Below are 144179 nucleotides of genomic sequence, written 5' to 3'. Positions count from 1 at the left end.
GTTGAATATGAGTTTTCTGTTGCACGACTGAATATATATGTTACACCAAAACAAGTTTCTCCCAGAGGCTATTTTGCAGAGGCACCGTTGCTCTGTCTGGTGCTTAGCGCCGCCCAAGACGATTGCGATTGGTTTAAAGTGGAACTATTATTTTTTTCCGTATTTTCTGTCATATACAATGTTATAATATCGGATTTTCATGTAAAAATGGCCAAAACTTCAAATAACCAGGTAAACGTATTTTAGGCAAATCCCTGTGAGCTCAATTTAACATACAAAACACCTTAATTTACAAATACATAAACTTTAACAGACTGAGGAGGACAAGAAAAACGTTGCCAGGCTGCAGGATCTAGTCGACAAGTTGCAGCTCAAGGTCAAGGCCTACAAGAGGCAGGCTGAGGAGGATGATTAAAATGCATCCAGCTACAGAATGTGACAAGTGGAAAAAAGTGGAGTAGCCTAGAATAATAGCTAACTAAAATAGTAGTATTTGTGTTGTTTCTAAATGTTTAATCTTGATTTCCTTATTGATTGATTGAGTCTTTACTCATCATTTAGTCATAAGAATTTTGCAATGGTGCCAGACTTTGGTGCCTATTCTGTTGAAGTAAATGGGGCGGGCATAGCAAGTCCCACTTCAACTATATCCTCATCTATGTTGTTTCACCTTTGACTGAAAAATGCTTCCACAAAATAAGAAACACATTATAACATAGCAAGTAACAATTCACAGGTTCGACCCCCTTCATTGGCTTTTCACGAATTTCACAAATTAGGACACACTTTGACGTCGTTGACGTGCCAGATGTCGCTTTGAATTTTCACCAGACTTGCTAAAGAAGAACTTGAGTTATGGGCAATTTTCTGCTAACCCCCGCCCTTTGAACCCTTTCTTTGATTGATGGTGCCCATGTTTTTACACCAATCTTGCTCATTTATAGTAGAAGTGTGTATCTCAGTCCAGCAATGCTGTATACTAATTTGGGCTTTGATAAAATCAAAATTACCAAGTCATTTCTTATAACTGTTTTTAACATTATGCAAATTAGCAAAAAAACATCATGTAGGACAAATATGGTCAAAGAGGCTTTGTTTTAGCACATTGAGCTGGACTTATGTGACAAATCTCATGTCAATCGGACTCACTGTGTAAGGGGTGCCGTCTTATAAAGTTGTGGCCTTAAGTGATGGAGCAGAAGGCCAAATGGCATCATATTTTATGGGAAGAATTAATACATCACTTCCAGTTATTGTGAGTTTTTATGTTGTTTTATGTATGTAGTTGTTCCAGGTCACAGCAACTTTGAGAAATTTAAAGCATATAATGCTAAATATGCCATGCCCACATGCACCAATCAATATGACACTTCAGATCCTGGTTAATACTCGCATCCATTCACTGGGTTTTGTGGTAATATTTGTGGTATTTTTGGCGCCCCCTATGGATTGAGCTCAAAATCTTAGTGTAAGCCTACTCCTCAAGACCTATGCAATACGTTTTATTGTGTTTTTCCATTACATGGTAGGTTCCAAGCGAGCTAAGGGGATACCAAAAGGTGATGTGAAAACCTGCAGACTACTGATTGGTCAGAGAGAATCGTCACTAATCACTGCGTTATCATTCCTAGCGACAGACGGGGTTCTCCTGAACAAACCCACCATTTTTAAATGGTTTAGCCAGCTGTGTTTTTGTTGCTGCCTCCCAGGGCACCGCGGGCGAGTCGAGTCCAGCTGAGCCAAGCCGAGTAGAGCTGGTACTAGCAGTGGGTAAGCGCCATTTCAATCAGGAGAGACTTCGTTTGCAGATATGCAAAGATATTTATTGTACAACTGTATAATAAAATGTACAAAGTCTTTTGGAGATTAGACTCCATCGAATTAATAATATTTTTAAAGGGGTAGAGAACAGGAACATAACCCCCCGATGGAGTCTAGACACTGGTGGCGGCGGAGAAAGAGACCAGAGACCAGACCGAAGAGGCAACGGAGCGGTCAGCCGGGAGAAACACGAAGACCGGAGGTGGCAGGGGAGGAGGAGGGTTGAGCGCTTTGCCTGAAACGACAGCTGACAGCACAGGGAGAGAACAGATTTAAAGCAGAGTTGTAATGCTCTGATTGGCCCTTGAATTTTGTTGTCAAGTCTGATTGGTTTGACTGAAAGCATCGCTTCTAAACAGCTGATTTGATTTAAGAAGAAAGTGTAGTGATTGGGTTAATGACGTCTTCCTGAAAGAATTTGCGCTGAGCTTCATTACTCAAAAATATTTGTGCTGTTATGTGTAACGTTGTAATTTCTTTTTATTATCACATATCTTATAAAATTGGTATTGAAAAAAGTATAGTGTAGGAACCGGTACCAAAGTCACGGTATCGGTATTGAAATGTTTTGAACAATACCCAGCCCTAGTTAGACATTTTATGATGATTGGACAAACCGTGAGTTATGGCAAATTGCCTACCAAGCCCCACCCTTTGGCGAAGTTCTTTGACTGATGGCGACCATGGTTTTTTTTACCAATCTTGCTCATTTATAGTATCTCAGTGTGTTTAACATTATGCAAATTATCAAAAAAACATCATGGCAAATGTTTATTGTCTAAGAGGCTTTTTTATGGACACATTGAGCTGGATTTGTGTGAGACATTTCAAGTCAATCGGATTCACCCTATGAGGGGTGTGGTCTTTCAAAGTTTTGGCCTAAGTTATACTGCACCATAAGGTTAAATGGCATCATATTTGGAAGCATTAGCACATCATCAGTTATGGTGACAATTTTCATGTCTGTAGCACGTTCCAGCCCACAGAAACTTGTGAAAAGGTTTTGCGGTATATTTGTGGTATTTTTGGTCCCCTAGGCCTATTCCTCAAGATATACTGAAGACATGTTACAATGTTGATGATTTCCTGCTAAGCCCCACCATTTGTGAGGTTCTTTCATTGATGGTGACCATGTTTTTTGACCAATCTTGCTCATTTACGGTAGAAATGTGTATCTTAGTTCCCCAGGGGCGTTTACCATTTTGGTGTTGATAGAATCTAAATTTACAAAGTTTTATTAATTTTACTGTTTTTTTATATTATGCAAATTAGCAAAACCTTTATGGTCAAAGAGGCTTTTCTGTAGTGCACAATGAGTTGCATATGTCTCATTTTCACAACATGGCATCATGACTTTGCGTAAACATACACGCCACTTTCCTAAAGCCAAATGGCGTGTTATCTGTACGCATTTTGAGCTATCCACGTGTATGTCTACGCTGTATACAGCTGATGTAAACATACACGCCACGTTATCGTGAGAACGTGCCATGCTATCGCGAGAACGTCACACGCGTGTGGGTTTAGGAAAAGAACATTGGGAAAGGCTTTAGTGACACAAAAAAATGACAAAAACACGACTTAGGAAAACGATAAACGGTTGGGTTTAGGAAAGAAACATTGGGGAAGGCTTAAAAAAAATAAAAATAATCAAAAACAAAACGGTTGAAAAACACTGCACACGGGACGCGATCCCGGCTCTCCTGGGTGAAAGTCCTGTGTTTTACCCAACCACCACCCCAGCCAACCTTCCTCTGCGGACGTACGTCCTTTCATACTACTCGCTATGACGAAAATTCACATGTAATGTAGGTCAATGGCAGCCGAACGGCGTTGATAAACACGCTAAAAAGCTCACAGGAATTTGAGAGGCAACAAAAGACGACAAATATATACTAGGACTACAAGTAGTTATGACGAGGTCCACGCCTCCCCTGCGACAACACACGGAATCCGCGAATGTGGAACCCAAAGTGCAACGGCGGCGAGGAAAACGTCAGGAAATATAGTAAGTAAGTAGTTTTAAACAGAGTAAAATTATTCTGATAACTTCTGGTCAAGTCCATCTGGAGATGCTATGTGCCAGGTTTTGTGCAGATTAGACGCATGGCCTAGGGGGATTTCGAAAAAATAATAATAAACCAAAATGCATTGCAATTGGGTTCCCAGCACCGCTGATACTGGGATCCATGTTGACTTGCAGACGTGGGATCCCAGCCCCCTCGGGCTTGGACAAACCGGAGCAAAAACAAAAGGGTTCTACTGTATCCCTTTGGGGTTTGAACCCTAATTGAAGCTGCAAGCAGCGATGAACGGACCCCTCGCACCCTTGCCAAATGCACGGCCATGTCGACCAGCGTCTCGCCAGTACGACAGTCGACGTGGCCGTGCATTTGCGCGATAATCGAACAGTGCTCAGAGTGCAGAGTGATGGATACTATGTATTGTAACTACTTCATGTTTCAAGGCTAAAAGCACAAAAAGGCTTATTTATTTAACCAATTGAACTGCCGTATTGTTATTTATTATTATTTTTCTTTGTTTTTCTCTAATTGTTTTTCTTCTCCCTTTTCCTTCTCTTCCTTCCCCACCCAATCCCAATAACTCTTTAATTCAACTTAATTCTTTTGTGTTACTGTAGGTTCTTTATACCACTATAACACCTATGTTTTGTTTCCCTCGTCATTGTTTGATGGTATATGTTGGCACATGTTTGTTCTGTCTTGTTCTATATCACCAATAAAATAATTTGAAAAATAATGCTCTATATCAAGTGTGGACCAAACCACGTAAATTTCATGTAATTTCAAGATCAAGAAGAAAAATCACAGTGAGAGAGTGGGCGTGTTGATGACATTCTATCATGCTGCTGGTACCAAAAGTAAACAAACAATGAGAGCTAAGAAGAAGACGACACAAAGACGCTAATGTAAAACTTTAACTGTAGAGACAACAAGAAAATGTTGGTGGACAAATGGCTCCGTGATGGCGGTGGAATCCGAAGCCTGTCCTGTCTAATGCATGCTCCAGAGAGAGAGAGGGAGAGAATACTATGCCTCATGGACATAATGTGCAAAAACAGCTATTCATATATATTCAAACCTCTGTGGTTTTTCAGAACAATTATTCAAAAGTAGCAATTCAATGTCGACGCTCAGGCCCTGATAATAAAACCCTAGCAATTTCAAGACATTGTCGACTCGAGTACCAACTATATAAATAAAATGCATAATTAACATGTGTATGTAGCCTATGTACATATGCGTATGCATATGTATGTGTATACAAACACACTTTTTTATACGCAAACTTGCATACTAGTCAAATGTTTGTTTACCTTGTTCAACTTTGTTGTTTTTAGCCATGTGTATTGTTGTGTATGTACAATGAGAGCAACAAAAAGCCAGAGGCAAATTCCCTGTACAGTATGTGTTCACACTTACTTGGCCATTCAAACTGACTCAGGCAGAGGAGATGCTATGTCTCTAGTCACTTCTTTGGAGACAGAGTTGAACTATTACTGCCTAAGACATGTTGCAATGTAGTGTCGTTATGTAGGTCACTGACCATAATGTGGCCTGTCTCAATTTACACAGCAAGCTGGAAATTATACGTCAGTAATTAGAGCAACATGTAGACTGCCAAATCGTCACCTGACCCTGTGTGTGTGTGTGTGTGTGTGTGTGCGTGCGCGTGTGTGTTAGTGTGATAAGAGATCAAAGGAATGGAAAGAAACATGACCTTAAATGACAGCTAAACACAATCAAGACACACACTAGTTCTCATCTAAAAATCTAAATACATTTGATTTGATTTAGATATTTTATATTGATATGAGATTAAATTAGATAAATCACGAAGCATGTAATAAATTAGATTTTTTTTATTGCTTGACAGTCCTATTTTTAAACTTTTTTTAAAGGGTTAAATCAAGGGGGTGATCGAGAGCCTACAATAAACTTTAATTAAAGTACTGAGTAAGCAAAAATCCTTAAAAGACCTGGCAATATCCACAGAAACCTGTAACAGGATATTTAATCACAACAAATATCTGCCTATCTGTGATACCAAATTTGGTATGCTTACCACATTTAACTTGTGGGCTGTCATCAAAAATGATTTAATATAAAAGCTCCTTGTGGATACAGTGTGTGACACAGAAGACCTGGGAGTCCCTGCTTGTGGTTGCGGCTATGTTCTCATAAGCTTGAGATCATTTGAAACATTTGAGTGCATCTTGTTTGGACACCTACTCTAAAAACAAGAACCGGACCTTTTGAGAAGGATTGGTGATTACTGTTGACAGAGAGGTCAGGTAAGGACAACTTTGAAATATCTTTAAATGTCTTTTTTATAAGCATTTAATACATGTGCAAAATGTCTCATTTATTGAATGTCTGCAGTAATTCATCCACAAATTTTGACAAAACCAAACAATAGGTTAGTATTTATTTGCAGTAATAACCTAGTCTGAAAAGTATTGAGTCACTTTGTGATTCAAAGCCCACCTGTAACAAAACGAAGACATGGTTTCAGTGTGGATAAGTTTCCTATACATCAAAATTTTAAGTGCTGCTTAAGATAGATAGATCTTTAATGTCATTGCATATTTTTACACAACTAAACTTGGTTGCAGCTTAGAAGTACATGATAAAATATAAAATATGCACACTTACACACCTCCCTCATGCCCATGACCTCATACACATCATTACCCGTACTATAAATAAATACTCAACACATATTACCCATGATATAAATGAGCAGTGAACACAAAAGTTTAATTACATGGACTTAAAAACTCTAAGATGGCACTTGCTTTGAAATTATCTAACAGAAATCAGCCGCCACCATGAGTACGGACGCAGAGATGGCCACTTATGGCAAAGCTGCCATTTACCTTCGTAAGCCAGAAAGGGAGAGAATTGAGGCTCAAAGTGCACCATTTGATGCCAAGAGTGCCTGCTACGTGGCTGATGTCAAGGAGCTGTACTTGAAGGGAAAAATCATCAAGAAAGACGGTGACAAAGTCACAGTCGAAACCCTGGACACTAAGGAGGTTGGTATCAAGTCAGTCAGACTCAACTGGGAGAATCCATATGATCGGATCTCATTATGACAAATGTCCTATTCCAGGAGAGGGTAGTGAAAGAAGCTGACGTCTATCCAATGAACCCTCCCAAGTATGACAAGATTGAGGACATGGCCATGATGACCCATCTCAATGAAGCCTCTGTGCTGTATAACCTCAAAGAGCGTTATGCAGCATGGATGATCTATGTAAGACAATCTGCGTAATGAGAAAAGAGAACTATTGCAAATTGCTATACTTGTAGAAAACATAGTTAACTGTTGAATCTCTATGATCACTTTCAGACCTACTCTGGGTTATTCTGTGCCACTGTGAACCCCTACAAGTGGCTCCCAGTGTACGATTCTGAATGTGTAAGTGCCTATAGAGGCAAGAAGCGTATGGAGGCTCCACCTCACATCTTCTCTGTCTCTGACAACGCTTTTCAGTTCATGCAAACTGGTAAGTTTTTACTAAAACAATTTATCAGTATATTAAGTTTCTGTTGCAGTAAAACATAATGATTTTGTTTTTGCTTTAACAGATAGGGAAAACCAGTCTGTCTTGATCACGTAAGTTTGTTACATTTACATTTGTAGATTTGTTAAATATCTTGATCAAATCTTCTACATTTGTGTATATACCTAATCTATCTGTCTATACCTAGTGGAGAATCTGGTGCTGGAAAGACTGTGAACACCAAGCGTGTCATCCAGTACTTTGCAACAATCGCAGTTGGTGGACCGAAGAAGGACGACTCAAAGGTATGTTACTGTATGATTATAATTCAGGGTTCTTTCTCTATTAAAAATTAAGTCATTTCTTGACAGTAATTCTAAACCTGGATTATAGGGGTCATTGGAGGATCAGATTATTGCAGCCAATCCCCTGCTGGAGGCTTATGGTAACGCCAAAACTATTAGGAATGACAACTCTTCTCGTTTTGTAAGTATGGAACGATATCTACACATGAGAGAGGTTGTCACAGATTGCCAATGTGGAGGGACAATAAAAATCCTTTGATCCAAACAGGGTAAATTCATCAGAATCCATTTTGGCGCAACTGGCAAACTGGCTAGTGCTGATATTGAGACATGTAAGTAATAATACTCATAGTACATACAAACGACTGGAATTGATAACTGGCCAGACTGTAATTTATGAACAATATTTGTAGATCTGCTGGAGAAGTCCAGAGTGACATACCAGCTTTCTGATGAAAGAGGCTACCACATCTTCTTCCAGATGATGACCGGCCACATACCTGAGCTGATTGGTAAGCAGATTGGTGTTGCACATTGTTTAACCTGTTTTCATATGGAACAAATGTTCAGACATTTTCACTCTTTTTTTTATCTCCAGATATGGCACTCATCACCACCAACCCCTACGACTTCCCCATGTGTAGCATGGGTCAGATCACTGTGGCCAGCATTGATGACAAAGTTGAGCTGGAAGCCACTGATGTGTGTGATCTTCACTTCAAAATATTTAAAAACATTTTTTGCATTAAATGCAATTGCATTTTCCTAAACTGAATATGTTTTGTGTGGAACTATTTTAAACTCAGAACGCTATTGATATCCTGGGCTTCACTCATGAAGAGAAAATGGCCATCTACAAGTTGACTGGTGCTGTGCTCCACCATGGTAACATGAAGTTCAAGCAGAAGCAGCGTGAGGAGCAGGCTGAGCCTGATGGCACAGAGGGTGAGTACTGAATGGCAGCTCAGAGTGAATAGCTTAGGAACAACAGTAATGAGGTTCTTAATCACACTGGTGTCGGTTTACATCATAATGGAAATCTCTGAACTATTTTCAGAGGCTGACAAGGTTGCTTACTTGCTGGGTCTGAACTCCGCTGACATGCTCAAGGCTCTGTGCTTTCCCAGAGTGAAGGTCGGAAATGAGTATGTCACCAAGGGACAGACTGTACCTCAGGTAAACATGAATCATCAATATCCTACTATTTCAAAAAACAGGGTTAGGGTTACTATCCTAAATCATTGTATCAATAAATAACTTACAAAGCACTTACAAATGGGCATCTCAACTGCAGTTCTGACTTACTGTGTCCTACTTCAGAGGAAAACTGCTACATTTCCCTGACAGACAAATGTTATTATTTTGTAAGTACAGTATGTAAATACATTCTGCTGATAATTCATGTCTTTTACTCTTTACTTTAAGTAGACATTGGAATGCAGGACTTGTACTGTGTGTGGTGATAAAAAAATGTTACTTCGGAAAAAAACGTTTTGACTAGGCCTAGTTCTAAAACTGCCAACACTTTGCCAGTTAGAGAAATGCTGAGAAGTAAAGCATGCAGTTTTTTTTAGAGTGACTACTCTTTGCTGCTCTCCTTGGTAAAATCATTCCACTATGTCAAGCAATCCCATCCGCTCTGTGCAAATGTCAGTGACAGGGTACTGGCCATTCTTATTATACATCCATGGTACAGGTAGATGTGGAACCGGACCTTAGGTTAGTTTTTCTGAGGAGGCAGCTGCCAGGAGGAAGAGAGGCTTTGCCGAACACCATATTGGGCCTGGCTTTTATTTAATATCTATTGTGGGCAAACAAATCTTGTTAGCGTCATGTATGCTATTTTATTGAGTTTTCTCTCACTCAAATCCGTTTACATGTGTTTAACATCTTTCGCATATTCGAGTCACCACATTCAACCGGAAAACTGACCGGACTGACTCACTCACACAAATTCCTGCCTTTATTAAAGAGATTAGAAGAAATAACAGAAATCAATACCACTGATTTAACAAAAAGGTCAAATCGCATCCTTGTTTTTATTCAGGTGATGAACTCAGTGACAGCCCTGGCCAAGGCTATCTATGAGAGGATGTTCTTGTGGATGGTCATTCGTATTAACCAGATGTTGGACACTAAACAAGCAAGACAGTTCTACATTGGTGTCCTGGATATTGCTGGTTTTGAAATCTTTGACGTAAGCTTCATTTCCAACAATTCAGAAGCTGAAACTTTTCATAAAAGAATAATTTTTATTGCCCTGCGAGAAATTATACTGATGAACTGTCCCCTCACAGTTCAACACCTTGGAACAGCTGTGCATCAACTTCACCAATGAGAAACTGCAGCAGTTTTTCAACCACACCATGTTTGTCCTGGAGCAAGAGGAGTACAAGAAGGAGGGTATTATCTGGGAGTTCATTGACTTTGGCATGGACTTGGCTGCCTGCATTGAGCTCATTGAAAAGGTAATAATTTGGTGATTATACATAATTGTTCTTAATTTGAATAGATATGACATACTTCTTCCCACTTTTTTCAAGCCCATGGGCATCTTCTCCATCCTTGAAGAGGAGTGCATGTTCCCCAAGGCCTCCGACACATCCTTCAAGAACAAGCTGTATGACCAGCACCTTGGAAAAACCAAAGCATTTGAGAAGCCTAAGCCCCCCAAGAAAGGCAAGATTGAGGCCCACTTCTCCCTGGTGCACTACGCTGGTACCGTGGACTACAATATCGCTGGCTGGCTGGAAAAGAACAAGGATCCACTGAATGACTCCGTCTGTCAGCTGTACATGAAATCCCCAGTGAAACTGCTGGCTCTCTGCTTCCCTCCCGTCGTTGAGGGTATGCTAGTAACTGCAGTAAACTAAAACATGTTTTTAGGCTATACTGTATATAGTTAAGTAAAACTGTATTAGAGCAATGAAACATTCTAATAAATCAAGAGACATTAGCCTAGGGGGCAGAAGATTTGATGAATGCAAGGGGCTGGATTAACATGTATGGGGTTACACAATGTTGCAAACATATCTTATATACTGTATGTATGTATATATATCTCAGTTATATTCAAACTCACAATTGATTACATGTCATGATAAGACTCCCCATTTTGGATCTACAGGAGAACTTGGGGAAGCTGATGACTAACTTGAGGAGCACCCATCCTCACTTTGTGCGCTGCCTGATTCCCAATGAAACAAAGACTCCAGGTATATAGTGAACACAATCTCAAGAGATTATTTGAGGAGTGGATTTTTGTTAATATAGTTTCCTTGATTTGGTGCTGCTTTAACTTAGACTATTTATGCAAAGAAGTAATTAAGAAATTTATTTTTTACAGGTCTCATGGAGAACTTCCTGGTCATCCACCAGCTCAGGTGTAACGGTGTGCTGGAGGGTATCAGAATCTGCAGAAAAGGTTTCCCCAGCAGAATTCTCTATGCTGATTTCAAGCAGAGGTATCAGTCATTATTTTAATAGAATTTTGATAAAGTTTCTTTAAAAGAAATACTCACACTGACCATTAACTCTCTCATAAAAAGGTACAAGGTGCTGAATGCCAGTGTCATCCCCGAGGGCCAGTTCATTGACAACAAGAAGGCTTCAGAGAAGCTGCTTGGGTCAATTGATATTCCACATGACGAGTACAAATTCGGACACACAAAGGTAAAGACATCACTCTTATTTTACTATAGATTAATGACCAAAGAGGTTAGGTTAAACAACCTAACCTCTTTGGTCATTTGTCCAGTGTGTTTGATTGTTTTTCTGTTAATTATATATGTGTTGTATCTGTTAATAATAAAGCAAAATATCTCTAAACTATGTACGTGATTGTAGAGTTTGGTGCCAAGGAATAAGTGATTTATTGTTAGGATAGAGGCAGAGCAGCCTGCATGTGGCCATTATCAAAACACCTTCACCTTATAAGCCCTGAACCATGTGGGGTAGGTGAAAATGTTTTTTAGTTTTTGTTTTACAGGGTGTGAAGTATTCACTATCTGAGTTCATCCTACGTTAATTTTTATTTTGTGTTTGATCAGGTGTTCTTCAAGGCCGGTCTGCTGGGTGTCCTTGAGGAGATGAGAGATGAAAAACTGTCATCTCTGGTCACCATGACTCAGGCTTTGGCCCGTGGTTATGTCATGAGAAAGGAGTTTGTGAAGATGACGGAGAGGAGGCATGTTGAAAACAGCTTATTCTGAATCATGGTATTAAAAAACACTAACAATATTGTTTACAACAGCTTCTTCTTGTCCGCAGGGAAGCCATATATACCATCCAGTACAATATCCGCTCATTCATGAATGTCAAACACTGGCCATGGATGAAGGTGTACTACAAGATCAAGCCTCTGCTGAAGACTGCTGAAACTGAGAAGGAGCTGGCAAATATGAAGGAGAACTATGATAAGATGAAAACTGACTTGGCTGCTGCCCTGGCCAAGAAGAAGGAACTGGAGGAGAAGATGGTGTCCCTTCTGCAGGAGAAGAATGATCTGCAGCTGCAAGTAGCATCTGTAAGTATACATCAACAGAAAGTTGTGCTTTTCATGTTTTTCAGAGTTGATGTGCTAACAGCTATCTTTATATAATTAACTAGGAAGGAGAGAATCTGAATGATGCTGAGGAGAGATGTGAGGGACTTATCAAGAGTAAGATTCAGATGGAGGCCAAACTCAAAGAGACAACTGAGAGACTGGAGGATGAAGAGGAAATCAATGCTGAGCTCACTGCCAAGAAGAGAAAGCTGGAGGATGAATGCTCTGAGCTCAAGAAAGATATTGATGACCTGGAGCTTACCTTGGCCAAAGTCGAAAAAGAGAAACATGCCACAGAGAACAAGGTTCGTATATAATAGTTTTCCCGCTAAATACATTCCAGAGGGGAGACCCTCCGCTGCTGAATTATTGGCGCCGCAGCTTCAGAATTTAACTTTTTCATTAAGTCCCAATTTCCCGACTCTGCAGAGCTGAGGTTGAGCAACTGGAACAATGAAAGGACGTCAATTAATCGCAAAGTCATGACAACCAAGCAACAGCACAAGTACAGCTTTTTCACCTCATGCAGAGTGATAAACAGGGACAAAAGCCTTGACGGCTAATTCTCATGGAAGCCACGCTCACGCAGGTCTCGTGGAATAGAACAGCCACAGTGTCTTAAAATACCGTTACGGTGACTGAATTTATTAAATTCACCGTTTCTCTGACCCCAGATGAGAAAAGAAGTGTGTGTATCCTGCAGTCCATCTGCCACAACCCTGCTGCAGGAGACGTATTCACATGACAGGCTGTATTCACTTACTGTTTCAAACTTTTGCAGGTTATGTTAAAAATGTGATGCTATACGGGCACTGCTAAATGCGTTATTTATCTGGAATTGTTCATTAGCTGTGGTTGATATATGTCAAGCTGAATGGACTCACAGTAGTAAACAGATTTTATTCTCACCCAAAGACTGAAACAGAACTCATTCTTATTTCTTCTTCTTCATAATGTAAAGGAAAGGCATTTGACTCTTTACTATTTTACATTGCTGTTACAAGCTGGTAGCGTAGATACTAGTGCACCACCACTAATTTTCAACCCTAACGTTAACCCTTCCCCCACCTGCCCATTAAAAAAGAATCCAGAGGAAAAACTGTAATAATCTGTATAGCATATCAAGTAATATTATAATGATGACAGTTTAAAGACAAGATTTGTCTTGCACATTTAGGTGAAGAACCTGACTGAGGAGATGGCCTCTCAGGATGAGAGCATTGCTAAGCTGACTAAGGAAAAGAAAGCCCTTCAGGAGGCTCATCAGCAGACTCTTGATGACCTGCAGGCTGAGGAAGATAAAGTCAACACTCTGACCAAGGCGAAGACCAAGCTTGAGCAGCAAGTGGATGATGTAAGTTTACAAAGTCTCTTGGATTGGCAAAGCAGGATTCTTGAATTTGATGATTAAAAATTAATCTCATTTTCAGCTTGAGGGTTCTCTGGAGCAAGAGAAGAAGCTCCGTATGGACCTTGAGAGATCCAAGAGAAAGCTTGAGGGTGATCTGAAACTGGCACAGGAATCCATCATGGATCTTGAGAATGAGAAGCAGCAGTCTGATGAGAAAATTAAAAAGTAACAGTTTTTGAATTTGTAAACAAGAATCATTCTTTTAAAATGTCAACTGCATGAACTCTATTTACTTCATCTAAACTTCTCACAGGAAGGACTTTGAAATCAGTCAGCTCCTTAGCAAAGTTGAAGATGAGCAGTCACTGGGTGCTCAGCTTCAGAAGAAGATCAAGGAGCTCCAGGTGATATATGGTTTTACAGAAACCATTTCTGATATTTCAAATTTTGTGTATTAAAAGGGAAAGTTTACTGAAAGACCTTATATCTACATTCAACAGGCTCGTATTGAGGAACTGGAGGAGGAGATTGAGGCTGAGCGTGCGGCTCGTGCCAAGGTTGAGAAGCAGAGAGCTGACCTCTCCAGGGAACTTGAGGAGATCAGTGAGAGGCTGGAGGAGGCCGGTGGTGCCACTGCTTCTCAGATTGAGATGAACAAGAAGCGTGAAGCCGAGTTCCAGAAGCTCCGTCGTGATCTTGAGGAGTCCACTCTGCAGCATGAAGCCACTGCTGCTGCTCTTCGCAAGAAGCAGGCTGACAGCGTTGCTGAGCTGGGAGAGCAGATCGACAACCTCCAGCGTGTAAAGCAGAAGCTTGAGAAGGAAAAGAGTGAATACAAGATGGAGATTGATGACCTCTCCAGCAACATGGAGAATGTCGCTAAAGCAAAGGTAAGCAATGCATTACATGCTATTGTATAACCCAAATTAGTACAGTAAAAAAAAGTATGTTATAGATCAAATCTGATCACTGATCTCATCTCTATTTACTCATTAGGGAAATCTTGAAAAGATGTGCCGTACTCTAGAGGACCAACTCAGCGAACTGAAGACCAAGAATGATGAAAATGTCCGTCAAATCAATGACACAAGTGCACAGAGAGCACGTCTCCTGACAGAAAATGGTATCTACAGTACAAGCTATCAGTTAATGATCTGTTGTGTATGTTATTGAGAAACGTGTCACAAACTAATGTATCGTGACATCTTTCACACAAGGTGAGTTCAGCCGTCAAGTTGAAGAGAAAGAAGCTCTTGTCTCCCAGCTGACCAGAGGCAAACAGGCATTCACACAACAGATTGAGGAGCTGAAAAGACATGTTGAAGAGGAGGTTAAGGTAAGAAACTGATAAGTGTGTATTGGTATTATTAGTTTGGGATTGTGGAATTTTGTAAATTCAATCATATGTCTTACACCAGGCCAAGAATGCTCTTGCCCATGGACTGCAATCAGCCCGCCATGACTGTGATCTGCTGAGGGAGCAGTTTGAGGAGGAGCAAGAGGCCAAGGCTGAGCTGCAGCGTGGAATGTCCAAGGCCAACAGTGAGGTGGCTCAGTGGAGATCTAAGTATGAAACTGATGCTATCCAGCGCACTGAGGAGCTTGAGGAATCCAAGTGAGTAACATTCAAACATAATTTTATCATAACTCAACTTTGGAGCAAACATTTTACAGCTCTGCCTTCATATGTTCATCTAGATCTTTAAAAACATAACTAACCATTAATAACAACATAGGCTGATTATAAATTGCCCACCCCCCTTTCCAAAACCTGTTATTTTGAAATACTCGCTACTCTAGGAATATTAAGGCTTCAAACAAACAATACAACACTCAAAATACAAGAACTCACACTGCAAATTATTGTTACTAAGGCTTTAGGTTACTTCATAGTTTTCAGTGGGAAACAAATCTTACCTTTTGCAAACAGGAAAAAGCTGGCTCAGCGTCTTCAGGAGGCTGAGGAGCAGATTGAGGCAGTGAATTCCAAGTGCGCTTCTCTTGAGAAAACCAAACAGAGGCTCCAGAGTGAGGTGGAGGACCTCATGATTGATGTGGAGAGAGCCAATGGGCTGGCTGCCAACCTGGACAAGAAGCAGAGGAACTTTGACAAGGTAGCATTGTTTACTTTGTATGGCAATTTGTGTTGCCAAGCCACACAAACAATGAAAGCTATATATATTTCTCCTCATATTGCTACATAACCAATCGTGTTATTCAGGTGTTGGCAGAGTGGAAACAGAAGTACGAGGAGGGTCAGGCAGAGCTCGAGGGAGCACAGAAGGAGACTCGTTCTCTCAGCACTGAGCTGTTCAAGATGAAGAACTCTTATGAGGAATCTCTGGATCAGCTGGAGACCATGAAGCGTGAAAACAAGAATCTGCAACGTGAGTTCTACGTTATGTAACAGTTATATTGTATTCAACACATGTATTTCTTACATTGTATTCAACATGTGTTGGAATAAAGTGTTTATATTTTACATTCTAAGGCTTAACAATATAAAACACATGTATCTCTCTGCAGAGGAGATCTCAGATCTGACTGAACAGATTGGTGAGACTGGCAAGAGTATCCATGAGCTGGAGAAGTCCAAGAAGCAGGTGGAGACTGAAAAGTCTGAGATCCAGACAGCTCTTGAAGAGGCTGAGGTATACTTTCTTCGGGGACATCTTCTGAAAAAAAATCTAAATCATGGACAACTATACTTTAAAAAGGTTTGAAGGCAGAGATTAATGTTTAATTCTTTGATATCATCAGGGAACTCTGGAACACGAAGAGTCTAAGATCCTGCGTGTCCAGCTGGAGCTCAACCAGATTAAGGGTGAAGTGGACAGGAAGCTAGCAGAAAAAGATGAGGAGATGGAGCAGATCAAGAGGAACAGCCAGAGGGTGATTGACTCCATGCAGAGCAATCTGGATTCTGAGGTCAGGAGCAGAAACGATGCCCTGAGAATCAAGAAGAAGATGGAGGGAGACCTGAATGAGATAGAGATTCAGCTGAGCCACGCCAATCGCCAGGCTGCTGAGTCCCAGAAGCAGCTGAGGAATGTGCAGGCCACGCTGAAGGTAATATTAGACACAGAATTGTTGCACAGACTATGATCCGTGCAGGTAAATTTTGGCATATTTCGTGAATACTGTCCTGATATTTTTTCTCTAGGATGCACAACTGCACCTTGATGATGCTGTCAGAGCACAGGAGGAGTTCAAGGAACAAGCTGCTATGGTGGATCGCAGGAACGGTCTGATGGTAGCAGAAATCGAGGAACTTAGAGCTGCACTGGAACAGACGGAGAGAAGTCGCAAAATCGCTGAGCAGGAGCTGGTGGATGCCAGTGAGCGTGTTGGACTTCTGCACTCTCAGGTGAATGAGCCCAATCATTTCTTCAATAATTCAAAAATCTAATGACATTTTAAGTAATGTGAAAATCAGACATGTGATGACTAAAGTGCCTAAATCATTTTTTGCCTTTTAGAACACAAGCCTTCTGAACTCCAAGAAGAAGCTTGAGTCTGACCTGGTCCAGGTCCAGAGTGAAGTGGATGACACTGTTCAGGAAGCAAGGAATGCAGAGGAGAAGGCCAAGAAGGCCATCACTGATGTGGGTTTACATTTTAATTCTTCTTACTTTCACTCCAATGTGTTTTTTCAAGATTATTCTAATCAACATTTGATGCTGCCTCCTTTAGGCTGCTATGATGGCTGAGGAGCTGAAGAAGGAGCAGGATACCAGCTCCCACCTGGAGAGGATGAAGAAGAACCTGGAGGTCACTGTTAAGGACCTGCAGCACCGCCTGGATGAGGCTGAGAACCTGGCCATGAAGGGTGGCAAGAAGCAGCTCCAGAAACTTGAGTCCAGAGTAAGAAAGAAAGAAAGAATTTGCAGAGCTCAACTTATTAAAAAAAGATGTATTCTTATTGCCTTATTGTTCATTAAAGGTGCGTGAACTGGAGGCAGAGGTTGAAGCTGAGCAGAGACGCGGAGGAGATGCCATTAAGGGTGTCCGCAAATATGAGAGGAGGGTGAAGGAGCTCACCTATCAGGTACAGTAACATTGATAGTTAACATACAAATCAACTTAACATACTTTACAAAAACATTTATTTACTTTTAAATAAACTTTAACAGACTGAGGAGGACAAGAAAAACGTTGCCAGGCTGCAGGATCTAGTTGACAAGTTGCAGCTCAAAGTCAAAGCCTACAAGAGGCAGGCTGAGGAGGCGGTAAGGATAATATATAGATTTACACAACACTGAAAGCTTGATACCGTGGCAGATCTATTTCAATTGAAGATTACCTTTGGTCTTTTAGGAGATTCAAAAATGTCAATCTCTATGTTTTTTCAGGAGGAGCAGGCCAACACTCATCTGTCCAAGTGCAGGAAGGTGCAGCATGAGCTGGAGGAGGCTGAGGAGCGCGCTGACATCGCAGAGTCCCAGGTCAACAAGTTGAGAGCAAAGAGCCGTGACTCTGGCAAGGTAAACATACCAATAAAGACATAATTTAAATTTTAAATTTAATTTAAAAAAAGTTATGACTGATATACTCAGTCACTTAGATTTGTTTGAAATAAAGTTGATTAAACACTTTTTTTATTTGTGTTTTTAGGGTAAAGAGGCAGCTGAATAAAGAAAACTGCCTGGTCAGCTGTTTCTAATCATATAATATGACGTGAGATGTGTTGTAAAAATAAAAGGATTCCTTGTCACAGTTAAATTGCTGTCTGCCTGCTTCTTTTCATTGCATTGTTACCCCCAAAATGATAAGTGTTAGACTGGGAAAGTGGCTTTCCGGTAAAAACAATTGTATAAGTAGTAATATATTGTCAGGTTTCAGCACGAGGACCCAAATGCAAGACTCTTCCAGGCAGAACAAGACAACAAGTATTGGGAACAGGTGAGAGCAGAAACGGAGGGAAACTAACAAGACAGGAAGTGCAGACCATATAAGGAGATGGGCGGAGACAAAGACACATGACAGACAGGTAACCACAGAGCACATGGGGAACAGCAACAAGCACAAAACATAACAAATTACAAAATGGCCACAGGTGGCACAAAGGCAGTTAGTCACGGCAGGATCCTGACATATATGACCCAGCTGACCAAGCTTTATCAACAAAAGTCCATAAATTTGATTAAAATGGTTGGCTACATGGCCTTAATAACTGGTACTAATCAGATTTCCTCAACCAGGTAACAAATGCTTAAATTTACTTTCAAGTGACTTATTTGACCTTTTCCAATATCAATTTTCTGGAGAGAAAAACATTGGATGAATGCATTGCTTAATGAGCATACCCACCCAAATAAAATACTTAAAAGTCATGGGGGCCACAGGCAAGCATGATTGACAGGTTAGTCAAAGGTACACAAACCAGATGGCGGAGCTGCAGAGTCTTACCCTGAGACTGTGTCCACACTAACATTGCCATTTTCATTGGCTATAATATAATAGTGACAACTCAGGGTTTTTCATGGCTCAAATGGCATCAAATACTTAATTTTCTGCATTATTAAACATTTTTAGGCACCAATTTATGGTGAAACCGTCCTTATTTATATCAAGGAAAACACAAAATTTTGGTGGCAGGTAACAATTCAAAATATAAAATATAATGCAATATAATGCAGTTAGGGGGCTTTTGCATCCGGGACCTGGGCCCAGATCAGACAACCCCAGTCCAGTTTGTATAAATTAATATGAAAAGGGGTTGACCTTAACATTTTCCCCAAGGTGCAGATTTTGCTTCTTAGTTGAAGAATTCTGTAAACTGATTTACATAAGGTAACTGCTTTTACTTATGTAGATAATTTGTACAATACTACAATTGTGTTATGAATACAAAACGTTATGAAGTGTAATGTAGAGGGGCAGATTATATAATAATCTTCTTTGTTTGTCCTATTCATTTAGGACTTGAAATTTGGTGTTTGCACCAAGTAGTTTGTTTAATGAATGAATGTTTAGGGCTAGTTAAGGGAGTCAGGGCAATGCCAATAAAGGGGCCGCAACTGTGGTTTTCATGCGTGCTCCTGTACGGTGTGCATCAGGTTTTAAAACCAACTGTACCAAAACACGGAATTTGACTACTATGTAACGAGTGCAATGAGACGTTTTTAACCTGTTATAAAACTGTCTCAACTTAATGATCAACTCAACTTAAAATGCCATCAGACGGCAGCGCAGCCCGTTGCTCGGACAGACAGCAGTTGGAGGTCCGGCGGAAGGCTGAGAGCTCCGCGCCTGTCAGCAGTGGCTTCTCGCTGCGCCGCCGGTGTTTCGGTTTAACTGGTTTTTGAATTAACTGGTGATAGATGCAGATGTGGTGTGGGCGTGGCCTTTCAGGACCCATTCCCGACTAACCAGGAAATAAACTATTTTTCATTCATTTGTCGGTGTCTTGTGAAACTTGACGATAGAAACGAGTTGCTGAGCATTAATTCTGGTCCCGACAGACATTCATGAAAACACTAGCCGTTGTCACTGCGAAATATCATCCGTTGTCTGGCGACTGTGTCTCGATCTTCTTACTGCAAGCCACGGAGACACCCAGATCGACTTGTGAATTTACATTAGTAAACATTTCACCATTAAAACAACACTGTATCTAAAATTTAAGCAAACTGGGATATGATATATTGTAGAAAAAATATGTCTTAAGTAAGTAATTAGCTGGGAAAGTTTCATGTTAATCTGTTATTAATTTTTACCCTATCACATAATGTCATGCAAAATGTGTGGGAATTTGTAATCTTTAAAGGCTCAGAAAACTAAACTGCAGTAGCACTTACACATACATGTCCGTTTAAGGATTATCCACACAAATACGACACATACTGTATGAACGAAAAAATAAAAATAAAACGAAAAAACGCTGGGATTCGAACCTTGGATGTCATGGACAAAAAAACTGACGGAGTAACTTACACATCATCTATACCATTACACTACACACCGCTGAAATGGTGTTGTGATTTCTATCTATATAGTGGACTCTTAGTCTAAATTAACACAGGTTAACATATGAGAGAAATATACGCCCATGTTAACTGGTGATATCACAATTTAACATGGGCAAATGCAAACCTAGAAACTGTAAAGTAGGTTCATATTTGCCTCACATACCGAAAACTAACTGATGTACAACACACTGCAGGACCCCACTTAACACTTTATTCCGTTTTGGGGGTAAAAATGAAACACGTCAGTCATGACTGACGTGTTTCATTTTTGCGTCAACTAGTTGTGTTTTTATGTCGACCCAGAATCGCGCTTTTTGTCTTATGGTAGCCTATACACTATTGTTATGACCATATGGCCATTGTATTGTAGCAAAGTGCTGATCCTCGTTTTCTCTCTCGCGACTTAGTGTTATCTTAGTCTCGGTTAAGTTATGAAGTGAGTTGCAGCAAAAGTCTAGTGATTTGATGTGAAGAACATATGAAGCTTTTTTTTCTCAGAGTTTGACTTTTATTTATCCCACACATAATTTGTTGGCCTACTTTGACAACACAAAATGGTCATGGTATATGATTACAAATCTAGGCTACTCGAGAGAGTTTGATATCATTCAGATTCCTAATATGGGTCATATGAAATTAAACACAACTATAATCACTTGACTTGCGGCCCAGGTTGAAGAGACTGTGCTGAGAAAGACCTACACATTAATAACAATGAAATGATCACGTTTGCACATGACTGACGTGTTTCATTTTTACCCCCAAAACGGAATAAAGTGTTAATGAGTACAGGCATAATGGATATTAAAAAATGTGGTTGTGAAGAGGCTGTAGCTTAACATAACACATCTACGTAGCCTACAGAAATATAATTAAATGTCTATTTTTAAATGCCTATCACAAGTTAATCTGAGCGGATCACATTTTGCCACAGCTGACCGCTGTCTCCACGCTGCGTTCAGCTGGGTGTAAAAACCTCAAATGTAGTTTATGTTTTACTTACAGGCTGTATTTAAATATTAACCGATCTCAATACACTTAATCCATGTTGTACTGTTATTGAATTAAGTTGTGATGCCGCTGCAAGAACGAAGACTGACAACGTAGGTGGCTGTGTCAATGCCTGTTCACAATTGGCTACTGCAAACGTCAGTGTGTTTTCCAAAACTTTTCCGTTATCTGTGTTATATTTGTATCCTATCATTCCGTTATTAATCTGACTTCAAGTTGATTTGAGATGCTTTCATACAGGGATAAGTGAAACATACTTTCTGAGGTGTTCGCACTAATGTTTGTGGCGATAGCAACGACTGATGCCAGATTAAATTTGTGACACAACTTCTATCCCGTTGATTGTGTTTTATATTGAATTCTACGGACGTGCATCATTCTCATCACTATGGTAGTGTACACTACTACTCATTCATCATATTTGGACAGGACTCAGGACGGTCAAACTCCCATTTTATAGCGATTTGGATATTAGGCGCAGGTGTGGAAAGGTGAAATATCAGGTTTGTGCTGGTGTCTTTGTTGTTAGCTTGTTTGTTATCTATAATAGGCCTACCCTACCTATAGGCTGGACACCGTTTTATAACTAACTAAAGCGTGAATGTCACTAGATAATCTAAAAAATCGGTGTGTCCTAGCATGGTTTACAGTCAGAGACCGTGGTAGAGACACACGACGTTACACTCGCCAGACAACGAGTGATATTTTCGTAACATAAACGACTCATTTGTTCATGTATATCTGTCGGGTCCAAAACTACTGTCCCAGCAACCCGTTCATACCGTAATGTTTTCAAATGAATGTGAAAAAGAGGCGAATTCATCCGAATTGTTTACTGCAGCGGTGCAGCCCTGCCTGCAACACATATCACCAGTTAATTCAAAAACCAGTTAAACCGGAACACCGGTCCCCAGGGCAGAGTCCAGCCAGACTCTGCAAACGGAGATCCCATTAGCGCTAGCTTCACTTAGGAGCGTACAGGTCCAGTCAAAATAATGAAGCTTAGCTGGCTTAAAAGAGAAGAAACACAGGCACACGTAAACGGAGCGTGTCCTTACAAGATAGCGCCCCAGTACCAAAATGTGTGCCAATAATGTCACATTTTCTATAGGCTACATGCAACTCTACAGTATGAATAAAGAATCACAATTATTATTCTGTCGACAACATGCTTTTACTTAGTCCGTTTAATCAACTAAGCAGTAGCCTACAAAGAACTAAGCAACAAACGTTAGCCTACAGTAAGTCTAAAATGACAACTGAAAAATGCAATAAGCCTATACCATCTGACTATCAGGGTCAAAACGGATCTCAAACGTGGTTTGCGTCACCTGGCGTTTTGGGTGCCGTCTTTTTCTCTTCACTCTCCAGTGTTAGCTTAACAAACTCACCATGCGCCGTTGGGCATGTTCAAATGCCTTACATTTACAAGCGAGCAGTCTGACATTTGTAGAGGTCTGTATGGTTATACTGGAGCAGCCAAAGATAGTACGGCCGTGCATAATGCCAGTGCTCTAGTGAGGTACTGGCTTGCGGCACGCACGCGCACGGACGGACACACACACACACACACACACACACACACACACACACACACACACATACACACACACTGCGTCAGTCACTGGTCAGATAGTCCGGCAAATAAAAGTTAAGACCGATTTAACTTTTGGAGAAAAGCGACCCGACGTACCTTGCGGTGGACAATCATGTAAAACCTGTTGTGCCAAGGCACTATCCCCGACAGGACTCATCAGTCAGTTTTGTGGCATGAGTGTCCCGTGACGTAGGGTTGTTCAATTATTGATTTATTTTTTTTTGGTCAATATTGCAATCACTATTATTTAACACAAATACTCATTTTTTTTCATTCAGAACACAAGACAAAATAATCGTTTTTCTCGATTACTCTGTTTTTGTTATGTTAGGAGCAGAAATCGCAATTACAATTTGATTAATAGCACAGCCCTACCATAACGTTACAGTAAACAACCGCCTGTAAACACAGAAGGTAAAAAACTAAACAAGCACTGAACTGCCCAGAAGTTTGTGTAACCACTGGTGACTGAAGCACAGTGGCTCTGTCTCTTATCTTTCTATCTTTCTTCATGAAATGAAGCTTTCACAAATCTAAAAGTGTGTTTCTGACATCATTAATACTTTACCTAAAATGTTCAACCCACTTTCACAACAGTAAGAGATGCGAAGAACTAAGGATCAGTCGCTCAGCAATGTAAGCCAACTTCAGCATTAAGTGTTCCTCAAGTTTCCTCTTAACTGCTGAATTGTAAGCTGGAAGAACTTCAGTGTCATTAATTGGATGCTCTGAATTGGAAGCTAACTTCACACTAGTCGTTTCACTGTCAATTGTATATGAGATGAACCTATATCTAAAGAATAAACAGGTGAAATTATAGGTATGTATTAGGGATGCACGATATAGCAGCAATCAAATCGTTATCGGCCGGTATTAGTCTTTTTTTTTAATACATCGGCATCTGTCCGATGAGCAAAACTGGACTTCTGTCCACAACCAATGATTATTTTTGTCTAGCTGCCATTGTGTGTTTCGGCACTGGTGTGTGTGTGTTTTTTTGGCCACGCGGAATTTGTGACGCAGCACAGGATTTACATGCTGAAGTGAAGAGCTCTTACAGCCTCCTGCCAGAACTCTGACTGCTGTCTGACCACGCAGTGGGCTGCGCTGACGTCTATCAGTATTAAATTGAGGCAGTTTCATAACCTGTGAAAACGTCTCGTAGTCACCTTAAATAGTCGGCCAATTCCGTGTTTTGGTACAGTTGGTTTTAACACCTGATGCAAACCATACGGTAGTACGCATGAAAACCACACTTGCGAACGCTTTATCAGCATTGCCCTGACTCCCTGAACAAGCTGCAGAGGTGGCGGCGTCCCGCTCCATCTCTCTGCTGAACCCCGTTTACGTAGCAGCGGCAGGTTAACTGTATTTCACACTATTGTAAGGAATATCTAAATGACGTGTTCGTTCGATTTCTGGAGGAAGGAGAGGCTGGGTCGAATTGAAAGTTAAGCAAAAGGTTTAATAAAACAACACGGTGAAAACGACAGTCAAAACACAATCAAACATAAAACACTGCCAGAATCAGACTGCAAACATGCTTCCCCTGTCGGGTCACAAGTTAGCAGCCATGCGACATGACAAAACAAATGTTACACTGCAGCTGACAGCGGACTGAATCTATGATTCTCCTTGTGGAGTCACATAAAAACAGTCATGTGACATGACAAACAATACACTGTAAACAGCGGACTACAGAACCTTGTGCCCTTGTCGGGTCCCAGGCTTGTAGTCCTGAATTCATCTCCCTTTCCGAATTATATGTCCCTCAGGTTAAGGACACACCTCTGAATTTCAAGTTTACTACAGGTCACAGACAAAGGTCATTTATCTTGGTAGTGCTGATTATATTCAAGTTTACAGAGTTTGCATTTCCTTTGTTCTAACCCAGACTTGGCACCAGGAGGTTGGAGACTCAAAGAGACGTTTCTCTTCATATGTTAATAGTTGATTTTAACCTAATCTATCTGCAAGAAACAGGAAGAGAGGGGGAGAAAAATAACCAGCTGTTTTTACCTTAGTAGGCTAGTCATTCTAGATTCCATTCCTATTTTCATAACCTGACTGCAGCATACAATTTATTATTTAAAACATAATACATAAGCATAGTTTTAACTTTTTACAACCTAACACTATGTATTATGGTTAAATTTGCATTAAATCCGCGGCTCACATGCATGCCGAACCATAGGGCTGGTCCGTTACACTACTGTATCAACATCACTGACAATCAATAGAATGTACAAAGTATTTCAAAATAGAAAACATTACACTTCATAACTTTTTGTATTCATAACACTATTGTATTATTGTACAAATTATCTACAACAGTAATAGCACTTACCTTAAGTCACTCCTACATAGTCTATATCCACAACGTTCCTCCTTTGCAGCGCTGCTGGGGAAGGTCTGGCAAAGCGAGACTACTCCTACATTTTTCAATTTAGGAGAAAATGTGCTCCTTGGGAAAAAGTTACGTAATTTTGTGTTTATTTAGACATAAATACAGATGTTTTCACAAACATTTGTGCCTCAAAATGTATAAGAAATGCAGGAAATGAAGTCTTTGACTCTCAAAATTTCATTGGGCGGGACAAGCACGCACTGCACGCTCCAATAATAATAATATAATATATATAATAATAATACATAATATACAGCAGACATTGCGATGTAAGATTACAGGAATGTCTGTTGTTATATCCTATAATAGGGGTGGGAATCACCAGAGGCCTCACGATACAATATAATCACGATACAATATTATTGCGATTTTAAACATATTGCCATATTCTGTGATATAGTGCAATTTATTACCTTTTTTCCAACTTCAAATTTTTCCCAATTTCAAATTATGTCCCCAAAAGGAAACTTTGTCAACATCTGTTTTATCTAAAAAGATACATTTCTCTGTTTGTTCATCTCACTTCAATTATATTTCTGCAAAATGGGATAGTCAAGCAGACAAACTGACCAACAGTTATATAATAATAGATCGATACTTGACGTCTGTGTATCGATACAGTATTGCCACGGAAAATATTGCGATACTATGCTGTATCGATTTTTTCCCCCACCCTTATCCTATAGCCTATATTCGTGGATTCAGGTACATTTTCGGAACCAAAGAAGTCTACCGGCAGTCCCTGGGGAATGGAACCCGCTGCCTTTTATGGGCAACAGTGGGCGAACAGCGCTACATAGAGCCGGAGATCACAGCAGGCGGGCAGGTGTCAGATCTGCATGTGCAGAGCACCGGAACAAAAACACCGACAGTGTGATAATACCATCCAAAACACAAGATTCACTCAAAGTGAATCTGAATTATCAGTGGTTTCTGTGACTTCAAAATAGTTTCAAAGTACGGATGTTTAAAATACACAGAGCTGAAGGATTGTAGCCCCATAGCGATTGGAAATGTCACGCCACTAACCACCTGTGTGAAACAAATCTCTCTGCAGTGTCTCTCTCCGCCGTGCCATGTTGTAAATTTAGATGGATTCTGATTGGCTGTCTGTGTTTCTATCGTTCATCAAATCGCTCTGAAAATCATCCCAACGATATCGTTCTCCACTGTCGTTATAGTTGTGGTGTGGACTCCGCCATCCACTGGAGTTAGAAAGATTTTTAAAACTATATATTTCTAGTTATCGTTATAGTTATCGTTCTTGGTGTGGAGGGCCCTTAACACTGTTAGTTACATGTGTTTTTTATGGTGGCCCTATAACTTGAGAGGAAACAATGTGGTGAATCTATGATTCATGGGCTTTTCCAGATATTTTGCAAATAAAAAAAGACATTACTTTGCCAAATTCACAGTGTTTTAACATCTTTCGGTATACAAAAAAATTATCAAGGAAACTTGTTATATACAAATAACATCAACATCTGTAAATATCAGTTATCGGCCATGAATTGGACATAAAAGATTTTTCGTGTAAAATAAATCTGCCAGAATATCAAACTTTCAGTGTTGTGTAAATCTATATATTGTCCTTACCGCCTCCTCAGCCTGCCTCTTGTAGGCCTTGACTTTAAGCTGCAACTTGTCAATTAGATCCTGCAGCCTGGCAACATTTTTCTTTTGCTCCTCAGTCTGTTAAAGTATATTTTAATGTAAATAAATGTTTCTGTAATAAGTACAGGGTTTTCCCTATCATTTTAAGGCTTGGGTGCAGCACCCAAACCGTTTTAGGCAGCACCTAACTAGTGGACTTTTTTAGCAAGTTTTGTATTTAAGCTTTTTGAGGTTTTATTGTATCTATTATCTGTTCTAGCTTTTCCAACATTTTAGACACAGATATAGTAATAATTATTATGGTCCAAAATTATGTCAAATTAAAAAAACATTTATTGAAAAACGTGACATTTTCTTAAAGGAAGGGCCCCTAAAACCTCCCACCAAATATGTGCACCTAAAGGCCTTTTTATGCTTCTGCATAGAATCGACGGCGTACCAAAACCTAACCTTCCGGGAACGTTTCCGCAACCAAAAAAGAACATTCTGGGAACCATAAATTGTTAGCTGGGGCGTGTACCTCTCGAAAAATGTAACTACACATCGCAGCGACGCACGTCGCTCGACCGTGGCTTGGTAGCGTTGCATTTCCCATGACTCATTTCCTGGTTCTTCTTCTCCATAAACAACATGAAATCAAGGAGAGGGTTAACTTTTCTTGCTACAGATTTCCCACCGTGGTCAGAAAGCACAGGGGAGACACTTTGTTTCTGTCACTATGACTCTAGAGTCGGTACTCGTTCTGAAGCTAATCGCCGTCACTCTCTCACTTCTCCCTCGCTCTATCATCTACTCCCCACACACACACACGCCGGCTCGATGCACACACCAGCGCACAAGTTATAAACATCAGGCCACTTATGTAGGCTACGGCGAAACCTCTGCATGGAGCCTGCGCAGAACCATAAAACAACCTTAAGTCTTCCACAGACCTATAGGGAAAACACTGTAATGTTAAGTATGTTAAGTTGATTTGTATGACAACTATCAAAGTGACTGTACCTAATAGGTGAGCTCCTTCACCCTCCTCTCATATTTGCAGAAACCCTTAATGGCATCTGCTCCGCGTCTCTGCTCAGCCTCAACCTCTGCCTCCAGTTCACGCACCTTCAATTACTCTGTAGCAGTGCGACAGTGGCGAGGAAAAACTCCCTATTAGGAAGAAACCTCGGACAGACCCAGGCTCTTGGTAGGCGGTGTCTGACGGTGTCGGTTGGGGATGTGATGAAGAGTAGCAATAATAGTCACATTAAAGATAATAAAACAGTGACTTCAAATGGTAGTCGTAGTAGTTCATGTCATATCAGGGCGCTGCAGGGCGCTGCAGGGCGTTACAGGATGTAGTGTGGCACAGCCGAGCATGGATGGACGTAGCAGGAAGCAGCAGGGTTCAGCAGGACGCAGCATGACATTGCAGGGCACCGCAGAGCTTAGCAGGGAGTGCAGCAGAACCACGGTGACAGCTGCAACCAAGATCTTGGTGCCAATGTACTCCAAGGAAATATGCTGGGTGAAAAAAAGCATAAGGACTCCGGGGAGGAAACTCCTCAGAGCTAGGTTAGTAACAAGCATTTCTGGGACGGGATGCACACAAATGGAAAGGGAGCGGAGAGATGAGCTCAGTGTGTCAAAGGAAAGGAAGTCCCCCGGCAGTCTAGAACTATAACAGCGTAACTAAGAGAGACAAGTTACCAGGTTAAGGAGAGGAGCCTGGTCGGGCATAGAACTCTCCCCCGGATCGGGCTGTACTAGCCTGCCTCCCTCTACTTTTGTTATATTATTAATCTGACGACTATGAAGAGAAGCAGGTGGCCGGGCTAGGCGGACGCTGCAACTCCTCACTCCCTAACTATAAGCTTTATCAAAGAAGAGAGATTTAAGTTCATTCTTAAATGCGGTGACGGTTTCTTACCATGGACTCAAGTTTCTGGAGCTGCTTCTTGCCACCCTTCATGGCCAGGTTCTCAGCCTCATCCAGGCGGTGCTGCAGGTCCTTAACAGTGACCTCCAGGTTCTTCTTCATCCTCTCCAGGTGGGAGCTGGTATCCTGCTCCTTCTTCAGCTCCTCAGTCATCATAGCAGCCTTGAAGAGGAAGTGTGTTCAAAATATACAAACAAAAACAAATAGTTAACATTACATAAAAGTATGGTTGAAATATATAGGTAAAAAGTAATAGATACTGCGACTAGTACAATGTTAACATTACCGTAACGTTACCCGCCACCGGGTCTCGCTGCCTATTGCTTCATGCTGAAGTGGAGATGGGGGTATGTATGGCAGCTGAATATGGCGTATATAGCTCGCTGACTTTATTATTATTTAATACATTAACGAACATTAAATGAACTCGGCCACTTTATGGTTTATCGGTGTCTGTTAATACACAAGGCAGGCTTTGACATGTCTATAAATTATTGGTTAACAACCTCAAAAAGGCAAAAAATCGATCTGCGATCTATCCGTCAGCCAAAACAAGCTTCTTCTTTTTCTTCTATTCCTTTCCGGCAGACTAGGCACTAATGCACTGCTGCCTCCCACTGGTGCCCGCTTTTTCTTTTTCTTCTTTTTCTTTTTCTTTGTCGTCTTTGTGTTTTTATGGCGGCGTTTGGCAAACAGTCAAAGATGACAGCCACATAAATATACAAAGTAGCTGTAATTTCCAAAGTGAGGGGGACAGATTGTTCAGGAGGAGGATTTTTATTGAAAAGATCCTCTACCATTTGTCTCACGAAATCGCGGATTCCAAGTAGCCTACATTTTATTTATGCTTGATTGAAACACTGAGATAAATCTTTGGCTGTAATAGCCCAAGTTTGGTGGCCTCTGGCACATTCTACTATTCCATCATATATGCTGATCTTAATTATTGCATTTAATGAGTTTTCCTCCCTATACTTTTTGTATATATTTGTATTATATATTATTGTACTATTGCCTATATCTATATGAGTCTATCAATCAACTGATGCACCCTGAGTAACGTGCACACTCTCCTACTTATGGTGCGTTCAAATCAACTCAGACGTATTGGAAGTGTGGGGGACAGAGGACACCGACATGGAAAGTGCGGGGGACATGCCTACAGGATATATATATATATATATATATATATTCAAGACAATGCTTGTAATTCCAACTAACCGCAACGCCCATTATTGACATTCATAGCACACACTGAAGTACAGCAGTCTGGATATTCAATTCATCATTAACACCTGAATCCTGTTTTACCTCAGGCAGCAACTCAAGAATGATTGTTCCTTATCCCAAAAAAGCTTTGTGACAAGGTAATACATAAACAGTAATACAACGTGTGAATAAGAAACCTTGATATTAGAAATTGGGTCGTCTATTACTCCTTAGACCAGGGGTCTTCAACGTTTTTTAAGCCAAGGACCCTTTAAATGAAAGGGAGATGGAGCAGGGACCCCCTACTTCATACATTGTATCAAATGAAGTTTCATGCAACTGGGCCTACAATAACATGTAGGGCGGCCTAAAGCATTCATACATTGCCTTTTTTCATAGAATACTAAGCTATAAAAATAGCCTAATAATTGTTGGCATGATTTTATAAATCATGTTTTAATATTGAAACATACATGTGGCACAGTGGATGAATTAATTAATCTGTGGATGGCTATCTTAGTGAATACCTTACCAATGGGCCAGTAAGCTTATCATCAGTGGGGATTTATATTTGCTAATAATATGTTGGATTCATTAATTGTTGAAAAGACTTAACAATAATTTGGAGGTCCCCCTGCATTGACTCTGAGGACTCCCTGTTGAAGACCCCTGCCTTAGACAAATTGGTTTCTAATTCCTGGATAGTCTGATACTTATCTTTTGAGGAAAATAATTCAAATAATACAATGAAAAAAGCAAGCAGACATCAATTAAACTGACAAGGAAAACATTTATTTGTACAGCATATCTTACATCATATTATATGATTAGAAACAGCTGATTAGGCAGTTTTCCTTTATTCAGCTGCCTCTTTACCCTAAAAAAACAAATAAAAAAAGGTTTAATCAACTTAATTTCAAAAAGATGTAACTGACAGTAACTTTCTGTCAGATAATTTTTTTTAAATTAAAGTTAAAATTTGAATTGTATGTTTACCTTGCCAGAGTCACGGCTCTTTGCTCTCAACTTGTTGACCTGGGACTCTGCGATATCAGCGCGCTCCTCAGCCTCCTCCAGCTCATTCTGCACCTTTCTGCACTTGGACAGATGAGTGTTGGCCTGCTCCTCCTAAAAAAAACCATAGAGATTGTCATTTTTGAATCTCCTTTAACACCAAAGGTATTCTTCGCGTGAAATAAATGCCACCAGTATCAGAATTTTCGTGTTGTGTAAACTTTCTATTAGTGTCCTTACCGCTTCCTCAGCCTGCCTCTTGTAGGCCTTGACCTTGAGCTGCAACTTGTCAACTAGATCCTGCAGCCTGGCAACGTTTTTCTTGTCCTCCTCAGTCTGTTAAAGTGTATTTAAAAGTAAATAAATGTTTTTGTAAAGTATGTTAAGTTGATTTGTATGTTAACTATCAATGTGACTGTACCTGATAGGTGAGCTCCTTCACTCTCCTCTCATATTTGCGGACACCCTTAATGGCATCTCCTCCGCGTCTCTGCTCAGCTTCAACCTCTGCCTCCAGTTCACGCACCTTCAGTGAACAATAAGGCAATAAGAATACATATTTTTTTTTTTATAAGTTCAGCTCTGGAAATTCTTTCTTTCTTTCTTACCCTGGACTCAAGTTTCTGGAGCTGCTTCTTGCCACCCTTCATGGCCAGGTTCTCAGCCTCATCCAGGCGGTGCTGCATGTCCTTAACAGTGACCTCCAGGTTCTTCTTCATCCTCTCCAGGTGGGAGCTGGTATCCTGCTCCTTCTTCAGCTCCTCAGCCATCATAGCAGCCTAGAGGAGGCAGCATAAAATGTTACTAAGAATTATCTTGGTAAAAGAGATATCCACACTATTAAATCCCTGCAATGGAGGCAGTGTGTAGAATATTTCTTCTATCAATTTGGAATTATTGATGCTTCCAGCACCATAACAAAGAATAAGCCGGTTGGAGCAGTAGTTATCCTGCATTAAAGCAACATTCCGTAATAATAATTTTTTTGGTGCCCTTACAGTTTCAAAGTGCAATTCACTGCTGTCGTAAATATGGATAGCGGTACACATACATTTGTTATGATAACATTACTTATGATCAAAAACTAGCGAGTCCCAAACCTTGCAAACACAGCCAAACATCAAGTAACGTTAAATGCACAAGACACAGTACTTAACGTTACTAGTCCAACAGCAAGATGGCAAGCTCTTGCTGTTAATAGTTAATAGTCTTGCAGACTATTAACGTTACTCCCGAAATTTCAAGAAGCCCATACAAGATTATCTCTTGCTTGGTCACTTTTCTGTTATTAGCTTCCTCCATATCTTCTATGGTCTCTTCGACTGTGCCATAGCGGCTGCTGAACCCGCATTCATTGCCCGCTCGCCCTGGCTGGGGTTCAAGCATCACACCGGCGCCTCTGACCGCCAGTATCCCCTTATATGTAAAAAAACACACTGGAGTTGAATTAAGAACAAGTGAAATGTAAACCTACATCAGTGATGGCCTTCTTGGCCTTCTCCTCTGCATTCCTTGCTTCCTGAACAGTGTCATCCACTTCACTCTGGACCTGGACCAGGTCAGACTCAAGCTTCTTCTTGGAGTTCAGAAGGCTTGTGTTCTAAAATACAAAAAAAGATTTACGCCCTTTTGTCATCACATGCCTGATTTTCATGTTATTTAAAATGTCATTAGATTTTTTAATTATTGAAGACATAATTGGGCTCATTCACCTGAGAGTGCAGAAGTCCAACACGCTCACTGGCATCCACCAGCTCCTGCTCAGCAGTTTTGCGACTTCTCTCCGTCTGTTCCAGAGCAACTCTAAGTTCCTCGATTTCAGCTACCATCAGACCATTTCTGCGATCCACCATAGCAGCTTGTTCCTTGAACTCCTCCTGTGCTCTGACAGCATCATCAAGGTGCAGTTGTGCATCCTAGTGAAAAAATATCAGGAAAGTATTCACATGAATGCCACAATGTACTTTACCTGCACTGATCATAGTCTCATAGCTCTGTGTCTAACAATACCTTCAGCTGTGCCTGCACATTTCTCAGCTGCTTCTGGGACTCAGCAGCCTGGCGATTGGCATGGCTCAGCTGAATCTCCATCTCATTCAGGTCTCCCTCCATCTTCTTCTTGATTCTCAGGGCATCGTTTCTGCTCCTGACCTCAGAATCCAGATTGCTCTGCATGGAGTCAATCACCCTCTGGCTGTTCCTCTTGATCTGCTCCATCTCCTCATCTTTCTCTGCCAGCTTCCTGTCCACCTCACCCTTAATCTGGTTGAGCTCCAGCTGGACACGCAGGATCTTTGACTCTTTCCAGAGTTCCCTGATGATATCAAATAATAAAATGTTGATCTTTGCCTTTAAAACTTTTAAAGTATATTTGTCCATGATTGGGATTTTTCTCAGAAGATGTCCCCAGAAAAAACGTACCTCAGCCTCTTCAAGTGCTGTCTGGATCTCAGACTTTTCGGTCTCCACCTGCTTCTTGGACTTCTCCAGCTCATGGATACTCTTGCCAGTCTCACCAATCTGTTCAGTCAAATCTGAGATCTCCTCTGCAGAGAGATACACGTGTTTTATATTGTTAAGCCTTAGAATGTAAAATATAAACACTTTATTCTAACACATGAAGCAAGAAATACATGTGTTGAATACAATGTAACTGTCACATGATGTAGAACTCACGTTGCAGGTTCTTGTTTTCACGCTTCATGGTCTCCAGCTGATCCAAAGATTCCTCATAAGAGTTCTTCATCTTGAACAGCTCAGTGCTGAGTGAACGAGTCTCCTTCTGTGCTCCCTCGAGCTCTGCCTGACCCTCCTCGTACTTCTGTTTCCACTCTGCCAACACCTGAATAACACAATTTATACTGTTCAGTTAGTTATGTAGCAATGGGAAGACAAATAAATATATATATATATATATATATATATATATATATATATATATATATACATATATATATATATATCTTTCATTGTTTGTATGGCTTGGCCGCACAAAGTAAACAATGCTACCTTGTCAAAGTTCCTCTGCTTCTTGTCCAGGTTGGCAGCCAGCCCATTGGCCCTCTCCACATCAATCATGAGGTCCTCCACTTCACTCTGGAGCCTCTGTTTGGTTTTCTCAAGAGAAGCGCACTTGGAATTAACCGCCTCAATCTGCTCCTCAGCCTCCTGAAGACGCTGAGCCAGCTTTTTCCTGTTTGAAAAAGGTAAGAAGGAAGCCTTAATATTCTTAGGGTAGTGAGTATTTCCAACTTATAGATTAAATGAAAGGGGGGGATGGGCAATTTATGATCAGCCTATGTTGTTATTAATGGCTAGTTATGTTTTTTAAGATCTAGATGAACATATGAAGGCAGAGTTGTAAAATGTTTGCTCCAAAGTTGAGTTATGCTAAAATCATACACTGGCCATTGAATTGTTTGAATGTTACTCACTTGGATTCCTCAAGCTCCTCAGTGCGCTGGATAGCATCAGTTTCATACTTAGATCTCCATTGAGCCACCTCACTGTTGGCCTTGGACATTCCACGCTGCAGCTCAGCCTTGGCCTCTTGCTCCTCCTCAAACTGCTCCCTCAGCAGATCACAGTCATGGCGGGCTGATTGCAGTCCATGGGCAAGAGCATTCTTAGCCTGGTTTCAGACATATGATTGAATTTACAAAATTCCTGAATCCCAAACGAATAATACCAATACACACTTACTTAAATGTTTCTTACCTTAACCTCCTCTTCAACATGTCTTTTCAGCTCCTCAATCTGTTGTGTGAATGCCTGTTTGCCTCTGGTCAGCTGGGAGACAAGAGCTTCTTTCTCTTCAACTTGACGGCTGAACTCACCTTGTGTGAAAGATGTCACGATACATTAGTTTATATCATGTTTCTTAATAACATACACAACACATCATTAACTGATAGCTTGTAGATACCATTTTCTGTCAGGAGACGTGCTCTCTGTGCACTTGTGTCATTGATTTGACGGACATTTTCATCATTCTTGGTCTTCAGTTCGCTGAGTTGGTCCTCTAGAGTACGGCACATCTTTTCAAGATTTCCCTAATGAGTAAAAAGAGATGAGATCAGTGATAAGATTTTATCTATAATATTAAGCTTTTTTTTATTACTGTACTAATTTGGGTAAGAGCATGTAATGCATTGTTTACCTTTGCTTTAGCAACATTCTCCATGTTGCTGGAGAGGTCATCAATCTCCATCTTGTATTCACTCTTTTCCTTCTCAAGCTTCTGCTTTACACGCTGGAGGTTGTCGATCTGCTCTCCCAGCTCAGCAACGCTGTCAGCTTGCTTCTTGCGAAGAGCAGCAGCAGTGGCTTCATGCTGCAGAGTGGACTCCTCAAGATCACGACGGAGCTTCTGGAACTCGGCTTCCCGCTTCTTGTTCATCTCAATCTGAGAAGCAGTGGCACCACCGGCCTCCTCCAGCCTCTCACTGATCTCCTCAAGTTCCCTGGAGAGGTCAGCTCTCTGCTTCTCAACCTTGGCACGAGCAGCACGCTCAGCCTCAATCTCCTCCTCCAGTTCCTCAATACGAGCCTGTTTAATATAGATTTACGGTCTTTCAGCACATGCTTACTTTTAATACAGAAATTGGAAATATTTGCAGGAATGGTTTCTGTAAAACCATATGTCACCTGGAGCTCCTTGATCTTCTTCTGAAGCTGAGCACCCAGTGACTGCTCATCTTCAACTTTGCTAAGGAGCTGACTGATTTCAAAGTCCTTCCTATGAGAATTATAGATAAAGTACAGATTTAATGCAGTTGACCACAATTTTTTTAAAGAGCTCTTCTCGTACAAATTCTAAAACTGTTACTTTTTGATCTTCTCATCAGACTGCTGCTTCTCATTCTCAAGATCCATGATGGATTCCTGGGCCAGTTTCAGATCACCCTCAAGCTTTCTCTTGGATCTCTCAAGGTCCATACGGAGCTTCTTCTCTTGCTCCAGAGAACCTTCAAGCTAAGAAATAAGATGAGTTTTTAATCATCACATTCAATAAGAAGAGTCTTGCTTTGCCAATCCAAGAGACTTTGTAAACTTACATCATCCACTTGCTGCTCAAGCTTGGTCTTGGCCTTGGTCAGAGTGTTGACTTTGTCTTCCTCTGCCTGCAGGTCATCAAGAGTCTGCTGATGAGCCTCCTGAAGGGCTTTCTTTTCCTTAGTCAGCTTAGCAATGCTTTCATCTTGAGAGGCCATCTCCTCTGTCAGGTTCTTAACCTAAGTGTGCAAGAAAGATCTTGTCTTTAAACGATCATAATTATAATTTTACTTGATCTGATGGACAGATTATTATTTACGAACCTTGTTCTCTGTGGCATGTTTCTCTTTTTCCACTTTGGCCAAGGTAAGCTCCAGGTCATCAATATCCTTCTTGAGCTCAGAGCATTCATCCTCCAGCTTTCTCTTCTTGGCAGTGAGCTCAGCATTGATTTCCTCTTCATCCTCCAGTCTCTCAGTTGTCTCTTTGAGTTTGGCCTCCATCTGAATCTTACTCTTGATAAGTCCCTCACATCTCTCTTCAGCATCATTCAGATTTTCTGATTCCTAATTAATTTTATAAAGATAGATGTTAGCACATCCACTTTGAAAAACATGAAAAGCACAACTGTCTATCGATGTGTACTTACAGATGCTACTTGCAGCTGCAGATCATTCTTCTCCTGCATAAGGGACACCATCTTCTCCTCCAGTTCCTTCTTCTTGGCCAGGGCAGCAGCCAAGTCAGTTTTCATCTTATCATAGTTCTCCTTCATACTTGCCAGCTCCTTCTCAGTTTCAGCAGTCTTCAGCAGAGGCTTGATCTTGTAGTACACCTTCATCCATGGCCAGTGTTTGACATTCATGAATGAGCGGATATTGTACTGGATAGTATATATGGCTTCCCTGAGGACAAGAAGTAGCTGTTATGGACAATATTGTTAGTGATTTTTTATACCATGATTCAGAATGAGCTGTTTTCAACATGCCTCCGCTCCGTCATCTTCACAAACTCCTTTCTCATGACATAACCACGGGCCAAAGCCTGAGTCATGGTGACCAGAGATGACAGTTTTTCATCTCTCATCTCCTCAAGGACACCCAGAAGACCGGCCTTGAAGAACACCTGATCAAACAAAAAATAAAACTGAATGGAGGATGAACTCAGATAGTGAATTCGTCACACCCTGTCAAACATTATGGGCCCTATCTTGCACTCAGCGCAATTGCCTTTGTACAACGACGCATGTATCATTCCTATTTTGCACCCGATGCACAGCGGACTTTTCCCTCCACAGACTCACGTCGGTAAATTAGGGAATGTATTTGCGCTCGGGGGCGGTTCAGCGAAAAGAGCAGGCGTGTTCCGGCGCAAAAGTTCCCTGATGCTATTTTGCAGTTTCAGAAAACAATTCCGCCACTGACCAGGAAAAACCTAGTCTAAAGTCAGTTGCGCGTTATTCAGATGCTATTTTAGGGGCGCATGCTTGGCCATAATGTAGCGTGAAAAAGAAAAATATTACTGAAAATGCGCTTTAGGTGTTTGGATAGATCAGGAGGCATTTACAGTACAGTCCTCAAAAAGTCGCAGCATTCTTTGTGGCTTGTTGTGTTTTACACAACATTTCCATGAATCATGGATGTGTTGATGACATAAATGAGGAAATATTGAAGGATTTAAGGAGATGTGATGTTGAACTACGGTGGCATTGGACACTCAATGTGGGGTGGACGGAGATGGAGTGGGGTTGAGGAGGAAGGGGCACAACAGGTGCAGGTGGTGCGTTTGGAGGCCCACGCTCCATGGCTGCAGCAATCCTCTCCAGACTTGGGAAGATGCGCCCGAGAGGCCGCAGCAACATCGCCACCCGGCCAAGACGGGCATTTATTACTTTGCCGCATCTCGGACAGCTCCCGCTGGCGTGCGCCAGGCAAATCCGCCGTTATAATAGCAATCCGCCATGGAACAAGCGCGTCTGCTCTTAAAGGGAATGTGAGATGACGCTCTGATTGGTTATTTTGACGTTACGCCCAAACCACACCTAGCTACTTCAGACCAACCCATTTTAGATTTGCGGGCGCAAGACTCATTTATCCCGCCGGTATAATAGCAACAGCGCCGGAGATCCGCCCACAAAGCTACTTGCGTTTCACGTTTGATACTTGTGTTTCAGATCGTTAAAATAGGGCCCTAAAGCATTTTCGCTTACCCTACATGTGTTTTATAAATGGCCACATGCAGGCTACTTTGCCTCTATACTTAAAATAAATCACTTATTTCTTAGCACCAAACTCTACAATCACGTTATGTACTTTTTAGATTTTCTCCTTTATTATTAACAGATATCATTTAATACATATATAGTTAATTGTAAAAAAACAAGCAAACACACTGGACTGAACAGCCTAACCTCTTTGGTCATTATTCTACAGTAAAATAAAGAAAGTGAGGTCTTTACCTTTGTGTGTCCGAATTTGTACTCATCATGTGGAATATCAATTGACCCAAGCAGCTTCTCTGAAGCCTTCTTGTTGTCAATGAACTGGCCCTCGGGGATGACACTGGCATTCAGCACCTTGTACCTTTTTATGAGAGAGTTAATGGTCAGTGGGAGCATTTTCTTTTAATAATCTGTATCAAAATTCTCTTAAAATATCGATTGATACCTCTGCTTGAAGTCAGCATAGAGGATTCTGCTGGGGAAACCTTTTCTGCAGATTCTGATACCCTCCAGCACACCGTTACACCTGAGCTGGTGGATGACCAGGAAGTTCTCCATGAGACCTGTAGAAAATTAATTTCTTAATTACTTCTTTGACATAATAGTTTATTAGTCAAAGCAGCAAACAATTAAATAAACAATATTAACAAAACAAAACCACTCCCTAAAGAATCTCTTAAGATTGTGTTCTCTATATACCTGGAGTCTTTGTTTCATTGGGAATCAGGCAGCGCACAAAGTGAGGATGGGTGCTCCTCAAGTTAGTCATCAGCTTCCCCAAGTTCTCCTGTAGATCCAAAATGGGGAGTCTTATCATGACATGTAATCAATTGTGAGTTTGAGCATAAACCGAGATATATATACAGTATAAGATAAGTTTGCTATGTTAAGCCTTACCCTAAACTGTGAAGACACAGTCTGCATAGAACCACCCTTCTTCTTGCCTCCCTTCTTGGTAGTATCTGTTAAGGATTTTAAGTAGACGTCTTTTGTTAGAATAACAAATAAAATGTACATGAACACATTCTACAGTTAGCTGAAAATATACAGTGTAACCTAAAAACATGTTTTAGTTTACTGCAGTTACTATGATACCCTCAACGACGGCAGGGAAGCAGATAGCCAGCAGTTTCACTGGGGATTTCTGGTACAGCTGACAGACGGAGTCATTCAGTGGATCCTTGTTCTTGTCCAGCCAGCCAGTGATATTGTAGTCCACAGTACCAGCGTAGTGCACCAGGGAGAAGTGGGCCTCAATCTTGCCTTTCTTGGGGGGCTTAGGCTTCTCAAATGCTTTGTTTTTGCCAAGATGCTGGTCATACAGCTTGTTCTTGAAGGATGTGTCTGAGGCCTTGGGGAACATGCACTCCTCTTCAAGGATGGAGAAGATACCCATGGGCTTGAAAAAAGTGGAGAGAAATACAGTATTAGTTGATTAGATGTCATCAGGTGACACATACAATCCAAAAAGAACAATTATATATTATCACCAAATGAAGTGATTACCTTTTCAATGAGCTCAATGCAGGCAGCCAAGTCCATGCCAAAGTCAATGAATGCCCAGACAATACCCTCCTTCTTGTACTCCTCTTGCTCCAGGACAAACATGGTGTGGTTGAAAAACTGTTGCAGTTTCTCATTGGTGAAGTTGATGCACAGCTGTTCCAAGGTGTTGAACTGTGAGGGGACAATTCATCAGTATAATTTCTCGCAGGGCATTAACAATGATTCTGTTATGAAAAGTATCAGCTTCTGAAATGAAGCTTACGTCAAAGATTTCAAAACCAGCAATATCCAGGACACCAATGTAGAACTGTCTTGATTGTTTAGTGTCCAACATCTGGTTAATACGAATGACCATCCACAAGAACATCCTCTCATAGATAGCCTTGGCCAGGGCAGGCACTGAGTTCATCACCTGAATTAAAAGAAAGAATGGGATTTAATGAGTCTTTTTGTAAAATCATTGGTATTTATTAATGGTATTTCTTCTAATCTCTCTAATAAAGGCAGGAATCTGTGTGAGTGAGTCCGGTTATCCAGTTGAACGTGGGGACCTGAATGTACGAAAGATGTCACACGCAGGTAAATGGACTCAGCATTTAACTAAGAGGAAACTCAATAAAATATCGTACATATCAATTTATTTTGCCGACAAAAGATGTCAAACAAAAGCCCATTTTGTATTAGGTTGCTGTGAGCTGTAAATTTACCACGCAGAAGGTCGAACGTAATATGTTGGTAAAGCCTGAAAGCTCTGAAATAAAAAAGACTTGGGTCCCAGACAAAGTGGCTTTCCTTACTTGTCACCCTTTCTCTGACTTGGAATGTTGGTGTTGGTAGTGTTAGAACTAGGCCTAGTCAAAAGGTAACGATTAATAATTTTGTGAGGAAAAATCAAAATCTGCAATCTAAATGGCCTCTATTTATATAGTGCTTTTCTAGTCTTAATGACTACTCAAAGCACTTTCACATATTACATGAACCATTCATACACTGTGGCTGAGGCTGCCATACAAGGTGACACCTGCATATCAGACAAACATTCACACATCCATGGCATAGCATCAGAAGCAATTTAGGGTTCAGTGTGATGCCAAAGTCATGAACACGGGACTGCAGGGCCAGGGATCAAACCAACAACCTTCCGATTGGTAGGCGACCACTCTACCACCTGAGCCACAGCTGCCACAATGTTAACAGTTAACTTTCTCTGTCAGGAATGTTTACAGTTGAGTTTTAAGTGCCTTGTAAGTTATTTCTGGGTACACTGATTTAAAATTGTAACATATTCTATATTTTTCACACGTAAACATCATAACAAATCTATAGCTGATTTTTGTTTTAGTAGAACTAACATAACTAATCTGTTTAAATAGTAGGATATTGATGATTCATGTTTACCTGAGGTACAGTCTGTCCCTTGGTGACATACTCATTTCCGACCTTCACTCTGGGAAAGCACAGAGCCTTGAGCATGTCAGCGGAGTTCAGACCCAGCAAGTAAGCAACCTTGTCAGCCTCTGAAAATAGTTCAGAGATTTCCATCATGATGTAAACAGACACCAGTGTGATTAAGAACTTCCTTACTGTTGTTTCCAAGCTATTCACTCTGAGCTCCCATTCATTACTCACCCTCTGTGCCATCAGGCTCAGCCTGCTCCTCACGCTGCTTCTGCTTGAACTTCATGTTACCATGGTGGAGCACAGCACCAGTCATCCTGTAGATGGCTACTTTCTCTTCATTGCTGAAGCCCAGGATATCAATGGCATTCTGAGTTCAAAGGAGGTCGACACAAAACATATTAACTTTAGAAGAATGCACTTGCATTAAATGGAAAAAAAGTACATACAAATATTTTGAAGTGAAGATCACTCACATCAGTGGCTTCCAGCTCAACTTTGTCATCAATGCTGGCCACAGTGATCTGACCCATGCTACACATGGGGAAGTCGTAGGGGTTGGTGGTGATGAGTGCCATATCTGGAGATGAAAAAAGGGTGGAAATGTCAGAACATTTGTTTCATATGAAAACAGGTTAAACCATGTGCATCCTCTCAATCTTCTTACCAAGTATCTCAGGGATGTGGCCGGTCATCATCTGGAAGAAGATGTGGTAGCCTCTTTCATCAGAAAGCTGGTATGTCACTCTGGACTTCTCCAGCAGATCTACAAATATTGTTCATAAATTACAGTCTGGCCAATCCTCAATTCCAGTCGTTTGTATGTACTATGAGTATTATTACTTACATGTCTCAATATCAGCACTAGCCAGTTTGCCAGTTGCGCCGAAATGAATTCTGATGAATTTACCCTGTTTGGAACAAAGGATTTTTAATGTCCCTCTATAATTGCAATCTGTGACAAGACCTCTCTAATATGCAGAAATTGTTCCATACTTACAAAACGAGAAGAGTTGTCATTCCTAATAGTTTTGGCGTTACCATAGGCTTCCAGCAGGGGATTGGCTGCAATAATCTGATCCTCTAGGGACCCCTATAATCCAGGTTTAGAATTACAGTCAGAAAATGACTATTTTTCTCCCTTGAAAAATATTCTACAGCAGAAGAACCCTGAATTATAATCATACAGTAACATACCTTTCCGTCGTCCTTCTTCGGTCCACCAACTGCGATTGTTGCAAAGTACTGGATGACACGCTTGGTGTTCACAGTCTTTCCAGCACCAGATTCTCCACTAGGTATAGACACAGACTTTTAAGTATTTGATCAAGATATTTGACTATTTTAAACAAAGTCAACAAATGTAGATGTAACAAACTTACGTGATCAAGACAGACTGGTTCTCCCTATCTGTTAAAGCAAAAACAAAATGATTAACTATGCTTTACTGCAACAGAAATGTCATATACTGATAAATTCCACATTGTTATGGTAATAACTTACCAGTTTGCATGAACTGAAAAGCGTTGTCAGAGACAGAGAAGATATGGGGTGGAGCCTCCATACGCTTCTTGCCTCTATAGGCACTTACACATTCAGCATCGTACACTGGGAGCCACTTGTAGGGGTTCACAGTAGCACAGAACAACCCAGAGTAGGTCTGAAAGTGATCATAGAGATTCAACAGTTAACTCTATGTTTCCTATAAGTATAGCGATTTGCAATAGTTCTCTTTTCTCATTAGGCAGATTGTCTTACGTAGATCATCCATGCTGCATAACGCTCTTTGAGGTTATACAGCACAGAGGCTTCATTGAGATGGGTCATCATGGCCATGTCCTCAATCTTGTCATACTTGGGAGGGTTCATTGGATAGACGTCAGCTTCTTTCACTACCCTCTCCTGGAATAGGACATTTGTCACGATGAGAACTAATCATATTGAATTGCCGGTTGAGTCTGACTGACTTGATACCAACCTCCTTAGTGTCCAGGGTTTCGACGGTTACTTTGTCACCATCTTTCTTGAGGATTTTTCCCTTCAAGTACAGCTCCTTGACATCGGCCACGTAGCAGGCACTCTTGGCATCAAATGGTGCAGTTTGAGCCTCAATTCTCTCCCTTTCTGGCTTACGAAGGTAAATGGCAGCTTTGCCATAAGTGGCCATCTCTGCGTCCGTACTCATGGTGGCGGCTGATGTCTGTTAGATAATTACAAAGGAACTTCCATCTTAGACTAATGTTTTTAAGTCCATGTAATTTATTATATTACATAATTAAACAGCATTTAAAATGTAGCTGATTGCAAAACATATCCACACTGGAACCATGTCTGGGTATCGTTACAGGTAGGCTTTGACTTCAAAGTGATTAAAATTTTTCAGACTTATTGTTACTAAGAATAAATACTAACCTCCTGTTAAGACACTCAATGATGAAGAAAATTTAAACATTTAAAGTTGTCCTTACCTGACCTCCTCTTTGTCAATAGTATTCACCAATCCTTTTTAAAAGGTCCTGTTCTTGTTGTTAGAGTAGGTGTAAAAACAAGATGCACTCAATGAACGTTTCAAATTATCTCAAGCTGATGAGAACATCTTGTAACCACAACTAGGAACTCCCAGGTCTTCTGTGTCACACACTGTGTTACAAGTAGCCTTTATATTGAATGTTTATTGTACCCTAAAAGTTAAATGTGTGGTATGCATACCAAATGTGGTATTACGAATACACATATATATATATATATATATCATCTGTTCTTCAGGTTTCTGTTGATATGGCCAGGTCTTGATTTTTGCTTTACTGATTAATTCTATTTAAGTTTGTGTATGCTCTTTGAACCTTCATTTAACGGTTTGAAACAGAAAATAAATAGAATTGAAAATAGGACTGTCAAGCAATTTCAGAAAATGTAAAAATTGAATGCTTTGTGATTGAATTGATATATTAATCTTATATATCAATATTTGCCATCAGAAGCATTCAAAAATATCAAATCAAATGGATTTTTGTGGTAGATGAATGAATCCAATGAATTGACATTATAGCTCAAATGAAATGTAAGCCTACATCAGTGATGGCCTTCTTCTCCTCCTGCATTCCTTGCTTCCTGAACAGTGTCATCCACTTCCTCTGGACCTGGACCAGGTCAGACTGCTTCTTCTTGGGTTCAAGAAGCATGACAAAATACAAAAAGATTTAGGCACTTTTGTGTCATCACATAAAGTGGTTTCATGTTATTTAAAATGTCATTAGATATTTTATTTATTGAAAGAAATGATTGGGCTCATTCACCTGAGTGCAGAAGTCAACAAGCTCACTGGCATCCACCAGCTCCTGCTCAGCAGTTTCTGCGACTCTCTCCGTCTGTTCCAGAGCAACTCTAAGTTCCTCAGTTTCAGCTACCATCAGACCATTTCTGCGATCCACCATAGCAGCTTGTTCCTTGAACTCCTCCTGTGCTCTGACAGCATCATCTCAAAGGTGCAGTTGTGCATCCTAGTGAAAAATATCAGGAAAGTATTCACATGAATGCCACAATGTACCTGCACTGATCATAGTCTGTGAAACAGCTCTGTGTCTAACAATACCTTCAGCTGTGCCTGCATTCCTCAGCTGCTTCTGGGACTCAGCAGCCTGGCGTTAAGCGTGGCTCAGCTGAATCTCATTCAGGTCTCCCTCCATCTTCTTCTTGATTCTCAGGGCATCGTTTCTGCTCCTGACCTCAGAATCCAGATTGCTCTGCATGGAGTCAATCACCCTCTGGCTGTTCCTCTTGATCTGCTCCATCTCCTCATCTTTCTCTGCCAGCTTCCTGTCCACCTCACCCTTAATCTGGTTGAGCTCCAGCTGGACACGCAGGATCTTAGACTCTTCATGTTCCAGAGTTCCCTGATGATATCAAATAATAAAATGTTGATCTCTGCCTTTAAACCTTTTAATGTATATTTGTCCATGATTGGGATTTTTCTCAGCAGATGTCCCCAGAAAAAACGTACCTCAGCCTCTTCAAGAGCCGTCTGGATCTCAGACTTTTCGGTCTCCACCTGCTTCTTGGACTTCTCCAGCTCATGGATACTCTTGCCAGTCTCACCAATCTGTTCAGTCAGATCTGAGATCTCCTCTGCAGAGAGATACACGTTTTATATTGTTAAGCCTTAGAATGTAAAATATAAACACTTTATTCTAACACATACAAGAAATACATGTGGTGAATACAATGTAACTGTTACATAATGTAGAACTCACGTTGCAGGTTCTTGTTTTCACGCTTCATGGTCTCCAGCTGATCCAAAGATTCCTCATAAGAGTTCTTCATCTTGAACAGCTCAGTGCTGAGTGAACGAGTCTCCTTCTGTGCTCCCTCGAGCTCTGCTTGACCCTCCTCGTACTTCTGTTTCCACTCTGCCAACACCTGAATAACACCATTTATACTGTTCAGTTGGTTATGTAGCAATGGGAAGACAAATAAATATATCTTTCATTGTTTGTATGGCTTGGCCGCACAAAGCAAACAATGCTACCTTGTCAAAGTTCCTCTGCTTCTTGTCCAGGTTGGCAGCCAGCCCATTGGCCCTCTCCACATCAATCATGAGGTCCTCCACCTCACTCTGGAGCCTCTGTTTGGTTTTCTCAAGAGAAGCACACTTGGAATTTACTGCCTCAATCTGCTCCTCAGCCTCCTGAAGACGCTGAGCCAGCTTTTTCCTGTTTGAAAAAGGTAAGATTTGTTTCCCACAGAAAACTATGAAGTTACCTGAAGCCTTAGTAACAAGAGTCTGCAAGGTGAGATCTTATATTTTGAGTGTTGCATTGTTGTAATTTTTAAGCCTAATGTTCTTACGGAAGCGAGTTTTGGAAAGGGTGGGTGGGCAATTTATGATCAGTCTAGTATTGTTATTAATGGTTAGTTAGGTTTTTAAAGATCTATATGAACATCATAAGGGAGAGCTGTAAAATGTTTGCTCCAAAGTTGAGTTATGCTCAAATCATAGACTGGCCATTGAATTGTTTGAATGTTACTCACTTGGATTCCTCAAGCTCCTCAGTGCGCTGGATAGCATCAGTTTCATACTTAGATCTCCACTGAGCCACCTCACTGTTGGCCTTGGACATTCCACGCTGTAGCTCAGCCTTGGCCTCTTGCTCCTCCTCAAACTGCTCCCTCAGCAGATCACAGTCATGGCGGGCTGATTGCAGTCCATGGGCAAGAGCATTCTTAGCCTGATTTAAGACATATGATTGAATTTACAAAATTCCTGAATCCCAAATGAATAATACCAATACACACTTACTTAAATGTTTCTTACCTTAACCTCCTCTTCAACATGTCTTTTCAGCTCCTCAAGCTGTTGTGTGAATGCCTGTTTGCCTCTGGTCAGCTGGGAGACAAGAGCTTCTTTCTCTTCAACTTGACGGCTGAACTCACCTTGTGTGAAAGATGTCACGATACATTAGTTTATATCATGTTTCTTAATAACATACACAACACATCATTAACTGATAGCTTGTAGATACCATTTTCTGTCAGGAGACGTGCTCTCTGTGCACTTGTGTCATTGATTTGACGGACATTTTCATCATTCTTGGTCTTCAGTTCGCTGAGTTGGTCCTCTAGAGTACGGCACATCTTTTCAAGATTTCCCTAATGAGTAAATAGAGATGAGATCAGCGATCAAATGTTATCTATAATATTAATGTTTTTTTATTACTGTACTAATTTGGGTAATAGCATGTAATGCATTGTTTACCTTTGCTTTAGCAACATTCTCCATGTTGCTGGAAAGGTCATCAATCTCCATCTTGTATTCACTCTTTTCCTTCTCAAGCTTCTGCTTTACACGCTGGAGGTTGTCGATCTGCTCTCCCAGCTCAGCAACACTGTCAGCTTGCTTCTTGCGAAGAGCAGCAGCAGTGGCTTCATGCTGCAGAGTGGACTCCTCAAGATCACGACGGAGCTTCTGGAACTCAGCTTCACGCTTCTTGTTCATCTCAATCTGAGAAGCAGTGGCACCACCAGCCTCCTCCAGCCTCTCACTGATCTCCTCAAGTTCCCTGGAGAGGTCAGCTCTCTGCTTCTCAACCTTGGCACGAGCAGCACGCTCAGCCTCAATCTCCTCCTCCAGTTCCTCAATACGAGCCTGTTGAATATAGATATAAGATCTTTCACTGCATTTTTACTTTTAATTAACAAATTGGAAACATTTGCAGGAATGGTTTCTGTAAAACCATATGTCACCTGGAGCTCCTTGATCTTCTTCTGAAGCTGAGCACCCAGTGACTGCTCATCTTCAACTTTGCTAAGGAGCTGACTGATTTCAAAGTCCTTCCTGTGAGAATTATAAAGTACAGATTTAATGCAGTTGACCGCAATTTTTTTTTAAAGAGCTCTTGTTGTACAAATTCTAAAACTGTTACTTTTTGATCTTCTCATCAGACTGCTGCTTCTCATTCTCAAGATCCATGATGGATTCCTGGGCCAGTTTCAGATCACCCTCAAGCTTTCTCTTGGATCTCTCAAGGTCCATACGGAGCTTCTTCTCTTGCTCCAGAGAACCCTCAAGCTAAGAAATAAGATGAGTTTTTAATCATCACATTCAAGAAGAATCCTGCTTTGCCAATCCAAGAGACTTTGTAAACTTACATCATCCACTTGCTGCTCAAGCTTGGTCTTGGCCTTGGTCAGAGTGTTGACTTTGTCTTCCTCTGCCTGCAGGTCATCAAGAGTCTGCTGATGAGCCTCCTGAAGGGCTTTCTTTTCCTTAGTCAGCTTAGCAATGCTCTCATCTTGAGAGGCCATCTCCTCTGTCAGATTCTTCACCTAAATGTGCAAGAAAGATCTTAATTATAATTTTACTTGATCTGATAGACAGATTATTATTTACGAACCTTGTTCTCTGTGGCATGTTTTTCTTTTTCCACTTTGGCCAAGGTAAGCTCCAGGTCATCAATATCCTTCTTGAGCTCAGAGCATTCATCCTCCAGCTTTCTCTTCTTGGCAGTGAGCTCAGCATTGATTTCCTCTTCATCCTCCAGTCTCTCAGTTGTCTCTTTGAGTTTGGCCTCCATCTGAATCTTACTCTTGATAAGTCCCTCACATCTCTCCTCAGCATCATTCAGATTTTCAGATTCCTAGTTAATATTATAAAGATAGATGTTAGCACATCCACTTTGAAAAACATGAAAAGCACAACTGTCTGTCGATGTGTACTTACAGATGCTACTTGCAGCTGCAGATCATTCTTCTCCTGCATAAGGGACACCATCTTCTCCTCCAGTTCCTTCTTCTTGGCCAGGGCAGTAGCCAAGTCAGTTTTCATCTTATCATAGTTCTCCTTCATACTTGCCAGCTCCTTTTCAGTTTCAGCAGTCTTCAGCAGAGGCTTGATCTTGTAGTACACCTTCATCCATGGCCAGTGTTTGACATTCATGAATGAGCGGATATTGTACTGGATAGTATATATGGCTTCCCTGAGGACAAGAAGTAGCTGTTATGGACAATATTGTTAGTGATTTTTTATACCATGATTCAGAATGAGCTGTTTTCAACATGCCTCCGCTCCGTCATCTTCACAAACTCCTTTCTCATGACATAACCACGGGCCAAAGCCTGAGTCATGGTGACCAGAGATGACAGTTTTTCATCTCTCATCTCCTCAAGGACACCCAGAAGACCGGCCTTGAAGAACACCTGATCAAACAAAAATAAAACTGAATGGAGGATGAACTCAGATAGTTAATTCGTGCACCCTGTCAAACATTATGGGCCCTATCTTGCACTCAAGCGCAATTGCCTTTGTACAACGACGCATGTATCATTCCTATTTTGCACCCGATGAACAGCCGACTTTTCCCTCCACAGACTCGCGTCGGTAAATTAGGGGAATGTATTGCTTTCGGGGGGTTCAGCGAAAACGGGGCGTGTTCCGGCGATAAAGTTCCCTAATGCTATTTTGCAGTTTCAGAAAACAAGGTGGGGGTTTTTTGTGTTTGGTTTGATCAGATGTATTTTAGGGGAAAAAGTTTTGGTTTTTTTGTATATATAAAATTTTCTCTCAAAGAAGTCGCAGCATTCTTTGTGGCTTGTTGTGTTCATTTCCATGAATCATTGATGTGTTGATGACATAAATAAGGAAATATTAAAGGATTTAAGGAGATGTGATGTTGAACTACGGTGGCATTGGACACTCGATGTGCTCCTGGTGGAGCGGGTGGACGGAGATGGAGTGGGGTTGAGGAGGAAGGGGCACAACAGCTGCAAGTGGTCCGTTTGGAGGCCCACGCTCCATGGCTGCAGCAATCCTCTCCAGACTTGGGAAGATGTGCCCGAGAGGCCGCAGCAACATCGCCACCCGGCCAAGACGGGCATTTATTACTTTGCCGCATCTCGGACAGCTCCCGCTGGCGTGCGCCAGGCAAATCCGCCGTTATAATAGCAATCCGCCATGGAACAAGCGCGCCTGCTCTTAAAGGGAATGTGAGATGACGCTCTGATTGGTTATTTTCACGTTACGCTCAAACCACACCTAGCTACTTCAGACCAACCCATTTTAGATTTGCGTCGGGCGCAAGACTCATTTATCCCGCCGGTATAATAGCAACAGCGCCGGAGATCCACCCACAAAGCTACTTGCGTTTCACGTTTGATACTTGCGTTTCAGATCGTTAAAATAGGGCCCTAAAGCATTTTCGCTTACAGGCTACTTTGCCTCTATACTTAAAATAAATCACTTATTTCTTAGCACCAAACTCTACAATCACGTTAAGTACTTTTTAGATTTTCTCCTTTATTATTAACAGATATCATTTAATACATATATAGTTAATTGTAAAAAACAAGCAAACACACTGGACTGAACAGCCTAACCTCTTTGGTCATTATTCTACAGTAAAATAAAGAAAGTGAGGTCTTTACCTTTGTGTGTCCGAATTTGTACTCATCATGTGGAATATCAATTGACCCAAGCAGCTTCTCTGAAGCCTTCTTGTTGTCAATGAACTGGCCCTCGGGGATGACACTGGCATTCAGCACCTTGTACCTTTTTATGAGAGAGTTAATGGTCAGTGGGAGCATTTTCTTTTAATAATCTGTATCAAAATTCTCTTAAAATATCGATTGATACCTCTGCTTGAAGTCAGCATAGAGGATTCTGCTGGGGAAACCTTTTCTGCAGATTCTGATACCCTCTAGCACACCGTTACACCTGAGCTGGTGGATGACCAGGAAGTTCTCCATGAGACCTGTAGAAAATTAATTTCTTAATTACTTCTTTGACTTAATAGTTTATTAGTCAAAGCAGCAAACAATTAAATAAACAATATTAACAAAACAAAACCACTCCCTAAAGAATCTCTTAAGATTGTGTTCTCTATATACCTGGAGTCTTTGTTTCATTGGGAATCAGGCAGCGCACAAAGTGAGGATGGGTGCTCCTCAAGTTAGTCATCAGCTTCCCCAAGTTCTCCTGTAGATCCAAAATGGGGAGTCTTATCATGACATGTAATCAATTGTGAGTTTGAGCATAAACCGAGATATATATACAGTATAAGATAAGTTTGCTATGTTAAGCCTTACCCTAAACTGTGAAGACACAGTCTGCATAGAACCACCCTTCTTCTTGCCTCCCTTCTTGGTAGTATCTGTTAAGGATTTTTAAGTGAAGCGTCTTTTGTTAGAATAACAAATAAAATGTACATGAACACATTCTACAGTTAGCTGAAAATATACAGTGTAACCTAAAAACATGTTTTAGTTTACTGCAGTTACTATGATACCCTCAACGACGGCAGGGAAGCAGATAGCCAGCAGTTTCACTGGGGATTTCTGGTACAGCTGACAGACGAGGTCATTCAGTGGATCCTTGTTCTTGTCCAGCCAGCCAGTGATATTGTAGTCCACAGTACCAGCGTAGTGCACCAGGGAGAAGTGGGCCTCAATCTTGCCTTTCTTGGGGGCTTAGGCTTCTGCAAATGTTTTTTTTTGCCAAGATGCTGGTCATACAGCTTGTTCTTGAAGGATGTGTCTGAGGCCTTTGGGGAACATGCACTCCTCTTCAAGGATGGAGAAGATACCCATGGGCTTGAAAAAGTGGAGAGAAATACAGTATTAGTTGATTAGATGTCATCAGGTGACACATACAATCAAAAAGAACAATTATATATTATCACCAAATGAAGTGATTACCTTTTCAATGAGCTCAATGCAGGCAGCCAAGTCCATGCCAAAGTCAATGAATGCCCAGACAATACCCTCCTTCTTGTACTCCTCTTGCTCCAGGACAAACATGGTGTGGTTGAAAAACTGTTGCAGTTTCTCATTGGTGAAGTTGATGCACAGCTGTTCCAAGGTGTTGAACTGTGAGGGGACAATTCATCAGTATAATTTCTGCGGGGCATTAACAATGATTCTGTTATGAAAAGTATCAGCTTCTGAAATGAAGCTTACGTCAAAGATTTCAAAACCAGCAATATCCAGGACACCAATGTAGAACTGTCTTGATTGTTTAGTGTCCAACATCTGGTTATTGAGATGACCATCCACAAGAACATCCTCTCATAGATAGCCTTGGCCAGGGCCGGGCACTGAGTTCATCACCTGAATTAAAAGAAAGAATGGGATTTAATGAGTCTTTTTTGTAAAATCATTGGTATTTATTAATGGTATTTCTTCTAATCTCTCTAATAAAGGCAGGAATCTGTGTGAGTGAGTCCGGTTATCCAGTTGAGCGGTGGGGACCTGAATGTACGAAAGATGTCACCGCAGGTAAATGGACTCAGCATTTAACTAAGAGGAAACTCAATAAAATATATGTACATATCAATTTATTTTGCCGACAAAAGATGTCAAACAAAAGCCCATTTTGTATTAGGTTGCTGTGAGCTGTAAATTTACCACGCAGAAGGTCGAACGTAATATGTTGGTAAAGCCTGAAAGCTCTGAAATAAAAAAGACTTGGGTCCCAGACAAAGTGGCTTTCCTTACTTGTCACCCTTTCTCTGACTTGGAATGTTGGTGTTGGTAGTGTTAGAACTAGGCCTAGTCAAAAGGTAACGATTAATAATTTTGTGAGGAAAAATCAAAATCTGCAATCTAAATGGCCTCTTTTCACATATTACATGAACCATTCATACACTGTGGCTGAGGCTGCCATACAAGGTGACACCTGCATATCAGACAAACATTCACACATCCATGGCATAGCATCAGAAGCAATTTAGGGTTCAGTGTGATGCCAAAGTCATGAACACGGGACTGCAGGGCCAGGGATCAAACCAACAACCTTCCGATTGGTAGGCGACCACTCTACCACCTGAGCCACAGCTGCCACAATGTTAACAGTTAACTTTCTCTGTCAGGAATGTTTACAGTTGAGTTTTAAGTGCCTTGTAAGTTATTTCTGGGTACACTGATTTAAAATTGTAACATATTCTATATTTTTCACACGTAAACATCATAACAAATCTATAGCTGATTTTTGTTTTAGTAGAACTAACATAACTAATCTGTTTAAATAGTAGGATATTGATGATTCATGTTTACCTGAGGTACAGTCTGTCCCTTGGTGACATACTCATTTCCGACCTTCACTCTGGGAAAGCACAGAGCCTTGAGCATGTCAGCGGAGTTCAGACCCAGCAAGTAAGCAACCTTGTCAGCCTCTGAAAATAGTTCAGAGATTTCCATCATGATGTAAACAGACACCAGTGTGATTAAGGACTTCCTTACTGTTGTTTCCAAGCTATTCACTCTGAACTCCCATTCAGTACTCACCCTCTGTGCCATCAGGCTCAGCCTGCTCCTCACGCTGTTTCTGCTTGAACTTCATGTTACCATGGTGGAGCACAGCACCAGTCATTCTGTAGATGGCTACTTTCTCTTCATTGCTGAAGCCCAGGATATCAATGGCATTCTAAGTTCAAAGGAGGTAGACACAAAACATATTAACTTTAGAAGAATGCACTTGCATTAAATGGAAAAAAAGTACATTAAAATATTTTGAAGTGAAGATCACTCACATCAGTGGCTTCCAGCTCAACTTTGTCATCAATGCTGGCCACAGTGATCTGACCCATGCTACACATGGGAAAGTCGTAGGGGTTGGTGGTGATGAGTGCCATATCTGGAGATGAAAAAAGGGTGAAAATGTCAGAACATTTGTTTCATATGAAAACAGGTTAAACAATGTGCATCCCCTCAATCTTCTTACCAAGTATCTCAGGGATGTGGCCGGTCATCATCTGGAAGAAGATGTGGTAGCCTCTTTCATCAGAAAGCTGGTATGTCACTCTGGACTTCTCCAGCAAATCTACAAATATTGTTCATAAATTACAGTCTGACCAATCCTCAATTCCAGTCGTTTGTATGTACTTTGAGTATTATTACTTACATGTCTCAATATCAGCACTAGCCAGTTTGCCAGTTGCGCCGAAATGAATTCTGATGAATTTACCCTGTTTGGAACAAAGGATTTTTAATGTCCCTCTATAATTGCAATCTGTGACAAGACCTCTCTAATATGCAGAAATTGTTCCATACTTACAAAACGAGAAGAGTTGTCATTCCTAATAGTTTTGGCGTTACCATAGGCTTCCAGCAGGGGATTGGCTGCAATAATCTGATCCTCTAGGGACCCCTATAATCCAGGTTTAGAATTACAGTCAGAAAATGACTATTTTTCTCCCTTGAAAAATATTCTAGAGCAGAAGAACCCTGAATTATAATCATACAGTAACATACCTTTCCGTCGTCCTTCTTCGGTCCACCAACTGCGATTGTTGCAAAGTACTGGATGACACGCTTGGTGTTCACAGTCTTTCCAGCACCAGATTCTCCACTAGGTATAGACACAGACGTTTAAGTATTTGATCAAGATATTTGACTATTTTAAACAAAGTCAACAAATGTAGATGTAACAAACTTACGTGATCAAGACAGACTGGTTCTCCCTATCTGTTAAAGCAAAAACAAAATGATTAACTATGCTTTACTGCAACAGAAATGTCATATACTGATAAATTCCACATTGTTATGGTAATAACTTACCAGTTTGCATGAACTGAAAAGCGTTGTCAGAGACAGAGAAGATATGGGGTGGAGCCTCCATACGCTTCTTGCCTCTATAGGCACTTACACATTCAGCATCGTACACTGGGAGCCACTTGTAGGGGTTCACAGTAGCACAGAACAACCCAGAGTAGGTCTGAAAGTGATCATAGAGATTCAACAGTTAACTCTATGTTTCCTATAAGTATAGCAATTTGCAATAGTTCTCTTTTCTCATTAGGCAGATTGTCTTACGTAGATCATCCATGCTGCATAACGCTCTTTGAGGTTATACAGCACAGAGGCTTCATTGAGATGGGTCATCATGGCCATGTCCTCAATCTTGTCATACTTGGGAGGGTTCATTGGATAGACGTCAGCTTCTTTCACTACCCTCTCCTGGAATAGGACATTTATCACAATGAGAACTAATCATATTGAATTGCCGGTTGAGTCTGACTGACTTGATACCAACCTCCTTAGTGTCCAGGGTTTCGACGGTTACTTTGTCACCATCTTTCTTGAGGATTTTTCCCTTCAAGTACAGCTCCTTGACATCGGCCACGTAGCAGGCACTCTTGGCATCAAATGGTGCAGTTTGAGCCTCAATTCTCTCCCTTTCTGGCTTACGAAGGTAAATGGCAGCTTTGCCATAAGTGGCCATCTCTGCGTCCGTACTCATGGTGGCGGCTGATGTCTGTTAGATAATTACAAAGGAACTTCCATCTTAGACTAATGTTTTTAAGTCCATGTAATTTATTATATTACATAATTAAACAGCATTTAAAATTTAGCTGAATACAAAACATATCCACACTGGAACCATGTCTGGGTATCGTTACAGGTAGGCTTTGACTTCAAAGTGACTAACATTTTTCAGACTTATTGTTACTAAGAATAAATACTAACCTCTTGTTTAGACACTCAATGATGAAGAAAATTTAAACATTTAAAGTTGTCCTTACTGACCTCCTCTTTGTCAACAGTATTCACCAATCCTTTTTAAAAGGTCCTGTTCTTGTTGTTAGAGTAGGTGTAAAAACAAGATGCAATCAATAAATGTTTCAAATGATCTCAAGCTGATGAGAACATAGCCGCAACCACAAGCAGGAACTCCCAGGTCTTCTGTGTCACACACTGTGTCCACAAGTAGCCTTTATATTGAATGTTTTGATGACACCCTAAAAGTTAAATGTGGTATGCATACCAAATGTGGTATTGCAGATAGGCAGATATATGTTGTAATTATATATCATCTGATGCATCAGGTTTCTGTTGATATGGCCAGGTCTTGATTTTTGCTTACTGATTAATTCTATTTAAGTTTATTGTATGCTCTTGAACTCTTCATTTAACAGTTTAAAGAACAGAAAATTAATAAAATTGAAAATAGGACTGTCAAGCAATTTCAGAAAATGTAAAATTGAATGCTTTGTGATTAGTAAATCTATTTTAATCTTATATATCAATATTTGCCATCAGAAGCATTCCAAAAATATCAAATCAAATGGATTTTGGTAGATGAATGAATCAATGAATTGACATTATTAGGACTGGACCCAAATATTCAACTCCATTTTTGTTTTATTTAGTCTTTATTGTGTTTTTGCTGTCATTTAATGTTGCGTTTCTCTCCTTTGCTTTCTTAATTAACATACACATGTAACATGCACACACAGACACGTTGCGCAGCATCAAGAGAGAAAGGGGGAAGTGATGACTCCACAGTCCACCAACTTGCTGCTCCCACTACTGTGGTTAAATTTCAAGCTTGCTGTGTAAATTGAGACTGGTCACATTCTGGCCACTGACCTACATAACTGCACTAAATCAAAACATATCCCAGGCAGACTAATAGTTTAAGTCTATGTATGCATTAATGACATGATCATAGCAGCTGCCTGATAACACTGGCTCCTCTGTCTGTTTCAGAATCAATTTTTTTTGGAGGGATCAACTATTTCCAAATCATCCTCAAGGACTGATAGGTAACACGTGCTGTGTGACCGAAAACAAGGTCACTTGGGCTGAATTAGTGTTCTTTTGCACAAACTCCTGGGCTGACAACATCACCCATGGAAGACCTTCCTTCCGATCCCCGCCCCCATCTCTGTGTAATAAGCCTGCAACTTAACTGACTTAAAGGTATTATGGAGGATTTTCTTTTTCCGGGTGGATCATCAAGACTATTGGTCCTCCTAGTTGTCAATCATTCTGGTGATATGTTTACGTAAGGCCGTCGTACGTGCTCGTCCCTAGGTAGTTTTCGCTTTCTGCGCATGCGCACTTTCAGGTGTATATGTGTGGTGAGCATAGGTAGTGAGCTACGGTTTCAGCCATTCATTGAAGCTTGCCGTTCTTACCGTGTTTTTTCAAAATGTCAGAGGGTCGCAAGAGAAAAAGTGTCTAGGAATTGTATGACAAGAAGAGAAAGGCATCTGAAGAAAGAAACAAGACCGGAGTGTTTTTGGGAGAATATTTCACACGCTGGCGTGCGCTAAAAGCACAGGTTGGGCTTCCCACTGATGCCTCAGTCGCGAAGTTTCTACTCAACAGGTAAAGTTTGGCATGCTATTTGGAGAAATCCATTTAAAATCACTGCTAGTAAAAGTTGATGTAAGCTATGATTAGCGATGCTAGCCCTGGCACGCACCGCGCACACACGGTAAACATCTCCATTTGTGAAAAAGTGCAAATCTTCTTTGGGAAAGTAGGCTTGTATGAGCCATGCCGACAGCAACTTGTAAACAGTGCACTCTCGTGCACACGTTTAATAGGAGTTCCCTCTCGGGAGCAGGTAGAGTGTTGCGCATGTGCATTTTTTCAAAAAGTGGAGAGGGCGGTTCTTTTCTAAAATTCGGGATAATCCTCCACTATACCTTTAAGCTTTGATGAAAACGCTCCAATGCTCCCTAACACACTGTTATAATTACACTCTAAAAACTCCTGGGTCAAAAATAACCTATAGGTTATTTTTTACCCAACTCCTGGGTTAAAAGGGACCAACTAATTTCTGGGTTATTTCAACCCACAAAATTGGGTTATTCTTTTTGACCCAACTTCTGGGTTAAATACCTGACCAAATCTTTGGTTAAAATAACCCAACATTGTAGTTAAAATAACCCAACTTCTGGGTCAAAAGAAAAACCCCATTTTCTGGGTTGAAATAACCCAGAAATTAGTTGGTCCTGGGCCTTTTTTAACCCAGGATTTGGGTCACAAATAACCTAACTAACTCCTCCAAAATGATATGGGAAAAAAGGGATGACCCAGTTTGTACTGGTACTGGTTTGCATTTGGCAAAGACATACAGATGGACATTGTTTTTTTTCATAGCCATGAAATATGTGACTAAACACTTCCTGCATTACTTCAAATACTAAGTTACTCATCTAGTGTGCGGTGGTTTATGGGATGAGTAGTTCCTTCGCTCTGAAATGACGATATGTACATACGTTGTATCAACAGTCCCGCCCCCCCTCTGAGAGAGGGGGCGTTCTTCTTCTAAGGGGGTAGAGAGGGAAGGAGGTGTTTCTTCTTCCTCTTCTTCTGGCAGACTGATGTGTATGTTATAGGGGCAAGGGTTTAATATATGAACTTATTTCTTCTATTTCTTAGTTAATATATCCATGTTTAGAGGGTGTGTCACTTTATTTTTCCTACAAATACTGGTGATACTGTTTTATCATAATGTACACAACACACAAATGTGATTGTTCATATTATAAACTATGTTGACATGATAATATAGTAACTCCATAAAATACACCCCTCCAACAAAAAATACATTAGAGAGAGAGAGAGAGAGAGCCCTATAACCCAGAACATGGGTTACTCTTTGAAAAATAACCCAGCAACCCAAACAATCCAGGAATTGGGTCAAAATATTTGCCCTATAACCCAGAAAATGGTTACTCTCTGAAAAAATAACCCATCTTTTTAACCCAACAAAAATAACCCAGAAACGGGGTTGAAGTGTACCTTAAAGGGGTGATAGAATGCAAAACCAATTTTACCTTGTCATAGTTGAATAACGACCGTTCGGTGGGTAAATAGGACATGCACAGAAGCTCAAAATCCCATTGACACCCCTTTACTATGAAAATCTCATATTTTGAAACTGCCGTTGAAAACAGGTGAATCTCAACAAAGCTAGAAGTAGACGTAAGCATCCCAGGACCTGTACCTTTGTCACGCCCATGGATGTATTAAGAGAAAGGTCATGCCCCAACATTTACATAGGCTACACAACTGACCTGAGATCAGGTAGTCTTCTCAATCTAGGTCGCGCAGATCTCTGCTATTCCATTACAAAATTCACTTTTGAAACTTTTTTATTCGAGAAATCAACTATGTCAAGCTGAAATATGGGTCCTTTTATGAAAATGTATGGCTAATTGCAAATTTTGTCCGACTGCGTGTCGGAGTTCAGCGGCCGGTGCTGCCTGGGTTGCTACATCACCGCCCTTCACAGACCCCAGCCTGCTGTGAGCTCGATTGAGCTCCATCACAGCTGGCAGCCTGCAGTGCTCAATACCCGCACAAACTCATCCTTTCTGGGTGACTGGACTACCAAACGCCGCTGCCCCGACAGAGCTCCAGGGCCTGCAGCTCGCTGGTCTCCCTCCCCTCTTCCTGCTAAATGGCCGGTGTGTGACTGAGAGCGTGGTCAGCGAGCTTGTTACGCCCACAATCTCTTACCGCAGGTTCCAGTTAATCTTATAATGGATATATGTGTTGATTTATTTAAACAAACGATTGGGGAAATAAACGCCTCTTGTCTGTCTCATTGATAGAGCCCGCGGTGAGCTGGAGTCCATCAGTGAGAGCTAGCTAGCCTCCTCCTAACGAGACCTCTGAAATTCATAAAAATGCATTAAATTGAAATCCGAAATCGGACAAGTGTTAGCTATGCTTTGTAAGACCTTGGGGAACCTGTAATATACATGCCGTGACGAAATTAAAACTGTAATACTTTAGTTATGCCTAAAGTGTGGCTAGCTAGCCGCAATCGTTTCCCATTATATTGAATGGGACACATAGCTAGCTAGCTGCTCCTCCTAAAAAGACCCCTCACGTTCATAAAAATGCCTTAAATTCACACAACGATTAGCTTTGTAAGACCTTGGGGTAGCTGTGATATAAGCAGAGATATATAATAAGAAATTCAAACCGTAAATATATTATAGTTATGCCGGCAGCCAGCCGCGGAGCCCCAGTAATGCAGTAATCCACAAAGGGTGACTTTGCCCTGTGTATGGAGCCCAGCAGGCTGCCGCTTTCTCATCAGACTGTGGAGCTCCTAAAGTCTGACACGTCTTACCAAATTTGCAATTAGCCATCAATTTTCGTAAAATGGCCCATATTTGAGCTTTATATAGTTGATTTCTCGCATTAAAAAGTCTCAGAAGTGAATTACTTAACGAAACATTGCAGTGTCTAGATTCTGTTGCTTCTCTAATGTGTGTGAATGGGGATTCGCTCAATCAATCAGCGCGCGTCTCTAATGTGTGTGTATGAGGATTCGCTCAACCAATCAGCGCGCAGCTCATCAAAATATTCATGAGCATACCATATTTGGAAGAAAAGCTCTTGTTACAAATAGGGCCAAAACACAGGGATGCATAAGGGCCAATAAAATATCAACCAGGCCATTTTCAGCATAACCAATGTTACATACCCCATTAGGAGACCTTAAGGAACAGTGTGAAATACCCTATATAATCATTCTATCACCCCTTTAAGCTGCTTTAACACCTGCAAAAACAAATGAGACATAAAGTTACAGGCCTGATCACTCTGAATTGTACCACTACCGGGATTGCTCCAGTTCCACAGGAAATTCAGCCAGATGCATGTCTTTTCGCCAATGTCTCAAATTTCCTTCCACTTTCTTTGTTTTGGAATTTTAAACTCTGGTGGAATCATGAGGACTATGGTTAACTGCTCCTCAGATCTCTTCAGGGTAAATCCAGACATTTAGCTAGACTATCTGTCCAATCTGAGGTTTCTCTCGCATGACTTAAAGGAGAATTCCGGCCAATTTTACGTTTTACGTCAGATGAATGTGGTTGTATTCATATTTATTTGCCCCATTGGCGGGTAAGTTGTCACACTAGATTATCTAAAAATAAAAACACAACTAATGTGTGAATACTGATTTCCAGAACTGGAAATATAAACAAGCATGCCTAGAGAATCTGGATAAACAATACACATTTCAATCAAAACATATTAAGTGGCAAGATCACTTTACTTTGAACTTTAAACTCTAACGTTCTCTGGCTTGCACATAGATTCATGTTAACTGCATGGAATGCTGCCGATAACTTGCTTAACTTAACGTGTTTAACATGAACTAAACAGATGCCCTGTATTTGACTAATCAGACTCATTTTCAGAGTCACAATTCTGGCACACATAAATTGCCTGGCCTAATCATGGGCCCATTTGTTGCATTTTACACATTTTACCCAGGTCACTTTTGGACGACTGTCTGAAAATGTCTCCACACAGACGATGCAGAAGCATTCTTCATCATCTGATAATTTTTCTTCTTTTAGCTGCTTTATTCTTCGTAGGTCCAGATTTTGACCCGCCCCCTTGCTTCCCTTACTTTTGAAACAGCTTTTTGCAAGATTGAGGCTTATTCTTTTCTATTTCTAGTTGCTGCTTCACTGGCGTGTCAGTAAAAATTGCTGATATGCGTCGTTTTCGTCCTTTGCACATGTGACAACTTGCCCCAAAGTCATTGAGACAACTTGCCCCAAACTGACCTGTGTGCTAATGTTGGCTTAATCTCAGGGTTAGCTCAACATAGCACTTCAGCTAAAGTATCAAAAGACAAGTTATTGTCTCCTCTATTTTGTGCAAAATAATTATTTTTAACATTCATACCTAACAAAGTTGTATTGCATAAAATGTAAAGTGCAAATTTTTTACTGTGTCACTTTTGGCTTTCCATAGAGTTTTTGCTGCTTCCAAAGTTATTGCTGGATATACCAACCAAACTTTTCCTTCCCTTTTGTGGAGCACTAGCTGATAGCTGACAGGAACATCGTAACTACTGGCTAGCTGGCTCTTCGGTGTCTACCCTTCACAATAAAAGCCCAGCTTAAATTCACGCAAATCATTTCACTAAGAGGAAACTCAATAAAAAGCCATTTTGACGAAACTAGATATCAACAGACACTATTTCGTATTAAGTTGCTGTGAGCTGGAAATGCACCACTTCTAAACAGATGGCAGAACATAACTTAATCTTGGAACTTCCACCACAGCCCTGTGCAGTCTGGCAATGTCAGACTCACCCTGGGTACGATACGTTACATACATTAAAGTAATCTTACTAGCTCATTGCATAAATTTCCACAGTTATAAGAGGACTAACACTGTAAAGCAAATTTATCTGATTTTACTGTGTAAACTGTCTGTAACGTTAGCCATTTGTGGTAAAACATGTAACGTCAATTTTGTTATATAATTAGTTCTACAAATTCAAGTTTACATTTCCAAACTTAACGAGAGTGTCAGAAAAATGCAAAATGAGGATTTTTAATGCCGTTAATTAATGTTATCTAACTATTATAAACTGTATAACGTAGGTTAGTAACCATAACAGAACAATAATGTTTTATCATAGAAAAATTAACGTTATAGTCTTGCTAACTGCTGGCGCATTTTGCCTTGACATGCTGTTCAATAGCCAGCAGATGAAAATTAGCTCATTTACCTAAGTTAACGTTACACCACACTTCATTACTAGATATGATCAATATGTCCTTATTAACAGGTTATGTACCGCAGTCATTTAAAATAGCTGTGATAAAACCTCTTCTGAAAAAACCCACCCTCGATCCTGAGGTCTTAGCAAACTATAGACCTATATCTAACCTTCCCTTTCTATCCAAGATCCTTGAGAAGGTAGTTGCTAATCAGTTATGTGATTTTCTACATAGCAATAGTTTATTTGATGACTTTCAATCAGGATTTAGAAAGAACCATAGCACAGAGACGGCACTGGTGAAAATTACTAACGACCTTCTAACTGCTGCAGACAAAGGACTTGTCTCCATTCTTGTTTTACTAGATCTTAGTGCTACATTTGACACTATTGACCATACCATCCTGTTACAGAGATTGGACCATTTAGTTGGCATTAAAGGAATCACTCTAAGCTGGTTTAAGTCCTATTTCTCTGATCGATCTCAATTTGTTAATGTTAATGATAAATCCTCCAAGTACGCTAAAGTTAGCCATGGCGTTCCACAAGGCTCAGTGCTTGGACCAATTCTATTCTCCTTTATATATGCTTCCTCTTGGTAATATTATTAGGAAACACTCAATTAACTTTCACTGTTATGCGGATGACACCCAGTTATACTTGTCAATCAAACCAGACGAAACCAGTCAGCTAGCTAAACTTCAAGCGTGCATTAAAGATATAAAATCCTGGATGACCTATAATTTTCTGATGTTAAACTCTAACAAAACTGAAGTTATTGTGCTGGGCCCTAAACACCTCCGAACCTCATTATCTAAAGACATAGCTACTCTGGATGGTATTGCCCTGGCCTCCAGCACTACTGTCAGAAATCTAGGGGTTATTTTTGATCAGGATATATCCTTTAACACCCATCTAAAACAAACAAGAACAGCCTTTTTTCATCTTCGTAACATTGCCAAAATTAGGAATATCCTGTCTCAATACGACGCTGAGAAACTAGTCCATGTGTAACCGGTAGGTTAAGTGCCTGTCACGTGAGACATGTCACGTGAGATATCACGTGAGACGCACAGAAGTAAATGCCCGTCCGGTACGCTCCGACTTTCCCTTTGTCTGCTGTTGTCGCTGCCTGATGTGCCTCGTGTGCTGTTCTGATTTATGCTCCGGTGTTTGCTGGAGGAGATAGCAAGGTACTTTTACTGTTGGTCACTCTTATTGTGTGTTTTTGCTATGCCAGGATAGACATTGACTCTCTTGTTTTTTTCCTCTGTCCATGCAGAGTGCAGAGCCACGGCTCGGTTTTGCCTAGTTCCGAGTTTATTTACTTAGCTTACCTGTATCTTTCTAATCTTAACTTTTCTGTATCTTTTATGAGCGGGTTTGTTTGTATTGAGGGGGGTTCATTTAGTTTGGCTATTGTCTATTAGGTTGAGTGACTTTTACTCTGGCCTGAGATTTTAGAACTTTAGTGGTTGCTCAAGTTATTTGTGGAGGTGGTTACTTATAACTGGTTCATTTTATCAGTAACATTGCATGGTTTTAATGAGATTTAATGTGATTTGGGTTGATTTCTTTCAATATTTTGCCTGTTGTGTTTATTTGTAGTTTTTGTTTCTTTGGTTATATGATCCACCCACAATAAGCATTTTGACCACTCAAACAGTTTCACTTTAATAGTCTTTATCTGAAATGAATGAAATTCCCCTTTTCTACTGTGTTTTGTACGGTGGCCCTGAGAGGCCACAGCACGCAACAATAAGACAACACGTGCAAATACACCACAGCACGCACTAATAAGACAACACGTGCAAATAAGACAACACATGCAAATAAACCACAGCACGCAACAATAAGACAACACGTGCAAATAAACCACAGCACGCACTAATAAGACAACACGTGCAAATAAGACAACACGTGCAAATAAACCACAGCACGCACTAATAAGACAACACGTGCAAATAAACCACAGAACGCACTAATAAGACAACACGTGCAAATAAGACAACACGTGCAAATAAACCACAGCACGCACTAATAAGACAACACGCGCAAATAAGACAACACGCACTAATAAGACAACACGTGCAAATAAGACAACACGTGCAAATAAGACAACACGCGGCAAATAAGACAACACGTGCAAATAAGACAACACGTGCAAATAAGACAACACGCACTAATAAGACAACACGCAAATAAGACAACATGCACTAATAAGACAACACGCCAAATAAAGACAACACGCGCAGCCAATAAGACAAAACGCGACTAATAAGACAACACGCACTAATAAGACAACACGCACTAATAAGACAACACGCAAGTAAAACAACACGCGACTAATAAGACAACACGTGCAAATAAGACAACACGCACTAATAAGACAACGATCGCAAATAAGACAACACGCACTAATAAGACAACACGTGCAAATAAGACAACTCGCACGTAATAAGACAACACGCACTAATAAGACAACACGTGCAAATAAGACAACACGTGCAAAATAAGACAACACCTGCAAATAAACCACAGCACACACTAATAAGACAACACATGCCAATAGCCCACACCACAACGGAAGTGTTTTCCAGGGGACACTTTTTAGTGATGCACATGTGCCTCAACCATTGGCTTCGGTACATAGACAGACCAACAGGACAATTTTAACAATTTTCGCCCATTTTATTCATCACTAAATTCACTTCTGAATACGTTTTTGTGCGCGAGAAATGAACTCTTTAGATTTCGATAGGGCAGTCTTGCGCAAAATCGCGGTCGAATTGACAATTTGTTTCAAAGTTTTCGGAATTGAGTAGCTCCATAAAGTGACGATGACGCCAGCTAGGCGCGCGCCGGGCGCGTAGCTCGCTACTCAGACCCGCCTGCTCAGAGACCCCGGCTCTAAGCTGGAGGTCTCTCAGACCGCCTCGTCAAATAAGAGGCTTTTAGTTCGCCTTGATGGATTATTTGTTTATGTATCACAACACATGTCCATTTTAAGAGTAACCTGTGGTTAGCTGCATTTTCGGAGTTAAACTCCACAAGCGTGCGCAGAAACTAACAACCTCGCTGGCGCACATCACACACACACACACAACACACACACACACACACACACACACACACAGATACATAATAATAAAATACTGAGCACCCTACTTGTGCCAGACTGCCAGTAGGCTACATTCATTTAAAATATTAAACATTGCAGTTGGCGCCGGAGTGGAGCGCGTTGGTGGCATTGATTCTTAATTTTCCAACGGCTGATCGGTTGTCAGTTAAACTTCTCATCTTCAATCCTATCTGTATTTGTGAGAAGTGGCGTTGTCCTGAGTTGAAAGCCCTTATTAAATTCTGAAATGCAAACCTTTTTTTTTTTTGAAGGGCGCGCATGTGTGAGCACCCACGGGGGAAAACATAAATCGTACTACACACACACACACACACACACACACACACACACACACACACACACACACACACACACACACACACACACACACACACACACAGGGAGAGATACCCGTTTCTCTTCAGGAGAATTGTTTAAATTATTTATTATTAATTAATATATTATTAGCTTTAATTTTATTGTTTATGGTTTAGCTCTAACACCCCTAACTTATTCAAAAGAGTGGAACACGATCCGAATAGTGTATTAGTTTATGTCAGTTTAAATTATAAAAAGAAGTAGGCCTACGGGTCTGGCGGTCCTAGGTGTCCCTATTAGTGTTATGTGGAATTATCATTTATATATTATTGTAGTGTACTGTAAATGCCTAGGGACAACAGATGGAAATTAGCAATTCAAATTATAAAGGTTGGTGTCTCCCCTTTAGTCTACATAACATAGCATGTTACCACTTTATGTACAACTGTTCATTTATCATACAGACTGAAACTCAACTTCTAATAAATCAGAAAACAAATACACCAACAAAAAAGTATGAGCTAAATACCAAATCTAATGTATATAGCCTATGTCATAATTTAAACAAGTCTCCCGCATCTGCCTGCTGCGCTCTGGCCGTGTGTGTGTGTGTGTGTGTGTGTGTGTGTGTGTGTGTGTGTGTGTGTGTGTGTGTGTGTGTGTGTGTGTGTGTGTGTGTGTGTGTGTGTGTGTGTGTGTGTGTGTGTGTGTGTGTGTGTGTGTGTGTGTGTGTGTGTGTGTGTGTGTGTGTTGTGTGTGTTTTTTGTTTGTTGTGTGGCATAACGCCCTTCAAAAAATAAAAAAGGAGTCAAAAAATTGTTTGCATTTCAGAACGTTAGGAAATGGACAGCGGCCGACGCGAACACACACACCTATTAACTCGATAATAAAGCCGTAAAATAGGCTTTCAACTCAGGACAGCGCCACTTCTCACAAATACAGATAGGATTGGAGATGAGTAGTTAAACTGGCACGTAACCGCGATCAGCTTCGTGGGAAATTAAGAATCAATTCCACCAACATAACCAATCACACCATGACAGACGCTCCACTCAGCACCAACTGCTATGTTTAATTTTAAATGAATGTAGCCTACTGGTAGTCTGGCACATGTAGGGTGCTCAGTATTTTTATTATGTGTGTGTGTGTGTGTGTGTGTGTGTGTGTGTGTGTGTGTGTGTGTGTGTGTGTGTGAGACGGCCGGCCAGCGAGGTTGTTAAGCCTGCAAGCGCTTGTGGAGTTTAACTCCGAAAATGCAGCTAACCACAGGTTACTCTTAAAATGGACATGTGTTGTGATACTTAAACAAATAATCCATCAACGGCGAAATAAAAGCCTCTTATTTACGAGAGCGGTCTGAGAGACCTCCAGCTTAGAGCAGGGTCTCTGAGCAGGACTGTCTGAGTGACGAGCTAGCGCCCCGGCAGGCACTAGCTGGCTGTCGCGTCACTTTATGGAGCTACTCAATTCCGAAAACTTTGAAACAAATTGTCAATTCGGCAACGATTTTCGCAAGACTGCCTATATTCGAAATCTAAAGAGTTCATTTCTCGCCTAAAACGTATTCAGAAGTGAATTTAGTGATGAATAAAATGGCGAAAATTGTTAAAATTGTCCTGTTGTTGGTCTGTCTATGTACCGCAAAGCCAATGGTTGAGGCACATGTGCATCACTTAAAAGTGTCCCCTGGAAACACTTCCGTTGTGGTGTGGGCTATTTGCATGTGTTGTCTTATTAGTGTGTGCTGTGGTTTATTTGCAGGTGTTGTCTTATTTGCAGGTGTTGTCTTATTTGCAGGTGTTGTCTTATTTGCACGTGTTGTCTTATTAGTGCGTGTTGTCTTATTTGCACGTGTTGTCTTATTTGCACGTGTTGTCTTATTTGTCGCGTGTTGTCTTATTTGCACGTGTTGTCTTATTTGCACGTGTTGTCTTATTAGTGCGTGTTGTCTTATTTGCACGTGTTGTCTTATTTGCACGTGTTGTCTTATTAGTGCGTGCTGTGGTTTATTTGCACGTGTTGTCTTATTAGTGCGTGCTGTGGTTTATTTGCATGTGTTGTCTTATTTGCACGTGTTGTCTTATTGTTGCGTGCTGTGGTTTATTTGCATGTGTTGTCTTATTTGCACGTGTTGTCTTATTGTTGCGTGCTGTGGCCTCTCAGGGCCACCGTAGTTTTGTATTTTTGGTTGATTTGTTTGTGTTGTGTTGGTTTTGTTTTTAAGCTTATTGATGATAGTTATATTTTAAATTAACATTGTTTTTTTTGGGTTTACAATAAATTATTTTAAGTTGCCCAAACCAACCTCGTCTCGGATCATTTATGTGGACTTGCCTTTGTCGTGGGAATCCCCACATTGGTACTAAATGATATCAAATAAAATTTTAAATCCTTGGATTGAAAGTCCCAAGGTGGCGTTGTCAATTGTTGAATTGCTAAATTTTTTCTGGGCCTGGTTACACATGCATTCGTTACTTCCAGGCTGGACTATTGTAATTCCCTACTGTCAGGTTGCTCAAATAAGTCCCTTAAGACTCTCCAGCTCATCCAGAATGCTGCAGCGCATGTTCTCACAAGAACTAAGAAAAGAGATCATATTTCTCCTGTATTAGCTTCTCTGCATTGGCTTCCTGTAAAATCCAGGATTGAATTTAAAATCCTTCTCCTGACCTACAAAGCTCTAAATGGTCAAGCACCATCATATCTAGAATAGCTCCTAATACCTTATTGTCCCACTAGAGCACTGCGCTCCCAGAATGCAGAGTTACTTGTGGTACCTAGAGTCTCTAAAAGCAGAATGGGAGCGAGAGCCTTCAGTTATCAGGCTCCTCTCCTATGGAACCAGCTCCCAATCTGGGTTCGGGGGGCAGAAACTGTCACCACATTTAAGAATGAACTTAAAACTCTCCTATTTGATAAAGCTTATAGTTAGGGAGTGAGGAGTTGCAGCGCGCCGCCTCAACCCGGCCCACCTGCTTCTCGTGCGCGTCAGATTAATAATAATAACAAAAGTAGAGGGAGGCAGGCCAGCACAGCCCGATCCGGCAGGGGAGAGTTCCAAGCCCGAACAGGCTCCCTCTCCTTTTGACCTGTCTCTCTTAGTTACGCTGTTATAGTTCTAGACTGCCGGGGGAATTCCTTCCTTTGACACACTGAGCTGCTCTCTCCTCTCCCTTTCTATTACCATTTGTGTGCATCCCGTCCCAGAAATTCCTTCCTGCTGAACCCTGCTGCTTCCTGCTACGTCCATCCATGCTCTGCTGGGCCACGCTACATCCTGTAACGCCCTGCAGCGCCCTGATATGACATGAACTACTACGACTACCATTTGAAGTCACTGTTCCATTATTAATGTGACTATTATTGCCACTGTTCATCACATCCCCAAACGGCACCGTCAGACACCGCCTACCAAGAGCCTGGGTCTGTCCGAGGTTTCTTCCCAAGAGAAAGTTTTTCCTCGCCACTGTTGCACTGCTTGCTCTTGAGGGAATTACTGTAATTTTTGGGGCTTTGTAAATTATAGAGTGTGGTCTAGACCTACTCTATCTGTAAAGTGTCTCGAGATAACTCGTGTTATGATTTGATACTATAAATAAAATTGAATTGAATTGAAATTATTAATGTGTAATATTCTCCCAGTTAAATTAAGTACAGTTCAACATTATGCTATTGCGCGTTAATATTTAACTATGAGGGGCAGAAGCGGCGTCAGCCGATTTTGCCGGGGCTTCAGCCCAGAATGTTTTGAGTGTAGCCCTAAATGTATTTTGAAAAGTTGACTGACAAATATGAAACCAGACAATAGCCAAAACATTAGTTCCGTGAAAATTAAGGAAAAGCTCATAATCGCTGTTGCTGGGTTCCCTATCATTTATGATATGACGTTGTTTGCGTATAGGGACCAGTTAACGTTACCTGCCGGTCACCTCGTCTCTAAACAGTCCACTCGCAGTGAAGTCCTGCATGGGTCAACAGCTGGTGGCTGCTTGCTCTGCCTGCCTTCTGCTGCGGTTCAGCGGCTAACGAGCGAGCTAACTGCTAACAGACACCGCTGCGACCAACAAACAATACAAATAATCTCATTATATATGTCATTTATAAAAGGTTTCTAGTGCCAATGTATTGGCTGTGCAGAGGCTGCTTGTGCTTTTTCTTCAATCGTGTGTTGAACACGATTGTGTTTACATTCAACATGGCGGCTACCGAAGCCGTGCTTCACATGCCCGGCCATGACCGGCGACGGGCAGGTCAGTCTGACATATGACGATTTCATGCCGGTCATTGCTACAATTAACTGACAACATAAGTTACAGTTCTCAAGGACACACGCACACACGGACGCCACAGCACAGTCTCTTTTTCCTTTCTCTGAACTTCTCCTCCGTGTGTGGCGAGTACCCGCTCGCGGTGTGAAACGTGTGTGCACGCTATTCTCGCACATGTAGGGAACCTCGTGAATTAACCTACAACATGTCAGCTGTTTGGAAATTCTTCAGCGTGTGTGCAGAAGATAACAGGGAACAGAGAGACCGCCCGGGACAGGGAACAGAGAAACCCCGGCAGCAGGGGACAGAGAAGCCTCGGCAACAGGGGACAGAGAGGCCTCCGAGAAGAGGGGGCCGCAGCTAAGGCAGAACCCTTCATGCGGCCGATGGCGAAGGCAGAACCCTTCAAGCGGCGAACCGATCCAGTGAATGCTGAAGGTCACAGGCCGATGATGCCATCAGGACCACATCATCTGCAAAGAGCAGCGATGAGATCCCCAGCCCACCGAACTGCAACCCCTCCCCACCCCGACTACGCCTTGATATCCTGTCCATAAATATTACAAACAGGATTGGTGACAAAGTGCAGCCCTGGCGGAGGCCAACCATCACCTGAAACGAGTCTGACTTACTGCCGAGAACCCGGACACAGCTCTCACTTTGGTCGTACAGAGATTGGATGGCCCTGAGAAGAGACCCTCTCACCCCATACTCCCGCAGCACCTCCCACAGTATCTCCCGGGGGACCCGGTCATACGCCTTCTCCAAATCCACGAAACACACGTAGACCGGATGAGCATACTCCCGGCCGCCTCATCCAGCGCGTCCCCAGCGGGCCGCCTCGCGGGCGCCTCCCGGCTTATGGAGCTTCCTTTTCGGCCGCCTCCCGGCGTCCTTTCCCCGAGAAAATATGTGACATTTACATGTAAAAGACGAGAAAAACGTCTCCGTGAACACGTATCAATAGATTAAGAATAACGTTGACATTTACACGAACTGCCGTGAGACCGGGTTGCCTATTTACCCACCGAACTGTCATTATTCAACTATGACAGGGTAAAATCGGTTTTGCATTCTATCACCCCTTTAAGCCAAGCCCCCTTTCCTAACTAATGACCCGTTTATTGTAGACTATTGTGTGAGGTATCATTGAACTCAGCAGAGGGTTCCTTTTTCATTGATGACGATTTGCCCCGCCCCCTACAATTGGTACTAACACACCATCTCAAATGGCGCACACTTCACCGTGCGTGCTGTGTCTGACGGTTGTGCAAATGCAGGGTTGCAAAGAGGAGCGAGGACCCATCCAACGCTCTTTGCAGCTTTAATTATTATGATTTACCATGAAATCGGCCTTCCATGTGTGAAACTTTGCACGTAGGTCCAGTCCTATGCTAAACTTCCTCAACTGGCTTTGTGGGTCAATCATCCTAATGGTGGCACTACAGCAGCTGTGTAAAGTTTTAAACTTCATAAAATCCATAACAAATCAGTTGACATGATAGGACTTGTAACTGAAAAAAAAATGTAGGCCCAATTGAGGAGCAATATTCATATGCTTCTAGCTTGTATGAATTATGAAGCCCGTCACTTTTTTTCTCAAAAACTGTCAAACTATTAAAATTTTTGTGAAAAGCTGTGTGAGAAGGTGATACATCAACAGTAATACAAAATGTGAATAAGTAGCCTTGGTATTAGAAATTGGGTCGTCTATTACTCGTTAGACAAATGTGATTTCTGGATAGCCAATTTCCCAGTCTGACACTTATCTTTTGAGGGAAATAATACAATGAAAAAAAGCAGACAGACAGCAATTTCACTGTAACAAGGAAAACATTTATTTTATAGCATATCTCACATTATATTATATAATTTGAAACAGCAGATTGGGCAGTTTTCTTTATTCAGCTGCCTCTTTAGCCTGAAAACACAAATAAAAAAGGGTTTAATCAACTTATTTTCAAACAAATATAAATGACAGTAACTTTCTGTCAGATACAGATACTTATTGAATAAGAGATTAAATAGGCCTACATTTTAATTGTAGGTTTACCTTGCCAGAGTCACGGCTCTTTGCTCTCAACTTGTTGACCTGGGACTCTGCGATATCAGCGCGCTCCTCAGCCTCCTCCAGCTCATTCTGCACCTTTCTGCACTTGGACAGATGAGTGTTGGCCTGCTCCTCCTAAAAAACATAGAGATTGTCATTTTTGAATCTCCTTTAACACCAAAGGTATTCTTCGCATAAAATAAATCTGCCACAGTATCAAACTTTCAGTGTTGTGTAAATCTATATACTGTCCTTACCGCTTCCTCAGCCTGCCTCTTGTAGGCCTTGACCTTGAGCTGCAACTTGTCAACTAGATCCTGCAGCCTGGCAACGTTTTTCTTGTCCTCCTCAGTCTGTTAAAGTTTATTTTAAAGTAAATAAATGTTTTTGTAAAGTATGTTAAGTTGATTTGTATGTTAACTATCAATGTTACTGTACCTGATAGGTGAGCTCCTTCACCCTCCTCTCATATTTGCGGACACCCTTAATGGCATCTCCTCCGCGTCTCTGCTCAGCTTCAACCTCTGCCTCCAGTTCACGCACCTTCAATGAACAATAAGGCAATAAGAATACATCTTTTTTTAATAAGTTCAGCTCTGGAAATTCTTTCTTTCTTTCTTTCTTTCTTTCTTACCCTGGACTCAAGTTTTTGGAGCTGCTTCTTGCCACCCTTCATGGCCAGGTTCTCAGCCTCATCCAGGCGGTGCTGCAGGTCCTTAACAGTGACCTCAAGGTTCTTCTTCATCCTCTCCAGGTGGGAGCTGGTATCCTGCTCCTTCTTCAGCTCCTCAGCCATCATAGCAGCCTAGAGGAGGCAGCATAAATTGTTACTAAGAATTATCTTGGTAAAAGAGATATCCACACTATTAGATCCCTGCAGTGGAGGCAGTGTGCAGAATATTTCTTCTATCAATTTGGAACTATTTCCAGCACCATAACAAAGAATAAGCCGGGTGGAGCAGTAGTCAACCTGCATTAAAGCAACATTCCGTACCATAATTTTTTTGGCGCCCCTACAGTTTCAAAGTGCAATTCACTTGTTATGTACACTCCTGTGGTTAATGTGGATAGTTGTACACATGCATTTGTTATGATAACATTATGTATGTTATTTATGATAAGAAAAATAGGGAGTCTAGAACATGGCAAACACAGCCAACATCAAGTAACGTGAAATGCAACAACACAAGGCATAGTACTTAATGTTACTAGTCCAACAGCAAGATGGCGAGCTTGGCGTCCGTCTTGCAGACTATTAACGTTATTCCCGAAATTTCTAGAAGCTCATACAAGATTATCTTTTGCTTGGTCACTCTCTTTTCTGTTATTAGCTTCCTCCATATCTTCTATGGTCTCTTCGCCTGTGTCGTAGAGGCTGCTGAACTCGCATTCATTGCCCGTTCACCCTGGCTGGGGTTCAAGCATGACACCGGTGCCTCTCCCTGCCAGTATTATATCTAAAAAAACACTTTGGAGTTGAATTAAGAACAAATGAAATGTAAACCTACATCAGTGATGGCCTTCTTGGCCTTCTCCTCTGCATTCCTTGCTTCCTGAACAGTGTCATCCACTTCACTCTGGACCTGGACCAGGTCAGACTCAAGTTTCTTCTTGGAGTTCAGAAGGCTTGTGTTCTAAAATGGAAAAAAAGATTTAGGCACTTTTGTCATCAAATAACTGGTTTTCATGTTATTTAAAATGTCATTAGATTTTTTAATTATTGAAGAAATGATTGGGCTCATTCACCTGAGAGTGCAGAAGTCCAACACGCTCACTGGCATCCACCAGCTCCTGCTCAGCAGTTTTGCGACTTCTCTCCGTCTGTTCCAGAGCAACTCTAAGCTCCTCAATTTCAGCTACCATCAGACCATTTCTGCGATCCACCATAGCAGCTTGTTCCTTGAACTCCTCCTGTGCTCTGACAGCATCATCAAGGTGCAGTTGTGCATCCTAGTGAAAAAATATCAGGAAAGTATTCACATGAATGCCACAATGTACCTGCACTGATCATAGTCTGTGAAACAGCTCTGTGTCTAACAATACCTTCAGCTGTGCCTGCACATTTCTCAGCTGCTTCTGGGACTCAGCAGCCTGGCGATTGGCGTGGCTCAGCTGAATCTCCATCTCATTCAGGTCTCCCTCCATCTTCTTCTTGATTCTCAGGGCATCGTTTCTGCTCCTGACCTCAGAATCCAGATTGCTTTGCATGGAGTCAATCACCCTCTGGCTGTTCCTCTTGATCTGCTCCATCTCCTCATCTTTCTCTGCCAGCTTCCTATCCACCTCACCCTTAATCTGGTTGAGCTCCAGCTGGACACGCAGGATCTTAGACTCTTCATGTTCCAGAGTTCCCTGATGATATCAAATAATAAAATGTTGATCTCTGCCTTTAAACCTTTTAATGTATATTTGTCCATGATTGGGATTTTTCTCACAAGATGTCCCCAGAAAAAACGTACCTCAGCCTCTTCAAGAGCCGTCTGGATCTCAGTCTTTTCGGTCTCCACCTGCTTCTTGGACTTCTCCAGCTCATGGATACTCTTGCCAGTCTCACCAATCTGTTCAGTCAGATCTGAGATCTCCTCTGCAGAGAGATACACGTTTTATATTGTTAAGCCTTAGAATGTAAAATATAAACACTTTATTCTAACACATACAAGAAATACATGTGGTGAATACAATGTAACTGTTACATAATGTAGAACTCACGTTGCAGGTTCTTGTTTTCACGCTTCATGGTCTCCAGCTGATCTAAAGATTCCTCATAAGAGTTCTTCATCTTGAACAGCTCAGTGCTGAGTGAACGAGTCTCCTTCTGTGCTCCCTCGAGCTCTGCTTGACCCTCCTCGTACTTCTGTTTCCACTCTGCCAACACCTGAATAACACCATTTATACTGTTCAGTTGGTTATGTAGCAATGGGAAGACAAATAAATATATCTTTAATTGTTTGTATGGCTTGGCCGCACAAAGCAAACAATGCTACCTTATCAAAGTTCCTCTGCTTCTTGTCCAGGTTGGCAGCCAGCCCATTGGCCCTCTCCACATCAATCATGAGGTCCTCCACCTCACTCTGGAGCCTCTGTTTGGTTTTCTCAAGAGAAGCACACTTGGAATTCACTGCCTCAATCTGCTCCTCAGCCTCCTGAAGACGCTGAGCCAGCTTTTTCCTGTTTGAAAAAGGTAAGATTTGTTTCCCACTGAAAACTATGAAGTTACCTGAAGCCTTAGTAACAAGAATCTGCAAGGGGAGATCTTATATTTTGAGTGTTGCATTGTTGTAATTTTGAAGCCTAATTTTCTTACGGAAGCGAGTTTTGGAAAGGGTGGGTGGGCAATTTATGATCAGCCTAGTATTGTTATTAATGGTTAGTTAGGTTTTTAAAGATCTATATGAACATCATAAGGGAGAGCTGTAAAATTATTGCTCCAAAGTTGAGTTATGCTCAAATCATAGACTGGCCATTGAATTGTTTGAATGTTACTCACTTGGATTCCTCAAGCTCCTCAGTGCGCTGGATAGCATCAGTTTCATACTTAGATCTCCACTGAGCCACCTCACTGTTGGCCTTGGACATTCCACGCTGCAGCTCAGCCTTGGCCTCTTGCTCCTCCTCAAACTGCTCCCTCAGCAGATCACAGTCATGGCGGGCTGATTGCAGTCCATGGGCAAGAGCATTCTTAGCCTGGTGTAAGAAATATGATTGAATTTACAAAATTCCTGAATCCCAAACAAATAATACCAATACACACTTACTTAAATGTTTCTTACCTTAACCTCCTCTTCAACATGTCTTTTCAGCTCCTCAATCTGTTGTGTGAATGCCTGTTTGCCTCTGGTCAGCTGGGAGACAAGAGCTTCTTTCTCTTCAACTTGACGGCTGAACTCACCTTGTGTGAAAGATGTCATGATACATTAGTTTATATCATGTTTCTTAATAACATACACAACACATCATTAACAGATAGCTTGTAGATACCATTTTCTGTCAGGAGACGTGCTCTCTGTGCACTTGTGTCATTGATTTGACGGACATTTTCATCATTCTTGGTCTTCAGTTCGCTGAGTTGGTCCTCTAGAGTACGGCACATCTTTTCAAGATTTCCCTAATGAGTAAACAGAGATGAGCTCAGCGATCAAATGTTATCTATAATATTAATTTTTTTTATTACTGTACTAATTTGGGTAATAGCATGTAATGCATGGTTTACCTTTGCTTTAGCAACATTCTCCATGTTGCTGGAGAGGTCATCAATCTCCATCTTGTATTCACTCTTTTCCTTCTCAAGCTTCTGCTTTACACGCTGGAGGTTGTCGATCTGCTCTCCCAGCTCAGCAACGCTGTCAGCCTGCTTCTTGCGAAGAGCAGCAGCAGTGGCTTCATGCTGCAGAGTGGACTCCTCAAGATCACGACGGAGCTTCTGGAACTCGGCTTCACGCTTCTTGTTCATCTCAATCTGAGAAGCAGTGGCACCACCGGCCTCCTCCAGCCTCTCACTGATCTCCTCAAGTTCCCTGGAGAGGTCAGCTCTCTGCTTCTCAACCTTGGCACGAGCAGCACGCTCAGCCTCAATCTCCTCCTCCAGTTCCTCAATACGAGCCTGTTGAATATAGATATAAGATCGTTCACTGCACTTTTACTTTTAATTAACAAATTGGAAACATTTGCAGGAATGGTTTCTGTAAAACCATATGTCACCTGGAGCTCCTTGATCTTCTTCTGAAGCTGAGCACCCAGTGACTGCTCATCTTCAACTTTGCTAAGGAGCTGACTGATTTCAAAGTCCTTCCTGTGAGAATTATAAAGTACAGATTTAATGCAGTTGACCGCAATTTTTTTTAAAGAGCTCTTGTTGTACAAATTCAAAAACTGTTACTTTTTGATCTTCTCATCAGACTGCTGCTTCTCATTCTCAAGATCCATGATGGATTCCTGGGCCAGTTTCAGATCACCCTCAAGCTTTCTCTTGGATCTCTCAAGGTCCATACGGAGCTTCTTCTCTTGCTCCAGAGAACCCTCAAGCTAAGAAATAAGATGAGTTTTTAATCATCACATTCAAGAAGAATCCTGCTTTGCCAATCAAAGAGACTTTGTAAACTTACATCATCCACTTGCTGCTCAAGCTTGGTCTTGGCCTTGGTCAGAGTGTTGACTTTGTCTTCCTCTGCCTGCAGGTCATCAAGAGTCTGCTGATGAGCTTCCTGAAGGGCTTTCTTTTCCTTAGTCAGCTTAGCAATGCTCTCATCTTGAGAGGCCATCTCCTCTGTCAGGTTCTTAACCTAAGTGTGCAAGAAAGATCTTGTCTTTAAACGATCATAATTATAATTTTACTTGATCTGATGGACAGATTATTATTTACGAACCTTGTTCTCTGTGGCATGTTTCTCTTTTTCCACTTTGGCCAAGGTAAGCTCCAGGTCATCAATATCCTTCTTGAGCTCAGAGCATTCATCCTCCAGCTTTCTCTTCTTGGCAGTGAGCTCAGCATTGATTTCCTCTTCATCCTCCAGTCTCTCAGTTGTCTCTTTGAGTTTGGCCTCCATCTGAATCTTACTCTTGATAAGTCCCTCACATCTCTCTTCAGCATCATTCAGATTTTCTGATTCCTAATTAATTTTATAAAGATAGATGTTAGCACATCCACTTTGAAAAACATGAAAAGCACAACTGTCTATCGATGTGTACTTACAGATGCTACTTGCAGCTGCAGATCATTCTTCTCCTGCATAAGGGACACCATCTTCTCCTCCAGTTCCTTCTTCTTGGCCAGGGCAGTAGCCAAGTCAGTTTTCATCTTATCATAGTTCTCCTTCATACTTGCCAGCTCCTTTTCAGTTTCAGCAGTCTTTAGCAGAGGCTTGATCTTGTAGTACACCTTCATCCATGGCCAGTGTTTGACATTCATGAATGAGCGGATATTGTACTGGATAGTATATATGGCTTCCCTGAGGACAAGAAGTAGCTGTTATGGACAATATTGATTTTTTATACCATGATTCAGAATGAACTGTTTTCAACATGCCTCCGCTCCGTCATCTTCACAAACTCCTTTCTCATGACATAACCACGGGCCAAAGCCTGAGTCATGGTGACCAGAGATGACAGTTTTTCATCTCTCATCTCCTCAAGGACACCCAGCAGACCGGCCTTGAAGAACACCTGATCAAACAAAAAATAAAACTGAATGGAGGATGAACTCAGATAGTGAATTCGTCACACCCTGTAAAACATTAAAGCATTTTCACTTACCCTACATGTTTCACGGCTTCTAAGGCGGAGGTGTTTTATAAATGGCCACATGCAGGCTACTTTGCCTCTATACTTAAAATAAATCACTTATTCCTTAGCACCAAACTCTACAATCACGTAAGTACTTCTTAGATTTTTTCATTTATTATTAACAGATATCATTTAATACATATATAGTTAACAGAAAAACAAGCAAACACACTGGACTGAAGAGCCTAACCTCTTTGGTCATTATTCTACAGTAAAATAAAGAAAGTGAGGTCTTTACCTTTGTGTGTCCGAATTTGTACTCGTCATGTGGAATATCAATTGACCCAAGCAGCTTCTCTGAAGCCTTCTTGTTGTCAATGAACTGGCCCTCGGGGATGACACTGGCATTCAGCACCTTGTACCTTGAGTTGTATGAGAGAGGTAAAGGTCAGTGTGAGCATTTTCTTTTAATAATCTGTATCAAAATTCTCTTAAAATATCGATTGATACCTCTGCTTGAAGTCAGCATAGAGGATTCTGCTGGGGAAACCTTTTCTGCAGATTCTGATACCCTCCAGCACACCGTTACACCTGAGCTGGTGGATGACCAGGAAGTTCTCCATGAGACCTGTAAAAATATATATTCCTTAATTACTTCTTTGACTTAATAGTTTCTTAGTTAAATCAGCAAACAATTAAATAAACAATATTAACAAAACAAAACCACTCCCTAAAGAATATCTTAAGATTGTGTTCTTTATATACCTGGAGTCTTTGTTTCATTGGGAATCAGGCAGCGCACAAAGTGAGGATGGGTGCTCCTCAAGTTAGTCATCAGCTTCCCCAAGTTCTCCTGTAGATTCAAAATGGGGAGTCTTATCATGACATGTAATCAATTGTGAGTTTGAGCATAAACCGAGATATATATATATATATATATATATATATATATATATATATATATATATATATATATATATATATATATATATATATATATATATAGTATAAGATAAGTTTGCTATGTTAAAACCTACCCTAAACTGTGAAGACACAGTCTGCATAGAACCACCCTTTTTCTTGCCTCCCTTCTTGGTAGCATCTGTTGAGGATTTTAAGTAGACGTGTTTTGTTAGAATAACAAATAAACTGTACATGAACATTTTCTACAGTTAGTTGAAAATATACAGTATAACCTATAAACATGTTTTAGTTTACTGTAGTTACTATCATACCCTCAACGACGGGAGGGAAGCAGATAGCCAGCAGTTTCACTGGGGATTTCTGGTACAGCTGACAGACGGAGTCATTCAGTGGATCCTTGTTCTTGTCCAGCCAGCCAGTGATATTGTAGTCCACAGTACCAGCGTAGTGCACCAGGGAGAAGTGGGCCTCAATCTTGCCTTTCTTGGGGGGCTTAGGCTTCTCAAATGCTTTGTTTTTGCCAAGATGCTGGTCATACAGCTTGTTCTTGAAGGATGTGTCTGAGGCCTTGGGGAACATGCACTCCTCTTCAAGGATGGAGAAGATGCCCATGGGCTTGAAAAAAGTGGAGAGAAATACAGTATTAGTTGATTAGGTGTCATCAGGTGACACATACAAGTGATGAAGTGATTACCTTTTCAATGAGCTCAATGCAGGCAGCCAAGTCCATGCCAAAGTCAATGAACGCCCAGACAATACCCTCCTTCTTGTACTCCTCTTGCTCCAGGACAAACATGGTGTGGTTGAAAAACTGTTGCAGTTTCTCATTGGTGAAGTTGATGCACAGCTGTTCCAAGGTGTTGAACTGTGAGGGGACAATTCATCAGTATAATTTCTCGCAGGGCATTAACAATGATTCTGTTATGAAAAGTATCAGCTTCTGAAATGAAGCTTACGTCAAAGATTTCAAAACCAGCAATATCCAGGACACCAATGTAGAACTGTCTTGCTTGTTTAGTGTCCAACATCTGGTTAATACGAATGACCATCCACAAGAACATCCTCTCATAGATAGCCTTTGCCAGGGCAGGCACTGAGTTCATCACCTGAATTAATAGAAAGAATGTGATTTAATGTGAGTCAACCTTTTTGTAAAATCATTGGTATTGATTATTGGTATTTCTTCTAATCTCTCTAATAAAGGCAGGAATCTGTGTGAGTGAGTCCGGTTATCCAGTTGAACGTGGGGACCTGAATGTACGAAAGATGTCACATGCAGGTTAATGGACTCAGCATTTAACTAAGAGGAAACTCAATAAAATATTGTACACAACAATTTATTTTGCCGACAACAGATGTCAAACAAAAGCCCATTTTGTATTAGGTTGCTGTGAGCTGTAAATTTATCACGCATAAGGTCGAACATAATATTATGTTGGAGCCTGACCTGGCAAAACCTGAAAGCTCTGAAATGAAAAGACTTGGGTCGCAGACAAAGTAGCTTTCCTTACTTGTCACCCTTTCTCTGACTTGGAATGTTGGTGTTGGTAGTGTTAGAACTAGGCCTAGTCAAAAGGTAACGTTAATAATTTTGAGAGGAAAAATTGAAATCTGCAATGTAAATTAACTTTCTCTGTCAGGAAAGTTTACAGTTGAGTTTTAAGTGATTTTTAAGTTATTTCTGGGTACAATGATTTACAATTGTAACATATTCTAAATTTTTCATACCTAAGCAACATAACAAATCTATAGCTGTTTTTTTGTTTTACTAGAACTAACATAACTAATCTGTTTAAATAGTAGGATATTGATGATTCATGTTTACCTGAGGTACAGTCTGTCCCTTGGTGACATACTCATTTCCAACCTTCACTCTGGGAAAGCACAGAGCCTTGAGCATGTCAGCGGAGTTCAGACCCAGCAAGTAAGCAACCTTGTCAGCCTCTGAAAATAGTTCAGAGATTTCCATCATGATGTAAACAGACACCAGTGTGATTAAGAACTTCCTTACTTCTATTCACTCTGAGCTGCCATTCAGTACTCACCCTCTGTGCCATCAGGCTCAGCCTGCTCCTCACGCTGCTTCTGCTTGAACTTCATGTTACCATGGTGGAGCACAGCACCAGTCATCCTGTAGATGGCCATTTTCTCTTCATTGGTGAAGCCCAGGATATCAATGGCATTCTGAGTTCAAAAGAGGTTGACACAAAACATATTAACTTTTAGAAGAATGCACTTGCATTAAATGGAAAAAAGTACATTAAAATATTTTGAAGTGAAGATAACTTACATCAGTGGCTTCCAGCTCAACTTTGTCATCAATGCTGGCCACAGTGATCTGACCCATGCTACACATGGGGAAGTCGTAGGGGTTGGTGGTGATGAGTGCCATATCTGGAGATCAAAAAAGGGTGGAAATGTCAGAACATTTGTTTCATATGAAAAAAGGTTAAACCATGTGCATCCTCTCAATCTTCTTACCAAGTATCTCAGGGATGTGGCCGGTCATCATCTGGAAGAAGATGTGGTAGCCTCTTTCATCAGAAAGCTGGTATGTCACTCTGGACTTCTCCAGCAGATCTACAAATATTGTTCATAAATTACAGTCTGGCCAATCCTCAATTCCAATCGTTTGTATGTACTATGAGTATTATTACTTACATGTCTCAATGTCAGCACTAGCCAGTTTGCCAGTTGCGCCGAAATGAATTCTGATGAATTTACCCTGTTTGGAACAAAGGATTTTTAATGTCCCTCTATAATGGCAATCTGTGACAAGACCTCTCTAATATGCAGAAATTGTTCCATACTTACAAAACGAGAAGAGTTGTCATTCCTAATAGTTTTGGCGTTACCATAGGCCTCCAGCAGGGGATTGGCTGCAATAATTTGATCCTCCAGTGACCCCTATAATCCAAGTTTAGAATTACAGTCAGAAAATGACTATTTTTCTCCCTTGAAAAATATTTTAGAGCAGAAGAACCCTGAATTATAATCATACAGTAACATACCTTTCCGTCGTCCTTCTTCGGTCCACCAACTGCGATTGTTGCAAAGTACTGGATGACACGCTTGGTGTTCACAGTCTTTCCAGCACCAGATTCTCCACTAGGTATGGACACAGACTTTTAAGAATTTGATCAAGATATTTGACTATGTTAAACAAAGTCAACAAATGTAAATGTAACAAACTTACGTGATCAAGACAGACTGGTTCTCCCTATCTGTTAAAGCAAAAACAAAATGATTAACTATGCTTTACTGCAACAGAAATGTCATATACTGATAAATTCCACATTGTTATGGTAATAACTTACCAGTTTGCATGAACTGAAAAGCGTTGTCAGAGACAGAGAAGATATGGGGTGGAGCCTCCATACGCTTCTTACCTCTATAGGCACTTACACATTCAGAATCGTACACTGGGAGCCACTTGTAGGGGTTCACAGTAGCACAGAACAACCCAGAGTAAGTCTGAAAGTGATCATAGAGATTCAACAGTTAACTCTGTTTCCTACAAGTATAGCGATTTGCAATAGTTCTCTTTTCTCATTAGGCAGATTGTCTTACGTAGATCATCCATGCTGCATAACGCTCTTTGAGGTTATACAGCACAGAGGCTTCATTGAGATGGGTCATCATGGCCATGTCCTCAATCTTGTCATACTTGGGAGGGTTCATTGGATAGACGTCAGCTTCTTTCACTACCCTCTCCTGGAATAGGACATTTATCACAATGAGAACTAATCATATTGAATTGCCGGTTGAGTCTGACTGACTTGATACCAACCTCCTTAGTGTCCAAGGTTTCGACGGTTACTTTGTCACCATCTTTCTTGAGGATTTTTCCCTTCAAGTACAGCTCCTTGACATCGGCCACGTAGCAGGCACTCTTGGCATCAAATGGTGCAGTTTGAGCCTCAATTCTCTCCCTTTCTGGCTTACGAAGGTAAATGGCAGCTTTGCCATAAGTGGCCATCTCTGCGTCCGTACTCATGGTGGCGGCTGATGTCTGTTAGATAATTACAAAGGAACTTCCATCTTGGACTAATATTTTTAAGTCCATGTCATTTATTATATTACATAATTAAACAGCATTTAAAATTTAGCTGAATACAAAACATATCCACACTGAAACCATGTCTGGTATCGTTACAGGTACGCTTTGACTTCAAAATGACTAGTAAGTTTTTCAGACTTATTGTTACTAAGAATATATACTAACCTCTTGTTTAGACACTCAATGATGAAGAAAAGTTAAACATTTAAAGTTGTCCTTACCTGACCTCCTCTTTGTCAACAGTATTCACCAATCCTTTTTAAAAGGTCCTGTTCTTGTTGCTAGAGTAGGTGTAAAAACAAGATGCACTCAATAAATGTTTCAAATGATCTCAAGCTGATGAGAACATAGCCGCAACCACAAGCAGGAACTCCCAGGTCTTCTGTGTCACACACTGTATCCACAAGGAGCTTTTATATTAAATCATTTTTGATGACACCCCACAAGTTAAATGTGGTAAGCATACCAAATTTGGTATTACAGATAGGCAGATATTTGTTGTAATTATATATCATCTGATGCATCAGGTTTCTGTTGATATGGCCAGGTCTTGATTTTTGCTTACTGATTAATTCTATTTAAGTTTATTATAGGCTCTTGAACTCTTCATTTAACAGTTTAAAGAACAGAAAATTAAAAATAGGTCTGTCAAGCAATTTCAAAAAATTTAACATTTAAAAATGAATGCTTTGTGACTAGTTAATCTATATTAATCTTATATATCAATATTTGCCATCAGAAGCATTCCAACAATATCAAATCAAATGGATTTTGGTAGATGAGTGAATCAATGAATTGACATTATTAGGACTTATTATTAGGATAAACATAAACATACACGTGTGTGCACGCACACACACATACACGCACACACACACACACACACACACACACACACACACACACACACACACACACATAAAAACCACACACACACACACACATTGCGCAGCATCAAGAGAGAAAGGGGCAGTGATGACTCCACAGTCCGCCAACTTGCTGCTCCCACTACTGTGGTTAAATTTCAACCTTGCTGTGTAATTTTGAGAGTTTTATTTTTTGTAAAAAAACAAAAAAAAAAACATATCCCAAGCAATAATAATTTAAGTCTATGTCTGCATTAATGACGGGGTCATAGCAGCTTCCTGATAACACTGACTCCTCTGTGTGACCAAAACCAAGGTCATTTAGGCTGAATCCAGTGCTCTTTTGGACGACCTCCTGTGCTGACATCATTCACAGAAGACCTTCCTATCTGTGCAATAAGCCTGCAACAGTGACTTAAAGGTGCTCTGCCACATAAAATTGTTTTTACTTGTATTTTTTGAAATATGTTTGGTCCGTATGTGTTTGTGTTATGTCGTGAATGTGAAAATAAACGGTTACCTCCTCTGTCAGCTCTATCCACTGAAAAGAAATAAGCGGAGAAATCAGACCAATTACAAAAGCTGGTCAATCTGACGTGGTGTTCATTACTATTCATGAGCTCGCTCAGTTGCGCTGGGTAAAGGATGCTGATAGCCAGGCTCTCATTAGCTAGCTCTTAGCCAATCAGAGTCAAGCAGCTTAGCTTGTTGAATATTAATGAGAACTGGCACAAATCGAGCTGAGTCTTCCTACAGGCTTTCTGTACCATGCTAGAATGGCTTGAAACAAGGTAACCAAGGCATTTTATCCACAAACAATGTTACAGAGTCCATGGTAGAACTTTAGACATTACCACAAAGTAATGAAATACATGTGGCAGGACACCTTTAAAGGTTTGATGAAAACGCCCCAATGGTTTGATGAAAACGCCCCAATGCTCCCTAACACACTGTTATCCTGTTTGATATAACTTATCTGAGCAAATCCTGTGTCTTGATTTGATTCTGATCTACCAGATAACGAACACCTAAAAGTTATAGATGCAAGGTGAAGTGACCACAAATTGGAGTCACATTAGAAGATTCTGGCCTTGAGGCCAGAGCAGAATTTCGGTCAAAATCCTTCATGGTAACCGACGTCTGGTTGGAACTGGAAACCGAAACTGAAGCCAAACTAGACTTTTTAGTCTGCTCTCTCGATTCAAAACGTTACACCGCAAAAAACAACTAAAAGGTAAGGGAGAAACCTGTTTTCTATGACTGAACTTCTCACACATTTCTTTTGGATCTGTGAGTGTCAGACATCTGACTATAATTTGGACTGACAGGTAGCCTACTGTGAATGATATTGCAAAACTTGACGCCTCGAGTTAGGAGTGTCGCCTAGTCATCCAGACACCTTGCGGAGAAGTGCTGCCCGTGACAAAATAAAAGTAATCCAGACACTTTGCGTAGAATTGCTGCCTGAGATTACAAAGGGTAAAGACGCCTCACGTAGGAAGAGCTGTCTAATTAACCCGGTACCATAGCGTTGACATTAAAAGGGAATCTTTGTTGGTGTGACTGCATGTGACTATATGCATTGCTGAATGCTGTGCGTCTCCACTGAGTAACTGGGTTTCAAGACATGGTGCAAGAGCAACATCTTTTGGGGATTTTGGGTATTACATCTAGTAAAAGTTTCCCTGTTTGTTCTCTGAAAAGTGTCTCAGTGAGTAAAATCACTGACAGGAGCGCGTAGCTCGGGTGAACTCCATACACGCTACCTGGCCTTTATCAGAAAAATCAGAAGTGCATAATAAACTGTGGACACACAGTGAAAGAGTCAGATTAAAGAGTAAAAGTGCAGAACTAACCACACACGGAGCTATGAGCAATCCTGTCTCGAAACCCAGCTGTAAACAATTTTTATGTGCTTTGCAGTGCTTTGTTTAAAATGTGGCAATGTTTGTCCGCTTTGTTTGTTTGTAACAGTGTTGATATGTGTGTGACAGTATGTTTTTTTGACAGTATGTTGTGTCATGTGTGGTAATGGCTTTTTGATTGTGAGGATTAAGGAGTTTCGTTTGTCTGTTTTTGTACGTCTGAGGTGTGGTGTATGGTGGAAAACTGTGCAGAGTCACAACACTATATAAAAAGGGAGGTCGCTACTCCCGGATTGCAGGGTTGTGACTTTGTTAATGATCAGTATGCGACTGATCGAATTATTAACGTTTTAATATAATATAATAGAAGCTAATGATGAAACATATATATATATATATATATATATGACTTGTATTATAATATGATAATCTACATACTTTGTTGAAAAGGAGTGTGTGTGAAGTGAGAGTCATTTCAACAATTTTGCAACTGGCTCTTCTAACAGATCACAGTGATACGGGTGAAATTGTGTAAGTTTAAAACCTATAAACACCATAGGGTGCCCATTTACTTGGTATTAACTGCCCTACACAACTTTAATACCCCATCAACATTAATTAAGAAGGTTAAAACTTTCAATGAGGTGTTTTTATAATCACAATTGGCAGCATAAACTTATATCACTTGATCAAGAGTAGCGACACGGTTCGCCGATTTTGGGTGTTTTTGTGGAAATGATCTGCTCAAACAACTGTTTGTAACACTCTGGCCTATAATGATGTAGCCTATTAGATGTGCTAAAAAACTAAAAATGATTGTTGTCGTGAGTAGTGAAATAAAAATTCACAGCGGCCAGTCACACAGTAGTGTGTCACACAGCAGCTAGTCAGTGAAGTGGCTCAAATTTCAAGCTGAACTAAAAATGTGGAGTGGTCTGTTAGTGCACTGCTGCAGCAAGCGAGCTCTCATTCTGTGGTCCACGGAGTCCCTTAAAGCTGCAGCACACACACACACCCATATTGTTTTACCCTGATTTGACAAGAATAAACTGATATCACTTGATTAAGAGTCTTCAGTGGCACGGCCCGCTGATTTTAGGTTGTTTTATTTGAAGTGCTTTTCTCCGTCAGTGAAGAGAGATAAGTGTGCTGGTCAGCAGCCACAGCTCGACTGGATCAAATTACACACAGACGCCCCGGCGGGGTGGAGTCTGGGGAGTCACTGAAGCTGCATTACACACATACAGTACACATTTTTTCACTGAGGAGAACAGGGAAAAACTTTATTGACTAAAATGCCTCGTAGAAGAAAATGTAGGAAATATACGATATTGCCGTCCAAACCAGCTTCCTCTGGAGTCAGTGAGAAAGGGGTTAAATCCTCACAATCTGAATTGCGGGCACTGATTGCGCAAGAGGTTTACTCAGCAGTGGCAACAAATAATGGCAAGCTACGAAGCCAGATCCTAGCTAGATCCTGACTTTGACTACGACAGTGCCATCCAAAACCTGGAGGCTCTCCTTAAAATGCTAATCAAGAGTGTAGACGCCGCCAGTGCCCACATGACAAACACCAGGACACCCGTCCACAACCTACTAGCTCAGATTTCACTGTGGGCACCCCCAGCAAGGAAGACTCTGAAAAAACTAAGCCAGAGGATTCATTCACATAACAGGAGTCACAGACCACAGTGATGAAATAGTTTGAATTAGGATAATGGTTTTCCTATTGATATTGTTAGTGTTAGTATAGAGATCATATCTCTGAGCCCTTGTGTTATTTAACCAACATATACTGTTCACAGTATGTAGGATGTGGTGGACTGTATAGACTTACATTTAACAACAGTTACTCTTCACTCAGTAGTCAAATTGACCATTGACCTACTTCTTGCCTTTCTCTGAGCTATATATAAATGACAGTTTTCCTATTAATGATGAAAAACATGCCTTCCAAAATACCAAAAGCTGATGGAAATTGTGAGAATTTACAGCGGCTGAGAGAACTGCCAAGGGAGGGGTTTCCCAGAAAAACATGACTTGTGCATCTTTTGTTAAACCTCAGCGATGATTTTAACAAACTGAGGTACATTTTTTGTCATGAATTATATATATATATATATATATCAGTAAACACATTGGATAAGTAGACTGTGGTACACAGTGCTCAGTTTCATTCTACTAATACTAGGTCTAGGAAACATTTTTGAATCAATGATGATTTTTATAAATACCAGACGGCAATTACTATTACTTTGTGTTGCAACCCAAATAATATATGAAATAGACCTGGTGTCTTCACCGTTTTTCAAGCCATGGCCCCCTTACCTAAAAGAGAGACGGCACAAAGACTCCCTGCTATATATATATTGGATAGAATGAATTTGCACATTAAACTGGGCCTACACTAAGCTACACTATGTGTAGGGCAGCCTAACACCTTGATACATATCTATTTAGTGCATAGCAAAATTAACTATTGAAATATCCTAATAACTGTTTTCATGGTTTTACAAATCATATTTGAATGATAAACATGTCATGTGACACAGTGAATCCTTAGGAATAACTGTATCTGTGGATGGCTACCTTGGAGTTACCTTCCCTAGAGGCCAGTAAGCAGTGGGGATTTATATTTGCTAATAATATACTGAACTCATGTTAAACACTTTTAATTTTAGAAAAAAATTCAACTGAGTTCATTGTTTGAGGTTATATTGAAGCCAATTCAGTTAGCTATGAGTTTCATTTTTAAGAGCAGTTCAATTAGACTCTAGTGAGTTTGTCAGTTACTCTACACTACAGACTTTGTTTTATTTTGACTTGCTATATGAATTGTTTACACCATTACGTTGATTTTGGAAACCAGTTTTTCCTTTGGGGATTTTCTTTCTGTTTCTACATCATTTATTTAACCTTTGTTATTTTATACAGGTTTTGCTATTATACCACAGGAGGGTGTTAAAGGCTAAAAAAAATCAATAAATAAAAAAACACTAAACATTATTTTGATTTGTTATTGAGTCATGAGTTTTCATGCCTCAACAGGAGGGATAACATACCAAATTTAAATAATTATTTTACCCTGTATCTTCACCAGGGCTAAAACTAACACCAGCAGGACAGAGGAAACACATTAAGTGATTTACAATCATTCATTATATATATATATATATATATATATATATATATATATATATATATATATATATATATATATATATATATATATATTCAGTGCCTTGAAGTATTCGCCCTATGAACGTTTCGACCTTTTGCCACATTTCAGGCCTCAAACATAAAGATATAAAACTGTAATTTTTTGTGAAGAATCAACAACAAGTGGGTCCCAATTATGAAGTGGAACGAAATTCATTGGCTATTTCAAACCTTTTTAACAAATAAAAACTGAAAAAGTGGGGTGCAAAATTATTCAGCCCCTTTACTTTCAGTGCAGCAAACTCTCTCCAGAAGTTCAGTGAGGATCTCTGAATGATCCAATGTTGACCTAAATGACTAATGATGATAAATAGAATCCAGCTGTGTGTAATCAAGTCTCCGTATAAATGCACCTGCTCTGTGATAGTCTCAGAGGTCCGTGTAAAACGCAGAGAGCATCATGAAGAACAAGGAACACACCAGGCAGGTCCGAGATACTGTTGTGGAGAAGTTTAAAGCCGGTTTGGATACAAAAAGATTTCCCAAGCTTTAAACATCCCAAGGAGCACTGTGCAAGCGATAATATTGAAATGGAAGGAGTATCAGACCACTACAAATCTACGAAAGACCCGGCCGTCCCTCTAAACTTTCAGCTCATACAATGAGAAGACTGATCAGAGATGCAGCCAAGAGGCCCATGATCACTCTGGATAAACTGCAGAGATCTACAGCTGAGGTGGGAGACTCTGTCCATAGGACAACAATCAGTCGTATACTGCACAAATCTGGCCTTTATGGAAGAGTGGCAAGAAGAAAGCCATTTCTTAAAGATATCCATAAAAAGTGTCCGCCTAAAGTTTGCCAAAAGCCACCTGGGAGACACACCAAACATGTGGAAGAAGGTGCTGTGGTCAGATGAAACCAAAATTGAACTTTTTGGCAACAATGCAAAACGTTATGTTTGGCGTAAAAGCAACACAGCTCATCACCCTGAACACACCATCCCCACTGTCAAACATGGTGGTGGCAGCATCATGGTTTGGGCCTGCTTTTCTTCAGCAGGGACGGGGAAGATGGTTAAAATTGATGGGAAGATGGATGGAGCCAAATACAGGACCATTCTGGAAGAAAACCTGATGGAGTCTGCAAAAGACCTGAGACTGGGACGGAGATTTGTCTTCCAACAAGACAATGATACAAAACATAAAGCAAAATCTACAATGGAATGGTTCACAAATAAACATATCCAGGTGTTAGAATGGCCAAGTCAAAGTCCAGACCTGAATCCAATCGAGAATCTGTGGAAAGAACTGAAAACTGCTGTTCACAAACGCTCTCCATCCAACCTCACTGAGCTCGAGCAGTTTTGCAAGGAGGAATGGGCAAAAATGTCAGTCTCTCGATGTGCAAAACTGATAGAGACATACCCCCAAGCGACTTAACAGCTGTAATCGCAGCAAAAGGTGGGCTACAAAGTATAAACTTAAGGGGGCTGAATAATTTTGCACCCCAATATTTCAGTTTTTTATTTGTTTAAAAGGTTTGAAATATCCAATAAATTTCGTTCCACTTCATGATTTTGTCCCACTTGTTGTTGATTCTTCACAAAAATTTACAGTTTTATATCTTTATGTTTGAGGCCTGAAATGTGGCAAAAGTTCGAAAAGTTCAAGGGGCCGAATACTTTCGCAAGGCACTGTATATATATATATATATATATATATATATATATATATATATATATATATATATATATATATATATATATATATATATATATATATGTATGTATGTATGTATGTATGTATGTATGTATGTATGTATGTATGTATGTATATATATGTATATATATATATATATGTGGTTGAGGGATGCAATCTATATATATATATAGATTGCATCCCTCAACCACATTAGAGCAGAAAAGTGAACTAGACTTATCAGTCAGGAGTCTCCAACCAGAAACCCCCAAAAAATGGACCATCCCTGTCCCTGGCATCCATTTAGACTTCCGGGACTGTGTGGTCTCAGGGGAACGATGTGTTTCCTTTTCACAGCTGCATTAATTATAGTGATACCAATAATATGGCACGATGTACAGCTACTAAGAGACAGGGAAATAGCCAAAAGTAATGCTACATGCTGAATCTGAATCTGACCACTGATCCACAACCGCGCATACCAACCATGCTTAACCATGACCATCGACGAATAAAACAAAGTCACCATACCACCCACTCAATTACATTAACCAGGGGTAGAACGCAGTCATTTACTGTGGACCCATGTTCAGGCCAACAATTTGTGTGCAAAGCGAGAGGGAGGGCTACTGATCAAGCCTGTCTCTGCACAGAGAACTGTACTGATTGGGACCATGTTTTCCAACACTCAGATTCCGAGGGTTACAAAGCCAACACTGAGCAGACGTCCAGATGGACTTTAATTAAAAAGAAGTTGAATAGCCAGTCACCTGGTTGGGATAGTATAGTGACAGTGAGCAATGTAAACAAAGCAAACCAGGGTATCTGAGAGAATTGCTATCCACGTACAAGAACTTCCAGTCATTGAACCTGAAACAACCTTTAATTTCCAAGATCAAATTGTCACCTATCCCACTGACTTGACCCGCAAAGATAAAACAGCTATGGAACAATTGCATAAGCATGCTCCACTGGGAGGCCACAGTTAGGCCCTATTCAAATTGAACAACAAAAAGATGCCACAGGTTTGCAATGTGTCCTTAGATATCATACATTGCATTTTTCTATTTCTAGGTAATCATAACTGGCCATTGTTGTCTGCTCTTCCTAACTGTTTGTGAGAAAAGCCATCTGACCTGATAAGTGAGTTGCTCTTCCTGAGTATCTGTGAGAGGACTATCTGACCTATATGAAAGGCATCACCGGACCGGGAAAATAATTGAGCTGATTAAAAAGACTCTCAGATCGGGAGAAGCAGAGAACAAGGCAACATCCAACCGATAACAGCACCACCAAGGATGGGCAGAGAAAATGTAAAAAAGTACGAGAGTCTGTCGGTAGGGCGAGGGAGATGGTTTTGAAGGAGAACTGCGTCGATATGCATATGTATTTTACTCTGCAATATCATTCACTAAAGCTTTGATATAACTTATCTGAGCAAATCCTGTGTCTTGATTTGATTCTGATCTACCAGATAACGAATACTTAAAAGTTATAGGTTCAAGGTGAATTGACCACAAATTGGAGTCAAAAGACTCTGGCCAGACTTGAGGCCAGAGCAGAATTTCGGTCAAAATCCTTCATAATATTGAAGGCGACATGATTGACACGTCCGAGCTTACGTGGCAGCGTGTACCATCTGTGCTCAGGGAAAAGCCTCTCACCAGTCTCCCTTGGGTCTCCTGCAACCTCTCCCTGTTCCGAGTTGTCCCTGGTCCCATGTCGCTCTGGATTTTGTTACGGATCTTCCTAAATCTGAAGTTAATGATACAATACTTACCAGCATGGACAGATTCTCTAAATCTGCTCACTATGTAGCATTACCAAAATTACCGACTGCCAGTGAGACAGCGACCTCATTGTCCAACATGTATTCCGTCCCCATGGAATACCTGTGGACATAGTTTCTGATAGAGGCCCACAATGTATTTCACGTGTTTGGAAAGAGTTCTGTTCTGCTCTCGGCGCTTCTGTTAGCCTATCCTCAGTTTTCCATCTGCAGTCCAATGGCCAGACAGAGAGGGCCAATCAGGACCTGGAAGCGTCCCTTCGTGTCCCTGTGTGACTGCTCAACATCCTTCCACTTGGGCTAAACATCTCCCATGGATCGAGTATGCTCACAATTCTCTGACCACGTCTGCCACCGGCCTTTCTCCGTTCGAGGTTCGAGGAGAACCTATGCCGATGCCATAGAGTTTGGTGTGACGCCCGTGAGGTGCTGCTCTGGACCACGTGGGACAAGAAAGTGGCGGATAGGCATAGGATCCCTGCACCCCCGTTCCAGCCGGGACAGGAGGTTTGGCTCTCCTCCAGGAATGTCCCTCTGCGTACCGAGTCCCGCAAATTGCCGGCTCGGTATTTGCGTCCATTTGTCATTGAGTCCGTCATTAACCCCTCTGCTGTTCGGTTAAAGCTGCCGCAGGCCATGAAGATCCATCCCACTTTCTATGTGTCCCAACTGAAACATGTGGCTTCAAGCCCTTTGTGCCCTCCTATGGATCCCCCACCTCCAGTACATCTCATAGACGACCATCCAGCCTACACGGTCCAGAGTCTGGCGGGGTAGGGGGCTCCAATATCTGGTTGATTGGGAGGGTTATGGGCCGAAGGAGAGGTCTTGGATTCCCAGAAGGTTCATTCTGGACCCACAGTTAGTGACGGACGTTCACCGGGACCATCCAGACAAACCTCAACCTAGCGGGGCGCCCGTTGAGGGGGGGGTACTGTTATGGGTCAGCTGTTTTCCCTTTCCGTTTGTGTGTTCTCTCCCCTTTTCCCTGTGTGTCTTTCTGTGTTGGTTTTCCACCTGAAGGTTGATGGAGGCATGGTCGAGGAAAGTAGGTCAAGGGGCGTGGACGTTCTTCTCTGCACAAATACCTGCTCAGCTGCAGCTCATTCCATGATTCAACCCAGCAGTATTTATATCCGGGCTGATCCCTTCATCGGCGCCAGTTCGTTACGACAATCCATGTGGTAACTTGGCTCAGTGTTTCATGTCAGTCCTTAAGTATTCTTATACTTTGTGCTCCTACTTACCTTGTGTTCTCCATCTAGACCTGCTGCCTTCCCTGCTGTTCCTGTTGAGCTTCCAGTTCACACCATTCAGTCTCGTCATCACTGGGATTTCTCTCTGTGTATCTGAGTGTACTCACCTCTGCCTGCTCGCCTCGTGTCCCAGACCTACTTGGATTCTCCTCCGTCGGCCCACCTCTAGCCTCGGATCTGCCCCGGAGCTTCCCTGCCCAAACTCTACCGTCATTGCCTCCTTTAAGTACAATATGTTTATTAAACGCCTTCAAAACTGAACTGTGTGTCCTGTGTGTTTATCTCTGCATGTTGGGTCAGAACTGAACTGTAACATTAATGTTGTACAATAAATAGCAAAGGAAAAGTAGCCTAACTATTACTTACTTCTGGGTCACTGGGTGGGTGCACATGCCATCGTGGTTCTGCGCACTCCTGACTATTTCTGTAAGAAAGAGAAAGAATCATCATTTCCATTTCCATTCCAGCCCCTCATAGTTAAATATATATGCACACTAGCATGTAACTGTACTTCATTAATTATCTAGGAGAATACACATGAATCAACAAGTCTATTGTTCTTTAGTGTAACTTTAACTTAGTTAAATGAGCTTATTTCTGCTAATGTTAGCTCTTAAAAGCATGTCAAGGCTAAATGCGCCAACCATAGACTGATGGCGCGAACAGTAGCAAGACATTATCAGTCCATTATGGTTATAATGTTATAATGTTATACAGTTAACCAAACTATAAGAAACTTGGTTAAACATTTGCTAATAGTTAGCGTTAGATAATGAAACCGAAGTTGAGGTAACTCTCGAGATAGAGCCTTAATTTTTTTTTTTTTTATACAGAGGAGTTATCAGCACTTTTACATTTCTCCGCCATGTTTCATTCATAAAATAGTGATGCTGTGTCTGATAGCAACTAGCAGCTGACCTGATGACAGCAAGGGCCCCAGGTTAAGAGGTCCCGGAGGTTTGGCCTACTAAGTAGCCTGCCTACAATTTTAAGCGAGAACAAAAATATATAGTTTTTATGAAGACTTTTGTATACATTATAAATTCTAGTGTATTATCATAATTTGTTTAACGTGTGCAAATATTTTTTTTTTACCTCAACCTCAAACCAGATAAAGACTTGCGCACCCCCGGTGATTTTTGACGCCCCCCTGAGAGGTATACGGGGCAATGGACAGGTTTGGCCTGGGCCATAATTTTATCCTCTGGGTCAGATTATTATATTCATTCCCGATGGCCTCAGTTCAAACTAACGACATGTTGTCACCACTTTTCTCACTCCAAAGAGGTACCAGGCATATCGCCATCACGATATAACCTCTGGCTGTTTGGCTTCGCTCGGAGGAAGGTTTCGAGGGCATCACACGATCTGGCACAACTCATAAAGTCTCACTGTATGTGGACGACCTGCCATCTCGCTTCCTGTGATTTTAAACATTCTGGAATGGCTTCCGGCTACAAACTCAACTACCAGAAAAGCGAGCTCCTACCGATAAACTCTCTGGCTAGGCAGCTCCCACGCTCTTTATCATCATTTAAGTGGGCAGGGGGACGGATTTCACAACTTTTTTTTTTTTTTTTTATTACAACGGCCATAGCAAAGATGTTCCGCTAAAACTTCTTACCTCTGGTCGAAAAAACTGAAAGTGACTATGACCGCTGGTCGGTCTTGCCACTCTCTCTCGTGGGCCGGATAAATTTGATTAAGATGGTTGTCCTCCCCAAATTCCTTTATCTTTTCCAGCACATCCCTGTAATTTTCGTTAAATCTTTTTTTCGACAAGCTGGAACGGGCAATATCTAAATTTCTCTGGGGCAGCAAACCTGCTAGGATCCGAAAGGCGATATTACAGTCTCCGAAGGCTGAGGGGGGTCTGGCGCTCCCTAAGTTTAGGCGATACTACTGGGCAACTAAATTACAAAAGCTCCTGTACTGCACCTCGCTGCCAGTCTGGGTACATTTGGAAAAGGCGGGGTCACGATCTCAACTCCCTCTGCCTTTAACGTCTGTGGGCGCATGCCCAATTGTATCCCTCTCGCTCAAGATTTGGATTCAAGTTAGGAAATACTTTGGCTTACAGGGCCCTTCCATTTTGACCCACTGCTTAAAAAACATGTCTTTACACCTTCAAGGTTAGACCTTGCATTCAGGGCCTGGCACAGTAATGGTATCGTTAGTGTCAACTGCACCCTTCACAGAGCTCGCTTCCCTTTATGGTTTGCCAAAGTCACACCTCTTTCACTTTTTTCCAGATTAGGGACTTTGTCAAGAAGACATTCCCCCACTTTCCAAACCGACACCCAGAAACCCTGACTGATTCTCTCCTGGTGACAGACCCAAACCGAAAGAAATGCATTTCTGTATTGTACGATTCATTATGCTTGGCCTCAGCCAGCCCTCGTACTGTGACAAAGGATGCATGGGAGAGCGATCTGAACATGTCTGTTACGGACCAACAATGGGACCCTACACTAGCTATGGTTCATTCTTCCTCCATATGTGCTCGTCATGGCTTAATCCAATGCAAGGTCCTCCATAAAGTCCACTATACAAATGCGAAATTGTCCAAAATATACTCCACTGTCTGGGACTCTTGTAACAGGTGTAACCAGTCTCCTGCCAACCATACTCATATGTTCTGGTTTGCCCTAAATTAATTACTTTTTGGATGAGGAGTTTCGACACCATGAGCAGAGCCTACGGTCGCATTATCCCCCCAGCCTTTTGTCAGCCATTTTTGGCATTTCGTCTGACGCTGACCTCCCTGTTGCACTAAAGCGGGCCCTGGTGTTCACATCTCTGCTAGCCCGGAGACTGATCCTGCTCAACTGGAGGCTCTCCCGCCCCCCACACACGACCGTTGGATTAAAGAAGTGCTTGACAATTTGAAGCTTTAGAAGCTCAGATCTTCTCTGAAAGGCTCTATCTCGACAATGCTAGAGACATGGAACCCTTTCCTAGAACTTGTTGACTCCCTCAGTTTATCTCCTGACTTGGAGGACTGAGCTCCTTCTGGACTGCTCCATTTGACGCCAGCAGTTCAGGACATCTCTGAATACACCAAAAATTAAAATGAAACTTTTTTCCACATTTCGACAGTGAAATAGTTACATTTCTGAAACTGGAGGCAATATAGAATAAGTTTGCTCTATAATTCCAAATAATGACATCTAAGTTCAGGACATCTCTGACTACACCTATCCTGAAAATGAAACATTTAACTGTATAAATTTAGAGATTTTTCAGTAAAGTCACAGATTTCGACCAAAAATCTCCAAATTTGTACAGTAAAAATGTTCAGTATGGGTGTAAGTCGAGATTTTCTGAACTCAGATATATATATATATAAGTCATTGTATGGAATTATGCAGGAAAGACGTGTTATAGTACCTACAATTTTAGATTTTTAGTCATTTTACAGTAGAAATGTAATACTTGGAAACATCTCCAAATTTGTCCAGTTAAAATGTTTAATTTTAGTATGGGTTTAGTCAGAGATGTCCTGAACTCAGATAGGCCTATATAAGTCAATGACTGGAATTATGAAGCAAAATAGCTTTCAGATTTTAAATCATTATACAGTAGAAAAGTGGGATACAGATGTATACATGAAAAATGTTTCTTTTTACTTCTCATCCATCCATCAGCATCCGCTTATCCGGGGTTGGGTCGCAGGGATAGCAGCTCCAGCAGCTCCAGCAGCTCCAGCAGGAGACACCTAAATATAATTCAATAATCTTTTTTTAATATAATAATAATACATTTATTTGATATAGCACCTTTTACAGACAGAGTCACAAAGTGCTTCACACAATATACATTTGTTAAAATACAGTAGGATCCAAAACAGAAAATAAACAAGCAAAAACAAACATTAAAAATTCAAAGATTAAAAGACTAATAACCCCAAATTACAAACATGAGACAAAAGCATGTTTAAACAAGTGTGTCTTCAGCTGCTTTCTAAAAGCGTCAACTAAGACTGCAGAACATAAGTTAATAGGAAGGGCTTTCCACAGAGTTGGAGCTACCCCTTCAAAGGAACGGTCACCTTTAGTTTTCAAACGAGTGCGTGGGACCACCAGTAATCCATGGTTAGAAGATCTGAGGGACCTATTAGTAGTGCGGATGGAGCAGGTCAGATATATAAACAGGTGTCTGACCATACAATGCTTTAAATCTAAGAACAATAACTTTAAATTGGATCCTGAACTTGATCGGAAGCCAATCTAACAAGGATAAAACAGGTGTGATGTGTGACATCCTGCTGGAACTGGTCAACAGCCTTGCAGCAGAGTTGTAGACCAGTTGTAGATGGTCCTGGGACGACTTGCTGAGACAGGTGAAAATGGAGTTGCAGTAATCAAGCCAGGATGATATGAAACCATGATTGATCATCTCAAGTTCACATTGCGAAACCACGGCTCTAAGTTTAGCTATGTTTCTCAGTTGAAAGAAACATGTGTGGTTTAGTGATTTGATATGTTGGTCAAGAAACATATTATGAACAAATATAACAGCAAGATTTTGGAGAAATTGTTCGCCACCCAGTCCTTAATGGAAGACAAACAAATGCAGTACTGACACTTTGTTAGTCTCTTCCAGATTAAAAGAAACATACAGCTGGATGTCATCAGCATAGAAATGATAACGGTCAGTCACTGGAGTCCTTAATTAAAAAAAACCCAATGGTTACTCTCTGACTTTAAAAGCAGTTTTTATACACAACCGCGAGCAATCCACCCAGGCCCGAGGTCCTGGGAGTACTGATAAAACAACAGTCTGGTGGACAAAGTTCAATTAGAGTTCTGAATTCCATGTTTCTCTGCCAAGTCTCAGTCAGGTACAAGAAATCAAGGCATTTTTCAATAAACAAATTATTCAGGATAAAGGACTTGTTGGTGATGGAATGAGCATTTATCAGCACCATCCTGAGAGGCACTAACCCACTGCTAGGCACAGCAGAGGCCCGGGCCAGCGGGCGCAGATACCTGGACACTGATCTGCTGGAACGGTTCCCAGGCAGCAAAGGCCTCACTATTAAAATAGTCTGAATAGCAGAAGAGAGTGGAGGATGTGTTATTGCCAAATACTGGGGGTTAACACTGTTTACAATGTCCTGAGAAAAAGTGGTGGTAGTAGTTAATATTTTCAACTGCAAGGGGGAGTTAGAGGGGAGAGAGTTTGACAGGTAGAGACCGGAAGTGACCGGGGGTGAACGAGCACACCCGGTAGACAGTCAGACTGGATGTGAATTCCTAACTATGTAGAAAAGGTTGTCGGTTAAAATATGTGAGCCAAGGCCATTGAGGTGTATGCCATCACCACGGAATAAGGCTGGACGTTTCCAGAAGAGGTTAAAACTGTCAATGAAAGCTATGCTACGGGCTGTACAGGCAGATTGAAACCAGGTGTTGGGACTAAGAGAACGGCTAAAATGGCCCACGCCCCGGAAAGGAGGACTGGAGATAAAGAAGCGTTTTCCGTCGTAGGCAAGAGATTCTAGGAGCTCGCAGAAATCATGTTTCAAAGCTTCAAATGACGGACTGGAGATGTCATTACAACCAGCGTGAAGAATGAACAATGAACAATTTTAATTGTGACAGGGCCTCTGACAGGTAGACACAGATGCCTAAGACTAAATACAGTGGTTATGAACTACTGCAGTTTTTTTTGCATTATTCCCTACTCAATATTCAAAAGATATTGCGTCCAAGCCACATACATCTGAACAAGTTAAATTTATACAGATAAAAAAACTGATATTAGACCAATGTAACAGATTGACCAACACAGCGAGAAAGACACAAGAACTATATAAGAACTGGGTAACACTTTATTTAGATAGTCAATCTGTAGATGCTCTACAAACTATCAACAGATTATCAGTACATTTCTCAACTGCATGTCTGCAGACTGTCAACACTTAATCTGTAGATGATCTATAAACTATCAACAAAATATTGTGCTTCCATAACTGAATGACTGTAGACATTCTCAAATGAATGTCTGCAAACTTTCAACAATTAATCTGTAGATGATCTACAAACTATCCACAAAATATCTTACTTCCATAACCAAACGTTTTTAGACATTCTCAACTATTTTAATAACTGAATGTCTGTAGTCATTCAACAATTAATCCGTAGATGAACTACAAATTACTTTAATAACTGAATGTCTGTAGACATTCAACAATTAATCTGTAGATGATCTACAAACTACTTTAATAACTGAATGTCTGTAGACATTCAACAATTAATCTGTAGATGATCTACAAACTACTTAATAACTGAATGTCTGTAGTCATTCAACAATTAATCCGTAGATGAACTACAAATTACTTTAATAACTGAATGTAGACATTCAACAATTAATCTGTAGATGATCTACAAACTACTTTAATAACTGAATGTCTGTAGACATTCAACAATTAATCTGTAGATGATCTACAAACTACTTTAATAACTGAATGTCTGTAGACATTCAACACTTAATCCGTAGATGAACTACAAACTAACACGTTTTATTGTGATAATCTATATATCTATAGATATACAACTGCTTGAAACAGCGCATTTGTAGTGTATCAATAACATATATACATATACCGTATATACTCAACAACTTTGCTACAACTTATTTGTAGCGTGTCAATAGCATCTCTAAAGTATTTTTAACCATATACATCTACCGCAAATCTCTAAGTCTATTAGCAGCATCACTAAGGCATCTGTAACACTTTTACAACACATGTGATGTCATTCAAGTAACTATCTGTAGGTATGCTTTGTGACTATCCAAATAAAGTGAAACACAAGTGAAACTTAGTCGACTGTTTATGGCTTATCTACTTCACATTAACAAAATATATATTGATCAACATGTTCAGTGCGTTCACAAACTCTAGAAATAATCTATAGATATGCCTTATGACTATCCAAATGAAGTGAAATTTATTTGACTGGTTATGGTTTATCTACTTCACATTAACAAAACATCTACCGATCAATATGTTCAGAATATTCATAAACTCTAGAAATAATCTATAGATATGCCTTGTGAATATCCAAATAAATTGAAATTTAGTTGACTTGTTATGGCTTATCTACATCACATTAACAAAATGTCTTCTTATCAAAAAGTTCAGTGCATTCACAACCTAGTAATAATCTATATGCCTATGACTATCAAAATAAAAATAAAACACAAAGGAAACTTTGTGGACTGTTTATGGCTTATTTACTTCACATTTACATAATATCTGCTGATCAACATGTTCAGTACATTCACAAAGAACAAATAATGAAACAAAAAATCACAGCATTGTATTGCCTGGTCTAACAAAATGTACACATCTAAAACAAAAATAGAGCCTCTAATACAAACGATGGGCTTTTTCACTTTGGAAGCCTATTACATGCACAAAAAAGACAACATAATAAAGGAAAGGGAAAAACCAAAAAGCATATGAGCATTTAGTGAAAAGCTATAGTGAGTAGTTTCTGTCACCCCCATGAAGGCTTATTTTAGTTGGAATGGAAGTAACTCTCTTTTTCTTTTCATCTCTACCACTTTTTCTTCAATTTCTCCAATTATTTTCTCAGTGCATAACTTCACTAGGTCAGACAGTTTTCTGCAAAAAGGCAATTGCTCCAACACCTGTCTTTCTGCAATGAACAGCTCAGCAATGGGTGCAGTGGCAGCCACGGCATTCCTTGACACGCCCGCCTTTCGAAAAGCCATAGACATAGTGTACCCCTTCTTTGTCAAGTTTAGCAGTCGCTGGTATCTGGTGACCACATCTTTGATGTTACCTGCTAAAAGAAATTGAACAGCAGAATATAAAAACTGTCAATATACATGTTGTTATAAATTTTAGGTTGCAGAAACTTGAATTACTCTTTAATAAATGACGCTCCTCACTTTCCTCCATCAGTAACATTCAGCGTTTCCTCTATGTTGTTTTGACCATGGCGCCACCATGTCTGCCCCCCACGGTATCAAAAATAGGTGCTACATTGTTAGAGTGCGTGTTGGAGAATAGCGCGGACACACAAGGATAACTAGCCAGTTGAGATGGTGTGTGTACGTCCTTGAGAACTGTAAGTGGTATAACTTATGTTGTCAGTTCATTTAAGCCTGGTCTTGTATTAGTTCATAGGTCTTGCAAATTTAAATTAAGTTAACTGGGGATTTTCGTTGTTAGTATTCTTCACCTGCAAGCTAAATTGCACATGGCTGTTGATTCAATATAATAGCGATTGCTCAACGCCCTTGCTCACGTTTATATTTTAGGTGCATTATTTACATGCTGAAGTAGTTTTTAGTTTGTAGTGTAATTAATAGTGGGTTTATTGTTATTTGCTACAGAATGCTTAGCCTGTATGTCAAGATCAAAGTTGGCCTATATAGTAACTCAAAAAATACAGTTTAATCACAACTGAAAATATGCCTCATTGTGTGTGTGAATAAAGGTGAATATATATTAGTTTGTGTTGCAGCGAAGTGTCAGCTCCGTTTCATGGAGACCTGTTCCCACTGCTAAAAATAATCCTAAAGGAAACACTGACATTTTTGAATGTGTTATTTTATGGATAATTTGGGCACCAAGCTGATACCATTCTAGAAAACCAAATTGAAGTGTTTCAACGGTAAGATGATTTACTATTCATAAGTAACATTTTATTACTTGTATTAGTAAGCCAACAGATAACACCTAAATGGAATTGGTTTGAAATACTGATATGCTAGCTAAAAGCTAGCAGATCCATCACACATTCCCAGTGGCACATGCACACTTTGTACAGATCAGAGAATCTACAATTAGGTGACTGAATGATGCATGCATTGAGGTACTTTTCATAATTACACAATTATTTATCTTGTAACACACATTAAGGTTAAGCTGTAAATCAATTTAGTTTGGCCTTGCATAAAATAAAAACAATTTCTCCAATGTAATTGCTTTTTTTTAATCTTACCTCGACTTCTATACTCTTTTCTTTTTTTTGTTCTTATTCTGGTCCTTTTTCTTTTCCTTCTTTTTCTTGTCCTTCTTTCTCTTGTCTTTCTTTCTCTTATCCTTCTTTCTCTTGTCCTTCTTTCTCTTGTCCTTCTTTTTCTTGGCCTTTCTCTTCTCTTTACTCTGCTTCTTGTTTTTCAAATCAGAGTTTGAGCTGGAATCGGACTCTGAGCTGGAATCGGAGTCTGAGCTGGAATCGGAGTCTGAGCTGGAATCGGAGTCTGAGCTGGAATCAGAGTTGGAGCTGGAATTGGAGTTGGAGCTGGAATCGGTGTCAGCGTTGAAAGACTGCTGGGATGTCAGCTGGGGCCTCTTTTCATTTTCCTCAGGCTGCACAGCATCAGTCACTGTATAATATATTACAAACAAAATACATTTTAATTGCATGTCACATCACGTGAACATTTTCTTCATTCACTACTTATTACTTATTAACCATTAATTTACCAGGAAGCAACACGTTGGGCCTGCCTTCCGTTTTGGATTCTACCTTGGAATCTGACACAGCCTAAATGAACCCTGCCTGTACCCCACTACAAGCCTGCACTCTTAATGTCGGTACCCTAATATGCCTGTCTGTATGTATACAATTTGTGTCTGCTCTTGACCTAAGTTGTCACTACTAGTGATTTTAGCGCTGCCTTCTGTGTCTGCATTTGGGTCTTACCCTTAGAGAGTGATTATTTTGCTATAGACTACAACGAATATAGGCTCCTTTTTCCACCAGACTGTCTTTACCTCAAATGCCTAATAATTAACTAATTGACCAACTAATGTGCTTGATTAAAAAGAAAGGTTCCATGAGCAAAATAGCATGGTAAAAGAACTTGTAGTTGAGTAAATGATAGAGATGCACCGATTGTTGGCATGTGACAGGAAAAGGCCGGTTTTCAGCTGATCGGCCATGACCGGTGACCATATTTCCAATTCTGTGCCCATCATATTTACACGTGCTGCACAACGGTTCACGTCTATCGAACGTAATGGTTCAGATTGTGATTAAGCTAAATTCGTTCATCTTTCAGTATAATGCTCAAAGCAAGTGTAAATTGTGCTACAACAATTTCTGTTCGTATTACAAGTGTTGGCTGCGCCTATTGTCAAACGTTTTTTTAAACCTTTCAATATATAAACCACAAAAGCAATTTAATTATACCATAGAAACACAACACCAACTGTTACCGAAAATTGCAATTGGTGCATCTCTAGTAAATGATTATTTTTAAAGAAACCACTAGACAAACATTTATAATTTCTCCATTTATGATGATTTCAGTGTATTGAAAATTACAATAAATAATGCTTTACTGAATACTGTGTTCCAGGCAAATCCAATACAAATCTTGTCACTTCCCGCTTACGTTTACTTTTAGTTGTGCGACCTCCGACTAAATTAAACTGTGGTCAAGTTACCTACCCTCAGTTTCAGTAGTTATCTCAGCCAGTTGCTGCTCGAGAAACTTTTTATCATTCTCAAGTTGTTCCACTCGATCCTGGAGGATCTTTGCTTTATTTTTCCATATAATTAATTCTTGGTTAATTGTAAGTTCATCTTCTTGAGCTGCAACAGACAGAAACAAATACAGAAGATGTCAGTTAATCAAAGCAGAAGTACTGCACATTTCTGGCATTTCTTTTTTAAATTGTAGAACACATGACCTTGTTGTCCTATTGTTGTCCTTCCAACTACCAAGTAAGTAGGAAACGATGCTATGAAATGAACCAAGGTCAGGGAAAAGTAAAGGGCCTAAATTAGGAGATAACACCAAGGAGGTGGGGAAGAGACTGGCTTTTTTGTGGCAATAAATTAAAAAAAGGTCAACATGTCAACTAACATTTTATATGAAGCAACTGTAAATTATTTCTAATTTGTGTATTAAGGAGTTTATAAAACACAACTGAGGGGTTTCCTGCTCTAATAATCAGTACAGTACTTTTTGTCATTTAGCAGTCACGATTTTTCAGAGCGACTTACAGGAACATCATCTGAAGCAACTTAGTGTAAACGACATTTGGCCTAGTCAGAAATCCAAGTCTGACTCCTTAACCACTGTGCTACCAAGAACCCCCACATCTCTATAAGTACAGGTATTCCCAATATACAGGGAATATATGATGTAACAGTTGAGCCTAACTTTCAGTTTTGTAGCAATAGGTATGAGAGACGAGGGAATTCTTTAAAACGTTATCCTAGAACATGCCTCTCTGAAAAGAGAAAGAATTTTTCCCCACTCCGTGCGGTAAAATCATAGAACGAGCTTCCAGAAGAAGTTGTGTGTTCCCCTTCAATTAACTCTTTTCAGAATAGGTTGGATGCATTTTGCCTATCAAAAGGTGCAATGTACAATTATAAAGCTTGTCAATAATTTATGTAACTTATTTATTAATTGTTAGTCATTTTTAATCATTAAATTGTTAAAATATATATTCTGGAATAGATGATTTTATATCCTGTACCAGAACATTTTTCAATAAATTTCAATAGAAGCAAGGCATGGGTCTGCTTCAGACAGGATTCTTCAGGTTAGATTTAAGAATTTTTAAGATATTTTTACTACCACCTAGGATGAAATGTAATGCCAACTTCATGCCTATATAATGGAAAACCAATGTGAATTTTAGGCCTGACAAAAGAATTATTTACCATGTATTGTATTTAATAAAACTTTTTTTATAATACTCATCTCACACAATCATATATTTCATTCCCAATAGCTTTGTAAGGTTTGTTTGTACTATAATAACATAAGATAATATGACAATTGTTTTGACTTCTAATGCTATGAAACAAAAACAAAATAAATAGGATAATAAAAAATTTAACTTCTGCATTATAATGTGTTACAATTAGTTTCAAAACTGTATATAATGTAATATGATATGCTAATGTAAATGCCAGTGGCTTTAGTGATTGTTTCATCCTGTTCTGCTTCTGTGCCTAGGCTGCTTGAAAGTAGCGAGGATAAAGAGTGGGGCTCCGGTTTGTTTTCTTTCCTAATTGATTAGCGACCTAGCTTGGATGTTTAGGGCCAGATCGAGCTTGCTCACCACAGATTTATTATAAAACACCATGTTGCGCCGTTATTATTATACATACACGTGTCGGCACAAACAGCACACACTTCACGGTCAAGAACGGGAAAAAAACACTAAACGTAAACAGTACCTGTAGGCCTACTGTCGTATAACATCCAAGTCACGAGTAGTCAATTGTAAAGAATTTATTTATGATGACGTTACGGTATAATCCTACAAAAGGACAAGAAATAATTTAAGACCTTTGTAAACGAAATGTAATACTTTGAGAATGAAACTTGTACTATGGCCTTATTTTTATAGTATGACGTACATTTTAGTTGTGTTTGAGCCATAGACTGCAAACGTCACATCATGTTAACTTCAAACTGTAGCAATATTATTGTACACCAGACGCCAATGTTCGAATAGCCACAATAATGTTTCTGCTAACGAGCTAAAAATGAGGCACACAAAAGAGATGACCAAACATAACTACAATACAAATTTGTGTATTAATAAAAACAGTTGCTCCAGTAATGATAAGGAACACCCAAATAAACCACCTTATGAGCTTGTCATTGCTAATGTGAACTATCAAGCTAGCTAGCCTTCACAAATCTAAGCTAGTTCATAGCTAAATATCACTAAGCATCTACTTACATTGTTCTTCAACTTCCTCCTTGTCATGGACACGCTTTCGTCCTCTTGTCCCCAGAGCGGCCATGCTGTGTGGACTCTAGAAAGATACTAGTAATAGTTAGCTACTGTACCATACAGGTAGTGATTAAAACTTTGAGCTAGCTAGGTAATGTCAGCTAAGCTCAAGGTAATTAGGTTATTCCTGAACAAGTATATGATTCATGCCAGAGATAGCAGTTTACATTTTTCTTGCCTACATCATTAACGTTAGATATGTTATTACACAGATGTAAACATAGTTGCTTACCTTCGCCTTTGTGGATGTGAGCTAGAACCCGGGCTCAGATGTGAGCTAAAACTGCTCATTCGTTATTGGTCTAGACTGGAGAAGATAAAATGTATTGGCGTGTGCCGGGATGGGATAGCCAATGAAATGGCAGGGCGCCAAATAGGCTACTATATAGTCAAGGAGTACGCCAATTCTATTCAAATTCTTTTGAATCCTTTACATGCCTCTATGATAATAATGGACTGTTGCATTAGAAAACTAATTCATAAAGTTTATGTCAAACAAAACAAAAAATCCAGTTTAAAACTGATCAAATGGCTACAGAAAAAAACATCTGCTAAAAGGAAAGATGAAATGCAAGCAATGTGGACATAAGACAGGGCTCGACATAAGCAATGGCCCGATGGCCCGGGGCCAGTAAAAACGCCGAGGTGTGTGCGTTACTTCACGCAGCACATGTACTGACTGGAAACGTTACCTAGGATTATTTACCGCCGATGGCGCAGATGAACTAACGCTACATTCGTTACTGTAAGTAGCCTACAATAAAACCTCCATGATTAAAGAGTCAATACTTATCAATAACCCACCTACCTGTTCTACAGGCAGAAACATGTAGAAACCGATATTTCAGTCTGCGCTGTCCACTCTTGTCCACCGCGCTGTGAAAACCCAGCTCTACTCTGCAAACAGTGACTTTACAAACGAGCTAAAATGAAAGATGTCAGTTTGTAGTCTGACTGTTTATCTTAATTTGCAACCAATCTTGAACTTTGGACAAACTCTTGTAAACGTAGCTGCTGTCTAAACGAGCCATCCTCTCCGCTGGAGCGGTAAACCTATGGATGTATTATAAGACCAAAACAAATACATGTGGCTACTTAATATGCACGTGAATGACGCGTTCGTCAATCTTGATGATGTTGCCGGTTGTATTATTTAGCAACAGAATTGTCTTATTTCAAATTAGGCATACAGGACTAATCTGAGATCATTTTCTAGTTAAGTAGCCTATCTAGTAATCATTATGGATTTTCCATGTTTTTAGGGGTTTGCTTACACTAATACATGTAAAAAATATAGCATTAATTTAGTAAGAAAGTGAAAATATCAAACAAGAAGATGCTATTAGGTATACTTTTATTTTCTTTATTTGAAAGTCCGGCCCCTGGAGTGTCTGCTTAAAAAAATTCTGGCCCTTGGAAAAATGTAGTTGATGACCCCTGGTCTAACTTTACTGCTAATGGCACAACATCCAGTGGCAGTGGCTAGCTGGGTTAGAACCATTTTCTAAAGCTTCATAGTAGGTGCGGCATATATTTTCCTGCTTTTTTGTCCTTTTCCAATCACACCTATGATATTTCTTTCAGGGCCAGTAAAAATGTAGAAGGGGCCAGCAAAACTCTGATCTACTGGCCCCGGGGGCCAGTGGGAATTTTTTTTTATGTTGAGCCCTGCATAAGATGAATATGGTTTCCTACCAGTGCACAGACAACTTCATCTGGTAAGTCATTATTAGCCAACTGTAGTGTGTTATTGTAATGTTAGGTGTATCAACCTGCTGGAAGCAAGTAATTTTTGTTGTTGAAAAAAGCATGCTTAATTTAAATGTGTGAAAACAACATAGGCTATTCAATCAATCAACAACATTTATTTTATATAGCACTGAATGTTTTGTCAACTCAACAAGGCTATTCAAGTCTATCAAATAAAAAAAACATTTGATTTCCAGGGAGTGCCACAGAAAGACATGTCGACGATTAAGAAGAAGCATTAGGATCGGTCTCACTCCAGCATTTTTACATGGATGAAATACATACACAGGTAAATACCTTCTAAATATGTTATTGGTTATAAGAGATAAAAGGTAACTGCAGTAACTTACAAGATCAACAAGGATTTCTCCCTCAGGTAGGTTGGGAGCCTGCAACTTAACATTGACAAGTGAATGACAGCTCACACTTGACATGTCTGAGTTTTAGGTTGGACAAGCAATGTAGAAAGAAGTGAAATTGCATGTCACTAATGCCCAGAAGCAGTGCTTTATTTGACTCACTCTATATTTCTTCAGAAGACACAACTTTGACAACTGTTAAACACCATTGATTACTTGCATTATATTCTTCAAATCCAGTTAGGTTGGTTGTGCCATTAGAATAAACACATAGAAACTATATTTTTTTCTTTTCAATTCAACATTTTTCACATTTGTATCATGTTGGTTTATTGTGCTTTTAAATTGACATTCTTTTTGCATTGGATGCAGTTACCTGATTTTACTTGTATATGCACTTAATATATTTCTGTTTGGTCTTATCTATTTTAGGGTATTGACTTGCTGGAATTTGGTTGTGCTTTTAACTATAGATGGTTGAAAGCATAGTCGAGAAACTGTGAATTTAATAAATATACAGACCTGTTTTGAGTGGATGAATGAAGGTGTAAATTTCCTTTCTCAATTTCTTTACTGAAAACTATACAAGATCTCACACAAACTGTATAATGTCCACTGAGAATTAGCCACATAATGCTAAATTGCCTGTAAAACATGTGTTTATAAAATGTATATACATTCTTCACAATAATGAATCAAATGTCTAACATTATGTTTCCAGATTTTCACAAGGTTTGTGTATGCGGCAAGTGGACATGTTGCAAGATGGGATTTCTAAGAGTAGCGCTACACTCTCAAGGATGGCAAAGAAACTTCGGCACATCTGTCTTAAAAGCATGAGAAAGCATCGGAAGCAAAAAGGGCAGAGAATAGGTGGAGTTGATGTCCTTATCCACATTGATGAAAGCAAATTCTGTCATAAAAGAAAGGTATGTATTCTGTTGCTAAGTTATTCTATAGCTTTCAAGTCAAAATCTGCAATATCAACACTAAATTTGCACACAGAAAAAAAGACATTATCTACAAATCTGTACGAACAACATGGTTCATTCAATTCTATTCAAATTGATCTTGCAAACCAGCTCAATATTTTGTACTACAAAATTATTTTAATTGTTTTAATTGCAAACTGTCTCTTCAAAGTGTTGGGAGATTCCTTGTCCACTCATTATATTTAAACATTATTTTATTTCAGTATGCCAGAGGACGTTTTGGTAACACATGGAGGAGAAAGACGTGGGTATTTGGGATGTTGGAGATACGGGGCAACTCCAGACGACCCGTCCTTCGTCTAGTGAAGAGGAGGAACAAGGCTACCTTGGTTCCTATTATCAAGAAGCACATAAAACCTCAGAGTACGGTAGTAAGTGATGAGTGGAGAGCATATTCAAGTCTTTCACAGGAAGGCTACAGACACGTGACGGTCAACCACAGTCAAAATTACGTAGACCCAGCTACAGGTCTACACACACAGAACATTGAGAGGGCATGGCAGACCTACAAGAAGGAGGTATGGCGGTTGCGTGGAAAACGAACATAAAAGTCTCTGAAAAGGCAGCTCTGCTTCATAGAATGGACCTACTGGTTGGGCAAAAGACATAAACATGGAATCCTTGGTAGACTTTTTAAGGACATAAGATATTCATGAATGGAGACACATTGTAGATATTAGCCATTGTAAAGTTTATACTCTCCTCCTCTTTTACTAACCTCTCCTAACCTCCAAATGTGAATTGTAGAAGTGAACACATATGCACTTGTGTTGCATGGTATACTGGAATTTCAGAAACCACCATTCAACATAATGATAAACCTTAGGCTCTGTAATTTCATAAATTATGTTCAGCAATGTTGCAGCAGATTTCGGTGCATTGCTTGTATTAAAGGCTCTGTTTTTGTATAAGATGTGTACATTTTGGTATACCAGGCAATATACCAGGCAATACAATGCTTTGATTTTTTGTTTCATTATTCGTTCTTTGTGGATGTACTGAACATGTTGATCAGCAGATATTATGTAAATGTGAAGTAAATAAGCCATAAACAGTCCACAAAGTTTCCTTTGTGTTTTATTTTTATTTTGATAGTCATAGGCATATAGATTATTACTAGGTTGTGAATGCACTGAACTTTTTGATAAGTAGACATTTTGTTAATGTGATGTAGATAAGCCATAACAAGTCAACTAAATTTCAATTTATTTGGATATTCACAAGGCATATCTATAGATTATTTCTAGAGTTTATGAATATTCTGAACATATTGATCGGTAGATGTTTTGTTAATGTGAAGTAGATAAACCATAACCAGTCAAATAAATTTCACTTCATTTGGATATTCATAAGGCATATCTATAGATTATTTCTAGAGTTTATGAATATTCTGAACATATTGATCGGTAGATGTTTTGTTAATGTGAAGTAGATAAACCATAACCAGTCAAATAAATTTCACTTCATTTGGATAGTCATAAGGCATATCTATAGATTATATCTAGAGTTTGTGAACGCACTGAACATGTTGATCAATATATATTTTGTTAATGTGAAGTAGATAAGCCATAAACAGTCGACTAGGTTTCACTTGTGTTTCACTTTATTTGGATAGTCACAAAGCATACCTACAGATAGTTACTTGAATGACATCACATGTGTTGTAAAAGTGTTACAGATGCTTTAGTGATGCTGCTAATAGACTTAGAGATTTGCGGTAGATGTATATGGTTAAAAATACTTTAGAGATGCTATTGACACGCTACAAATAAGTTGTAGCAAAGTTGTTGAGTATATACGGTATATGTATATATGTTATTGATACACTACAAATGCGCTGTTTCAAGCAGTTGTATATCTATAGATATATAGATTATCACAATAAAACGTGTTAGTTTGTAGATCATCTACAGATTAATTGTTGAATGTCTACAGACATTCAGTTATTAAAGTAATTTGTAGTTCATCTACGGATTAATTGTTGAATGACTACAGACATTCAGTTATTAAAGTAGTTTGTAGATCATCTACAGATTAATTGTTGAATGTCTACAGACATTCAGTTATTAAAATTGTTTGTAGATCATCTACAGATTAATTGTTGAATGTCTACAGACATTCAGTTATTAAAGTAATTTGTAGATCATCTACAGATTAATTGTTGAATGTCTACAGACATTCAGTTATTAAAGTAATTTGTAGTTCATCTACGGATTAATTGTTGAATGACTACAGACATTCAGTTATTAAAGTAGTTTGTAGATCGTCTACAGATTAATTGTTGAATGTCTACAGACATTCAGCTGAGAATGTCTAAAAACATTTGGTTATGGAAGTAAGATATTTTGTTGATAGTTTGTAGATCATCTACAGATTAATTGTTGAAAGTTTGCAGACATTCATTTGAGAATGTCTACAGTCATTCAGTTATGGAAGCACAATATTTTGTTGATAGTTTATAGATCATCTACAGATTAAGTGTTGACAGTCTGCAGACATGCAGTTGAGAAATGTACTGATAATCTGTTGATAGTTTGTAGAGCATCTACAGATTGACTATCTAAATAAAGTGTTACCAAAAATTGTATTTTATTATTTTAAAAGTTAAGTTCAAAATGACAATATTAAAATGACATCCCAAAAACCCAGGGAGACAATAAAACCATGGATTGTTCTGGATGTTCTGTCCCAGGGTGAAACACCTACCCAAGTCCAGTCCAGCCTGGAGTCAGCTCCGTGTTTCCCCTGTCGCCGGCACAGAATGTCTTGCTTCAGCGGGGCTTCGAATAGCCGATTCCGAATCCAGAAATCCAGAATCAGGAATTCCGTGGTGCCGCTCTGCTTCTGTCAGTGGAGAAGTCAAAATCAATGGGCAGCCTGCTCGTACCCCGGCAACTTTAAAACAGTCTCGGGTGACTAGAGTGACAACTTTCCTTTCCTGTACTTCATGTGGGCACATCAACAATACTGCCGTGTCCGCTGCTCTGCTGTCGGCCCCTGGATCTAGCACGTTCACAGAAATGAACAACAACTAAAAACGACTCCTTTAGCGCCAATGCTAAAAAACATACACACGCATCAGTGTGGGAGAAAAGGACCACTTCCCTTTAGTCAGAGTTTTGTGAGCGTTGACACTGCAGAGTCTGGGAGTCGGCTCCACCAGGGCACAGTAGATCCAGTCAGCAGCAATACCAAGGGAAAAGAAGATCAGTAAGCCACAGAGCACGTCCATCCGTCCAGAACGTTGTCTCCCTCGGGAAGAGATCTAGCCTCCTTTTATAGGGAGTGGTCTGATCAGCTGACAAATTAGATCGCTGATGTGAACGGGGTTCTCCAAGTGTGTCAATTAGTGTTTGTTATTGCAGTTCGTGAAAGAGGGAAAAGATAAATTGTCCACAGCAAAATATAATAAACGGAACAGGAAGACGAAGATGGATGGAAGCCTGACTCGAGTCAAGTCATGTGACTCAAGTCCCTCATGTCTGGCCGACGCATGCACACTCCATTCAGGATCAGGGTATATGACCAAAAGTTAGCATTAGATAATGCCTCATTTGCATATTTAAACATCAAATTTCAGAAAACTTGTAATACAGAATGTATATGTCACCTGTTAACATCCATCGACCTGGTGGATGTTAACAACACCTCACATGAGTTCTGACATGTTACATAATGAGCATTTAAACACAAAAGTTCAAAACTTTTGTCAATATGGACATGCTCGTTTCATTGGTAAAATTCTCTGTAATTCAATCAGTCAGTTCATTTTACTGAAATCATAAGCATTATTCATGATCTTAGTTCTCATGCTATTGAAAAAAAAGGACAAAATTATGACGCTTCCCTGTAGGCTGTCCTAATTAGGACAGGGATTGAACGTTTATAAACGCTTTTATAAACGCTCAATCAGAATAGTACAATAAAAAAGGTTTAGCCCATTAGAAGGGGATCTGATATTTAAAATTGAGATAAGATGAGGTTAACCAATATTTTATCATACATTTTATTTTTATTTTAGAATTTGTAAAGCTGCATTTATGGATATGAAATTTGGCAAGAATGGCAAATGTAATTTGCAGCCAGGATCAGTCTAGAAACTCTCCGTTGGCTAGTGTTGAATGAGTGTTCGAAAACCCAAAAAACAAAGAAATAGCAGAATCCATATCATTCCTTGCTTTACAACATATATAACGTTGTCAGTATTAACATGATAACTATATAATCACTTAAATAGATGTGTTTTGAAAAGTAAACTACATTATTGCTTAGAGTGTGTGTGTTTTGAAAACCCCCCCAAAAATAACATGTATCTTGCTTACATATTAATCTATTTTTGCTTACATATTAATCTCTTTTTGCTTGCATACTGATCTGTTTCTACATTACATGACAGAGAAAGCTTTCATTGAGAAATTGTGAGGAGTGTAGGAAAGCAGCCAGACAGAGATAAGAGAGAACAGGGGCCCGAAGGGTGGGGGCGCACAGCTGTGTGTGTGTGCATCCTGAGAACACACGTGTTGCAATACACATCACACGTGCTATGTGGCTCATGTTAAGTTTCCTGTTACTGTATGTAGTCTGTGGAGCGTTTCCTACATTACCTTACAAGGACAAAAAAGTACATAAAGCACATCCCCTTGATGACTTTGGGAGGAGTAAATGTTTTTTGTGTATAATTATGCGCTCTTCTCTCTACGTTTTACCCAGGCGCCTTCTGCTGCGTTGGGAAAGATTTATTTGCCTCTCGACAGCCAGAGAGGAGTTTTTTGCCCTACACTCACTAGGTGCAGGGGAGACAGGGACAAAAGAAGAGAAGCGGCTTTAAATTACTCTGTTAAGCAGAGGCTTTATTTTAATTCAGACCACTTTCTTTCAATTTCTGCTTTTGTCACAAAATAATAAAAACTACCTGAGCCCGGCTTTTGGATAGAGTACCAAACCTTTGCCAGTGCCGTATTTTCTCTGGGATCGTTGTACCCGCCGCCAAGCGGGGAGGGTTTCCCCTCACGGGGCAATAGGTCAGACTCCTCTTTAACCGCCCGTGGCCAGTTGCGGCCGGCGGGGATCGACTTGGACACGCAGACCTCCTGTCAATCTTCCAGTGGGAGTGCAATTCCCTACCCGCACGGCCCGGTCAAAGCCCCTGAGCACAGCCTCTCTCAGTCCCGCGACCGAGGAGGGCAAGCGGGCGTCCTTAAAAAGGAAGGGACCTCCGGTGATCCTGGGAGGAACGGCTGAGACTGTAAGTACTAAAGAAAAATCATTGGTTTTAAAGATCCCCTCCGGGCAGTGCTTTTCATACACAGGGGGATAAGAGCCCGTGTGATTGGGGACATCTGGGGTAGTGTGTCTAGCCTCTTGCCTCGCCTTCGGGTTCCCTGATCCGGGCAAGGGTCTCTCCTTAATGGAGGGCGTGTGTGTCTCTAAAAATTAATCAATCAGGGAAGCGTCAAAAAGCAACTCCTTTTTAGTATAGGCCAAAACATCCGCCCCGCTGACAGGCAACTAGTGTTTGTCCGTACGGCAGAAGAGGGCACAATAGGGCCGGGGGTTGCTGAGGGGAAGGCATAAAAGGGGGTTGGCTCGACCAAGCAAGTGACGCAACGCCTCAGCAACTGCCACACCGGTCGACATGGCACCCCAGATGGGATCACATTAGATGTGGGGTGCCATTTTCTATTTATAAAAAATAAAATAAAATAATTTTTTATGGGACCGTTTTAGAGCTAAGGGCCGACGAATTAAGCATAACGTAAACTTAAAATCAGATTAACAAGAAGAGTTAAAACTACAGTAAAAAAAAAATATATATATATAGTATACAGTCTAATAACGGTCTAGAGGTTCGAACTTTAGGGGTCATACATCCCAAGTTAAAATGTTTGATACTCTAGAGTTCAAAGTAGCGCGCCACGCAAATCTATTTACGCCACTGGGTGGGGGTAAGTAGAGGAGCTACAGCCTTTTAGGAAAAGAAGGCACACCCGGATCTCTGCGTACCGGCTCTTAGCAGGAGGAATCCCCTAAGTAGTGGGGATACTGAGGACTAAGCCCTAGCCATTAATAACTGGTTAGGTGAAGTAGGTAAACCAAACCGAAAGCCACGTGAAAGTTTGTCTATATATAAAATAGGAGGGGTAAGGAGTGTAGAGGAATTTTGGTTGAACGAGAAATCCATAAGAGCAAAGTATCTATTAAACCCCCTCGAGCCATGGCAACTGCAGAGCCTGGCGCACAATATACCTTTGAAACCGACACGGAGGAAAACCCTCCAGTCGTAAGCGGCGCCACTAGGCTGTCGGAAAGTCTAGTAGATATGGGGCCAGGGTCAGTCAGATACTACAATGGATGGATCCAAGACTGTGACCCATGGCCTAGTCAGCTGAAACTAATTTCATGGTTCAACCCAGCAAATAGGGTGTTGGACCATGGGGGAGGTGTAGCATTAGCACTTAAACAACGATTTCCCCAGTCATGTGACTGGGTACCAGCGCAGGCATTACCTGATGGCACCATGGTGCGTCAGGCGCACAGCATGACAGGAACATACGTGGAAGTAGTACACTGCTGTTTTAGCGCAAAGTCAGACGAGACTAGGCTAGCATCAGAATTCTACAACCCAGAGGATGAAATCTACCTTTACAGAATACTCTGTAATGGTGTAGCATTAGCTAGACACCCTTACAGGGTGATTACCCTGTTTGGCACAGGGTTATTCAAGTACCCGATGCAGGCTGGGGTAAGTGCTCGAGCCAGAATGCTGAGGGAGTACCGGAGGTACGAATGGGTGGTGTGCTGTTCTGAAAGTGAGAAGGGAATGATAGAGTGAGTCCTGGTGAGCCTGGGCCCTATCTACCGAGATCCTTTTGTCAGACATGAGCCCCGGTCGTACAGTCCGGCAGGGTCAGTAACTGTGTACATTCCAGGGAATTCCAGAGATGCAGGCGGGGTCAGCCCAAGCCAGCGGACTGGAACCCCAGGAAGACAGCAGGGTGGTTCAGACAGATTGCATCAGAACAGCCCAAGTTACCCCAGAGGGGCCGTAGAGCTATCTGGGGGTTCCTCGGCTTAAGGAAGCCAAGGGAGGGAGATACCCAGCAGAACCGGAGACAGGGAGGCTGGGCACAGGACCGTAGTGCACATGCTGAGGGGGATGCCCTCAGAATAGCGGCACATACGTGCTTGTCTCAGAATGCCTCAAATCGCATATGAGGAGGGAGCCTCTACCGGACTATGAACAAGTAGTCTGGGTAGGAAGGGAGTACCTCACAGAGATACAGGCTAAACCGGCGTGTAAGAAAAGAAACTTTCAGGCGCTGGACTGTCTGACCTCTGCACAGGGGATAGGCTATAGAGCTGTATATGACCCATATGACAGGGACTCATTCGTTAGAGCAGTAAGTCCGATCGTAAGCACAGCAAAACGTGGAGAAGTAGTCTCAATTAACCTCAGAAGAAGGGATAGGGGGGTCACTGCCATCAACCTAGTACGATGGATAAGTGACATCCTACCCACCTATGGGGGATCTACCTTCTACTTACTCCTCCCAGAGAAGGGTCAGGGGGAATATGTAAATCCAGGGGAAGGTGATGATGATGAAGAGGATGAGGATGACGTTGAAACAGGAGAGTCAGAGCAGGAAGGTGATGAGGACCAAGAGGAAGAGGACGAAAATCAGGCATGGACGGACACAGAAGGGGAGGAGAGGGAGCCAATGCCCCCTGTCACCTTGCCCCCCTTTCACACGTTCAGAACCCCACCGCCTCCAGTAGAAGCTAAAACCCTTGGGAAAAAGTCTGGGCGAGAATGCTCAGCCTATTCTGACGCAATGCACAAGACCTCTGTCACAATCTCTACCCCTGCCCAGGGGGAAAACCACACCCATACCAGGATTGCCTAGCCTCACAAGAGCACTGGACATCCTGGACCTTCACTGTAGGGAAGAGTCTCCCCCAGTGGGGCATAGAAAACATACTCTAAAGACCAATAGGCCCGTAGTGAACGAGTCAGACAGTGAGGGTGAGTACTACCTCCCCTCGCTGGCATATAAAAGTACCCCTAATGAGATGTCAAGAAGTGGGAGCCAGGACCGAACGCAGAGGGTGAATAACCCAACGCGGGCTGTACCAGTTCCTACTTCTCCCACACCAGGACATACTGTCTACATCTGGAAAGCAACCGAGAGGTCTTCAGACAATGATACCCCCTTGAAGGCATCAGATGAGGAAATCAGTTACCATTGTTGACCCACCGATACAAAAAAGGGCCCCCAGGGGCAAATTGGTGAGATCAGTTAACGGGATCGTCCACGACGTCACATGGCACCTCCGATTAATATTTAGATTATTTAATGAAACTTTTATCGATCTTCTTACCATTTTTTCCAGTGAAAAGCTAACGAGTTAGCCATCATGGGGGTGTCTTTGTTGTCTTCGTAGCCTTTACAGAAGGTTTTTCTATCCAGCCTGGAACTTGTGCCTCTTTTCTGAGTTGTTCAGCAATAAATCCAAACGCTTACATCCAAGATTTATCCACTCATTGTCCGTAATTTATCAATTTTACATTCAATTGACCTCACTACAGCTCAAATATTCTAATAGCCCAATTTTTCCTGAAAAAAATGATGTACATTGATTGACTATAGACAACAGGGTTGATGTTTTACAAGCTTTTTTAGAAAATAAAACCAGACGGAAAATGTCCTCAGGTTCCTGGACGTTAAGCCGTTACCAGATAGACCGTACAACCCCGACCAATATCCATGTAGTGCACCTACATACCGGACCAATTCAGGTTGGTACAATCCCAGGCTCTTGGAGCAGGGAGAGTATGACTCGGGCTGGGAAGAGGAGCCTATATTGGAGGGAGCGGGTTGGTACCCAGTCTTGCTGGGAGAAAAAAGATGCGTAGAGAAGTCCATGACAGGCCCTGAAGTTCTGGCAATGCCAAGAATCGGGGGACCCTGGAAAAACTCATATCTTAAACAAGGATATGATTTTTACTGGGAAGGATGTATTTGTAGAAATACGTCCGTAGAAAGGCAGTATAGGGATGTGCCTGCCAGTAGATCCGGGGGAGGAGCCGGAGGAGGTGGAGGAGGAGGTGACCCAGACCCAGATCCCCCAAGGGGCTCAGGAGGATGGGAACCCCCGAGACCACCCTGAAGGAATGGTACCCCCAGGGTGAATGGACAGGAATCTCCTGAGGAAGATCTGTGGAGATCTTTAGGAACTTCCATGAACAGGCAAGGAAGACAGTGGCATAGCCTGCTTTCTGACGTCCTGATGGAACCTGAAGGAGACCCAGTATTTCTGCTAGGACAGATTAGTCTGCTAGATATAATACCCAGTCGAAAAGATGGGCAGAGTGATACACAGTACCTAGAACAGTGTAGGAAAAGCGGGTTCACTCTGGATCAAATGGATAGTCCACAAATGACTCCAGTCATAAAAAAGAATGGGGTCCACATACCGGCGGGATGCATGGTCAGTGACTTGTTGAAACATATGGTCAGAGCACCGGGAGTCCATCCTCTAGAAGATAGAGTAGAAGCACTCGGCCAATCAGTCTCCAAAGGAGAGATTACCTTGAGTGTAGCCATGCGCTCACTCAGGGCTGAGCCAGGTTGTAGTGTTACCTACGAGGAGAAACTCCTGGATAAGATACCTGGCAGAGTTCATCTCTGTTCAGGGTGGGTGTTATGGTCTAATGAGGTTAGGGAACAGCAACTAATCATGTACAATCGAAGGACCCTTATGAATAAAGGGGAAGAAACCAGAAAAACCTGCGAATCAGGCTCACCCAAAGGCCAAGGCGCAGAACCCGCAAGCGCAGTCCAGGCAGTCCAGTGTCCAGAGCGCCAACGGCAAGAGTGCTCCTGCAGCAGAGAATGGTGCACCAAGTGCACCCAAAAAGACCTACCTGAAATCCCCCCCCAGGGACTCCGCGGAGACCTGGGGTATCGAGCGAGGTGTACAAAACTTTAACTCTGGAGCAGAAGTCCCAGTTAGCTCAGGACAGGAAAGACTGGGATGCAAGCCAGATGGCAGGGAAAGACATTTATTATAGATACTAGAGCAACCATATCTACCAGCAAAGAGGCAGTGCCCACCGGCGACCAGACCTCAGCGGGCATGGCAGATGGGAACCTAGTACCCATGAAGTTGGGGAGCTATGATGGCTCTAGGGTCCTCATAGGCCCCGAGAACCTCATGGGACTAAAAGACCTCGTAAAAGCTGAAAAGGTAAGGTGGCTGAAGGAGATAGATAATGAGCAACAAGTGGAAAGAATACTCAGCGAGACTGAGATAACGGACAAAGTTAGGTTAGAGGAAATCCTTAGAGAAGGAACATACTCGGGATTCAAAAATGAGTGTGGATTCATCGAGATGGAGCCTTATCAGATTAGAGGGTGCACCAGGAAAGGTAAAACAGTACCCTGTTAATCCTGCAGGAGCCAAGGAAATTCAGATAACCATTGATGAACTAGTGCGGCAGGGAGTTCTGGTGGTAGAACCAGAACCCCCCTGCCTTACCCCATACAAGCAGTATCCAAGCAAGATGGGGGATGGCGGTTGGTACACAACCTCAAAGAGTTAAATGACCGAACTCAGAAGGATCAAAGAACAATGCTAAATCATAAATCATTAGAGAAGCCCCTAAGGCAAATTTCTACACTACCCTTGACCTGGCCAATGGATTTTGGTCAGTACCTATATCAGATGCATCTAGTATGAAAACATACTTCCAGTTTGGCAAAACAGCGTACCGGTGGTCAAGATTGCCACAGGGTTTCTGTAACAGTCCTAATGTCTTCCAGGAGATGGTGGAAAGAGTCCTTGATGGACTGAAAGTGGACATTTATATAGACGATGTCCTGATTGCCCCTGAAACCGAGGAAGAACATCTGGACTTTCTGGAAGAAGTTATCAATCGGTTAACAACCGCTGGATTCAAGATTGGGTTGAAAAAATGTGAAATAGGCAAATCAGAGGTAAAGATAGGCACTGAAGAGAGAGATATCTCGGAAAACTACCTGGAGGACTTTAAGGAACCCAACACAGTTCTGGAAACAGAACAGGTGTTGGGGAAGTTAGAATATGTGGCAGCGCACATACCTCACTATGCAGGACAGGCAAAAGAATGCCATGAGCTAAAGAAAGGCCTTAGAACCAGAGACGGGGAGAAAAGACTCCTCTCACCAAGGAGGAACAGGCCAAAGTTCTGAAGCTCATAGAATACTGCAAAAGTAAGAGGGAAAAATTGGAGCCTGTGGTGCCACATACCCCGATCAGGGTCCTAGTATCTGTGGATGAATTTGGAGGAAATGTAAGGGTGGTTCAGGACAAAAAGACCTGCCTTAACCTTTCTGCCTCCTGGAGACCCACAGAGAAGAGATTCCTGAACGAGGAGAGAGAACTTTGTGTACTGTATAAGTTTTACCCATACCTCAGAACATATGGGGATAATACAGGCATGGAGGTGTCTTTTGAGTTGGGAGCAACACAGACCTTGACCAAAGCTAAACTAGACGGATTGAAAGCCTTGAAAGGGAGATGGGATGTGTGGGGAATTATGCTCCAGGACCCCTTAGTAAGGGTAGTAAAATCCAGAAAGAAAGTAAAACCACAAGAACCCGAGGTGCTAGAGGAAGCAAGCTGGGTTCTCTACACCGACGGTTCAAAACGAAAAGATGACGGGGACAACGCCTTTTTGGGCTATATCCTCAAAAGGAATGATCAGGAGATCGAGAGGAAAAAGGGATCTCGCCCAAGTGCCAGAAGTGAAAGTGTGCCTGGAAGGAATGGCAGTGGCCAAAAGGAGAAAAATCAGAAGATTACACATAATCACTGACGCTTTCTATGTGGCTACTGCCCTCAGAGAAGATCTACCTTACTGGGAGTAAGGGGATTCCAGGACAATCGTGGCTAGGATCTGAAACATAAGGAAGAATGGATGGCTATCAGCTCATGAAGACATTTCTCTTGTCGGTTCAACATGTGAGAAGCCACACTGGATGAACAGACAGGGTCCATGTAGGGAACGCAGTGGATGACCTCGTTCAGGCTAGATCGATTCTCTATAATCATTTCGCCATTCTCCCTGAGGATTGGAAGAATGATGAAGGATTATACGAGGTTCCGGAGAGGGAGGCCCTACACTAATAAATGGTGTCGGAAAGCTGACATAAAAATACCCAAGCTCAGGGAAATAACACGAGTCGTTCGTAACGATTGCGAAGAATGTGCAAAAAAAGGGGGTAGGAAAAGGATCCCGTACCCAGACTGTGAAATAAAAACCGAGCACCCGGGAGAGCATTTTAGCATGGACATTGGAATGTTATCACGGGGAGGTAGGTGCAGTAACAAACAATTCTTGGTCATAGAGGATAATGCAGGGGGAGACACACAGGTGTTTCCTCTCAGAAGAGCCACAGGGAACGTGGTAGCAAGCAGGTTAGTAGATTGGCTACCTAAAAGAAAACCAAAAACCATTAGGATGGATAATGGGTCATATTTTAAAAATGAAACGGGTAGGGAATTACTGGAAAGCCAAGGCATCCAGATGATATTTTCTCTGCCCTACATCAGCCATACCAATGGGGTGGCTGAAAGGGCAGTAAGGGAGGTGGAAGGGCTCATTCTCATGACCCTTAAGGATGACTGGGACAGTCCAGTGGGAGTGGCTTATATGAATGAAGCACTGAGCCAGGGGAAACTGGTAGATTATAAACCAAAACAAGTAACCGATTCCTCTCCTGTCTTTCAGGACGTGGACGAGGTCTGGATATACTCGGATTACACGAAGACTGAAGCAGGCGTTAAATCAAAACTTCAGGGAGCGGGAGTAGTCCAATTTCAGCTACCTAACAACCTAGTGGTACTAAAAGGTTATAAATACCCAGTACATATTACTCAGCTACAGCTTAGAAAGAGACACACCCAAGATGGCTACGATAAGACCTAGATACCGATTTCTGCTGTCCGTCGACTGTAGAGGAGTCCAGTATGTGGGCAAAAATGATGATGAATGATCCAATGGTATTTTGAAATGGGAGAATTACATACCAGGACATTGTGTCCACTGCGAGATCCAATGCTATGAAATAGTCTGGCAAGGCCTTAGAGCAACCAGGCCCACAGCAAGGAAACCGGTAGTGGCCAAAACGGGAATTGAATGCAGTGGTAATGCTAGGTTTACTTTCTGCAACCCATGTGTTGATACCGTGGCCACCAGAGCAACGGTGGGGCGATTTGACCACATTTAGATGCCTGGGGGGTGTTGCAAAGGCTCCAATTCAGGCTTCATAACATGTGATCCTCACACGCACCACAGGTGCTACAGGGCCTCGGATTTGTTTGATAGGGATTCCCCGTGCCAGGCCTTGGCCTTCAGGGAGGCTAGAATGATTCAGGCCTATCCTGAGGTGATTAAGGTTAAAACCCAGGGTGCCAGACAAGGTGTACAGGTCGTGCTGGGGGAGGTTATGATCTGAGCCTGTAAAGGGTTCACAAAAAGAGAGAAACTCAAAATTGAAGATTGCTGGTCAGGCTATGTCTCACCATGTCAATATGATTGGATTACTAAGGGCACTAGACAGAAAACCCTTACCCATGGAACCTTTAGCCATAGCATAGGAAGCTTCATGGGAAAATGCATAGATAAAAAGGGAAAAACCTCTTACCAGAGAGTGCAAGTGTTCAGGAGATGGGCGAGGGACTCAGAGAGGGCCCTCAAGACCGAATCCTATCAGCTAGATGTACCCGCGGGGTTTACACTCCTAGGGGAAAAGCCGGAAACCCCGGAGCCTAGTGCCCTCGGGGGGGACTGGAATATAGGAATTCACAAGGCTCTAACAGCTGCCCTCTGCTTTTGCCTTGCAGATGGAGTCAACGTCTCTGAAGGACAAAGTCATTGGGAAAAAGATACCTCCGTACTGTATTAGACAGTGCGAGGGACATTTTGCCGCGTGTTTCTGCTGTTTATCATTCTCTTGGTCGTGCTATTTCTGACCAGTGATGGACAGCATACAGTGTGGAAAATTATGGAAACCAGTGTCCAGACGTGCTATGGGCCGTGGGAAACCTTGGTGGAGACTGACGTCTTGCTGCCCAATGGACCCCTGGCTAGTAGCGCTTCGGACATTGGATCTGATTGGAAAAAAAGAGTGGGGGTATACCTTCTGTGGCCTGGTTGGCTACAAGGAGGATTTGGACACATGCCTGAGTAATTTGCCCTTATGGGAGTACCAGAGGGAGACCAATAATGGAAGACGCTGGGAGAATTTACCCAGGGATCCGTTTAATAGGTCTATTTCTGGAAATGAAAGCTGTGGGTGCGATTCCCTGATGTATGAATTTTCCAGGGAAACATTCAAGGTAGGGGTCGCACTAAATTGTACCTGCAACACCACGGTCGAGACCCATAACTGCACTGCAGTAACAGGGTTCATGTATAGCCGGTTGTGGGGTACTGAAACCACTAGTAACTTTACCGTCTTTGATTGCAGAATACGCCGAGATAGCGACTATTGTGCAACTGGAGAAGGGGGAATGAGCTACCATGAACTGACTCGATTCCTGGATGTTCAGGACACGGTTCGTACCTTCTCTAACCCTGTAAGTTTGGAATCAGAGGAGGAAAGCTTGAAAGATCAAGTGTTTAAGCGGTCTGGGAGGAAAAGGAGGGGTGCTAAGCCCAGACAGAAAATGCCAACCAAGTGCCTCTACTGTTTCCCGGACAGGCCGGACAGTAGTCAAACCCATTTTAATTGGACACTATTTACTACCAGAGGGAGTAATCCCCTGGGGAGAGTAATGCAAATTCAACGGTCAGCATGGAATTCAGTGAGGCACTCGAATGGATTTAGGGAATTATTCCTTACTACTCCTAACCTAAATAATTCTGGGGTGAGGAATTGGCTGAAGACTAACGGGGCTGAATGGGAAAAAACAACTTGGGATTGTATTATGACCAAACTTGATGTTACGAATTATACTCAGAGGGTTGATGGGAGAGATTGGAGTAACATCACCAATTTCCAAGAAGCCATTTAGGCCGACGTATTGTTTCCAAACGTTGCGATTGCGAACAGGTTTGCCCCATACCCTCTGGGAGCCATTGGTCTGTTTAAAGACGCACTCGATAAATGTCACAATGACAGTGACAAGCATCATGTTTCCCAATTCCTGTGGTATCAGATTGGAGGGATGCTTGGAGGATCTGTACCACCGGGATTGGAAAACAAAGATTACTTAACAGCCCTGAGGTATCTGCCTGCTTACCGGGGAGTCGGTGTGGATATGGGCAGGAACATTTGTGATAACGATATAAAAAAAGTGGTTGCATTCTTAATACGGATATGTTCCCTCCTGAAGAAGGTAGGAGGGCAAGTGATAGCTATGTAGCATTACCTTATGTAAGAGGAACAATGAGTGCTAATGGTAATCCACGTTACTACCTCATAATAGGATCAATACATTTCCAACAGAAAGCTGACTATTGGTATTATAAACGCCAGACGGAAGGGAAATTCTTACAACAATTTTACCATGGTAAACCAGACGACTATGTGTACTATCAGAGAAGACACAAGGACCACATAGAGGACTATGAGTTCACTTGGAAACTGGTTGTAACAGTACCAAAGAACGTTAAGTCAGGGCCCTATTGTCATGAAGTGTTTCAGTACAAGAATGGTACTGGGGTATGCAACTACATTTCCTTTAGAACCAAGACTGAATGGAAGGTAGAAGCAGACTTTATCTCAGGACTGGTGGTCACTCAAACCCCAGTCATAGAGGATGTAGTCCAATCTGCATGCTGGCCAGCTGTAACAACCCCTAGGATGTTGGGGACTTTAGCCCAACTGGGGAGGCTGGAGTATTTTTGCCAAAGAGAGCACAGGGATGGAAACGGTATCCCGTGAGACAACTCTTTGGGGTAATCTCTACCACCAGGAACTGGAATCACTTATCAAGCTATCAAAATAAAATGTTTTTGTGTTTACGGATGCCATGGTGTCTTTACCTGCCAACATAAAAAGGGCTGCAGAGGTAACAGTAACTGCTGTTGCAAGCTCGGTAGACTCAGTTATGGGGTGGGTAGGTGATGCATTATGGGGATGCTTATATGCTCTCATGGCTTTACTGTCTTGTATAGCTACTGGATTCGTGAGCTGGAAACTAACATGGCTATTAATACAGCAAAAATGCAAAAGCAGAAAATACAAGCCTCTTAATCATGTCGTTTAAAGATAAGATATAAAGGAAGACACCTGACCTTGAAGAACAGAAACTCTATTGGGCCAGGGCCTTACCACCAAAAGAAGAGATGGAGCTAATAACCACACATAAGACAATAACTAAATGCAGCAAGCAATCAGTTCATTTTCTCCCCAAAGTGTGAGGAGGCTAGAGTGAGCAGCTGCGCTTTGACATTTTTATTACCCAAAAGCAATGGAGAATGACGCAAACCAGATCGACTCTTTCACAGAGTTGGATGAAAGTTTGAAAATGCTTAATGGGGTAGGTTTTATTATTTCTTACCTATTGAAGTGTCTTGTAATGTCAATAGGGCTTTCTGTATAAATATAGCAAAATGTATCATTGCTCAAAAAGCACTACTATGTAGGCCATTGAACTTTTTTGCCTGCCCATGATTTATGACTACCTGGCACTTGTTGTGATCAGGCCCTGCAGTAATTATATGTGGGTTTTTGTCATAAATGTAGCAAGACAGGACAGAAAATAGATAGTGGCAGGTTTATTTGCAAAGGTATCTTAGGTTATTGTTGCCCATGTAATGTTGGGAATGTTTATATTCATATGTAAAGTTATACCAGGACCAATGTATGTTGATTAATAGACATCCTGGCCATAAATAAGAGAGGCTGTTGGGCCCCTTGAAGTTAAGAAAGAGGAGGGGTAGGAAAAGTATTTTTGTGTATACAGTAAAATCATACCCTCTTCTGTTTTACCCAGTTTACTCCGGATGAAGGAGCTGAATGGATAGTTTTTAATACCCGTACTGGACAAGTAGCCTCAGCAAAAGATATGACAATTACCAGCCACGGGATGTTCACTTGTCAAATCTTCCTCCAGCCATGTGTGGAGGGACAGAGGCAAGTGTCGGTGGAGATGGATGCTCAGATGAATCATTCTTCCGAACTCTTCACGACCTTGACATCGGGGAAAGAGAGGATTAAGAGTACCAGCTCCTCAGCCCTGGCGAACTCAGCCTCGGCGTGGTGCCAGGATATGACAAGGCCTTCTCCGCTCTTGGTAGTGAGGACTCCCCCTTGCACATCCGAGAGGGATCCATCCCCCTCACTGACCCCAGAGAGACCCCCCCTCTCCGCCATTGACGATATACACTCCCAATCCATCGATACCTTGGCTGCCGACTCCCTGGTGGTGGCAAACGCCGGAACAGAGAGAAATAGCGAAGATGCTGGCAAAGGGTGGGCCGGAGCCCTTTGTCATATGCGGACCCGTATCCGTGTCCGTCCTCAACCTGGGAGATGACACAAGCGGGTGGAACAGAGACAAGCTGGAGGTGAACCCAGCAGAGCAAAGAAACGAAGGAAGAACAAGAAGAAGAACAAGAAGGAGGGGTATCTTGGAGTGGCTGGTGAGCTACTGCAACCCGGGCCCGGCAGAACGGGCCAGGAATCCACTTCGGAGGCGGCCGCGAGCAGTAAGGCCGCCGGGACCCCGGTAGCAGGTGGGCCAAGTCTAGACCAGTACTCCCCCTCCTCCACGCTGTTCCCCTTACCTTCCGGGCAGTGCTTTTCATACACAGGGGGATAAGAGCCTGTGTGATTGGGGATGTCTGGGGTAGTGTGTCTAGCCTCTTGCCTCGCCTCTGGGTTCCCTGATCCGGGCGAGGGTCTCTCCTTAACGGAGGGCGTGTGTGTCTCTAAAAACTAATTAATCAGGGAAGCGTCGTTAAGCAACTCCTTTTAGTATAGGCCAAAACGTCCGCCCCGCTGATGGGCAACTAGTGTTTGTCCGTAAGGCAGAAGAGGGCACAGTAGGGCCGGGGGTTGCTGAGGGGAAGGCACAAAAAGGAGGTTGGCTCGATTAAGCGAGCGACGCAACGCCTCAGCAACTGCCACACCAGTCGACACTAGTGAGCTGGAAAAACCAAATTCTGGTCAGGCCAATCACATCGTGTACAGAGTCGGTGGGCGGGCTTAACATAACATAAGTTGCGACGGCTCCGCGTGGATTCCCTGCTACTTGAAAACAAAGATGATGGCTGCTGCTGGCGAACAGCGGTCTTTCAAATCGGCTTTGGCCACAACTCTGGAAGACTTGGAGTTAAGCACTGAAGTCATTCTTAAAAAAGGAAGATGTGTTCGGAGTTTTGCCAACCGGTTACGGCAAAGGTTTAATCTATCAACTAGCATTGCTCTGGTTGGCTATGAGTGCAGAGGGAATTTGAAAGACAACCATTTATCCCGCCTCTCGGATTGAGCCCTGCCAATGGTGAGTTCCCAGACCCAACATCTTGATGTGGGTCTGGCTTGTCAGGCTATGATTGTGATACTGTTTAGTTACAAACATTCAAAAACACCAAAGTACGAAGACATAGGGAAGAGATGCAAGCTTTTATTTTGAAAAGTAGAAGTTCGGGGAAGGCACCAGACGGAAGGGCATGAGATATGACGGCATGAGATGGGAGGCTCCAGGCTGCAGCCATACAGTCTCTGGGTTTTCTTTCTTAGTGTAAAAACCTTGTGTCGCTTTGTTTGGTGTTACTGCAGATATTGTCAGCTGATGTGTGTTGCACACAGTTTGGCTATTTCCTACTCCATCTCATTCATTTCCCTTAGTATTGCTTTTATTTTCATGCAGTTCTTTTGAATAACATGACTTTCATGGAGAGAACAGTTTGGTATCGGACGTCTCCCTCAGCTGTATCCCTACTTCCTTGAAGCAATAAAACAAACAAGCCATCTGTAGTCTAGGGTCTAGGGTTTTACAAAATGCTTCAGCAAAATATTGTCACAACCTGGTTAACATGATAAGATAAATGTAGCTTTAGGAGGCACACTTCCTCATACAGTATGCTCTCAACAGCTGATTTCTCAGGCCAGTAAACGGCTTTGGTGTCCATGTCACTGCTCCCCCTGGTGGATAGATAAACCATTGCAACGTTTTTTTCACACACAGCACTTAGTGCCATTACCAGTCGGCCCCGGGCTCACTACGTCATCGCGGGGGATTTTTTTCCAAGCGCGGCCAGGGACCTTCACGGACCTACCAGGACCCCAGCACGGAGGGAGTGGAAATTTCAGATGGCTTTGTCAATACAGTTTGTGCAGATGGAATAGTGCAAAAGAGCATTAAACAAATATTAAACAAATATCAAAAAAGTGCAGGTGAGAGTGTGCAACTATGCAATGGAGCATAACAGACAGTAAAGTGACAATGTGCAATAATTCATGAATGATGAAAAAGTGTTAACACTTGTAGTGATTGGACAATACCTCAGAGAGCAGTACTTTAAAGGCAGCAAGTGGGATAAGTGTTTCCAGTTTTAAGGTTTTAAGGTTTTTTGTTATTAAGTATTTATAAGTAGCCACATATTCTAATTCTGACCCATCTAGCCTAGTGATGCTAGTCAAACAAGCAGGCGTGGGCAGCGACCGATTGAAAAACATGCACTTGTTTTTATCAGTTTAAAACTATTTGAAAGTTTCGGAAAGAATGCTGGATGTATACAGTGTAGTATCGTCAGCATAGAGGTGGATCTGAGAGTCACTCGAATCAAGAGCCACATCATTGATATATAGAAAGAACTGTCAGCCTGAGAATCGAACCCTATGGCACCCCCATGGAGACAGCCGTAGGTCCAGACAGCAGGCCCTGATTTAACACACTGGACCCTATCAAACAAGTAGCTAGTAAACCAGACGAAGCAATTCTGAGAGAAGCCTGAGAATCGAACCCTGTGGCACCCCCATGGAGACAGCCGTAGGTCCAGACAGCAGGCCCTGATTTAACACACTGGACCCTATCAGAGAAGTAGTTAGTAAACCAGGCAAGGCAATTCTGAGAGAAACCAAGGCTATTGAGTCTGCTAATAAGAATACGATGGTTGACAGAGTCAAAGGCCTTGGACAGATCACTATAGATGGCTGCACAGAAAGGCTTTTTATCAATAGAGGCTATAATGTATTTAAAACCTTGAGTGTGGCTGTGGTGCAACCTTGACGAGCACGGAAGCCTGATTGCATTGCAGAAAGGGTATGGTGAGATTCAAGATGGTTGGTAATCTGTTTGTTAACTATGCTTTCCAAGACTTTGGAAAGACAGGGTAGGATATATTGGTCTGCAGCAGTTGGGATCAAGGATGTCTCCCCCTTTGAAAAGGGGAATGACCATGGCAGCTTTCCAATCTTTAGGGATTTCTGAAGATAAGAGTGATTAAACAGAGTAGTAATGGGGGCTGCAACAATATTTACAGATAGTTTTAGAAAAGAGGGGTCCAGATTATCCAGCCCAGTTTATTTGTACGGATTCAGATTTTGCAATTCTTTCAACACATCAGCTGTCTGGATAGAGGTGAAGGAAACGCAGGCAGGGGTTGTGTAGCTGCAGGGGTTGTAGGGCAGTTGGCTGGAGAGTGGGTAGCCAGGTGAAAAGCATGGCCAGCTTTGGCAAAGTGCTTATTGAATTTCTCTATTATTATCGATTTATTGGTGGTAATAGAGTTTCCAAGTTTCGGTGCCGTGGGAAGCTGGGAGGAAGTACTCTTGTTCAGGGTCCCAGAACTTTTTGGAATTGGTGCTACAGGATGAAAATTACTGTTTGAAGTAGCTAGCCTTTGTTTCCCTGACTACCTGAGTGTACCGGTTCCTGGCTTCTTTAAAGAGTTGCATATTATGAGGGGTTTTAGAGGCCAGTGCGGTACGCCATAGGGTGTTTTTGTGGTGGTTGAGGGCAGTCAGGTCTGGATTGAACTAAGGACTATATCTACTCTTCGTTCTAAACCTTTTAAATGGGGCATGTTTATTAAGGACAGAGAGAAAATCACTTTTAAAAAACAACCAGGCATCCTCTACTGTCAAGATAAGATTATTTTTCTCCCAAGTTACCATGTTCAGCTCATTCAGAAAGGGCTATTCGCTAAAGTGCTTTTGACAGAGTCTGACAGAGAAAAGGGGTAGTTGTTTGTCCATTACAGACGCAGGAAATCAAGCAGTGATAGCTGAGATCATGGTTGAAGATAGCAGAGGTGTATTTAGATGGCAAGTTGGTCAAGACAGATTGTGTGCTTCCAGTTTAGAAAGTAGAGTGGCTGGGGTGTTAAGCATATCCCAGTTTAAGCGATCTTTTTGCATATAGTATCCGCTATTGCAGTCAATGGAAATAGAGCATCTATAAACATTAGTTTTGTCACACATGGAGTTTAAAGCTATCTACAGTTCCTCACTTGTCAGTTAGCTCACCAAGACCATGACTTGCCCTTGATGTCTTAGGTTGTGAGTTTGAGCCCCACGTGATGCAAAACGAACATCCTAGTGCATACTCAGGGAATGTGCTGTATGGACAACAATCCCCGGTCTCCTGGGTGAAAGTCCTGTATTGTTTGACCCATCTACCACCCCAACCAACCTCCCTATGCGGATTTTCGGGCTTTCATACTACTCACTACCGTAGTCGCTCTTAATGCTACGTCATCTTCTCATTGAGAATCGGGCTGTGATCACGAAAGATGCTTCCCATTGAAATACATTAGTTTAAAAAACGTGCTGACCATTGTTGGGACCACAGTAAGGAAGAATTAAACTGGATATTAAACATTATCTTGTAAACAGAGGCCTCAGAGCATCGGCCTCTGAGATAAATAAGTCATGACCAACAGGTGGTCAACCTGAACAAAGAGCACTGTTTAAACTGATCTGAAACAAAGAGCACTGTTTAAACTGATCGGAAACAAAGAGCATGTGACCTGCTCAAGAACACTGATTTCTGATTGGACCACGGAACCTGAACAGACCAGAGGGCCGCGACCAACTGACCGGGGGAATAAATACGGGCTAACCCCCCAGCCAAGTTGTGTGTAACAAAGAACATATATGCAACGGTGAACAGTTGGTCTCAGCCAGCAACCGTAGTCACGTGATAGCATAGCTCAGCTTCACAACTGCGCGCCGTAGTGTGTTAATTTGTCTGCACGTGTTTCACCCTAGCTAACAGCTAGCCCCTAGCCACATGTGACGCCACCACAAAGCTGCAGACATGTTAGCTTTAGCAGCTAGCCTACCACTGCTGCCCTCTTGGGGTTAAATAGTTTTGTGCAGCTCACAGATTTTTGTAGTCTTTGGCTAGACAACATCTCGTCACCCCCTCCTCTTTCACACATACTCTCTCACACACACACATACACACACAGAGAGAGTGTCTGGATTATTGATTGGCCATTGATGATTTTGAAGTTAATAAATTCTATTATACTGTATATAGCAGTTGTCTGTGATTATTTGTGTACCTATTGTAATAACAAGCTGGTTGAACACAGTCTGTGCTCGGACTCACCCTTCCTTCTGTTCCTTTAGAATACCAGATAAATTAACCAAATTAATTAGGATCTGTATTTAAAAGGGAACACCACCTAAATGAGACAGTTTCACAGTTTGGTTATTGGCCCCTGAAGTTCAGGGTGGTGCCCCGTTTTGATTGTATGTTGATTGGGTAAAGTTATTAATAACCATATACATAACTTAATATTTATTTTATATTAATATTGACTATTATATTGACTATTAATATTGAATATTGAAAACATCTTTGATAATTTGGCAATGATTGAATCTGTACCCTACGAATTCACCATCACAAAAAAATGACAAACGTGTTTGTGTACACTACGCAATAGATTACAATTATGTGACCATTTCACGAACTGCCGTGAGACTGGGTTGGTATGGATTAGAGACTTAGGTGTCAAAGTTCAATTATAAATGTATTTCTCAAATGTCTTCTTCTTCCTCATCCAAATGCCCATGACTCACAGCTGCACAGCAGCTATAAGTATTGTCAATCTTCTTACCATGAAATCTGCCTTACATGTGTGAAACTTTGCACATATGTCCAGTCCTATGGTAAGCTTCCTCAACTGGCTTAGTGGGCTTGTCGTTCTGATGGTGGCACTACAGCAGCCGTGTAAAGGTCAAAACTTAATGAAAAATGCTAATTCTCAGAATTTTGTCTTGATAACTGAATTTATGGCACTGGTTTGAAATTTGCCTTTACAAGCAAAAAAAAGTGTGAAGCTGTCTATGGTAGCTCAGTTGCCAGTTAGATCAACAAGATCATGACTTGGTCTTAATGTGTGAGGTTGTGAGCTTTGGTTGATGAAGAACAAACCTTTTGGGATTGTGCTGTGGGGATTAGAGACTTTAGAGGTTTCAAGGGTTGACTGTTTTTCTCATTTCGACTCACAGCTGCACAGCCATTCGACCTTGAAACCTGACGTCTACATTCCACCAGGCGTGTCTGCGCTGCATTCCGGCGGTCGCAGCCACTCAAGACAATGATTGTGATTCCAACTAACCACAACGCCCATTATTGACACCCATAGCACACACTGATGTATGGCAGTCTGGATATAAAATTCATTATATTTTTTCCTCAGGCAGCAACTCAAGACGGATTGTTCCTTATCCAAAAAAGCTGTGTAACAAGGTAATACATCAACAGTAATACACAGTGTGGATAATTAGCTTTGGTATTAGAAATTGGGTCGTCTATTACTCAAATGTGATTTCTGGATAGCCAATTACTCAGTCTGACTCTTATCTTTTGAGTGAATCAATACAATGAAAAAAAGCAGGCAGACAGCAATTTAACTGTGACCAGGAACAAATTTATTTTAATAGCATATCTCACATCATATTATATGATTAGAAACAGCTGATCAGGCAGTTTTCTTTATTCAGCTGCCTCTTTACCCTAAAAACACAGGTAAAAAGGGTTGGATTAACTTAATTTCAAACAAATCTAACTGAGTTTTTTTTTTATTAAATTAAAGTTAACATTTTAATTGTTTGTTTACCTTGCCAGAGTCACGGCTCTTTGCTCTCATCTTGTTGACCTGGGACTCTGCGATGTCAGCACGCTCCTCAGCCTCCTCCAGCTCATTCTGCACCTTCCTGCACTTGGACAGATGAGTGTTGGCCTGCTCCTCCTGAAAAACCATAGAGATTGACATTTTTTAATGTCCTAAAAGACCAAACGTATTCTTCGTGTGAAAACATTCTGCCACAGAATCAAGCATTCAATGTTGAAAATGTATATTTTGTCTTTACCGCCTCCTCAGCCTGCCTCTTGTAGGCCTTGACTTTGAGCTGCAACTTGTCAACTAGATCCTGCAGCCTGGCAACGTTTTTCTTGTCCTCCTCAGTCTGTAAAGGTTTATTTAAAAGTAAGTAAATGTTTTTTGTAATATGAATGTTAAGTTGATTTGTTTGTTAACTATTAAAGTGACTGTACCTGATAGGTGAGCTCCTTCACCCTCCTCTCATATTTGCGGACACCCTTAATGGCATCTCCTCCGCGTCTCTGCTCAGCTTCAACCTCTGCCTCCAGTTCACGCACCTTCATTGATCAATAAGGAAATAAGTATGCATCTTTTTTAAATGAGTTCAGCTCTGCAAATTCTTTCTTTCTTTCTTACCCTGGATTCAAGTTTCTGGAGCTGCTTCTTGCCACCCTTCATGGCCAGGTTCTCAGCCTCATCCAGGCGGTGCTGCAGGTCCTTAACAGTGACCTCCAGGTTCTTCTTCATCCTCTCCAGGTGGGAGCTTGTATCCTGCTCCTTCTTCAGCTCCTCAGCCATCATAGCAGCCTAGAAGAGACAGGATAAAATGTTAACTAGAAAATTCCGGAAGAAATTTTGACAGTGTGCTTACTTGGTGCACATCCGAATAACACTAGCTAAGTATTAATAGCAGTAGCTGTATTGACATACATAGGTCACACTGTCACTGAGAGACAGATAGATAGAATACAATTGCTTAACAATAGCAATAGGGAATGGATGGATGGGCTTACAAGACACCAAAATGCATACAGTCAAGACCAGAGTACAGCGTAGTACCACTTACCGTTTCTTTTGACTTTTGAGTCTGGTGGGTTTAGGATGCTTAAAGTACTGATTATTTACATGAAATCTGGTGGATTTAGGATGCTTAAAGTAATGATTATTACATGGAGTCTGGTGGATTTAGGATGCTCAAAGTACTGATTATTTACATGAAGTCTGGTGGATTTAGGATGCTTAAAGTACTGATTATTTACATGGAGTCTGGTGGAAAACAAGCTCTTGGTGTTGAGGTCTGAAGTCATTCGGTCAGTTAGTCCATCATTACATCATGTTAGCTGACAAATAACACTTTTCCTTCCTTCCTCTCCTCTCTTCTTTTTTCCTCTCCTCTCTTCCTTTCGTCCTCTCCTCCTCTCTTTTCTGTGTGTATGTGTTAGAGGAGGGAGGGGGAGACTGATTGACAGGTGAAAAATGTCCATTATACCTATGAAGTTCCTTTCTTAATTCAAAAACCAAGAATTTTTGATAGTCTCTCTCTCTCTCTCCTTCTCTCTCTCTCCCTCTCTCCCTCCCTCCCTCTCTCTCTCCCTCTCTCTCCCTCTCTCTCCCTCCCTCTCTCTCTCTCCCTCTCTCCTTCCCTCCCTCTCCCTTCCTCCCTCTCCCTCCCTCTCTCTCCCTCCCACTCTCCCTCCCTTCCTTCCTTCCTTCCTTCCTTCCTTCCTTCCTTCCTTCCTTCCATCCTTCCAGAAGTCTCCATGATAGGAGGTGTGTGTGTCAGAACTTGTTGCTATGGTGATTTCCACAGTGCGGGAGTAGGGAGGGGGAGACAGTGTCTTCCATGGGTCAAACATATCCATTTAATAATAATTATACCTCTTAAGTTTGTTCTGTAATTCAAAAGCGGTGGGTCTAAACAGCAATAATATTATCATCAAAAGAAAGATAAAGGTCTGGCGAATGCATTGATGTGGTTTTTATGTTTGTTGTGTCAAATATATGGGACACAGAGCAGGTAACAAACAGGGAACTGTCTGCATCCTTCCAGATATTTTTTTTCACAGTTTCTATTGGAGGTTGAAATGTAGAGAGCCAAAAGTTTACGTCTGGTGGATTCCATAGTTACATGTCTGCGACCGGCACAAAATTTCCTACATTTTGACCAACAATGATGTATGAAGAGTGAAAATGGAGTGTGCGGGAGAGAGCAAGTTGTTTGGAAAACTTTCAGAGAATCATAATGCAGCTTCACCCTCTGTCCTCCCCTCTAGCTCTCAACATTCTGTCCCCATACACACACATTGGAAAATCTGAACCGGTCGGAAAACGTACTGCAGCTCCATTTTTTTTCAGAGTTTCTATCGGCAGTTGGTTCGAAAATAACAAAAAGTTTATGTCCAGTGGATTCCATAGTCACATGTCTGCGACCGGGACAAGATTTCCTACATTTTGACCAACTATGATGTATGTTGAGTGAAAACTGTACGGGAGAGAGCAATTTGTTTGGAAAGAATTTCAGAGAATCGTACTGCAGCTCCCCACTCTAACCTCCACTCTAACTCTCAACATTCCGGCCACATACACACACATTGGAAAATCTGAAACGGTCTGAAAAGAGGAAGATACATAAACTGTGATTTCGTAGAAACCATACTTGATATCCGAATGCCCATTCAGCCCAATAAGCGCCAAAATCTTGTCTTCGGTTTAAACTTTACATTTTTTTTTTTACATTAAAGTATGGCGATACAGCATGGTCCCAAAGTAGGGGTTGTTTTGAGCGATGTTAAGCGATTTCCTGAATATTTCCCATTCCAGTCTATGGGACAATTTTGCGCCGTTTTTTGCAGATTTCGTGAAAACCATGCGGCAAATCTTTTTGAAAACACATAGCACACCATTCCCGAGCATTACACACGTTTTTATGTATTTTGTGTGCGCGTGTTGGCAACGCTGCGTGTCGAGTAGCGCGACAAAAAATGGACGGAATAATAATAATAAGTATGAGAAACAATAGTCATTGTGCCGATTGCACATCGGCACACTGAATTAGAATTATCTTGATAGAAGAGACAGACAGACACTATACTATTAGATCCATGTAGTAGTGTGCAGAATATTTCTTCTATCAATTTGGAATTATTGATGCTTGATGCTAAAATGCGTGTGAATGCTGATTAGCTAAATTGCTAAAGCTAAACTGGATTAATAGCTTAAATGGGTAAGAAGAAGTTGAAGTGGTGAGGATAGTTGGAAAAGTAGGAATTTTAATTGACATAAATTTCATTAAAATGTTGAATAACAGCACTGATGTATAAAAGATGTGGAATATTTAAAGGTTTTTTGAAAAGCTAAGGCTAGACTGAATTGTTGGCTTTAAAATTTCAATAATGCCAAACGTGTCTGTGAGTGTGTCTGTGTGTATGTGTGTGTGTGTTTGTGTAAGTGTCTGTGTGTGCGTGTGTGTCTCTGTTGGTTTGTCTGTCTGTCTGTGTGTGTGTGTGTGTGTGTGTTTGTGTGTGTGTGTGTGTGTGTGTGTGTGTGTGTGTGTGTGTGTGTGTGTGTGTGTGTGTGTGTGTGTGTGTATATATGTGTCTGCCTGTGTGTGAGTGTGTCGGTCCGTTTGTCTGTCTGTCTGTGACTGTGTGTGTGTGTGTGTGTGTGTGTGAGTGTGTGTGTCCGTCCGTCTGTCTGGCTGTCTGTGTGTGAGTGTGTGGGTCTGTCTGTGTGTGTGTGTGTGTGTGTGTGTTTGTGTTTCAAACTGCACTATTTGGCTCATCTCAAGAAACTCTGTTATCAAATGCAATCAATGGTTGACATATAGTATATAATATAACAGGATCTCTGTTTTGTTAGAGTTCAGCAGATAAAAATGTGACATGCAGCTTTTGACATCAGAAGGGGAAAGTGCTGCGTCGTGGTTAGGAGAACTGCAGGTCTGTCTAACCAGTTGCCATATTTGTAAATAGAGAGGAGACCCCTTTGAGCTCAGGGATGTGGTCATTAGCTGAGGCTTTGATCTTTCTAATCCGCTAATGACCACATCACCTCTGTCTGACTGCTCTGTCAGTGAGGGACAGACCTGTGAAAAGAATGTTCAAAAGGCCCAAACTATAGGTGGCATCAGGGAAATTACCTCACAGTGAGCGGCAGAAGGCCTTTGCGAACGTATTGATGTATAATTTGTGTGGATAAATTGAAACAATGTGGGCATGTCAGCATTTCGAAAAAATGGTTCTCTGTGTTTTCATCCTGAGATGTCAAGGAATTTTAATATGGGCTCCCAATGGAGGGATGTTTGGGACTGTTGTCATTTGGAAGCTCACTGAGCCTAATGCATAAGTCCTATTGCCTAAATGAGTATTAGAAAAAAGTTGACAAGCATACCTACGTTTTGATGTATAAATGGTGTATGCACTAGCGGCGCCAGGATTTTGATTGTAGATGGGCCTCCAGAAAACTGGATGGGCCAGTTAACATAAGCCAAAAAAACAGGTTCCCCCTGCATACAGACAGCCACACACTAACGATAACGTTAGCCTACTTGCCTTGCTGGTGTGAGGGTGTGGCTACGGGAGGACTTGATGGGGAGAGGGCGGCCGAGCAGGATGGTAACTCATCACTTGTAACCGCGTTACTTGAAATGGAAGGAGTTTCCTCATCCTGCTCCTCGGAGTGTTTCTTGCTGAATTTAAATGAAAACAAGCTGCTTTGCCTTGCTTTGCGTTTTATATTAGCTAGCTAATAACTACAGTCTGTGTCTGTCTCATTGAGTTTGCTTGAAAAGCCTGCACGCAAACGTCATTCATTTCATTGGATCACTTGCTGGTGACGATGCAGCCTGTGGGCAGGTTTAATAGTCCACACGTGGGGTAGAAGCCGCTGATTGGCTGAGAAGCTTTCACTCAAAACTTTCCTCGGGCTGCTGATTGGATGAACTGCTAGAATGAAAATCACTCACTACTCACTATAGGCCTGGGTCAAAGTGGGCGGGGCCGGACCTAAAATGGGTAGGCCCAGGCCCACCAATGGTAGCGACGCAGGTGGGTGCATGAGACGTAAAAATTGTGGGCGTGAGAACAAGTTATAGAGAAAGTACTACGATTACTTTTTCGAGGCTCCACGCTCTAGTGATTTCATCACCCGCTCTAAGTCACGCAATACACACTCATTATAAACTTTGAAAAAAACTGTTGATGTGATGACAGTGATGACACAAAAACTGTAAAATATATCAAACTGCTGAGAAAGAGCCTAAAAACTTATTTTTTTGTGAATGGTTTAAAGTTGAATTGAACTCTGTAGGTGAAAGTATGAAGGAGGTGAATTATTTTGAAATGGAAGAGGATTTTAAGAATTTGAAGCCTGCTTTCATTGACTTTAATGTAAAAAAAGCTTAATATTTTAAAGTAAAGTATAAATAGCAGAAAGAACCATCATGTGCTAAAAGAGCTGAACATTTTCATATTTGAATGTTTTTTCTAGCTGAAAGTATGATGAAGTTGACCAAAAAACGTACGGAGGAAGAAGCGGAATAATAATAATAAAGAATCAAATAACATTACTGTGAATGCTGTTGAATCAGCATTCACACAATTAAGTGCAACAGCCCAAGATATATTAAAGTTACTAGTCCAACAGTAAGATGGACAGCTTGGCATCTGTCTTGCAGACTATTATCCCGGGAAGCTCTTGCCAACAACTAAAAGCGCATCCGAGATGCTTGGTCACTTTCTCCTTTTCTCTTATTAGCTTCTTCCATATGCCTCTGGCATGATGTCCGTAGAGGCTGCTATACCTGGATTTGTTGCCCACTCACCCTGGCTGCAGTTCTGGCATGGCAACAGCGCCTTTCCCCATCAGTAACCAGTAATAGTTACATTTTGGTGCTGCAGTTATATCTTGAAAAAACACATTGGAGTAAAATTGAGAACAAATGAAATGTAAACCTACATCAGTGATGGCCTTCTTGGCCTTCTCCTCTGCATTCCTTGCTTCCTGAACAGTGTCATCCACTTCACTCTGGACCTGGACCAGGTCAGACTCAAGCTTCTTCTTGGAGTTCAGAAGGCTTGTGTTCTGAAAGGCAAAAATATTTAGGCACTTTAGCCATCATATGCCTGAATTTCATGTTATTTAAAATGTAATGAGATTTTTTGAATTACTGAAGAATGATTGGGCTCATTCACCTGAGAGTGCAGAAGTCCAACACGCTCACTGGCATCCACCAGCTCCTGTTCAGCAATTTTGCGACTTCTCTCCGTCTGTTCCAGACCAGCTCTAAGTTCCTCGATTTCTGCTACCATCAGACCATTTCTGCGATCCACCATAGCAGCTTGTTCCTTGAACTCCTCCTGGGCTCTCACAGCATCATCAAGGTGCAGTTGTGCATCCTAGTGAAAAAATATCAGGAAAGTATTCACATGAATGCCATAATGTACCTGCATTATCCGTGCAACAGCTCTGTGTCTAACAATACCTTCAGTGTGGCCTGCACATTCCTCAGCTGCTTCTGGGACTCAGCAGCCTGGCGATTGGCGTGGCTCAGCTGAATCTCCATCTCATTCAGGTCTCCCTCCATCTTCTTCTTGATTCTCAGGGCATCGTTTCTGCTCCTGACCTCAGAATCCAGATTGCTCTGCATGGAGTCAATCACCCTCTGGCTGTTCCTCTTGATCTGCTCCATCTCCTCATCTTTCTCTGCCAGCTTCCTGTCCACCTCACCCTTAATCTGGTTGAGCTCCAGCTGGACACGCAGGATCTTTGACTCTTCGTGTTCCAGAGTTCCCTGATGAAATCAAAGAATGAAAATGAATCTTTGCCTTCAAACTTGTAAAAAAGTATATTTGTCCATGATTTAGATTTTTCTTCTAAAGATGAAAAGATGTCCCCAGTCAAAAAAGTGTACCTCAGCCTCTTCAAGAGCTGTCTGAATCTCAGTCTTCTCGGTCTCCACCTGCTTCTTGGACTTCTCCAGCTCATGGATGCTCTTGCCAGTCTCACCAATCTGTTCAGATAGATCTGAGATCTCCTCTGCAGAGACATGTTGTTAAGCCTTACAATGTAAAATATAAACACTTGATTTTATGACATGTTGAATACAATGTAAGAAATACATTTGTTGAATATAACTGTCAGATAGTGCAGAACTCACGTTGCAGATTCTTGTTTTCACGCTTCATGGTCTCCAGCTGATCCAGAGATTCCTCATAAGAGTTCTTCATCTTGAACAGCTCAGTGCTGAGTGAACGAGTCTCCTTCTGTGCTCCCTCGAGCTCTGCCTGACCCTCCTCGTACTTCTGTTTCCACTCTGCCAAAACCTGAATAACACCATTTATATTGTTCAGTTGTTTATGTAGCAATGGGAAGACAAATAAATATATCTTTCATTGTTTGTATGGCTTGGCCACACAAGGTAAACAATGCTACCTTGTCAAAGTTCCTCTGCTTCTTGTCCAGGTTGGCAGCCAGCCCATTGGCCCTCTCCACATCAATCATGAGGTCCTCCACCTCACTCTGGAGCCTCTGTTTGGTTTTCTCAAGAGAAGCACACTTGGAATTTACTGCCTCAATCTGCTCCTCAGCCTCCTGAAGACGCTGAGCCAGCTTTTTCCTGTTTGAAAAAGGTAAGATTTGTTTCCCACTGAAAACTATGAAGTCACCTGAAGCCTTAGTAACAAGAATCTGCAACGTGAGATCTTATATTTTGAGTGTTGCGTTGTTGTTTGTTTGAAGCCTAATGTTCTTACGGAAGCGAGTTTTGGAAAGGGTGGGTGGGCAATTTATGATCAGCCTAGTATTGTTATCAATGGTTAGTTATGTTTTTAAAGATCTATATGAACATCATAAGGGAGAGCTGTAAAATGTTTGCTCCAAAGTTGAGTTATGCTAAAATCATACACTGGCCATTGAATTGTTTGAATGTTACTCACTTGGATTCCTCAAGCTCCTCAGTGCGCTGGATAGCATCAGTTTCATACTTAGATCTCCACTGAGCCACCTCACTGTTGGCCTTGGACATTCCACGCTGCAGCTCAGCCTTGGCCTCTTGCTCCTCCTCAAACTGCTCCCTCAGCAGATCACAGTCATGGCGGGCTGATTGCAGTCCATGGGCAAGAGCATTCTTAGCCTGGTGTAAGAAATATGATTGAATTTACAAAATTCCTGAATCCCAAACGAATAATACCAATACACACTTACTTAAATGTTTCTTACCTTAACCTCCTCTTCAACATGTCTTTTCAGCTCCTCAATCTGTTGTGTGAATGCCTGTTTGCCTCTGGTCAGCTGGGAGACAAGAGCTTCTTTCTCTTCAACTTGACGGCTGAACTCACCTTGTGTGAAAGATGTCATGATACATTAGTTTATATCATGTTTCTTAATAACATACACAACACATCATTAACAGATAGCTTGTAGATACCATTTTCTGTCAGGAGACGTGCTCTCTGTGCACTTGTGTCATTGATTTGACGGACATTTTCATCATTCTTGGTCTTCAGTTCGCTGAGTTGGTCCTCTAGAGTACGGCACATCTTTTCAAGATTTCCCTAATGAGTAAATAGAGATGAGCTCAGCGATCAAATGTTATCTATAATATTAATGGTTTTTTTATTACTGTACTAATTTGGGTAATAGCATGTAATGCATGGTTTACCTTTGCTTTAGCAACATTCTCCATGTTGCTGGAGAGGTCATCAATCTCCATCTTGTATTCACTCTTTTCCTTCTCAAGCTTCTGCTTTACACGCTGGAGGTTGTCGATCTGCTCTCCCAGCTCAGCAACGCTGTCAGCTTGCTTCTTGCGAAGAGCAGCAGCAGTGGCTTCATGCTGCAGAGTGGACTCCTCAAGATCACGACGGAGCTTCTGGAACTCGGCTTCACGCTTCTTGTTCATCTCAATCTGAGAAGCAGTGGCACCACCGGCCTCCTCCAGCCTCTCACTGATTCTCCTAAGTTCCCTGGAGAGGTCGCCTCTCTGCTTCAACTCGACGTAGCCGCGAGGCTCAGCCTCAATCTCCTCCTCCAGTTCCTCAATACGAGCCTGTTGAATATAGATATAAGGTCTTTCACTGCACTTTTACTTTTAATTAACAAATTGGAAACATTTGCAGGAATGGTTTCTGTAAACCTATGTCACCTGGAGCTCCTTGATCTTCTTCTGAAGCTGAGCACCCAGTGACTGCTCATCTTCAACTTTGCTGAGGAGCTGACTGATTTCAAAGTCCTTCCTGTGAGATAGTTAAAATACAAATTTAATGCAGTTGACCACAGCTTTTTTTTCTTTAAAGAGTGCTTGTTGTACAAATTCAAAATTTTTTACTTTTTGATCTTCTCGTCAGACTGCTGCTTCTCATTCTCAAGATCCATTATGGATTCCTGGGCCAGTTTCAGATCACCCTCAAGCTTTCTCTTGGATCTCTCAAGGTCCATACGGAGCTTCTTCTCTTGCTCCAGAGAACCCTCAAGCTAAGAAATAAGATGAGTTTTTAATCATCACATTCAAGAAGAATACTCTTGCTTTGCCAATCCAAGAGACTTTGTAAACTTACATCATCCACTTGCTGCTCAAGCTTGGTCTTGGCCTTGGTCAGAGTGTTGACTTTGTCTTCCTCTGCCTGCAGGTCATCAAGAGTCTGCTGATGAGCCTCCTGAAGGGCTTTCTTTTCCTTAGTCAGCTTAGCAATGCTCTCATCCTGAGAGGCCATCTCCTCTGTCAGGTTCTTAACCTAAATGTGCAAGAAAGATCTTGTCTTTAAACAATCATAATTATAATTTTACTTGATCTGATAGAGAGATTATTAGTTAGGAACCTTGTTCTCTGTGGCATGTTTCTCTTTTTCCACTTTGGCCAAGGTAAGCTCCAGGTCATCAATATCCTTCTTGAGCTCAGAGCATTCATCCTCCAGCTTTCTCTTCTTGGCAGTGAGCTCAGCATTGATTTCCTCTTCATCCTCCAGTCTCTCAGTTGTCTCTTTGAGTTTGGCCTCCAGCTGAATCTTACTCTTGATAAGTCCCTCACATCTCTCCTCAGCATCATTCAGATTTTCTGATTCCTAGTTAATTTAAAGACAATATAAGTCAGCACATCAACTTTGAAAAACATGAAAAGCACAACTTACTGTCAATGTGTACTTACAGATGCTACTTGCAGGTGCAGATCATTCTTCTCCTGCATAAGGGACACCATCTTCTCCTCCAGTTCCTTCTTCTTGGCCAGGGCAGTAGCCAAGTCAGTTTTCATCTTATCATAGTTCTCCTTCATATTTGCCAGCTCCTTTTCAGTTTCAGCAGTCTTCAGCAGAGGTTTGATCTTGTAGTACACCTTCATCCATGGCCAGTGTTTGACATTCATGAATGAGCGGATATTGTACTGGATAGTATATATGGCTTCCCTGAGGACAAGAAGTAGCTGTTATGGACAATATTGGTAGTGATTTTTCATACCATGATTCAGAATGAGCTGTTTTTAACATGCCTCCT

The 144179-nt window shown here is 41.3% G+C and overlaps 3 protein-coding genes, 2 long non-coding RNA genes and 2 pseudogenes across 6 annotated transcripts in view; 4 read left to right on the top strand and 3 right to left on the bottom strand.

Annotated features, from left to right (window-relative positions):
• Positions 1-415, top strand: part of LOC120564295 — a 2832-nt pseudogene extending 2417 nt beyond the window's left edge.
• A 5558-nt stretch (positions 416-5973) lies between these two features.
• LOC120564294 (myosin heavy chain, fast skeletal muscle-like) lies at positions 5974-18275 on the top strand. The gene is made up of 39 exons (XM_039809150.1): positions 5974-6136; positions 6659-6880; positions 6958-7101; positions 7198-7354; positions 7437-7464; positions 7560-7656; positions 7745-7837; positions 7925-7988; positions 8070-8168; positions 8255-8358; positions 8463-8601; positions 8714-8832; positions 9704-9853; positions 9954-10124; positions 10200-10520; positions 10784-10871; positions 11003-11120; positions 11205-11328; positions 11706-11842; positions 11926-12181; positions 12265-12507; positions 13380-13556; positions 13633-13778; positions 13867-13957; positions 14054-14443; positions 14550-14676; positions 14771-14889; positions 14972-15168; positions 15484-15667; positions 15775-15940; positions 16080-16204; positions 16314-16622; positions 16717-16920; positions 17033-17158; positions 17247-17417; positions 17497-17601; positions 17687-17782; positions 17906-18037; positions 18168-18275. The coding sequence occupies exons 2-39, from the start codon at positions 6674-6676 to the stop codon at positions 18186-18188; spliced, it is 5745 nt and encodes a 1914-aa protein (XP_039665084.1). The 5' UTR covers positions 5974-6136; positions 6659-6673; the 3' UTR covers positions 18189-18275.
• Positions 18276-31055: 12780 nt separating this feature from the next.
• Positions 31056-55591, bottom strand: LOC120564293 (annotated as a pseudogene).
• A 16198-nt stretch (positions 55592-71789) lies between these two features.
• Positions 71790-83539, bottom strand: LOC120563662 (myosin heavy chain, fast skeletal muscle-like). Of its 2 annotated transcripts, none has more exons than XM_039808007.1 (40): positions 83366-83539; positions 82875-83096; positions 82655-82798; positions 82402-82558; positions 82281-82308; positions 82096-82192; positions 81899-81991; positions 81746-81809; positions 81566-81664; positions 81375-81478; positions 81130-81268; positions 80910-81028; positions 80041-80190; positions 79779-79949; positions 79396-79699; positions 79198-79262; positions 78926-79013; positions 78671-78788; positions 78459-78582; positions 77964-78100; positions 77631-77886; positions 77305-77547; positions 77044-77220; positions 76818-76963; positions 76640-76730; positions 76152-76541; positions 75920-76046; positions 75712-75830; positions 75429-75625; positions 74926-75109; positions 74651-74816; positions 74401-74525; positions 73985-74293; positions 73688-73891; positions 73450-73575; positions 72576-72746; positions 72380-72484; positions 72199-72294; positions 71945-72076; positions 71790-71812 (listed from the first exon to the last, which is right to left on the bottom strand). In XM_039808007.1, exons 2-40 carry the CDS (start codon positions 83079-83081, stop codon positions 71792-71794), a joined length of 5793 nt encoding a protein of 1930 aa, XP_039663941.1. In that variant the 5' UTR covers positions 83082-83096; positions 83366-83539; the 3' UTR covers positions 71790-71791. The 2 variants fall into 2 exon arrangements, with proteins under 2 accessions (XP_039663941.1, XP_039663942.1); XM_039808008.1 differs by having other exon boundaries at positions 83371-83539.
• A 7410-nt stretch (positions 83540-90949) lies between these two features.
• Positions 90950-94040, top strand: LOC120563687. Its single transcript, XR_005640002.1, has 2 exons — positions 90950-93707; positions 93789-94040. It is a non-coding gene; the product is annotated as an uncharacterized LOC120563687 (long non-coding RNA).
• Positions 94041-108167: 14127 nt separating this feature from the next.
• On the top strand, positions 108168-111106 carry LOC120563686. The gene is made up of 4 exons (XR_005640001.1): positions 108168-108254; positions 108483-108574; positions 109366-109573; positions 109840-111106. It is a non-coding gene; the product is annotated as an uncharacterized LOC120563686 (long non-coding RNA).
• Positions 111107-133498: 22392 nt separating this feature from the next.
• The window catches only part of LOC120563664 (myosin heavy chain, fast skeletal muscle-like), a 17777-nt gene continuing 7096 nt past the window's right edge, over positions 133499-144179 (bottom strand). Inside the window, exons 20-40 of the mRNA XM_039808009.1 lie at positions 144175-144179; positions 143836-144091; positions 143510-143752; positions 143249-143425; positions 143020-143165; positions 142837-142927; positions 142354-142740; positions 142120-142246; positions 141912-142030; positions 141629-141825; positions 141126-141309; positions 140851-141016; positions 140605-140729; positions 140176-140484; positions 139886-140089; positions 139650-139775; positions 134331-134501; positions 134147-134251; positions 133963-134058; positions 133710-133841; positions 133499-133606 (exon numbers count right to left, since the gene is read on the bottom strand). The exon at positions 144175-144179 is cut by the window's right edge and continues 132 nt beyond it. Coding sequence (XP_039663943.1) covers positions 133586-133606; positions 133710-133841; positions 133963-134058; positions 134147-134251; positions 134331-134501; positions 139650-139775; positions 139886-140089; positions 140176-140484; positions 140605-140729; positions 140851-141016; positions 141126-141309; positions 141629-141825; positions 141912-142030; positions 142120-142246; positions 142354-142740; positions 142837-142927; positions 143020-143165; positions 143249-143425; positions 143510-143752; positions 143836-144091; positions 144175-144179 — 3387 coding nt within the window. The 3' untranslated portion in view covers positions 133499-133585. The remainder of the gene's footprint in view (positions 133607-133709; positions 133842-133962; positions 134059-134146; positions 134252-134330; positions 134502-139649; positions 139776-139885; positions 140090-140175; positions 140485-140604; positions 140730-140850; positions 141017-141125; positions 141310-141628; positions 141826-141911; positions 142031-142119; positions 142247-142353; positions 142741-142836; positions 142928-143019; positions 143166-143248; positions 143426-143509; positions 143753-143835; positions 144092-144174) is intronic.

Source organism: Perca fluviatilis, chromosome 8 (genome assembly GCF_010015445.1).
Source record: "Perca fluviatilis chromosome 8, GENO_Pfluv_1.0, whole genome shotgun sequence".
NCBI classification, from domain to species: domain Eukaryota; kingdom Metazoa; phylum Chordata; class Actinopteri; order Perciformes; family Percidae; genus Perca; species Perca fluviatilis.
The sequence above is the reverse complement of the archived record's forward strand: the minus strand, read 5'-3'. Positions and strand labels throughout refer to the sequence as shown.

Coding starts and splice junctions, on each gene's coding strand:
- LOC120564294 (XM_039809150.1), top strand. CDS start 6,674: ATGAGTACGGACGCAGAGATGGCCACTTATGGCAAAGCTGCCATTTAC. Junction 12,182..12,264: donor TGCAGCTGCAAGTAGCATCT/GTAAGTATACAT, acceptor ATAATTAACTAG/GAAGGAGAGAATCTGAATGA. Junction 13,557..13,632: donor TTGAGCAGCAAGTGGATGAT/GTAAGTTTACAA, acceptor TCTCATTTTCAG/CTTGAGGGTTCTCTGGAGCA.
- LOC120563662 (XM_039808007.1), bottom strand. CDS start 83,081: ATGAGTACGGACGCAGAGATGGCCACTTATGGCAAAGCTGCCATTTAC. Junction 81,029..81,129: donor TGAGCCTGATGGCACAGAGG/GTGAGTACTGAA, acceptor AACTATTTTCAG/AGGCTGACAAGGTTGCTTAC. Junction 77,221..77,304: donor AACATGCCACAGAGAACAAG/GTTCGTAAATAA, acceptor TTGCACACTTAG/GTTAAGAACCTGACAGAGGA.